This window comes from Coregonus clupeaformis, chromosome 29 (genome assembly GCF_020615455.1).
Source record: "Coregonus clupeaformis isolate EN_2021a chromosome 29, ASM2061545v1, whole genome shotgun sequence".
Classification (NCBI taxonomy): Eukaryota; Metazoa; Chordata; class Actinopteri; order Salmoniformes; family Salmonidae; genus Coregonus; species Coregonus clupeaformis.
Genome location: NC_059220.1, coordinates 37163618 through 37288494, shown reverse-complemented (window position 1 = coordinate 37288494; position 124877 = coordinate 37163618). Strand labels below are relative to the sequence as shown.

Sequence of the window (124877 nt, the reverse complement as noted above, 5' to 3'; positions counted from 1 at the left end):
CTTTAGCCAGCTAACTCAAATTGAGGGGACCACCGTATCTTAGCTAGCTAACATTAGCATTGCTAGCTATTTTTTACGAATTTTGCTAGTAACGGTAATTGCAACATTGCAATTAAGTAAATTTGACTACATCATAATAAGTTGTTTCCTACTAATTATTTTATCATAATTCCATGCCACTCTTAAGTTAGTGTAATTTAGATGTAACAGTCACATTAGCCTCCGAGGTGCAACCCATGTCTAGGGCACAAATACATATTGGATGCAGCTATGGTGTCGGACTAAAACAGTGTACTAACTAGCAGCAACAAACTCAAACCAACCCAGGGCCATAGCAAAACATGTCACAGTTGGTTGCATAGTGTAACGGCGTCACCGGCCTGAATCTATTCCAATCTGGAGACAGTCAGTCTACATGTGTAAAGCATAGAATTAGCTTCCAAACAAGATTACGTTATTTCTCTAGCTATGTTTATAATTGAGGGATTATGAAAATTGTTGACCCTGTTTTTATGTTAGACAGAGTGCACAGTTGGGTGCCAGACTGATCCCCTGGTTATGAGCGGTTGCCGGGACCTACCAGAAGGAGCAAAGGCGGGTATCATAACATGTCCAGCAATGTGATTGCAATGGTTTAGCGACCCACCCCCCCAAAAAATTATTTCATTCACTGTTAACTTGCTATTTTCTCAGTTTGTCAGGCAAGACCTCAGAATAAAAGTGTGTCATGCGACACAAGTACCCTTGTGACACCTCCTCCGTTGTTGCAAGAGTCTCCCTCGACTCCTATGAAAAGGACATGCCATCATGATGCCTCTGATCATGACCCGAGTTACTGCCCTGATCACACAGACGGCTTCATCAACAACGGGTAATGTGTGTTATGTGAAAAGTTGTATTAAAAAAATACCTGGCTTGATAAACTAGTAGGCTAATTCCCCAGCTAAGCAGATACAACTAGTAGAGTCATTTTGGTTGTGAAGTGCATTAGCAAAAAGCTTTGTCCTTTCTTTAGAACAAAATGCAATTTACCACTTGGCTGTCTATTATATCACTATGTCACAGGCACTCCCAGTCAACACCACCTCATAAGATTGCCTACTGCAGTTGTTCGAGAGATGTCCTGTTTGCAGCCAAACATGCAGCATAGAAAAGACCAGCAAGGGGGCCCTCATCAGCATCATACAGACATGCCTTCGCTGTGAGCATTCCTATGAATGGAACAGTGAGCCACATGTTGGCAAGTATCCGGCCAGCAACCTTCACCTGTCAGTGGCAACAGCTTTCACAGGCTTATCATTTGTACAAATACAGAAGGTAACCCACTTCATTACTTTGATACATTTGATAACTCAATTGTGAAACATAATTTATGTAAGCTGACATTATTTGTTGCTTATTTTCTACTTCTTAGATGCATATAATGTCCAGGGCATAACCTAGCCTGGTGGAACCAGCCCGATCACTGTGTTCACTATTCTATTTCACATTTTATGATATCCGTGAAATAGAAAGGTGAACACAGCGATCAGGTTGGTTCCACCAGGTTAATCATAAACACCATTGATAATGTAATCAGTGCGTGTGACCGACCAGTATCTTTGATGAGGGGCTGATCTATGCTGCTATGACCATCAATGGGGCTTTTTATACTGGCCCCCCATGGGAAACGAACCCACATCCCTCCCGGCCAAACCGTCCCCTAACTTGGATGACACTGGACCAATTGTGCGCCGCCCATGGGTCTCCCGGTTGCGGCCGGCTGCGACAGAGCCTGGAATCAAACCAGGATCTCTAGTGGCACAGCTAGCACTGCGATGCAGTGCCTTAGACCACTGCGCCACTCGGGAGTCATCACTTGCCTGCTCACCAACTGTCATCGATGGGGAGAAAATAATTAGGTAGGTTTAGTCTGACTTGTTCAAACTTCAACATAAAATATGTTTGTGTGTCAGATATCACCTATCCCTAACACTTGTTTTTTGGAAAGATGCAAACGTAGGGCCAATCTTTGCGAAAAATGTGTTTTATTTATTTAACAGAAAATAAAAGTTGCACATCCTCAATACCCCTGCCTGCCCTGTGTTACTATGGATGATGCGATGGGTGCAGATTGGGTCGTCAGCGATGGTCCCTCGCAGTCCAGACCCAACGTGGTGGTATAGTGTTGGTCTGTGATCATCTCCAAACTGTCAGTGCATAAATCATGGAAGGGGGGTTCTACTAAGCCAACATATGGAATTGTGTTAAGATGGTCATACCATGGATCATTTAGCTATTTGATTTTGGAATTATAGGTATAAAAAAAAAAAGAAGAGAAAAAATGATTTGATAAAGTATTGAATTTGGCCTTTACTACTATAGCCCATAGAAATGCATTGAATAACACATTCAGAAACTGCAAAAAATACAGGAATAAGGATTTGAAGTGTCTGTCCTATGTCTAGGAGATATAAGAAAGCTCAGGAAAAAAAAAATTGGGACACATACAGTGCCTTCAGAAAGTATTCACACCCCTTGAATTTTTCCTTATTTTGTTGTGTTACAGCCTGAATTTAAAAAGGATTAAATTGAGATTTTGTGTCACTGGCTTACACACAATACCCCATAATGTCAAAGTGGAATTATGTTTTTAGACATTTTTACAAATTAATTGTTGCACATTTTGTTGTGTTACAGCCAGGATTACAAATTTATTAAATAGATTTTCTTTCTTACCCATCTACACACAATACCCCATAATGACAAAGTGAAAACATGTTTTTAGAAATGTTCTTGCCATAGATGTTGAAGCTGATTTAAGTCAAAACTAGGCCACTCAGGAACATTTAATGTTGTCTTGGTAAGGAACTCCAGTGTAGATTTGGCCTTGTGTTTTAGGTTATTGTCCTGCTGATAGGTGAATTTGTCTCCAATGTCTTGAAAAGCAGACTGAAACAGGTTTTCCTCTAGGATTATGCCTGTGCTTATAGCTGTATTCTGTTTTGTTTTTATTTATTTTTTAAACTCCCTAGTCCTTGCCGATGACAAGCATACCCATAACATGATGCAGCCACCACCATGCTTGACAATATGAAGAGTGGTACTCAGTAATGTGTTGTGTTGGATTTGCTCCAAACATAATGCTTTATATTCATTTTTATGCATTTATTTATCCAGTATTACTTAAGTGCCTTTTTGCAAACAGGATGCATGTTTTGGAATATTTGTATTCTGTACAGTCTTCCTTCTTTCCACTCTGTCATTTAGGTTAGTATTGTGGAGTAACTACAATGTTGTTAATCCATCCTCAGTTTTCTCCTATCACAGCCATTAAACTCTATAACTGTTTTAAAGTCACTATTGGCCCCATGGTGAAATCCCTGAGCGGTTTCCTTCCTCTCTGGCAACTGAGTTAGGAAGGATGCCTGTATATTTGTAGTGACTGGGTGTATTGATACACCATCCAGAATCCTAATTAATAACTTCACCATGCTCAAAGGGATATACAGAGTCTGTTTTTTATTTTTATTAACTGGATGGGTGTCACGAAATCGAGACAGTTGTTGCTCAATACGGATAATTTGACTACAATGGCGTTGTAAACAAAAGCAAATGTCCACGGACATATACATGTCTTATATGGGCAGAAAGCTTGAATTATTGTTAATCTAACTGCAGTGTCTAATTTACGGTAGCTATTACAGCGAAAGAATACCATGGTATTGTTTGAGGATAGTGCACAACAACAAAACACTTTTGTCACGGCAACAGGTTTGATACATTCACATCTGAAGGTAAATAATGTACTTATATTCAGTAGCCTTGCTCTGATTTGTCATCCTGAGGGTCCCAGAGATAAAATATAGCGTAGTTTTGTTTGATAAAATCAGTTTTTATATCCTAACACAATCCATGTTATATGCATGATCCATGTTGTATTCCCACACGTTCAACTTGCAAAGAAAGAAATCTGTTTCAGCCAGTCAAGTTAGGTTCCTATTTATTCCTCAGACACTCCAGAAGGTAACCAGCCTTTCCTTCATCATTCTGCATTAGGTATATCCGATACAGAAAAATTTTTAGCCACGAAGACACGACATCATTATGCGCCGATGAGACGGGTGGTGTTCACTTGATTGACTGTATCTTGGTCCAATGACCACCTATCGTTTTGAAACATAGCTAGCTAGATAGCCAATGAGCTGGGCTTTACAGGAGTATGAGATGGTCCTTTGTCTGAGGAAAAGCCTGTGCATTCAGCACGCGCGCAATGTGGTTTAGTGTCCATTGGAAATCTAAATAAGGAAGTGGTGCATCGTGTTATGCACAGCTCGATTCAGTAAACAACGTTTTCTGCAAATTTTGAAAGTACAATATGGCTACTAATACTGGAAAAGCTCAATCAAAGTCCAGGTATACAGATTTGGACGAGATTATAGCAGAGATTGACAGAGAAAGTGTCACAGAACCAGTAGATGAGGACTTAGTTACTATAGTTTAGACTCAACAGCTGAAGATATGTTGTTGGAAGGAGAGGACGCCACTTTAGACTGGTAAGTGAAATACATTTTTTCTACTCATGCTAATGCAGTTGTTTGAATGGTTGCATATTATTCATTTGAGAGATTTTTGAGATGTGTTCTTTGATTGCTATATATATATACAGTGGGGGAAAAAAGTATTTAGTCAGCCACCAATTGTGCAAGTTCTCCCACTTAAAAAGGTGAGAGAGGCCTGTAATTTTCATCATAGGTACACGTCAACTATGACAGACAAAATGAGAAAGAAATGTCCAGAAAATCACATTGTAGGATTTTTTATGAATTAATTTGCAAATTATGGTGGAAAATAAGTATTTGGTCACCTACAAACAAGCAAGATTTCTGTATTCTTTTGTTATTGACCAAATACTTATTTTCCACCATAATTTGCAAATAAATTCATAAAAAATCCTACAATGTGATTTTCTGGACATTTCTTTCTCATTTTGTCTGTCATAGTTGACGTGTACCTATGATGAAAATTACAGGCCTCTCTCATATTTTTAAGTGGGAGAACTTGCACAATTGGTGGCTGACTAAATACTTTTTTCCCCCACTGTATATCTCACAATGTATAGCCAATGTGTATTTTATGTTTATTTTGACATGCCGTGGCGGTGGTTTTCGAGTGCCTTGTTTGCTATTCATACACATATTTCATTAGTGATATATATATGTATATATATATATATATATATATATATATATATATATACAGTGGGGGAAAAAAGTATTTAGTCAGCCACCAATTGTGCAAGTTCTCCCACTTAAAAAGATGAGAGAGGCCTGTAATTTTCTTTCAACTATGACAGACAAAATGAGATTTTTTTTCTCCAGAAAATCACATTGTAGGATTTTTAATGAATTTATTTGCAAATTATGGTGGAAAATAAGTATTTGGTCAATAACAAAAGTTTCTCAATACTTTGTTATATACCCTTTGTTGGCAATGACACAGGTCAAACGTTTTCTGTAAGTCTTCACAAGGTTTTCTCACACTGTTGCTGGTATTTTGGCACATTCCTCCATGCAGATCTCCTCTAGAGCAGTGATGTTTTGGGGCTGTCGCTGGGCAACACGGACTTTCAACTCCCTCCAAAGATTTACTATGGGGTTGAGATCTGGAGACTGGCTAGGCCACTCCAGGACCTTGAAATGCTTCTTACGAAGCCACTCCGTTGCCCGGGCGGTGTGTTTGGGATCATTGTCATGCTGAAAGACCCAGCCACGTTTCATCTTCAATGCCCTTGCTGATGGAAGGAGATTTTCACTCAAAATCTCACGATACATGGCCCCATTCATTCTTTCCTTTACAAGGATCAGTCGTCCTGGTCCCTTTGCAGAAAAACAGCCCCAAAGCTTGATGTTTCCACCCCCATGCTTCACAGTAGGTATGGTGTTCTTTGGATGCAACTCAGCATTATTTGTCCTCCAAACACGACGAGTTGAGTTTTTACCAAAAAGTTCTATTTTGGTTTCATCTGACCATATGACATTCTCCCAATCCTCTTCTGGATCATCCAAATGCACTCTAGCAAACTTCAGACGGGCCTGGACATGTATTGGTCCCAGCTCTCTGCAGGTCATTCACTAGGTCCAGCCGTGTGGTTCTGGGATTTTTGCTCACCGTTCTTGTGATCATTTTGACCCCACAGGGTGAGATCTTGCTTGGAGACCCAGATCGAGGGAGATTATCAGTGGTCTTGTATGTCTTCCATTTCCTAATAATTGCTCCCACAGTTGATTTCTTCAAACCAAGCTGCTTACCTATTGCAGATTCAGTCTTCCCAGCCTGGTGCAGGTCTACAATTTTGTTTCTGGTGTCCTTTGACAGCTCTTTGGTCTTGGCCATAGTGGAGTTTGGAGTGTGACTGTTTGAGGTTGTGGACAAGTCTCTTTTATACTGATAACAAGTTCAAACAGGTGCCATTAATACAGGTAACGAGTGGAGGACAGAGGAGCCTCTTAAAGAAGAAAGTTACAGGTCTGTGAGAGCCAGAAATCTTGCTTGTTTGTAGGTGACCAAATACTTATTTTCCACCATAATTTGCAAATACATTCATTAAAAAATCCTACAATGTGATTTTCTGGATTTGTTTTTCTCATTTTGTCTGTCATAGTAGACGTGTACCTATGATGAAAATTACAGGCCTCTCTCATCTTTTTAAGTGGGAGAACTTGCACAATTGGTGGCTGACTAAATACTTTTTTCCCCCACTGTATATATATATATATATATATATAAAGCCAGTGGGGGCTGGTGACGGGAGGACAGCCCACAACATTGGCCGGAATGGAGTGAATGGAACAGCACCAAACAGACGAAAACCATGTGCTTGATACCATTCCACTCACCCCACCCCGGCCACCACTACGAACTGTCCTCCTCTCACCAGCCTTATTTACCATTGGTACACACACTTTACCACGGTGATTGTGTTCCCCCTACTCTATATAATATATTTGTTTATAGATATGTGTTGTTTATTTGATGTATTGATGCAGGGCTCATCCGTAAAGGTATTGTGAGTGAATTTTTGTATTTATTCAGTCCGACCCTTGCTGCTGTCTCTGGCTCCACACCTACCCCCGCCCGGCCATCTAGAGGTGTGAAGAGGCCAGCCCAGAAGATGATGTGTAGCCATTTCCACCAACATTTCGACCGAAAAGGCAGCCAGGACCTCAGCTGGACATGACTGGAAAGTACAGCCCCCTTCATCTTCACCCCTCTACTTGCCACCAGTTGTGTTCACCTGCCAAAATACATAACTGCTGACATGAATGTGCCTCAGGGCCAAAAGAGCACAGCAGGGAGACGTCGTTGTATTTGTATTTATTATGGATCCCAATCTTCCTAGGATCCAGCAAAATGAAGGCAGTTTATACAATTTTAAAAACATTACAATACATTCACAGATTCCACAACACACTGTGTGCCCGCAGGCCCCTACTCCACCACTCCCACATATCAACAGTACAATATTCATGTGTAGGTGTGTGTATAGTGTGTAATCGTGTGTTTGTATGCATGTGTCTGTGCCTATGTTTGTGTTGCTTCACAGTCGACGCTGTTCCATAAGGTGTATGAATGAGGGAGCTACAGTGCCTTGCAAAAGTATTCATCCCCCTTGGTGTTTTTCCTATTTTGTTGCATTACAACCTGTAATTTAAATGCATTTTATTTGGATTTCATGTAATGGACATACACAAAATAGTCCAAATTGGTGAAGTGAAATGAAAAAAATAACCTGTTTAAAAAAATGCTAAAAACTAAATAACGGATAAGTGGTGCGTGCATATGTATTCACCCCCTTTGCTATGAAGCCCCTAAATAAGATCTGGTGCAACCAATTACCTTCAGAAGTCACATAATTAGTTAAATAAACCTGTGTGCAATCTAAGTGTCACATGATCTCAGTATATATACACCTGTTCTGAAAGGCCCCAGAGTCTGCAGCACCACTAAACAAGGGGCACCACCAAGCAAGCGGCACCATGAAGACCAAGGAGCTCTCCAAACGGGTCAGGGACAAAGTTGTGGAGAAGTACAGATCAGGGTTGGGTTATTTTTAAAAATCTGAAACTTTGAACATCCTACGGAGCACCATTAAATCCATTATAAAAAAATTGAAAGAATATGGCACCACAACAAACCTGCCAAGAGAGGGCCGCCCACCAAAACTCACAGACCAGGCAAGGAGGGCATTAATCAGAGGCAACAAAGAGACCAAAGATAACTCTGAAGGAGCTGCAAAGCTCCACAGCGGAGATTGGAGTATCTGTCCATAGGACCACTTTAAGCCGTACACTCCACAAAGCTGGGCTTTATGGAAGAGTGGCCAGAAAAAAGCCATTGCTTAAAGAAAAAAATAAGCAAACACGTTTGGTGTTCGCCAAATGGCATGTGGGAGACTCCCCAAACATATGGAAGAAGGTATTCTGGTCAGATGAGACTAAAATTGAGCTTTTTGGCCATCAAGGAAAACGCTATGTCTGGCGCAAACCCAACACCTCTCATCACCCCGAGAACACCATCCCCACAGTGAAGCATGGGGGTGGCAGCATCATGCTGTGGGAATGTTTTTCATCGGCAGGGACTGGGAAACTGGTCAGAATTGAAGGAATGATGGATGGCGCTAATACAGGAAAATTCTTGAGGGAAACCTGTTTCAGTCTTCCAGAGATTTGAGACTGGGACGGAGGTTCACCTTCCAGCAGGACAATGACCCTAACCATACTGCTAAAGCAACACTTGATTGGTTTAAGGGGAAACATTTAAATGTCTTGGAATGACCTAGTCAAAGCCCAGACTTCAATCCAATTGAGAATCTGTGGTATGACTTAAAGATTGCTGAACACCAGCGGAACCCATCCAACTTGAAGGAGCTGGAGCAGTTTTGCCTTGAAGAATGGGCAAAAATCCCAGTGGCTAGATGTGCCAAGCTTATAGAGACATACCCCAAGAGACTTGCAGCTGTAATTGCTGCAAAAGGTGACTCTACAAAGTATTGACTTTGGGGGGGTGAATAGTTATGCACGCTGAAGTTTTCTTTTTTTGTCTTATTTCTTGTTTGTTTCACAATAAAAAATATTTAGCATCTTCAAAGTGGTAGGCATGTTGTGTAAATCAAATGATACAAACCCCCCCAAAATCTGTTTTAATTCCAGGTTGTAAGGCAACAAAATAGGAAAAATGCCAAGGGGGGTGAATACTTTCACAAGCCACTGTACATAACAATTAGAATGAAGTCACACAGGTGTCTTCACAAGAAATTCCCATCACCTGCACTATTTTTTCTGTTACCCTCTGCTTTACATCAGAAAGAGACTGCTATGGGACTTGGCATCAGCAGCACAATCTTGTGTGGAGGACTGAGGGTGTTCTAAATACTGTAATTGTAAATAGTGTGTAAATATTATTTTTTCCCTTTGTGTGTGGTTTGTGGTGTGTTCACTTATGACATTAGATCTGTGTTGGCTGCTAACTTGGCCCTTCATAAATAGTTCACTTATGTGTTGGGAGGCATTGGATCAGCATTCTCGTCGCATCTCCTGTTAGTACCTTTTTATGTAGGGATGCTAATGATCCATCATGTATGACATTCATGGGAGTGTGTAAACTTGTATTTTTTATTACCATACCATTTTTGTATGTTCTCTTTAGTTATGTACTTGAAAATGTATCAATTTACCAATTCGGCTACTTGGAGGCCACTTGTGTACATTTGGGCAAACTCGTGAGGGACACCTGGGTGACTTCATACTAAATGTTATGTAGCTCCCTCATTCTTGAAGGTATCTGTCAAGGATGTTGTAAGTGGGTGTGGTGGTGGAATCAGGCGCAGGACGCAGAAGTATAGTTCCAAAGACTTTAGTGAAATCTCTAACCGTGCAAGCACTAAATAGCCCGAAGGCGAAACTCCGCGCGCAGGCGAAACAAAACGGGCGCACAAACAGGTGCGACAAAACTCTCCAAACTATGGAGGACAGCTCTACCGAGCAAATAGTAAATACATCCAGCAACAAAGCACGACAGTGAAAACAATCACACACAACACTAACACAAACCCAAGGAGAACTTATAGGACACTAATACACTAAACGAAAACAGGTGTGACAACAATTAGACAAAAGCAAACGAACATAGAAACATGCAACGGTGGCAGCTAGTATTCCGGAGACAACGAACGCCGAAGCCTGCCCGAGCAAGGAAGAGAGGCAGCCTCGGCTGAAACCGTGACAGTACCCCCCCCTTGACGCGCGGCTCCAGACGTGCGCCGACTCCGGCCTCGGGGACGACCAGGAGGACGCGGAGCAGGATGCGTCGGGTGCCCACGATGGAATTCCGTCAGGAGAGACGGGTCCAAAATGTCCCTCCTTGGCACCCAGCACCGTTCCTCCGGGCCGTACCCCTCCCACTCCACTAGATATTGGAGACCCCCCATCCGACGTCTCGAATCCAAGATGGACCGCACGGAGTACGCCGGTGCCCCCTCGATGTCCAATGGGGCGGAGGAGTCTCCCTGATCTCACTTTCTTGGAGTGGGCCAGCTACCACCGGCCTGAGAAGAGACACATGGAACGAGGGGTTAATACTTTTATATTCAACAGGTAGTTGTAATTTGTAACACACCTCGTTCAACCTTCTCAGGACTTTAAATGGCCCTACAAACCGCCGACCCAGTTTCCGACAGGGCAGGCGGAGGGGCAGGTTTCTGGTAGAGAGCCAGACTCGATCACCAGGTGCGTACACCGGTCCCTCACTGCGGTGGAGATCGGCGCTCGCCTTATGACGCCGGAGGGCCCGCTGCAGGTGGACGTGTGCAGCGTTCCATGTCTCCTCCGAGCGCCGCACCCACTCATCCACCGCAGGAGCCTCGATCTGGCTCTGCTGCCAAGGTGCCAGAACCGGCTGGTAACCTAACACACATTGGAAAGGGGTTAGGTTAGTGGAGGAATGGCGTAGGGAATTCTGGGCCATTTCGGCCCAGGGAACGTACCTTGCCCACTCCTCTGGCCGGTCCTGGCAGTATGTTCTAAGAAACCTACCCACATCCTGGTTCACACGTTCCACCTGCCCATTACTCTCCGGGTGGTAACCCGAGGTGAGGCTCACCGAGACCCCCAATCGCTCCATAAAAGCTCTCCAGACTCTGGAGGTAAATTGGGGACCTCGATCAGACACAATATCCTCGGGTACCCCGTAGTGCCGGAACACATGGGTGAATAGTGCTTCGGCGGTTTGCAGGGCAGTAGGAAGGGTACTCCTCTCTGCACAGGCTACACAAACGCACCACACCGCGTGGCTGCTGCCTCTCTAACCTGGTGGTCCCTGCACGCACCCCACACCTGGAGTTCCAGGTCTCAGGCAGCCTCTGGAACTGCCGTTCTGCTGTCAACAAAGCTGACTTCATCCCAGCCTATGCCAACCTCCAGTCCCTCGACTTCCTGGCGCTGACGGAAACATGGATTACCACTGAAAACACTGCTACTCCTACTGCTCTCTCCTCGTCTGACCATGTGTTCTCGCATACCCCGAGAGCATCTGGTCAGAGGGGTGGTGGTACAGGAATCCTCATCTCTCCCAAGTGGACATTCTCAATTTTTCCCCTAACCCATCTGTCTATCTCCTCATTTGAATTCCATGCTGTCACAGTCACTAGCCCATTTAAGCTTAATATCCTTGTCATCTATCGCCCTCCAGGTTCCCTTGGAGAGTTCATCAATGAGCTTGACGCCTTGATAAGTTCCTTTCCTGAGGATGGCTCACCCCTCACAGTTTTGGGGGATTTCAACCTCCCTATGTCCACATTTGACTCATTTCTCTCTGCCTCCTTCTTTCCACTCCTCTCCTCTTTTGACCTCACCCTCTCACCGTCCCCCCTACTCACAAGGCAGGCAATACGCTTGACCTCATCTTCACTAGATGCTGCTCCTCTACTAATCTCACTGCAACTCCCCTCCATGTCTCCGACCACTACTTTGTTTCCTTTTCTCTCTCGCTCTCCTCCCACACTACTCACTCTGCCCCTACACAGATGGTAATGCGCCGCCGCAACCTTCGCTCTCTCTCTCCCACTACTCTCTCCTCTTCCATCCTATCATCTCTTCCCTCTGCTCAATCCTTCTCCCTCCAATCTCCTGATTCTGCCTCCTCAACCCTCCTCTCCTCCCTTTCTGCATCCTTTGACTCTCTGTGTCCCCTATCCTCCCGGCCGGCTCGGTCCTCCCCCTCCAGCTCCGTGGCTTGATGACTCATTGCGAGCTCACAGAACAGAGCTCCGGGCAGCGGAGCGGAAATGGAAGAAAACTAAACTCCCTGCCGACCTGGCATCTTTTCACTCCCTCCTCTCTACATTTTCTTCATCTGTTTCTGCTGCTAAGGCCACCTTCTACCACTCTAAATTCCAAGCATCTGCCTCTAACCCTAGGAAGCTCTTTGCCACATTTTCCTCCCTCCTGAATCCTCCCCCCCTCCTCTCTCTCTGTGGATGACTTCGTCAACCACTTTGAAAAAGAAGGGTGACGACATCCGATCCTCGTTTGTTAAGTCTAATGACACTGCTGGTCCTGCTCACACTGCCCTACCCTATGCTTTGACTTCTTTCTCCCCTCTCTCTCCAGATAAAATCCTGCGACTTGTGACTGCAGGCCGCCCAACAACCTGCCCGCTTGACCCCATCCCCTCCTCTCTTCTCCAGACCATCTCCGGTGACCTTCTCCCCTACCTCACCTCGCTGATCAACTCATCCTTGACCGCTGGCCATGTCCCTTCCGTCTTCAAGAGAGCGAGAGTTGCTCCCCTTCTCAAAAAACCAACACTCGACCCCACTGATGTCAACAACTACAGACCAGTATCCCTTCTTTCTTTTCTTTCCAAAACTATTGAGCGTGCCGTCTTTAGCCAACTCTCTTGCTACCTCTCTCAGAATGACCTTCTTGATCCAAACCAATCAGGTTTCAGGACTGGTCATTCAACTGAGACTGCTCTTCTCTGTGTCACGGAGGCTCTCCCCGCACTGCTAAAGCTAACTCTCTCTCCTCTGCTCTTGTCCTTCTAGACCTGTCTGCTGCCTTTGATACTGTGAACCATCAGATCCTCCTCTCCACCCTCTCCGAGCTGGGCATCTCCGGCGCGGCTCACTCCTGGATTGCGTCCTACCTGACCGGTCGCTCCTACCAAGTGGCGTGGCGAGAAGCTGTCTCCGCACCACGTGCTCTCACCACTGGTGTCCCCCAGGGCTCAGTTCTAGGCCCTCTCCTTTTCTCCCTATACACCAAGTCACTTGGCTCTGTCATATCCTCACACGGCCTCTCCTATCATTGCTACGCTGACGATACACAACTAATCTTCTCCTTTCCCCCTTCTGATAACCAGGTGGCGAATCGCATCTCTGCATGTCTGGCAGACATATCAGTATGGATGACGGATCACCACCTCAAGCTGAACCCTGGCGAGACGGAGCTGCTCTTCCTCCCGGGGAAGGACTGCCCGTTCCATGATCTCGCCATCACGGTTGACAACTCCATTGTGTCCTCCTCCCAGAGTGCGAAGAGCCTTGGCGTGACCCTGGACAACACCCTGTCGTTCTCCGCTAACATCAAGGCGGTGACCCGCTCCTGCAGGTTCATGCTCTACAACATTCGGAGAGTACGACCCTGCCTTACACAGGAAGCGGCACAGGTCCTAATCCAGGCACTTCTGTACCTTCGGGCTCTGATCAGTCCCTACACCCAAACGAGGGCATTGCGTTCATCCACCTCTGGCCTGCTGGCTCCCCTTCCTCTGCGGAAGCATAGTTCCCGCTCAGCCCAGTCAAAACTGTTCGCTGCTCTGGCACCCCAATGGTGGAACAAGCTCCCTCACGACGCCAGGACAGCGGAGTCACTCACCACCTTCCGGAGACATTTGAAACCCCACCTCTTTAAGGAATACCTGGGATAGGATAAAGCAATCCTTCTACCCCCCCACACACACACAGCGGAGTCGCTCACCACCTTCCGGAGACATTTGAAACCCCACCTCTTTAAGGAATACCTGGGATAGGATAAAGTAATCCTTCTACCCCCCCAAAAAAAATTGTAAAGTGGTTATCCCACTGGCTATAGGGTGAATGCATCAATTTGTGAGTCGCTCTGGACTAGCGCGTCTGCTAAATGACGTAAATGTGCCCTTGAGCAAGGCACTTAACCCTAATTGCTCCTGTAAGTCGCTCTGGATAAGAGCGTCTGCTAAATGACTAAAATGTAAATGTAAATGTGAAGGCCCGGCATGGGGAGCAAACGACAGGCCTTAGAAAACCGGTCCACAACGACCAGTATAGTGGTATTCCCCTGTGAAGGAGGAAGGTCAGTTAGGAAATCCACCGAGAGGTGAGACCATGGTCGTTGTGGAACAGGCAGGGGTAGTAACTTACCCCTAGGCAGATGTCTAGGCGCCTTACACTGGGCGCACACCGAGCAGGAGGAAACATAAACCCTCACATCCCTCGCCAACGTGGGCCACCAGTACTTGGCACTAAGACAGTGCACTGTCCGGCCGATACCAGGGTGTCCAGAGGAGGGTGACGTGTGAGCCCAATAGATCAATCGATCCCGAACCTCGAGCGGAACGTACTTCCGACCCTCCGGGCATTGAGGTGGACTAGGGTCGGTGCGTGCACGTCGCTCGAGTTCAGCATCGACCTCCCACACTACCGGTGCCACCAGACACGACTCCGGCAGTATGGGAGTGGGCTCCACGGACCTCTCCTCCGTGTCATACCGCCGAGACAGTGCGTCTGCCTTACCATTCTGTGACCCAGGGATGTACGTGATCTTGAATGTGAACCGGGTCAAAAACATATTCCACCTCGCCTGGCGAGGGTTCAGCCTCCTCGCTGCCCGGATGTACTCCAGGTTACGGTGGTCCGTCAAAATGAGGAAAGGGTGTTGAGCCCCCTCAAGCCAGTGCCTCCACACCTTTAGGGCCTGTACCACGGCTAACAGCTCCCTGTCCCCTACGTCATAGTTTCGCTCCGCCGGACTGAGCTTCTTGGAATAAAAAGCACAGGGGCGGAGTTTAGGTGGCGCGCCGGACCGTTGCGAAAGCACGGCTCCTATACCGGCCTCTGACACGTCCACCTCTACCTGAAATGGCAAAGAGGGATCCGGATGCGCCAGCACCGGGGCCGAGGTAAACAGGTCCTTCAGCCTCCCAAACGCCTTGTCCGCCTCGGCAGACCACTGCAGACGCACCGGACCCCCCTTCAAAAGAGACGTGATGGGAGCTGCCACCTGTCCAAAACCCCGGATAAACCTCCGGTAGTAATTCGCAAACCCCAAAAACTGCTGCACCTCCTTCACAGTGGTTGGTGTTTGCCAATTACGCACGGCTGACACCCGGTCTACCTCCATCTTCACCCCTGACGCAGACAACTGATACCCCAAAAAAGGAGACCGACTCCTGGAAAAACAGACACTTCTCTGCCTTGACATACAGGTCGTGCTCCACCAGCCTCCGCAACACTCTGCGCACCAGGGCCACATGCTCGACTCGGGTAGGCGAGTACACGAGAATGTCATCTATGTACACAACCACCCCCTGCCCCTGCATGTCCCTGAAGATCTCATCCACGAATGATTGGAAAACTGACGGCGCGTTCATCAACCCGTATGGCATGACAAGATACTCGTAATGGCCCGAGGTGGTACTAAAGGCTGTCTTCCATTCATCGCCTTCCCTGATGCGCACCAAGTTGTACGCGCTCCTGAGATCTAATCTAGTGAAGAAACGCGCCCCATGCAATGACTCAGTCATGGTCGCAATCAGCGGGAGTGGATAACTGTACTTCACCGTGATCTGATTGAGACCACGGTAATCGATGCACGGGCGTAACCCACCATCCTTTTTCTTCACAAAAAAGAAACTCGAGGACGCAGGGGAAGTGGAAGGCCGTATGTATCCTTGTCTCAGAGATTCGTCTATGTAAGTCTCCATAGCTTTCTTCTCCTCCTGAGACAGAGGATACACATGGCTCCGTGGGAGCGCAGCTCCTGCCTGGAGGTCTATCGCACAATCTCCCTGCCTATGGGGCGGCAACTGCGTCGCCCTCGACTTACTAAACGCAATAGCCAAATCCCCATACTCAGGGGGAACGTGCAATGCGGGCACCTGGTTTGGACTCTCCACCGAGGTAGCCCCTACGGAAACGCCTAAACATCGACCCACACACTGGGCAGACCACTCCATCAGAGCCCTCTCCTGCCACGAAATAGATGGGTTATGGGTACTCAACCAGGGCATGCCCAGCACCACCGGATACGCAGGCGAGTCGATCAGAAATAGCTGGATCATCTCCTGATGACCCCCCTGCGCACACATCCTAAGTGGCGCTGTAACCTCCCTGATCAAGCCCGCACCCAACGGACGGCTATCTAGGGCATGAACGGGGAAAGGAACGTCAACAGGTAGAAGGGGAATCCCTAAGGCTAAACAAAATTGCTTATCAACAAAATTCCCAGCCGCGCCTGAATCTACCAGCGCCTTATGCTGGGAATGAGGTGCTACCTGTGGAAAACGCACAGGTATACAAAAGTGTGCAACAGAGCGCTCTGGGTGAGTGGGGCGCCTACTCACCTGGAAGGACTCCCCAGTGCGGGACCTATCGTCTTCCCCCCTAGGAGGCCATCCCCAGCACCTAGCCGCGGTGTGTCCTCCCCGACCACAGTTGGTGCAGGAGATGGACCCCCTCGTATTCCGACCCCTCCTCTCTCTAGCGCCAGCGCCACCGAGCTCCATGGGGCACGGCTCGGAAGCGCTGGAGGGTGAAATGGACGGACCCCCTCGGGGACGTCCCGCGGGTAGCTAGCAGGGTATCCAGCCTGATGGACATGTCGACCAACTGGTCGAACGAGAGACTGGTGTCCCTACAGGCCAGCTCCCTACGGACGTCCTCACGTAGACTACATCGATAGTGATCGATGAGGGCCCGCTCATTCCACCCTGCATCCGCCGCTAGAGTGCGGAATTCTAAGGCGAACTCCTGGGCACTCCTCCTCCCCTGCCGGAGGCCGAACAGACGCTCCCCGCCGCTTTTCCCCTCCGGGGATGGTCAAACACCGCCCTGAAGTGGCGGGAGAACTCGTCGTAGGTGATGGTGTTAGCGTCTATTCTCCTCCACTCTGCGTTGGCCCATTCCAACGCTTTACCGGAAAGGCAGGAGATCAGGGCGGACACGCTCTCGTGCCCCGAGGGCGCCGGGTGCACGGTGGCCAGGTAAAGCTCCACCTGGAGAAGGAATCCCTGACACCCGGCAGCGGTCCCATCGTAGGCCCTCGGGAGCGAGAGTCGAACTCCTCTGGGTTCCGGAGCGGGAAGAGGCTGACTTGCCGATGGCGCGGGCAGGGACGATGGTAGTGGAGGTGTCCCTCGGGTCTCCCAGCCTCTGATGGTGGTGATCACCTCCTGCAGTGCGGACCCCATCCGCAGGATCTGGTCATCTTGCTGGCGGACCCTGTCCTCCAGCGTCGCCTGCGCTGCTTCGGCTCCTGCTGATTCCATGAAAAGGTGTGTGATTCTGTCAAGGATGTTGTAAGTGGGTGTGGTGGTGGAATCAGGCGCAGGACGCAGAAGTATAGTTCCAAAGACTTTAGTGAAATCTCTAACCGTGCAAGCACTAAATAGCCCGAAGGCGAAACTCCGCGCGCAGGCGAAACAAAACGGGCGCACAAACAGGTGCGACAAAACTCTCCAAACTATGGAGGACAGCTCTACCGAGCAAATAGTAAATACATCCAGCAACAAAGCACGACAGTGAAAACAATCACACACAACACTAACACAAACCCAAGGAGAACTTATAGGACACTAATACACTAAACGAAAACAGGTGTGACAACAATTAGACAAAAGCAAACGAACATAGAAACATGCAACGGTGGCAGCTAGTATTCCGGAGACAACGAACGCCGAAGCCTGCCCGAGCAAGGAAGAGAGGCAGCCTCGGCCGAAACCGTGACAGTATCAGTCTGAAACTTTGCACATACACTATTGCACTCTTGTAGACAACATCTAAATTACCTCCAGCTTCCTATCTGAATGTATGGCTTTTCTTTTTCATGTCAAAGATGATGCAAAAAAGAACTTATGTTTTGTTGTTTGTTTTGTCTTTTACCAGATCTATTGTGTTATGTTCTCCTACATTAATTTCACATCTCCACAAACTTCAAAGTGTTTTCTTTCAAATAGTATCAAGAATATGCATATCCTTGCTTCAGGTCCTGAGCTACAGGCAGTTAGATTTGGGTATGTCATTTTAGGCGAAATTGAAAAAGAAGGGTCTGATCCTTAAGAGGTTAACAAAATGGTGCATATGCACAAAACTTAAAATATGCATTGGAAATGGTCTGTATTCTCTAGAGTTTAAAAAACATGTCAGGTAAAGATATCCTCTGATATGGACCCTTTTCGCCCAGTGACAGCACAAATATCTTGTAACAGCAACACCCTTTTCATTCTATGTGTCACTGATGAACTCTGCCTCAACTCTGCCTATTTCTACAGATGGAATGGAGATGCTTTTGCCAGACGGCAGACTCAGTCATTTGGTGGGGAGACCATAATTGGGTAGGTTTTATCTGACCTGTTCAAACTTCAACATAGTACCTGTTTGTGTGTCAGATATTACCTATCCTAACTGCCATTGGTAGAACAGTGACTGGGTGTATGTGTTCACAGAAACATGTATGGCGCCAGCACATGGAGACTTGCAAGATGATGTGATGAAGTCCAGACTGCCAGACGGGCTTGATACTGATGTCTCTGAATCGAGAGAGACCTGGCACTCGGCATAAACATTTGACTAGACACAACTTTTACTTGTATTGTCTTTTTTTAAATTATTGAATTGAATGGTATTAGTCAATATGGGTAACGACATTTCCTCCAGACGTGACGCTTGGCATTCAGGCCAAAGAGTTCAATCTTGGTTTCATCAGACCAGAGAATCTCATTTCTCATGGTCTGAGAGTCCTTTAGGTGACTTTTGGCAAACTCCAAGCGGGCTGTCATGTGCCTTTTACTGAGGAGTGGCTTCCGTCTGGCCACTACCATAAAGGTCTGATTGGTGGAGTGCTGCAGAGATGGTTGTCCTTCTGGAAGGTTCTCTCATCTCCACAGAGGAACTCTGGAGCTCTGTCAGAGTGACCCTCTGGTTCTTGGTCACCTCCCTGACCAAAGCCCTTCTCCCCCAATTGCTCAGTTTGGCCGGGTGGCCAGCTCTAAGAAGGGTGTTGGTGGTTCCAAACTTCTTCCATTTAAGAATGATGGAGGCGGGCCTCCCGAGTGGCGCAGCGGTCTAAGGCACTGCATCGCAGTGCTTGAGGCGTCACTACAGACCCGGGTTCGATCCTAGGCTACGTTGTAGCCAGCCGCGACCGGGAGACCCATGAGGGCACAATTGGCCCAGCGTCGTCCGGGTTAGGGGAGGGTTTGGCTGGCCGGGATGTCCTTGTCCCATCGCACTCTAGCGACTCCTTGTGGTGGGCTGGGCGCATGCACGCTGACTTCGGTCGCCAGCTGCACGGGGTTTCCTCCAACACATTGGTGCGGCTGGCTTCCGGGTTAAGCAAGCAGTGTGTAAAGAAGCAGTGCGGCTTGGCTGGGTCGTGTTTTGGAGGACGCATGGCTCTCAACCTTTGCCTCTCCCGAGTCTGTACGGGAGTTGCAGCGATGGGACAAGACTGTAACAACCAATTGGATACCACGAAAAAGGGGTAAAAAGTACCGAAAAAATTGGATGCCACTGTGTTCTTGGGGACCTTCCCCAGATCTGTGCCTCGACACAATCCTGTCTCAGAGCTCTATAGGCAATTTCTTCGACCTCATGGCTTTTGCTCTGACATGCACAGTCAACTGTGGGACCTTATATCAATTGAATTGACCACAGGTGGACTCCAATCAAGTTGTAGAAACATCTCAAGGATGATAAATGGAAACATGATGCACCTGAGCTCAATTTCGAGTCTCATGGCAAAAGGTCTGAATACTTGTGTAAATAAGCTAACTGTTTTTTATTGTTATGGGGTATTGTGTTTAGATCGATGGGGGGGATATTTATAATTGATTTTTTTGCTGTGTATTCATGTTGTGTGGGCTGCGAGGTGTTTATCAGGTTTACTTACCATTAAATATTGTGCTTTGAGTTTAGCCTGTAGTTGTTGGCTCTCTTCAAAAGTAAAATATCATATTCCTGCTTAAGTTCAGAAATGTACTTTACCTTGTAAAGATTTATTATGACTTTTTTCTAAGATAGTCTTTTTTTAAATTTAATTGTAATTTCTAACTCAGATTTAAGTTTTTGCTAGAATAATAGTTCCTGTTTGGATTTGATATACTATAGCTTGAATTCTACCTAAAAACACCAGGTTTACAGTGCCTTCAGAAAGTATTCAGACCCCTTGACTTAAAAAAAAAAAAAAAAGATTAAATTGAGATTTTGTGTCACTGGCCTACATACAATACCCAATAATGTCAAAGTGGAATTATGTTTTTAGAAATGTTTACAAATTAATAAAAAATGAAAGCTTAAATGTCTTGAGTCAATAAGTATTAAACCCCTTTGTTATGGCAAGCATAAATAAGTTCAGGAGTAAATATGTGCTTAACAAGTCACATAATAAGTTGCATGGACTCATGAGTGTATATTGAATATTGTCTCAACTTACGATAAGCTGGTCTTGGGCATCAATGTATGTAACCTAGTGTGCTTATCTATTTTTTTCCGCTTCTGCTTCTCCTCAGTGCAGGGGGCTCTCTTTCTTTAACATCCATTTCTTTCTCATTGTCACCTGTTGGCATTGAGGTCACTGTCTTGACATTTTTGAAATTCACTGGGAGCGGCTCAAGTATCTGTTGCAATCAGTGGCAAGAGCATAACATGGCGAGAAGGGGAATTTGTCTTGTGACTTGTCAGCAGTGTGTGAAGGAGCAGTGTGTATGGGTGTGTATTTGTGTGTGTGTGTGTGTGTGTGTGTGTGTGAGAGAGAGAGAGAGAGAGAGAGAGAGAGAGAGAGAGAGAGAGAGAGAGAGAGAGAGAGAGAGAGAGAGAGAGAGAGAGAGAGAGAGTGTGTGTGCTTGTGCATGTGCCTATGTGTGCATTTTAGGGACTTTACATCTCGCTTCTGCTAGACATTTAAGTCCATTGTGGGCACATTACACCTCGGGGAGAGTAGTAAGGGGCGTGACAGGGCGGGGTGGTCAGAGGACACAAGAATGGTGGATGTCCCCTCCAACCCCAACACACACTTGATGAGAGTACTTCATGATACTAAATGGAAATAGCACTTCTTTATTTATTATTTAGTTTTATGCTTTCCCCCAACCATAGCCCGAACCTTAACCACTAGGAATTAATACCTAAACTTAACCCTTGGAGTTGTTTCTGTTTTAACCCTGTAACCTCACGGAATTAATGGGTCAAAAATGTACGTTCATCCAATTACATCAAATCCGAAGTGAAACTATGAGATTATGAGGTTGGTATTATAATACAGCTCATAGGCCATTATAAGGGGGTCATATATGCTCATGCCAACTCTTAGTTACAATGCATTAGAACTGCATCATAAAGTGTTACCAACTCCTATTTGTCTGTGATGTAGGTTGTAGGTTACATCCTATGGCATAAGCCATTTGTTTGTTTTTCAACAAGAGGACTAAAGCGGATCAAATGAATCCTTCTATTGTCCAACACAGCAGCTGGTTAAAGAGATTAGGACCAAGATGATCAATATGATCCCTGATCAGTTTTACACATGAGAGCAGAAGATTACTGTATCAGTAGCCGCGATTCCTTTTTCCTCTCTTTCGTTCCCAACAGCCGAGGGATGAACGAGTCTTGGGAGTGTGCTAACTGGAGACTACTGTATCAGGGTGGTGGTGAGAGAACACCACAACATCAACTTGTCAGGTTTTATCCCAGGCTTTATAGTCTTGAAATAATCATGAACTATTCCTTTCTCCTGATCTCAAACAGTGGGCCAGGCGCTTTTCATGCATGACCATGTGTGATCTGGCAAGGGTCTACGATATAGCCTTTAAATGGGACCCAGAGTTTCTCTGTGGTCGAGACACGTGGTCAGGAAAAAATCTGGGCCCTAAGAGATTTATGTCATTGCCAGAAAACCTTGACTACTGCTTATAATAGGCATGGGGTTAGCGACAGATGCACTAATCTGTAAATCACATTAATTGTCAGAAAAAGGTTTTGGGGGTTAACAGATTGACATATACAGCACATATTAGTTAAGGATTAAGAGGATATGCATACATCTGCTCTGCAAGCTGATATTATGTCCATTAACAAGTAGTCCGCTGTTATCTTTACAGGTTATTTTTAGTTTGAATACTTTAAAGTATAAAGTCCAATCCTTGCATCTCCATGTGGAACATTTGAGAGCATCAGCATTATACATCTGTTGGCACTTTTCCATTATAAAAAAGAGAATCAGACATGGCACTGATAGGGTAACTGCGACACACCCACAGAGCCCACCAATAGAAGGAACGTGGGGAGTGGGCTATAGGGAACCTCAGATTCTCATAGTAATCGGAAAACACACAAGAGAGAAACAACAGGCAAACATCACAACCAACCTAGGCCTAATCTCTGTTAACCCAGAACTAAAAATGTAGTTGATGTAGTCTGTCCATGAGAGATTAACCTAGGCCTGCATGCCCTATCTTGTAATAGTTAACTTGCAGAGGTGTGTGTGTGGACGGTGTGTGTGTGTGTGTTAGAGAGAGACATGTTATTCTGTGTGTGTGTGTGTGTGTGTGTGTGTGTGTGTGTGTGTGTGTGTGTGTGTGTGTGTGTGTGAGAGAGAGAGATGATATTCTGCAGTAAATAGGCTACATTTGTATTCATTTATTTTAGGTAATGGTGCACTTATTTTGGCATGATTGAGATGGGTAACTTAGTAGCCAGGTGGATACTTTTATGCATGTATGAAAGCTGAGAAGGGGGCCTATGGAGTGGACTATGTAAAATAACCCTGCTGTATCTGGTAAAATAACCCTGCTGTATCTGGGTCATTGGACCAGAGTGTTTCGCAACACCAGTCTCTAGAGCACCAATGACTCACCCACACATCCACTAAGGCCGACATGCTGTAGCCTATGCTCTCTCCATGCAGCTGTTCAGTCTGTGTGTGTGCGCACACGTTCGGACGTGCGCGCGTGTATATATCGGGCCGACCGACCACATGTTCACCTGCAAGTAGAGTATGCGCTCGCCATGCAGCAGCTGCATGGGGACGTTACATCTTTCCCCGCCAGTGTCGTTCAGAAAATGTGAAAAAATTAAAGACATCAAAACAGCAAACATCATCCCTGCATCTATATTGCTGCTGTAGCCTATGTTATGTAATCCATATAGGGGACTCTCGGCCCACACAAGCAATCCGCATACCAAGCTACACATACAGTAGGTATTTGTTGTTTTCACCTCAAGAAAAGGAAAACCATCAACACCTTAAAATGAGTGTAAACGGAGGCAGTGTGGACTGCATGTAGGCTACTGTGTCAGTGACAGCAAAACTATTTTTGTTAAACTGCAGTGTTTTGTCAAACGCTGATCAATAGTGAGATTAGAATGAAGCTGTTACATACAGTAGCACAATTGTTAATGTTGTAGAGGGGTATGATATGACAATAAAAACATAGTAGGCCTAATAAAAATAACAGTAGATAACACATATGTATAATCAGTAGGCTTGTCTTTCTCTATTCATTAATTTCAAACATCACCAAATTCTCTATTGTAGCCTATGATAAACTAGCACTGAAGCAATGTTACAACGTCAAATGTAGCTATTTTCTTTCTGCAGCAGGGCAGGGATACAACAATGTAACCTAGTTTAGTTACTGTATGTTCATTGTGAGCTCCCCTCCACTCAAGCACGCCCAACTCCAGGCTACTGTAAACAAGTGAGATTTGTGGGACGTCTGTCTTGAAAAACAGGGTTTGACCAATGAACGCTGACATCGTTAACACATGGTTAGCTTGTTTACTACAAGAGCTGAAAACCCGCTGAATAGAGAGTTAAGAAAACCCGGAATTGAATTTCGTTCCTTCATAACAAAACTTGAGACCTACAGCTATATTTTCACACTAAAATGGTTTCACCGCCGCTGATTTAGCTATTCCCTTAAGGCAAAATGTAAAGTACATGGTTATTTGCGTCCAAGGTCAGTGTATGGTATTTACTTGAGAATGTTTTAGCAGAAGAAAAGCTCCATTCCAATCCTGCCCCTGACTCCATATCGGGTTTGGATATAACCAGCATACAACCCTTTTTCCAGGCACAGAAAAGAGCATTTCAAGTTACAGCCGGTTAAAGCGAGCTTGAAGGAAGGGGGTGTGTTGAAAATTGGCAGGGGTAAGTGCACTGTACCCATTGAAACTTTGGGTTGTTTTTCTCAAAGAAAAGTGCTGTTTAGGATACATTTTTTACCGATGCTTGTCAACATTCTAGTAGATTGCTTATGTATTGCATAATGATTTGATTGGAAGGGTATATTTTTCATTGTAAATATGAGAAGAAAAAAAGATGTTGATCTGATCGCTGCAAAATGCATTGGGGCTCATTTTTATATGACCATGCTGATGAACTGTCGAGTGGCAAAGAATATTAGGAGGACGCAGTCAAAACAGACGCACTGTTTTTATTTGTGGGCCATCAATCATTCTTCAATGAAGCAACGCTGAGTAGTACTGTATATTACATTTTCTTTCAAAACATGACCGAGTTGCAGAATGTAGGCTAGGCTACTGTAAAAGTAATGTTTTGCATCCTAAAATCTCTTGTGCGCATAGATCCTTTGTTACAATACACCATTGTTAATAAGCTCACCTAGAAGTTGTTTTGGTAAGGGAAATACACAATGGGAAGTTAGTGTGGGCTTGCGTGGTTATACCACTCTCTACCGATAGGGGATGGACACTCCTTCAGAGTGATGTTTTTGTAAGCACAACGCTTCCTAATGCAATGATGTTGACAAATTGATTGACACCTTGAATTAAAGCCTCCCATTCACCCCCTGGTCAACGTTATTAGGCTACGTTGTTATTATCATGTTATTACATTAAGTAATAGTAAAGATGTTTAGATATACACTGATGAGAATGATGATGATGATAATGATTATAAAGCTATGCATGTGCATGCAAATGAAATGCAAGACCAAAACATCTCCTTTCCTCTCCTCTACTTTCTTAATATTTGTTTTTAAATATTATTTTCAGGAAAGTAATATTGTTTTATGTCTGCTAAATGACTAAAATGTAAATTTCAAATCAGTTTGCTCTGAAGAGTATGCCATTGTAGGCGACTGTATTGTCCATGACAGAAAGGTGGGGGTGTTCGTTTAATTTGGAACACACTTTTATATTCATATTCATATTCAGTTCCAAAACTGCTTTTTAAAGAAATAGGAGAATCGGCAAATTAGCATTATATAGAGCCCCCCAAAGTTAGGCTTTTGTTGCATTTAAGGGGGCTCATCTCTCATTCAGGGAGATTGAGCCCCCCCTAGCCCCCCATAATCACACTCTGGTCAGAAGTACAAACACCTTTTAGGATTTTTTTCCCCCCTTGTATTCCTGGCAGTATGCCGTCTGTAACTGGCGGGTGGCTACTTTATGCCACTTGTGGCATATACAGTAGAGAGCTACTGTAGCACAGAGGGCCAATGTTGTGCAATCAAAGGAAATGCTGTTACGATCAGATCAGTTCACCCTTACAACAGTGAGTCAACTATTACTGGAATCAAGGAGGGGGTGGAGAGAAAAAACCTGACCGTAATTTGAGTTTTTTTAATGGCAGTTACCAACCAGACCTTCAGAGATGTTTCCTTCTCGCTCTCATTCTCCCAGTCTCTCTAATTCTCTCTCTCATACAGATGTAGGATCTTAATTTGAACCATCTTGCTACAGCAGGAAAATAATCCTGCAGCAACAGGAAATGTGAATTATTATGTGGATTATAATTAATGCACATTTTTATAGGGGTTGATAAACTTTTCATTAGGTCAAATCGAGTCTGAAATTTCTAAGTGGAAATGACAAACTTTAGAAGCCTTTTTAAAACTCAAATACACCACATGTTTGCATTTCCTGCTGTGCTGGAAAATTCTCAGCAACAAACCCCTACCCCTACCCACATGTACATACAGTGACGAGGTGTGAAAGAAGGAGTCAGGCACAGGAGGTAAAATACCGAAGTCCAGAGTTTAATCCGTTTGCATAAATCAAACGCCCCAAGCGTTAAACGACTTTAAACGGCCCCACAAACCGCGGGCTCAGCTTCCGGCAGGGCAGGCGGAGGGGCAGATTCCGGGTCGAGAGCCAGACCCGATCCCCTGGTACGAACACCGGGGCCTCCCTGCGGTGGCGGTTAGCGTTGGCCTTCTGACGACGCACGGCGCGCTGGAGGCGAACGTGGGCAGCGTCCCAAGTCTCCTCCGTGCTCCGAAACCAGTCATCCACCGCGGGAGCCTCGGTCTGGCTTTGGTGCCACGGTGCCAGGACCGGTTGGTAACCCAAAACACATTGGAAGGGTGTTAGGTTAGTGGAGGAGTGGCAGAGAGAGTTCTGAGCATATTCTGCCCATGGCAGGAACACCGACCACTCCCCCGGCCGGTCCTGACAGTAGGTCCGCAGGAACCTACCCACATCTTGATTCACCCTTTCCACCTGCCCATTGCTCTCGGGGTGAAAACCAGAGGTCAGGCTGACCGAGACCCCCAGACGTGGTGGTCCTCTGTAGCTCAATTGGTAGAGCATGGCGCTTGTAACGCCAGGGTTGTGGGTTCGATCCCCGGGACCACCCATACATAAAAATTTATGCACTCATGACTGTAAGTCGCTTTGGATAAAAGCGTCTGCTAAATGGCATATTATATTATATTATATTATGAACGCCTTCCAGACTCTAGACATGAACTGGGGACCTCGGTCGGACACTATATCCTCTGGTACCCCGTAGTGCCGGAAGACGTGAGTAAACAGAGCCTCCGCAGTTTGTAGGGCCGTGGGGAGACCGGGCAGAGGAAGGAGGCGGCAGGACTTTGAAAAGCGGTCCACAACGACCAGGATAGTGGTGTTACCTTGGGAGGGGGGAAGATCAGTGAGAAAATCAATACTCAGGTGAGACCATGGTCGTTGTGGAACTGGTAAAGGTTGTAGCTTACCCGCTGGGAGGCGCCTAGGTGCCTTACTCTGAGCATGAGGAAACATACACCCACACGTCCTTAACCAAGGTAGGCCACCAGTACTTCTCGGTCAGGCAGCGCATTGTACGACCGATACCTGGATGACCAGAGGAGGGTGACGTGTGTGCCCAGTAGATCAGACGATCACGGATAAGCGCAGGCACGTACTGCAGCCCAGCTGGACACTGTGGTGGAGATGGATCTGTGCGTAATGCCTGCGCTATATCTGCGTCCATCGCCCATACTACCGGCGCCACAATGCATGAGGCCGGGAGTATGGGGATGTTGTCTCTGAGCCTCTCCTCTGTGTCATACAGCCGAGACAGTGCGTCTGCCTTCATGTTCTTCGTACCCGGAATGTATGAGAGTGTGAAATCAAACCGGGTGAAGAAGAGGGCCCACCTGGCCTGGCGAGGATTCAGCCTCCTCGCTGCCCGAATGTACTCCAGGTTACGGTGGTCTGTCCAGACAAGGAAAGGGTGTTTCGCCCCTTCGAGCCAATGTCTCCACACCGTCAAAGCCCGGACAACAGCCAGCAGCTCCCGATCACCAACACTGTAGTTCTGCTCCGCCGAGCTGAGCTTCTTAGAAAAGAAGGCACAGGGGCAGAGCTTGGGTGGCGTGCCCGAGCGTTGGGATAAGACAGCTCCTATCCCTACCTCGGACACATCCACCTCCACTACGAACGGTAGTGATGGATCGGGGTGAGCCAGTACCGGGGCTGAGGTGAACAGACCCCGCAATCTACTGAATGCCAAATCAGCCTCAGCAGACCAGCGGAGCCGGGATGGCCCACCCTTCAACAAGGAGGTAATGGGAGCTGTGACCTTGCCAAAGCCCCGAATAAACCTTCGATAGTAGTTGGCAAAGCCAAGGAAGCGCTGCACCTCCTTTACTGTGGTTGGAGTCGGCCAATTACGCATGGCTGCAATGCGGTCTCCCTCCATCTCCACACCTGTGGTGGTAATGCGATATCCGAGGAAGGAGATTGACTGCTGGCAAAACTCACACTTCTCTGCCTTGGCATAAAGATCATTTTCCAGCAGTCGGACCAGTACTTTGCGAACCAGGGACACATGCTTGGCGCGCATAGCGGAATACACCAGGATGTCATCGATGTAGACCACCACACCGCGACCAAGCATGTCCCGAAACACCTTGTTCACAAAGGACTGGAAAATGGATGGAGCATTCATCAAACCGTAGGGCATCACCAGGTATTCATAATGCCCAGAGGTTGTGCTGAATGCTGTTTTCCACTCATCCCCTTCCCAAATACACACCAGGTTGTAGGCACTCCTGAGATCTAATTTGGTGAAAAAATGGGCCCCATGCATTGACTCAATCACTGAAGGAATGAGGGGAAGAGGATAACTAAATCATACGTCACATTATTCAGTGGTCGATAATCAATGCACGGGCGTAAACCGCCATTTTTCTTCTTCACAAAGAAGAAACTCGAGGAGGCAGGTGAAGTGGAGGGACGTACTGTATATACCCCTGGCGCAGGGACTCGGTGACGTATATTTCCATAGCCTCCGCTTCAGCCTGCGACAGGGGATACACATGACTCCTGGGAGGTACAGCGTCTACCCGAAGGTTTATCGCGCAATCCCCCTCCTGATGAGGTGGTAATTTAGTCGCTTGCGTCTTGGAAAACGCGAGCGCCAGATCATGGTATTCGGGGGGAATGCGCATGGTGGGGGTACCGTCTGGACTTTCCACCGTGGTCGCACCAACGGAAACACCTAGACACCTACCCGGACACTCACGCGACAACCCCGTAAGAACCCTCTGCGGCCATGAGAAATTGGGGTTGTGAAGGGCTAACCACGGGATACCCAAGACTACAGGGTAAGCTGGAGACTCAATAGTCAAAAAGGTGATCTGCTCAACATGTGTCTCCTGCGTAATCATGGTGACTGGTACCGTAACTTCCTTAACCAACCCGGGCCCTAATGGTCGACTATCAAGTGCTCTGATGGGGAGTGGAATGGTTGGGGAACCAATGAAATGCCTTGACGGTGTGCAAATGCTCTGTCCATAAAATTCCCAGCTGCGCCTGAATCAACTAGCTCCTTACACTGGGAACCTACCAAGTGATCGTGAAAGGAGATAGATAAAGTACAGTGCGCCGCAAAGGGCTCTGAACACGTTTGGGTTTTCGTTACCTGGGGTGATGTGTGAGTACCCTGTCTACCGCCTCCAGACCCAAAAGAACGTTGACTGCGACGTGAGGTGGATTGGCCCTTCGTGCCACCAGAGTGGCACTGTCGCTGTCCTCCTGCACTCTCTCGACCGGCGGCTCCCCCCAGCTCCATCTGCACGGGGTCAGAGTCTTCCGGAGTGGGAACGGGCAGACCCCTACCAGGACGTCCTCTGGCTGCTAGCAGATTGTCCAGCCGGATGGCCATGTCCACCAGTTGGGAGAACAATAGCATGGCATCCTGGCAGGCTAGCTCCCGTCGGACGTCCTCCCTTAGGTGGCACCGGAAATGGTCTATCAGGGCCCGTTCGTTCCACCCGGACCCCGCTGCCAGCATTCGGAACTCCAGCGCGTAGTCCTGAGCGGTCCTCGTCCCCTGCCTCAGATGAACCAGTCGTTCACCTCTCAACCCTCAGGCGGGTGATCAAAAACGGCCCGAAAGAGGCGAGCAAACTCCCCGTAGTTCTCCAACGCGGTACCTCCCTCATTCCACACCGCGTTGGCCCACTCCAGGGCTCTCCCACAAAGGCAGGAAATGAGGACGGATACCTTCTCCCGCTCCCGGGGCTCCGGCCTGATGCTGGAGAAATACAACTCCAGTTGGAGTAGAAATCCCTTGCATCGCGCTGCCGTCCCATCAAACGCCGGTGGCCGGGATATCTGGATCCCTCCAGGGGCTGGGGTGTAGGGGCTGGATCCGGTTGACCAGCTGGTCTCGATAGATCGGATCCTCTCCTCTTCAGGCGTTCTACTACCTGAAGAACCCGATCCATCGTTTCCCCCAAGCTGGCCAACATCGAGGAATGCTCCTGGACCCGTGCCACAACTCCAGGCATACGGTCTTCTCCTGCTGACTCCATATCAGATCAGGTGAGTGATTCTGTGACGAGGTGTGAAATAAGGAGTCAGGCGCAGGAGGTAAAATACCGAAGTCCAGAGTTTAATCCGTTTGCATAAATCAAATGCCCCAAGCGTCAAACGAAACTATACAAGGGAAAAACATCCACATAGGCAATAACACAGTGAAATGTAGCTCAACCGAGCTACACGCTCTCACAACAAACAATCCCTCACAAAGACAAGGGGAACAGAGGGAACACGTATACAAATACTAATTAGGGGAATGAGCAACAGGTGTGTGTGATTGACAAGACATGACAAGTGGAGTGATGAGATTGGGATCGGCAGTAGCTAGTACTCCGGTGACGACGAACGCCGAAGCCTGCCCGAACCAGGAGGGAGGGCAGCCTCGGCGGAAGTCGTGACACATACTGTATTACCTCAGATACCTCATACCCCTGCACATTGACATGGTACTGGTACTCCTTCTATGTATAGCCTCGTTATTGTTTTTATTGTGTTACTATTTTGCGATCTTACTTTTTACCTCTGCATTGTTGGGAATGGGCTCGTAAGTAAGCATTTCACTGTAAAGTCTACACCTGTTGTATTCGGCACATGTGACCAATCCATTTGAAATTAAGATCTGTAATACTGTCTTTGGCTTCTCTGGTGGCATTGGTGTTGCTTACACACACACACACACACACACACACACACACTCCCCTCCTCTCTCCCCCACCCTGCACTCCACTCCACACTCCCCACCCCAAATCTTTCCCACCTGTAAATTCTTCTTCTGTACTCTGTAGAAGGGATGACTCACTGTCTTGCTCTCTGGTATTGAGACTTGCATCAGTTATCATGATGACATCCAAATAGTGATTTTATTGACTACGTGAGACGGGAAGGGTGATTGGTGGTAGAATGAGTTGATGGGGTTAGAGGTAGAATCACTTTGCAGGAATTATTGGGATACTATTATTGAAGAATCCCACCTCAACTTATTGGAGACTTATTAGAGACTGATTGGATACTGATGGAGACTTATTGGAGACTATTATTGGAGCACTGTCTTGACTTTTAGCCTTTTTCCTAAGCAGGGTAAATACAAAGCATTTTGACGTAACGTGTATTTTGAATATGTGCAGTGTAACTTGAATAACATGCAATTTAACAAGTAGAAATAGTCATTAGTAGGTCACTCTTTTGTAATAACTATGTAATTAATATACTGTCTGGTTTGAAGATAATATTTACAGGCTACTGTTGTGTAATTGTATCTTAAAACCTAAGGTAGACCCACACATTCCATTGGGATGTTGAATTACAGCTAACTTTAGCTCTGTGTGTAGGAGGTCTGACCAGCAACCAGCCCTCCCTCTCTTTAAAGAAGTGTCAAGGCAAACTTAATGATGAACCACAGTGTCCGAAATAGAGGGGCTCCAAAATAGGTAATCATGGGTAAATATTTGTGTGGTAATTAGTGTTGTCATGATACCAGAATTTTGACTTCGATATTGATACAAGGTTTAGTATCACAATACTCGATACCATCACGATGCTCGATACCAAAACGATACCACGACAACCTTTGGGCATCTTTTGAGTTCAATATCATGACATTATAATTGTTTTTACATCCCCAAATAATTCAGACAGCCATGTATGCATTAATGAATCAATTATACAATCTTACAATCAATTTTACTTTGTTTTTACCAATGTAACTACATTATGGTAATAATGTAAATGGTAAATCTCTATTGATAAACTGGGTAAATCAAGATGTACCCTAGGCCTATCCACAATACAGGTAATGCATATTCAATAGGTGTGTGCATACATTGAGTTATTGAGCTTGTTTTGCCTGATTTCATGGGGCTACAGATGACAAACAATCTGTTTCCCTTCCATTTGGGACTTATTGTATTGTACTGATCAACATCATTTGCATAGAAGTAGCTTCTTTTATCAAAATGTACACTGTCTCTTTAACCAGTAATGACGTCATTTGCTGATAATCTTTGGGAGAGATGTGATAGAGAGTCCAAATACAGTGGGGAAAAAAAGTATTTAGTCAGCCACCAATTGTGCAAGTTCTCCCACTTAAAAAGATGAGAGAGGCCTGTAATTTTCATCATAGGTACACGTCAACTATGACAGACAAATTGAGAATTTTTTTCCCAGAAAATCACATTGTAGGATTTTTAATGAATTTATTTGCAAATTATGGTGGAAAATAAGTATTTGGTCAATAACAAAAGTTTCTCAATACTTTGTTATATACCCTTTGTTGGCAATGACACAGCTCAAACGTTTTCTGTAAGTCTTCACAAGGTTTTCACACACTGTTGCTGGTATTTTGGCCCATTCCTCCATGCAGATCTCCTCTAGAGCAGTGATGTTTTGGGGCTGTCGCTGGGCAACACGGACTTTCAACTCCCTCCAAAGATTTTCTATGGGGTTGAGATCTGGAGACTGGCTAGGCCACTCCAGGACCTTGAAATGCTTCTTACGAAGCCACTCCTTCGTTGCCCGGGCGGTGTGTTTGGGATCATTGTCATGCTGAAAGACCCAGCAACGTTTCATCTTCAATGCCCTTGCTGATGGAAGGAGGTTTTCACTCAAAATCTCACGATACATGGTTCCATTCATTCTTTCCTTTACACGGATCAGTCGTCCTGGTCCCTTTGCAGAAAAACAGCCCCAAAGCATGATGTTTCCACCCCCATGCTTCACAGTAGGTATGGTGTTCTTTGGATGCAACTCAGCATTCTTTGTCCTCCAAACACGACGAGTTGAGTTTTTACCAAAAAGTTATATTTTGGTTTCATCTGACCATATGACATTCTCCCAATCCTCTTCTGGATCATCCAAATGCACTCTAGCAAACTTCAGACGGGCCTGGACATGTACTGGCTTAAGCAGGGGGACACGTCTGGCACTGCAGGATTTGAGTCCCTGGCGGCGTAATGTGTTACTGATGGTAGGCTTTGTTACTTTGGTCCCAGCTCTCTGCAGGTCATTCACTAGGTCCCCCGTGTGGTTCTGGGATTTTTGCTCACCGTTCTTGTGATCATTTTGACCCCACGGGGTGAGATCTTGTGTGGAGCCCCAGATCGAGGGAGATTATCAGTGGTCTTGTATGTCTTCCATTTCCTAATAATTGCTCCCACAGTTGATATCTTCAAACCAAGCTGCTTACCTATTGCAGATTCAGTCTTCCCAGCCTGGTGCAGGTCTACAATTTTGTTTCTGGTGTCCTTTGACAGCTCTTTGGTCTTGGCCATAGTGGAGTTTGGAGTGTGACTGTTTGAGATTGTGGACAGGTGTCTTTTATACTGATAACAAGTTCAAACAGGTGCCATTAATACAGGTAAGGAGTGGAGGACAGAGGAGCCTCTTAAAGAAGAAGTTACAGGTCTGTGAGAGCCAGAAATCTTGCTTGTTTGTAGGTGACCAAATACTTATTTTCCACCATAATTTGCAAATAAATTCATTTAAAATCCTACAATGTGATTTTCTGGATTTGTTTTCCTCAATTTGTCTGTCATAGTTGACGTGTACCTATGATGAAAATTACAGGCCTCTCTCATCTTTTTAAGTGGGAGAACTTGCACAATTGGTGGCTGAATAAAAACCCTTTTCCCCCATTGTAAGTGAATGACTAATGCTTTTGGTGGCAATCAGCTTTGAAATCAACATATTTTGCGTTATGGTTTGCAAAATGTTTAAGTACTGAGAAAAGTACTTAAAAAATATTTCAGCCTATCAAAGACTATTTTTAAGAAGTTTATCACTTTTGTATAGTTATGTGATTCACAAACAAAGTACTTGGGTAGTGGATTGATGTTAGCTTTAGCTGTCAGCTAGCAAGGAAAGCCTACAAAGCTGGAAGCTACCGGTATCTTCATCCACTGACCACGTTTACATGCACACAGTATTCCAGATAGTAGCTCATATCACTCTTAACATTTTATTCGGGATAAGCTGTTTACATGTACCTTTGATATCCCGCTCATGAGTTTCCCAGTATCCATGAATAAACAGAATATTCCTAATTTAAGTTAAAATGGGTTAAATGAAATAGTAACTCAAATATGGAAGCTGACTGTAAGCCTATAACCTCTCTCATGTAGCGGAATATAATATTAACTCCTGCAGAATTATGTATTTCTTGCAGTGAAATTATACAACAAATGTTAATTTTGTCTCGGGAATAGGAGTGGAGAAATATGATTTATTTCTTTCAGCATCGCTTGAGAAAATGCGAATGCACGTGTAATGTGTTATCTTTGCAAGCAGACAGTATTTGAACCACATAAAATATGCACCCAAGATGAACTGAAGTCTTATCAGAAATGTGATTCGTCCTTTACTCAGCTTTTCATTTCCTAATTTCCGTTTTCCACTGTTTTTGAGTTATTGCTTTTTCTCCCCGGTCCCTAAACGAAACAGACAACTTTACCTGTGTTAACTAGATTACTAATGCATTCATTCTATCGATGTAAGACATTATTCTGATGAGCACTACTTTATTTAGTCTTCTGGGGCAACAAGTTATGACAGAAGAGAAGCTGCATGTATCAAAATACAGTTGACAAAAAAATGGCATACCAAATGTCGGAAATTATAAGCAGAAACTTAATTTAATTCATACTACATTTATTATAGTAGGCTAAATTATTATGGTGGATGGAACTGCACAGATAGCCTTATTTTTGAAGTGATTTGTTTGACAATCAGATGAAAACATAATCACACAACACCCATGATATGCAAAACAGAGCCTGCGCAGACCGCAAAAACAACAGTAAACGGGATAAGATGTTTACATGCCACAGTATCCCGTCTTAGATCAGCATATCCCAGGCATCTTATCCGGGTTTCTCATAACCGGGACACAAGCTTTTTCGGGTTATTGTAAATGGGATATGATGTTTATAAAACAGAGTACTTGAGTATACCGAATAAAAATGGGATACTGATGTGCATGTAAACGTGGTCACTGTAAAGTGTTCTAGCCTGTATGGACATTGTTTTTTTGCGAACATTTCTACATGCTGCGTCGCATTATTCTAATAGTCTGCAATTCGGGGCGTTCCTGCATGTGGGCCTTCCTGCATCTGCAGGAACGCCCTCCCACGAGCATCCCATCGGTTCTTTCATAAAGGCCCCCCGCTCGAGCATCCCATTGGTTCCTGCATGAAGGCCCCCCCCTCGAGCACGACATCTTCATGCTTGTGTGACTCTTTGGAATGTGTTCTTCACATTCAACATTGTCCTTCGCTCTCGCCTACCGAACACCTTCCCTCACCATCGTTAACAGAACAGCGGGAAAACAGTGCCCGACAAGCGGGGGCGAAGGACATTGTCTACCGGTCGACCACACCTCCCGCTAGCTACTCTGGTGCACAGCAGGCGGGAGGCGGGGGCGACACCATGTACTAGCTAGCTTGCTAGTTAGTGACACCGTGTGCTAGCTAGCTTGCTAGTTAGCTAGCACAGTGTTGCCCCCGCCTCCCTCATGCTGTGTACCGGAGTCCTCCTAGAACTAGCTAGCACACAGTCCTTCGTTCCCACCTGCCGAACACCTGCCCCCATCGTCGTTAACAGAACTGCGGGAAAACAGTGCCCGACAGGCAGGTGCGAAGAACACTGGGCGCATTCAAGCAGATCACTTTTGTCAAGACGTTGACCAATGTTGGTCACCGCCTTTCAAAGTGTGTTGCATTATGGGTATAATTTTTTTTTAACGACTTGTGACTACATGTCGACTGCATGAACTTTACAAAAATCATGTGATCAAAGGTCATGCAGTTTTTTATGAAGTCGCCTTCAAGTCACTGCAGTTGCTTCTCACCAACTGCACCATGCAGCCATCCCCTGCATTGTGGGAGGCAGTATTTAACAACCAATCATTAGGGTGTTTTTGTTTGACCCACGCGAACGTGGTCAAAGACATGACTGAAACAGGAACTAACTTTGCCATGATTCTAAAGCTACAGGGGATAGGCTATAAATGAAAGTGATATTTGAGACCTCTCTATCCAATTAATTGTACACACACACACTATGTTTTCATTTTGTGAGTATGGGGGGTATAGAGAAGTTTATTTCTACATTTATAAAGAAAAACTTTTATAAACAATAGCAGCTATGTTGACACTTCCATGTTGAGTTGATCTGAGCCTTGCTGTTGGAAAACCACTACAGTGTTCAACTTTCGGCTGTCGCAGATGCACCCCCCCCCGACTTCACTCGCCAACTTTTGTCTACAGTCGGCTGCATTAGGCTTACTGTTCGAACACACCCACTGTTTACCGGTTCCCATTACCTACTCCGGTACACAGCAGGCGGGAGACGGGGGTGACATCTTGCGAGTTAGCGACTAGCTAGCTTGCTAGTCGCCTCCCACCTGCAGTGTACCAGAGTCACCCGTAGGACTAGCTAGCTAACACACAGTGTCCTTCGCTCCTGCCTTCCGAACACCTGCCCTCGCCCTCAACAGTGCCCGACAGTGCTCTTCTTCTTCTGTGGGGTTATCGGTGGTTGGCATCCAACGCCACTTCGATACTGAAGTTACTTTTTTGTAGCAGGTTAGGAGAACTTACGCAGCAGGTTAGGAGAATTAACGTAGCAGGTTAGGAGACTGAGGTTAAGGTTAGGAAAGGGTTTAGGGTTAGCAAAAATGACTTTGTATCGAAGTGGCGTGAAAAGAGTATGTCCCTCATGATACCTACTGTACTGGATCGTCCCCATCTCCCACCTGTCCTAGCTTAAAAATGTAACAATAGAAGTATCAAGAGGGGTTCCTGCAGATGCGAGAATGACCACATGCATAAACGCAACGAATTGCACCCTTCGCCATTATTCAAGACTGTTAACTTCTGTTCAGCATGAGTGGGGTGCTAACACGATGCAGCCCAGACTCCCAGTGCAGGCTAGCAATGAGTAAGTGAAGCTGCGCTGATATAGACAAGCTTGATCCATGAGACACATTTAACAGAAATACCGCAAGTAAAAATAATTCTAGTACCAAACAGTTTTTCATGTTCTAGTATTGAAAAAGTACAGAGGTTTCACTATACCGTGCAACACTAGTTGTAGCTCTGTTTGCTTGAGCCAGCTAATCCCAAGCCACCACACATACAGTATATAGTTAGTGGGCGGTGAAAAAAAAGGGGTCGCCTCCACCCACTGATTTGGGGTCAAACGTGTTTTTATCCCTCTAATGGTCAAGGATAGGGTTGGGGGATATGATAATCTTATCCATGATCAGGAGCAATTTCAACCCAGAGCGTTTAAGGGGAGGAGGTGGGATGGCGGTAGATTGTGGTCTGAGACGGGTGTTCATTCAAGTTCTGACGAAAAACAGTGATGTTATTAGCTACCAAGAATGCCTTCCCCGCACATTTAATCAATCCATCAAGGTTCATGGCATCAACACATGCATCTGGACAGATATGACTATGTCAATGAAGGCAACTCTATAGGGCTTTGAAGCGTGAAATACAATAGCAAATGGAGCACAATGATTTTCTTTGTTATATAATGTATTGAAAGCAGATGGTCAATTTCTAAGGGCTGGATTCAATTCGTATCGCAGAAGTATCGCAGAAGTATCGCAGAAGATGTTTCTCCAATCTTGTTTCTTCTCTTTCAGCTGTTCCTCTCTCTCACTCCGTCCTATTCTACGACCAGTCTTTGCCATTTTCCCAGAGAACCAAACCTCAATAGATCTTCTGAGTCTACAGACAAAGTGTTACTCCCAACCATGTTACCCAAGACTCGTCTGGGGAAGCGTTCCCCCCTAGGGGCATTGGTGTGTACCTCCTGCCCCTCCATGGAGAGCACACTGGAGACAGGGGGCCACGGGGAACCTGAGGGGGGCGTGGGGAGCCCAACCATGGGACCACCAGGGCCCCAGCATCTCAGCAGGTTCAACTACAAACTACACCCTGGACAGAAGGTGAGGGAGAGGGGAGACAGGGAGGGGTGGGTAGAGAAGGGGGAGGGAGAGAGAGGGGGAGAGTGATGACGGTAGAGGAGAGAACGGGCTAAAACGACAGAGGGTAGGTGAGAGAAGAGAGGGAGGGAGAAAAAGTGGAATGCACTGTTCTTATGTAACATTTCATAACTACTACAGATGTAGGATCTTAATTTGAGCCAATTTAAGAATCCTGCAGCAACAAGAAATTATTATAATGAATGGACATTTTTGTAGGGGTTGATACATTTTTCGTAAGGGAAAATCATGTCTGAAATTTCAAAGTGGAAATTACAACATTCTGAAGCCTAAACCTCAAATACACTACACGTTTTCAATTTCCTGCAACAGGGTGATCAAATTAAGATCCAATATCTGTATCTATACCCCATATGGTCTCAGCCTTCTGTTTTCTGCTTGAGAGAAAAACAGCCAATCTGTCTGGCTGTCATTATCTTTCCCATTATCTTTCCCTCGTTTTCAGTGTTGATGTACATCTGTATCTCTTGGCCTCTATCCCATCTTTTCTCATCTACAGTATGTCACTCCTCCCTCAGGTGAACAGGCTGGGCAGCAGTCCACTGTCATTCTGTCACTCTGCCTTTGTCCACTGTGCTGTTTGATGGCCACATTGGCACGAGTACCTCAAGGCATCGCTCTCTCTCTTGCTTTTATATCGGTCTTTCTCTTTTTCTTTCTCTGTCTTGCTATGCCTTTCGCACCACTCTCCCCCTAGCTTAACACTAACTCTGACTTGTTGTTTTTGACTTGTCGTTGTACGTCTCTATCACTCTCTCTCTGTCTGTCTCTCGCTCTGCCTCTCTCTCTCGCTCTCTCTCTTGCTCCCTCCCTCCCTCTCCCTCCCTGATTTAACACGTCACTGTCTCTAACCCCTCCCTCCCACCTCAGGTGTATGTGTTGTGTGGAGGGCGTGAGTGCACTGGGGTGGTGGAGCAACACAACCATGTGGATAATGAGGTGGCTATCCTACTGCCTGCTCTGGGACAGCATGTCCTGAGGAAACTACAGGACGTCTGGACCTCCCCCGCTGTCCCTCCTCAACCTCCTACTGCAACACAGAGCACAGGCAGACCACACCAAGTGTCCTCCTGCATCGATGTGCCCAATGTGCCCAGGAGGTAAGGGTAGGATAATGTAGTGTGTGGAGGTAAGGGTAGTGTAATGTAGTGTGGGGAGGTAAGGGTAGTGTAATGTAGTGTGTGGAGGTAAGGGTAGTGTAATGTAGTGTATGGAGGTAAGGGTAGTGTAATGTAGTGTGGGGAGGTAACGGTAGTGTAATGTAGTGTGGGGAGGTAAGGGTAGTGTAATGTAGTGTGGGGAGGTAAGGGTAGTGTAATGTAGTGTGGGGAGGTAACGGTAGTGTAATGTAGTGTATGGAGGTAAGGGTAGTGTAATGTAGTGTGGGGAGGTAAGGGTAGTGTAATGTAGTGTGGGGAGGTAAGGGTAGTGTAATGTAGTGTGGGGAGGTAAGGGTAGTGTAATGTAGTGTGGGGAGGTAAGGGTAGTGTAATGTAGTGTGTGAGGTAAGGGTAGTGTAATGTAGTGTGGGGAGGTAACGGTAGTGTAATGTATGTAGTGTGGGGAGGTAAGGGTAATGTAATGTAGTGTGTGAGGTAAGGGTAGTGTGTTGTAGTGTGGGGAGGTAAGGGTAGTGTATTGTAGTGTGTGTGAGGTTGGGCATGTGTGTGAATTAATGAGGGGCAGGGTATGCATGCTCCTGTCTCTTCCTCTTCTTCTCGCTCTCTCTTTTGCTCTCTTTCTCTCAGTGTAAATTGACCTAATCTCTCTCCCCTTTCTCCCTACTCCTGCTACAGGAGTCCAGAGTCACTGGATATGGATGAGATGATGGCAGCCCTGGTTCTGACCAGCCTGTCCTGCAGCCCTCTTGTTCAGAGCCCACCTCAGAGAGACACAGTCATAGGTAAATCATTGATTGATAAGCTCTTAGTTATATTTTTCCTGTCCATTTTTTGTCAATCATTGAAGGTCTAATCAAATATGTGTCTGTGTGTGTGTACAGCAGGCTCTACAGGTATGGAGTGCGGAGGCGGGGAACTCTCAGACAGCGGCAGCAGTGGCTACTGGAGCTGTGACCGTGGCTACAGAAGCCCGGCCCCATCTCCGCCAATCACAGAGACAGAAGGTCACAGCCTGGCCACACCCACTGATGAGGGATTGGAAATGGAGCTGGAGCAGGTGCTGTTTGACGAGCCTGCACCACGGAAACGCAGGGTGAGTAGGGTAGTCACAGAAACAGCCTTGCTAAAATTGATCAGAATTGACTGGAAAACACATCAGCAATCAGCTATTTGTTCTTAATTTAAAGTTGAGTCAGTTCCATCAACATTGCTTACCTGTGAACTTGTGTTTCCTCCCTCCAGAACTCAGTGAAGGTGGCCTACAGGTGTCTGTGGCCCAACTGTGGGAAGATTCTGACGTCTGTCGTGGGGATTAAACGTCACATCCGTACCCTGCACCTGGGGTAAGTGTGTAGGGATAAGCCCATGACAATAACATTGCCAATTATGTATCCACAAAGCTTTATAAAATACTTGTATTATTAGATGATGTGGAGTGCTTCTACTAGCAGTGGTAGTGGCAGAAGAATACAAAAAAACAACAGTTGCATTAATCTATGTACTGTATATCTATGTGCTTTCCCTCCCACAGCCAGAGTGGTGAGCATGAGCGTTGCTCCCACAGCGAGGAGGACTTCTACTACACAGAGATCCACCAGCGGGAGCTGCAGCCCCTCACCCCACCTCCTGTGGTCTCCACCCAACCCCCCATCCCTACCACTAGCACCATCACCCCCTGGTTGGCCTGCGCCTTCCCCTCCAGCTCCTCTCCCTCTGGGGTAGGACCAGGGGAACCAGGGGTAGGAGCAGGAGCTGGAGGAGACTCCCCCACAGAAGTGAGCCCCCAGCCCATCCAGCTCAGCCAGTCTGCCCCCTCCACCCCAGGGTGCTTCGGGCAGGTCCACTCTGAGCACTCCTACCAGGTAGGCACTAGGACAGGGTTCCCCAACAGGCAATGTTTTTCCACTCAGTTGTCCAGTGTTGGTGATCGTGTGCCCACTGGAGCCGCTTCTTCTTGTTTTTAGCTGATAGGAGTGGAACCCGGTGTGGTCATCTGCTGCAATAGCCCATCCGTGACAAGGACCAACAAGTTGTGTGTTCCAAGATGCCGTTCTGCACACCACTGTTGTATTGCACCGTTATTTGCCTGTTTGTGGACCGCCTGTTAGCTAGCACGATTCTTGACAGATGTTTTTTGTTTGGCGCACCATTCTCGATAAACCCTTGACACTGTCGTGCGTGAAAAGCCCAGGAGGCCGGCCGTTTCTGAGATACTGGAACCGGCGCACCTGGCACCAACGATCATACCACGCTCAAAGTCGCTTACTTCACTGGTTTTGCCCATTCTAACGTTCAATCGAACAGTAACTGAATGCCTCGATGCCCACCGTCTGTAGGAGATAACCATTTTGTGAACATGGTGGTTTACTGTACTTAATAAATGTCTACATTTTCTCTGTTCTGGACATAATAAGTGGAAAACAAATGTTTCTTGAGTGAAATACATTACAAGCAGGGCCTCCCGAGTGGCGCTGCTGTCTAAGGCACTGCAGTGCTTGAGGTGTCACTACAGATCCGGGTTTGATCCCGGGCTGTGTCGCACCCGGCCGTGACCGGGAGACCCATTAGGCGACGCACAATTGGCCCAGCGTCGTCCGGGTTAGGGGAGGGTTTGGCCGGCCGGGATGTCCTTGTCCCGTCGCGCTCTAGCGACTGCTGTGGCGGGCCGGGCGCATGCACGCTGACACGGTCGCCAGTTGTACGGTGTTTCCTCCGATACATTGATGCGGCTGGTTAAGCGAGCAGTGTGTCAAGAAGCAGTGCGGCTTGGCAGGGTTTTGTTTCGGAGGACGCATGTCTCTCGACCTTCGCCTCTCCCGAGTCCATACGGGAGTTGCAGTGATGGGACAAGACTGTAACTACCAATTGGATATCACAAAATTGGGAAGAAAAACTATGAGCACTTATTGAAAACTCTGTATTGTTTTGCAAGTGGTTATACAGCCTTTTGTTTTGTATTTTGCATTTAATGATCCCACCTGATCGCAACCATTGACCATATTGTTTACCTCTGCAGGCTCCTGCTTCAGTCCAGGTGGTGGCGCCACCCGTCTCTGTCTCCTCCTGCCGTTGGACCACACCCACCTCCACCCCCCAACCAAGACAGGTAGGCTTGCATTCTGATTTAAAACGATAGGATGCATTCGTTTTACCTTGCCTGGTGGGTTGTTCCACGAAATGACTGCCTTTTGCATCCCTTTGATATTTTAAGTAGAAATTGTGCACCAATATTGAATTTGAAAAGCCTGTTATTCAATGAAATGCCCTTTAATATAGACCACATGGAGAATTCAATAAATCTGATTTTTTAATTATGAATAAAAACTTTTTGACATGTCCCTCAGTGCACTCTCTGTGACTTCCAGGAAGATTTTAATCCCAATCCTTAACCCCAACATTTCTCCAAGTTTTCACCATCATTGTAAAGCCCTAGTTATTTTGTTGCTTTGACAAAGTCATTTCTGAAGATTATTATTTATTTAATGTGATTATTGACTAATTTAAAGGTTAAAAAAAACCTGTCCCTCATTTTAAGGTTAACCCTGTTACGTGAACTAAACTCCCGTTTTAATATATAGTAAGCCTACCAAGATTTTTTTCAAAAGAAACATTGAACTTATAATAGACAAATCATATTGTAAAAGTAGGTGAGCTGGTTCTACTCTTTTTTGGCCAATTTCTGGTGTTTTGTGGAGGAAAACTGAGTGGGTCGAGAATAACACGTCAACCCTGTAACCCATAGATAGACAGGCTAGAAATGGTTTAACTATTTCTTTTTTTTTGGGGGGGCTTGCATTCAATTGCCCCTCCCTGTTGCACACAACAAGCTTCCATTTCCCCATGTCACAAGGAGATTTATGGATGATTTAAGTTTAAATTGTCAACCCTGTTACGGTCAACCCTGTTACTTTATTTGGCACTTAATAGGCACTTACTTTAGTATTTTATTTATTTAACCTCTTTAGATGGGGAAAACTAGTTTTTTATTGAGTTGAACATGTGCTCTTTATGACAGAATGTTAAAATTGGGTGAAATCAACATTTTTTTCACAAAGTTACACATCTCAAAAGGCACAGAATTGGTTGAACGACCCTGGTGTACCGGGTGGGTAGAGTTTGCACTTTGGGACCAAAGGAATGGTCTCAAATTCACAAACTCCGCCATCCAGCGCCTCAGCTGATGTAACACAAATGCACCTAGAAAGAAATGTGTTGGTATAGCAATGAAAGAAATGACAATGACCGCAACCCTGACTCCTGAGGCTCTTGAACGCAACCCTGACTGTAGAATCCAATAGGATAATCTCAAGGGAAATTCCCATAGATAATTAACTTATACACACTCAGTTAAGAACACCACAATTGCTGTTCATGTTTCATGCTGTATGTCCAGGTATATGCTATTTTCACTTGGATTATGAATGTTTGCCCTTTAAACACAGAACTTTCCATATCTCCAAGTGTTCTGAATTCATCACATATATGCTTGAAAAGCGTGCATTTGCAAAAACATTTCCCCCTACAGAGCCTTTGCCAGTATGTGTTTGTGGAATAGAAGTCAGTCCATCAGGGACAAAGAGCGCTTGTTTTATAGGATAGATTTAGTGCCCTGCCTCCAGAGCTGCTCTATACTGCCAAAAGCATGTCATGGATATTTACCAGGCAATCCCCTTGTTGATTTGATAATATTTTCCATCACCAAACTGCCTTTTGTCTCCACTGGCCCATAGACTCCCATTCTGTGATGCTACATCACTGCCACCTATCGATCGTTAGTAGGAACTGGGGGTCATTTTTATGTGTTGTAAACAACACGTGGTCAATGGCACGATCAAGTCACTGCCGCAGATCAGCTGCATTGCACACAAAGAACAATCAATGCAGATACCCTTTCAGCAGTAAACATGGATTGTTAAAATTTATGTGCACTAAATATGCATTGCATTTGGACAATTTGGACAGATCGTTTGTCATGAATGCCCCGTGTAGCTCAGTTGGTAGAGCATGGCGTTTGCAATGCCTGGGTTGTGGGTTCGATTCCCATGGGGGGCATTTTTCAGGTTATGAAAAATGTATGCACTCAATAACTGTAAGTCGCTCTGGATAAGAGCGTCTGCTAAATGACTAAAATGTAATGCTAAAATAATGAATTAAGAGTTTCCTTGCTAATTTATCTGTGTTGTTTTGCTGGACTGTTACCTTGTAGTATTGTGAGACGTCAACATCAAATGCAATATGTCCTAATTGATTTGATTAGTATATTTGCCAGGGACCATCCACAACAAATGCATTGCACCAGATTTATCTACACAGTTCAGTTCACATCTGCAGTAATTATATGCAGCATTGTATACAGGTATTTTACTACAATTGAAATCCTTGGGCGGGCCACATGTGTTTTTTCAGGTTGCCTAAGTCCAAATAGTGTAATATATATATATATATATATATATATATATATATATATATATATATATATATATATATAAATACCATTCAAAGTTTGGACACACCTACTCATTCAAGGGTTTTTCTTTACTTTTTACTATTTTCTACATTGTAGAATAATAGTGAAGACATCAAAACTATGAAATAACACATATGGAATCATGTAGTAACCAAAAAAGTGTTAAACAAATCAAAATATATTTTATATTTGAGATTCTTCAAATAGCCACCGTTTGCCTTGATGACAGCTTTGCAAATTCTTGGAATTCTCTCAACCAGCTTCACCTGGAATGCTTTTCCAACAGTCTTGAAGGAGTTCCCACATATTCTGAGCACTTGTTGGCTGCTTTTCCTTCACTCTGCTGTCCAACTCATCCCAAACCATCTCAATTGGGTTGAAGTCGGGGGATTGTGGAGGCCAGGTCATCTGATGCAGCACTCCATCACTCTCCTTCTTGGTAAAATAGCCATTACACAGCCTGGAGGTGTGTTGGGTCATTGTCCTGTTGAAAAACAAATGATAGTCCCACTAAGCGCAAACCAGATGGGATGGCGTATCGCTGCAGAATGCTGTGGTAGCCATGCTGGTTAAGTGTGCCTTGAATTCTAAATAAATCACTGACAGTGTCACAAGCACCATCACACCTCTTCCTCCATGCTTCACGGTGGGAACCACACATGCAGAGATCATCCGGTCACCTACTCTGCGTCTCACAAAGACACGGCGGTTGGAACCAAAAATCTCAAATTTGGACTCATCAGACCAAATGACAGATTTCCACTGGTCTAATGTCCATTGCTTGTGTTTCTTGGCCCAAGCAAGTCTCTTCTTCTTATTGGTGTCCTTTCAGTAGTGGTTTCTTTGCAGAAAAATCGACCATGAAGGCCTGATTCACACAGTCTCCTCTGAACAGTTGATGTTGAGATGTGTCTGTTACTTGAACTCTGTGAAGCATTTATTTGGGCTGCAATCTGAGGTGCAGTTAACCCGAATGAATTTTTCCTCTGCAGCAGAGGTTACTCTGGGTCTTCATTTCCTGTGGTGGTCCTCATGAGAGCCAGTTTCATCATAGTGCTTGATGGTTTTTGTGACTACACTTGAAGAAACGTTCAAAGTTCTTGAAATGTTCCAGATTGACTGACCTTCATGTCTTAAAGTAATGATGGACTGTCTGTATACAGAAAAACCCTTGAATGAGTACGTGTGTCCAAACGTTTGACTGGTACTGTATATATACTTATATTTGTAATTGTTTTATACTTTTTTTGTGATGGAAAAACGATGCAAATAGTCTGGGTAGCCATTTGATTACATGTTCAGGAGTCGTATGGCTTGGGGGTAGAAGCTGTTTACAGTGCCTTGCAAAAGTATTCATTCGCCTTGGCGTTTTTCATATTTTGTTGCATTACAACCTGTAATTTAAATTGATTTTTATTTGGATTTCATGTAATGGACATACACAAAATAGTCCAAATTGGTGAAGTGAAATTATAAAAAATAAATAACAGAAATGTGGTGCGTGCATATGTATTCACCCCCTTTGCGATGAAGCACCTGAATAAGATCTGGTGCAACCAATTACCTTCAGAAGTCACATAATTAGTTAAATAAAGTCCACCTGTGTGCAATCTAAGTGTCACATGATCTCAGTATATATACACCTGTTCTGAAAGGCCCCAGAGTCTGCAACACCACTAAGCAAGGGGCACCACCAAGCAAGCGGCACCATGAAGACCAAGGAGCTCTCCAAACAGGTCAGGGACAAAGTTGTGGAGAAGTACAGATCAGGGTTGGGTTATAAAAAAATATCTGAAACGTTGAACATCCCACGGAGCACCATTATATCCATTATTAAAAAATGGAAAGAATATGGCACCACAACAAACCTGCCAAGAGAGGGCTGCCCACCAAAACTCATGGACCAGGCAAGGAGGGCATTAATCAGAGAGGCAACAAAGAGACCAAAGATAACCCTGAAGGAGCTGCAAAGCTCCACAGCGGAGATTGGAGTATCTGTCCATATGTCCACTTTAAGCCGTACACTCCACAGAGCTGGGCTTTATGGAAGAGTGGCCAGAAAAAAAGCCATTGCTTAAAGAAAAAAATAAGGAAACACGTTTGGTGTTCGCCAAAAGGCTTGTGGGAGACTCCCCAAACATATGGAAGAAGGTACTCTGGTCAGATGAGACTAAAATTGAGCTTTTTGGCCATCAAGGAAAACGCTATGTCTGATACAAACCCAACACCTCTCATCACCCTGGAGTCTTTGACAATTTTTAGGGCCTTCCTCTGACACCGCCTGGTATAGAAGTCCTGGATGGCAGGAAGCTTGGCCCCAGTGATGTACTGGGTCGTATGCACTAAACTCTGTAGTGCCTTGTGGTCGGAGGCCGAGCAGTTGCCATACCAGGCAGCGATGCAACCAGTCAGGATACTCTCGATGGTGCAGCTGTAGAACCTTTTGAGGATCTTTTCAGTCTCCTTAGGGGGAATAGGTTTTGTTGTGTGCTCTTCACGGCTGTCTTGGTGTGCTTGGACCATGTTAGTTTGTTGGTGATGTGGACACCAAGGAACTTGAAACTCTCAACCTGCTCCACTACAGCCCCGTCGATGAGAATGGGGGCGTGCTCGGTCCTCTTCTTTTTCCTGTAGTCCTCAATCATCTCCTTTGTCTTGATCACTTTCAGGGAGAGGTTGTTGTCCTGACACCACACGGCCAGGTCTCTGACCTCCTCCCTATAGGCTGTCTCGTCGTTGTCGGTGATCAGGCCTACCACTGTTGTGTCATCGGCAAACTTAATGATGGTGTTGGAGTCGTGCCTGTCCATGCAGTCATGAGTGAACAGGAAGTACAGGAGGGGACTGAGCATAGAAGTCATTTAGCTCGTCTGGTAGGCTCGTGTCACTGGGCAGCTCGCAGCTGTGCTTCCCTTTGTAGTCTGTAATATTTTGCAAGCCCTGCTACATCAGACGAGCATCGGAGCCGGTGTAGTACGATTCGATCTTAGTCCTGTATTGACGCTTTGCCTGTTCGTCGGAGGGCATAGTGGGATTTCTTATAAGCTTCCGGGTTAGAGTCCCGCTCTACCGTTTAGCTCAGTGCAGATGTTGCCTGTAATCCATGGCTTCTGGTTGGGGGATGTACGTACTGTCACTGTGGGGACGACGTCATCGATGCACTTATTGATGAAGCCAGTGACTGATGTGGTGTACTCCTCAATGCCATCGGAAGAATCCCGGAACATATTCCAGTTTGTGCTAGCAAAACAGTCCTGTAGCTTAGCGTCTGCTTCATCTGACAATTTTTTTATTGACCGAGTCACTGGTGCTTCCTGCTTTAGTTTTTGCTTGTAAGCAGGAATCAGGAGGATAGAATTATGGTCAGATTTGCCAAATGGAGGGCGAGGGAGAGCTTTGTACGCGTCTCTGTGTGTGGAGTAAAGGTGGTCTAAAGTTTTTTTTCCCTTTGGTTGCACATTTAACATGCTGGTAGAAATGAGGTCAAACGGATTTAAGTTTCCCTGCATTAAAGTCCCCGGTCACAAGGAGCGCCGCCTCTGGATGAGCGTTTTCCTGTTTGGTTATGGCCGTATTACAACAGGTTTCCCGTTACGACGTCGACCACAAAGATCAATCTGCTAGCCCCGGCCCGCTAGCACACGCTAGCCGTGTCCTCTTGCTCGCTAGTGTTATAGCAGCCCCCGAACTACCTCCGAACTCTCCTATTGCTGTTCACCGGACCTTATGATAACTCAGCTATACAGCTGATGCCTGCTGGACTGTTCCTTTATACGGTACTGCATCCTGTGTATGTTTAGCCTCAGCCCAAACTTTGTCGCCATTACCAGCTGTTGTCTTAGCTCTCTTGAATAACACCTGTGATTGCTTTATGCCTCTCTCCCATGTCAATATGCCTTGCTTATTGCTGTTTTGGTTATTTCTTATTGTACTATTTCACTGTAGATCCCCCAGCCCAGCTCAACCTGCCATAGATAGCTCCTTTGTCCCACCCCCCATACACGCGGAGACCGACTCAATCGGTGCCTCCAGTGATGCTATCTCTTTTATCGTTACCCAACACTTAGGTTTATCTCCACTGTACTCATATCCTTCCATATCCTTTTCTGTACATAATGCCCTGAATCTATTCTACAACGCCCGGAAACCTGCCCCTTTTTTTCTCTGTACCCAACGCACTAGAAGACCAGTACTTAAAGCCTTTAGCCATATCCTTATTCTACTCCTCCTCTGTTCCTCTGGTGATGTAGAGGTTAACCCAGGCCCTGTAGCCCCCAGTATCACTCCTATTCCCCAGGCGTTATCATTTGTTGACTTCTGTAACCGTAAAAGCATTGGTTTCTTGCACGTTAACATCCGAAGCCTCCTCCCTAAGTTTGAGTTATTCACTGCGTTAGCACACTCCGCCAACCCTGATGTCCTAGCAGTGTCTGAATCCTGGCTTAGGAAGGCCACCAAAAATGCAGAAATGTCCATCCCCAACTACAACATTTTCCGTCTCGATAGAACTGCCAAAGGGGGTGGGGTTGCAATCTACTGTAGAGATAGCCTGCAGAGCTCTATCGTACTATCCAGGTCTGTGCCCAAACAGTTTGAGCTTCTACTTCTAAAAATCCACCTTTCCAGAAATAAGTCTCTCACTGTTGCCGCTTGCTACAGACCCCCCTCAGCCCCGAGCTGTGCCCTGGACACCGTATGTGAACTGATTGCCCCCCATCTATCCTCAGAGTTCGTACTGCTTGGTGACCTAAACTGGGATATGCTTAACACCCCGGCCATCCTACAATCTAAACTAGATGCCCTCAATCTCACACAAATTATCAACGAACCTACCAGGTACAACCCTAAATCTGTAAACATGGGCACCCTCATAGATATCATCCTGACAAATTTACCCTCTAAATACACCTCCGCTGTCTTCAACCAGGATCTCAGTGATCACTGCCTTATTGCCTGCGTCCGTAATGGATCCGCGGTCAAACGACCACCCCTCATCACTGTCAAACGCTCCCTAAAACACTTTAGCGAGCAGGCCTTTCTAATTGACCTGGCCCGGGTATCCTGGATGGATATTGACCTCATTCTGTCAGTAGAGGATGCCTGGTTGTTCTTTAAAAGTGCTTTCCTCTCAATCTTAAATAAGCATGCCCCATTCAAAAAATTCAGAACTAAGAACAGATATAGCCCCTGGTTCTCCTCAGACTTGACTGCCCTTGACCAGCACAAAAACATCCTGTGGCGTACTCCATTAGCATCGAACAGCCCCCGCGATATGCAACTTTTCAGGGAAGTCGGGAACCAATATACACAATCAGTTAGGAAAGCAAAGGGTATCTTTTTCAAACAGAAATGTGCATCCTGTAGCACTAACTCCAACAAGTTTTGGGACACTGTAAAATCCATGGAAAATAAGAGCACCTCCTCCCAACTGCCCACTGCACTGAGGCTAGGAAACACTGTCACCACCGATAAATCTACAATAATCGAGAATTTCAACAAGCATTTTGCTAAGGCTGGCCATGCTTTACACCTGGCTACCACTACCCCGGCCACCAGCTCTGCACCCTCTGCTGCAACTTGCCCATGCCCCCCCGCTTCTCCTTCACACAAATTCAGACAGCTGATGTTCTGAAAGAGCTGAAAAATCTGGACCCCTACAAATCAGCTGGGATAGACAATCTGGACCCTTTCTTTCTAAAATTAGCCGCCGAAATTGTCGCAAACCCTATTTCTAGCCTGTTCAACCTCTCTTTCGTAATGTCTGAGATCCCCAGAGATTGGAAAGCTGCCACGGTCATCCCCCTCTTCAAAAGGGGTGACACTCTAGATCCAAACTGTTACAGACCTATATCCATCCTGCCCTGCCTTTCGAAAGTATTTGAAAGCCAAGTTAACAAACATATCACCGACCATTTCGAATCCCACCGTACCTTCTCCGCTATGCAATCCGGTTTCCGAGCTGGTCATGGGTGCACCTCAGCCACGCTCAAGGTCCTAAACGATATTATAACCGCGATCGATAAAATACAGTACTGCGCAGCCGTCTTCATCGACCTGGCCAAGGCTTTCGACTCTGTCAACCACCGCATTCTTATTGGCAGACTAAATAGCCTTGGTTTCTCTAATGACTGCCTCGCCTGGTTCACCAACTACTTCTCAGATAGAGTTCAATGTGTCAAATCGGAGGGCCTGTTGTCTGGACCTCTGGCCGTCTCTATGGGGGTGCCACAGGGTTCAATTCTTGGGCCGACTCTATTCTCTGTGTATATCAATGATGTTGCTCTTGCTGCTGGTGAAGCTCGGATCCACCTCTATGGGGACGACACCATTTTGTATACATCTGGCCCTTCATTGGACACTGTGTTAACAAACCTCCAAACAAGCTTCAACGCCATACAACACTCCTGACCTAGAGTATGTGGACATCTACAAATACCTAGGTGTCTGGTTAGACTGTAAACTCTCCTTCCACACTCACATTAAGCATCTCCAATCAAAAGTTAGATCTAGAATCGGCTTCCTATTTCGCAACAAAGCCTCCTTCACTCATACTGCTGAACATGCCCTCGTAAAACTGACTATCCTACCGATCCTTGACTTCGGCGATGTCATTTACAAAATAGCCTCCAACACTCTACTCAGCAAATTGGATGTAGTCTATCACAGTGCCATCCGTTTTGTCACCAAAGCCCCATATACTACCCACCATTGTGACCTGTACGCTCTTGTTGGCTGGCCCTCACTACATATTCGTCGCCAAACCCACTGGCTCCAGGTCATCTATAAATCACTGGTAGGCAAATCCCCATCTTACCTTAGCTCATTGGTCACCATAGCAACACCCACCCGTAGTCTGCGCTCCAGCAGGTATATCTCACTGGTCATCCCCAAAGCCAACACCTCCTTTGGCCGCCATTCCTTCCAGTTCTCTGCTGCCAATGACTGGAACGAACTGCAAAAATCTCTGAAGCTGGAGACTCTTATCTCCCTCACTAACTTTAAGCATCAGTTGTCAGAGCAGCTTACCGATCACTGCACCTGTACACAGCCATTCTGAAATTAGCCCACCCAACTACCTCATCCCCATATTGTTATTTATTTTGCTAATTTGCATCCCAATATCTCTATTTGCACATCATCTTTTGCACATCTATCATTCCAGTGTTAATACGAAATTGTAACTATTTTGCACTATGGCCTATTTATTGCCTTACCTCCATAACTTACTACATTCGCACACACTGAATATATAGTTTCTCTTTGTATTTTTGACTTAATGTTTTGTTTACCCCATATGTAACTCTGTGTTGTTGTTTTTATCGCACTGCTTTGCTTTATCTTGGCCAGGTCGCAGTTGTAAATGAGAACTTGTTCTCAACTGGCTTACCTGGTTAAATAAAGGTGAAATAAAATAAATAAAGTATACAGTTCATTGAGTGCGGTCTTAGTGCTAGCATCGGTTTGTGGTGGTAAATAGACAGTTACGACGAATATAGATGAAAACTCTCTTGGTATATAGTGTGGTCTACAGCTTATCATGAGATAGTCTACCTCAGGCGAGCAAAACCTAGAGACTTCCTTAGATATCGTGCACCAGCTGTTGTTTACAAATATAAATAGACTGCCACCCCTTGTCTTACCAGAGGCTGCTGTTTTATCCTGCCGATACAGTGTGTAACCCGCCAGCTGTATGTTATTCATGTCTTCGTTCAGCGACGACTCTGTGAAACATAAGATATTACAATTGGTAGGATATACGTGCTTGTAGTTCGTCCACTTTATTATCAAGCGATTTTACGTTGGCCAATAGTATCGATGGCAAAGGCAGATTAGCCACTCGTCGCCGGCTCCTTACCAGGCACCCCAATCTCCTTCCGCGATATCTCCTTTTCTTTCTACTGCGAATGACGGGGATGAGGGCCCTGTCGGGTGTCTGGCGCAAATTACTCTCGTCCGACTCATTAAAGAAAAATTATTAGTCCAGTTTAAGGTGAGTAATTGCTGTTCTGATGTCCAGAAGCTCTTTTCGGTCATAAGAGACGGTAGCAGCAACATTATGTACAAAATAAGTTATAAACAATGTGAAAAAACAAACAAAATAGCACGGTTGGTTAAGAGTCCATAAATGGCAGCCATCCCCTCCGGCGCCATCAAAATTATTTGTATAAAAGTAGACATAGATTAGTTAGTTGTCACTAACCACTTACCAAAAAAACACAGTTTACACTTATTTATAGTGGCACCCTGTCCTTGTTTCCTTCCCTCATCTGCAGATCCTTTCACATCAGTACAGATGAAGGAGAGGAGACGTGGAGAAGAAGCCTTTTGATTGGGTGGGATTTGGGATTCTGCTCAAATCCCTCTTCATTACCCATAACGCAGACAGTAATATGTGTATGTTCTGTAGTTTTTCTCTGCTCTTCATCTGTGTGTTTCCCCCTCTGTCCACCAGGGCGCACCATTCCTTGTGCGGTCAGTCAGTGTGGGAGAACAGTGGCCGCAGCAGCAGAATGCCCCAATTAGGCCACACCCTGCCAGCACCTCTCCCCCACGCAGCCACTGGACTACAAGGTGAGCTACTATACTATACTATACTATACTATACTATACTATACTACTGTATTGCTATTGATAACGTATCAGCCTCAGTCAATTTGAGTCTACAGTCATTTCCCTTCTCGCATCCCTCTGATTTTCTCTCTTCATCACTCTTATAATAATAATAATAATAATAATAATAATAATCTATGCATCTCTCTCTCTGTCCATTTCCATTCATACATTTACTGTCAATTAACTTAGTCTCTGACTCTCTCCTCTCTCTTTCCTTCCCTCCCTCTCTCTACAGGAGGATCCGTGGAGAGGCTAAGAAGTGTCGTAAGGTGTACGGCATCGAGCACCGGGATCAATGGTGCACCGCCTGTCGCTGGAAGAAAGCCTGCCAGCGCTTCCATGACTGAACCCCTAACCGAAGAAAAGAGGGATGAAGAGCAAGAAAGAGTTATGGAGGAGAAAAAGAAAGTGAGAGATCCTGGCTGAAGAGAGGAGCAGTCACCTCTTCAAGTGAAGACTGAGGAACGATCTGGGTGTCAACCAGTGGAGCACCGTGTACGTTGGTGTTTATTTCTTTTTTTGTTTTGTTAGTTTTTTGTACTTTTTACAACTTTACTAAACGTTTTTATGTATTTTGTTCATGTCTTTGAGAACTTTGGTTCTTGTGTGTTGGTGCTCAAGGTGAACTTGGCGGGCGCAGCTTACTGATCTATGACCGGTAACCTATGACCTATACCCGCAGCATAGTCCCGCATCTCAGTTTCTTTGTCTTCTTGCCCAGGGAGGGGCTACACAGGAAGCGGACCTTGATCCTCTTCTCTTCCAAATCTTTGGCTTTAACCTATAACCAGCAGCTATATAGGGGATGCCAATTGCTCTATGACATCATGCCGTCCATAACTTGGCTTAGAAACAAGGCTTTCTGCTTGTTGCCAAGGGTGTGCTTGAGCCAGGCAGGTGTTGAGCAGAATATCTGAAATATCTGTAAATCAACCCAACTTCCAAATGCCTGGGCAAGAACAGATCCATATGATACAAAGATTAACCGATCCATTCACGCTTTGGCTTTCTGTCAGTGTAGGCGGTGGAGAATAATGATTAGGAGAAGAAAGTCAAGTGATACGAGGAGGGAGTTAGCCCTAAGTAGCAGAGGTAAAGCTTCATTAAATACTTAGTAACAAGCATGCTAAATACAGGACCTATGTCAGAGAGGAGAGTTGCTGGCCATTAACTTGTTCAGTTATTTGTTAATAATGGATACCATCTGTTGTCAATTGCATAAAGTGCACTAATTGGCTGGGAGAATCCCCCTTGACCTATAGGATTCCATCTGCTTATGATCTACCAATCAACGGTAACCAGTAAGTTGTGTCCTAAACATTGAGAATTGATTGGAGAGTTGTAATTGGAGGAGAAGTCAAATGCAGATTTGGGAGTCATATGTCCAACCTGTCTGATGATGTTGTTATAAGCCATTTATTCCTGCAAATATGTAGCTTTGTTATTGTAATTGGCTTTTTTAAGGAAACAAAAATAACGTTTTGTCGACGTCGACTATGTAATTTGTATAGTGTGTTTCGTTATATTATCCAGCAATGTTGTGTCTATATTTTGCAACTGTCATTTTTCTAAGATGTGTTAAATACAATGTTCCGCCAGGAATTACCATGTTGTGGGATATAGGAATCAATTCACATACTTTAGACCAATCAGATGTCATTCACACTGATTTTCACTTCTCTGAGCATAATGCAAGCAACTGTTAAAAGATAAAGACTCAGTATCTCGTCCTTGTTGTTAGCAGCTACTGTAGCTATCCTTTCTGTTTTGCCTTAGGCCTCTAAGTTGGGGGGGGGGTTGAGTTACACCACAAATGGCCTTATAATGGGCTTTAGTTACACTAACAGATATCATTTAATGCACTGTAGACACTATGACAGAATAGGGCATGGAAGTATTGGGTCCCTTTACAACATGGAGGTCATTGGCAGGTTGTGTCTTATTTACTCACGTCATTGTAATAAAATGATCAATTTGTATAATATATTTTGGCAGGAATCGATCTCCATACATTTGTCATATACTTGGATAGCCAATACCCCCATACCAGTCTCATTAGTGGCGATACACTAACTGAATTATATTATAGAGGTTCCTGGTTAGATGTGGAATGTACCACATGGTGCCAATAATAATAACTTAAATATGGTGCCAGCATTGAGTCTGAATGCATTTACTAAGACTAAGGGCTTATCTTAAAATGATATGCTGCTTGAGGGCATTGTGGCCCTAACCCAAACCCTTGTCACTCTACCACCTATTGTAAATGAACATGCATACATCTCTGTTGATAAAGCGTTTAAGGAACGTTCAGCATAAACAGATGTTTCATATGTTAAGACCCAAAATATATTAATGATTGTTTATTGAAACTCATGTTTCCTTGCAGTAAGCCAATGAATCCACAGAAGCAAATAAACAAAATGTTATTTATATATATTGTGCTATGTATGTACTTAGAGAAAATACAACCGTTGAATAAAGTATAATTTGTATTATGATGCACTCATTTTATATGGAATCTGAAATGTTTTTGTCTTTTTGATGTTGAAATATACTTGATAAAGATGTATCCTGTCTCTAGTAGTCTTCTATTTTGTCTTTTTTAAAAATCTTGTACTGGGCCTTGTAAGTTAGATGTAAAGTTATGTTTGAATATGCTCAAATATGTGACTGAAACTACTCTAGGCTTTCCATTTTGGCTTGTGAGTCTGTATCTATACAAGAGAGTTTATTCAAGAGAACATGATGATGATGATGATTATTATACAAGACAATATTGATCTGGAAATGTTTTGTGTAATAAATGAAGCGTTGTGGGATTGATATAAACTGTCATCATCTTGTGAACATTCTAGAACATTGGAACAAAACACCTCAAGACACAGAATCATTTGCTGCATGACAAGCCACAAAAGAAAAAGTAAACTATCTTTATTGATATGTTCAATTTCTGCTATTTACAGGTTTTATACTGCACAACAAAATGGTTTCACATAACAATTTAAAGAAAAAGAACACTGTTCATACATACTTGTAGGCTACATCTTTGTCTGCTACAACAAACACAAGCCAAGGTTCATTTCAAATCAGAACATTAGTTTTGCCAACAGATCATTGGTATATGAGCATGGATAACTTATTGTAGTCTTATACAGTAGGGACAGTTCATTGTGATGTTTTGCACCAAATTATAGTAGACACTATCAGGGTTGATATTGAAGTTTGGAGAATATTTATAGAATATTAAGAAGTTCTGAACATGTCAATAGGTTACAGATTAAGCCATCCACACACCTAATAATGAGATTGTGCTACATATCAGATAGTCATGAATGTAGTATCCTAGTACCTTGAAAGAAATCTGAAAGAAAATGTTTGGTCAGCCACTAGAGGGTAGCGCAATAAAGAGGGTGACATGCCCTGATTAGCCAAAGACAGTCACCCTCTCTCTCATGTACTGATGTACCAAAGGCAGTACAGTAGGCTATCGATAGGCAGAAACTGCTTCTCCAATAGAAATCCCCGATAACGCTTCTAGGCGATGTCATGGCGACGTTGGCTAGCTAAACTCACGTCTAGAAACACGTAATCGGGTCTAAAGGTTGTCCGCCGAACTGCGCATGTGCAGGCTGTCAACTCAAAGGCACTCCTTCAATATTTAAAGTTGTTTTTGACGAAAATAAAAACGTGTCAGTTTGTCACTTTTACAAGGTTGGAGTAATAACATGTTCAACTACTTATGCCATTGGCTCGAATCTAGGTTGTGCCTTTAGATTGTGAAAAGTAACAACTAAGTAATAATTTTTCACATCTCTCATTAATGACTTCTCAAACCCCAAACCCTGGTCTGCATGGTCTGTTTCGAAAGTGTTTACCGAAGTCTAGCGATGTTGCGCCTCTGGGTTTAGAAACTTTGTGGATGTACTATACTGGTTCAGGAAACCAATGAACACTTCACTTGTAAGTCATTGAAAGTTTCCACTGAATTAACCCATGTAATACTAATAGCCATGATTGATGAAGGCAAAGATGTTTTGAAAAGTTACATTACAGATACAGTATGGAAAAGCAAAACAAATACAGTGTGTTTGTTTGACTATGATAATAATCCAGAGTAATTCTCTGATAAACCATTAATACATTGTATTTTTCACTATTTTTTTTTAGCTTTTATTCATAATATGTTGTTATCGTTATCAATGAGAAATATACAAGACTTAATCTATAATGCTCCAGTGTGGATTTTCATGAGAGGTTGTGTTCAGAACAGAAGTTTAATCATCACCGTGGTCGGGGGTTTGCTAGGTGATGGCAGGGATACGGTTGCCTTGGGCATGGCTACACCTCGTTCTGTTGGGTGATGTCAGCGGAGACGCTGTTGTAGGACTTGTTGGCTCGGGTGCTCATGCCCAGGTACTGCTTCAGGAACTCACTGAAGCGTTTCTGGTTGTTCCACTTGCGGGCAGATTTCCGGACGCCTATGAACCCGCCATAGCGCTTCTGCAAGGGCCTCCCAGGGCCCATCAATTTCCTGTAGCCGTGCCTTCCCTTCAGGAACCCCCCAAAGCGCTTTGACAGACTTATCCCCGCCGCTCCGTCCTGCTCTCTCTCTGTCACGCTATCCCCCTCTTCCCCGTCCATTTCCTCCATTTCCCGGGGCAGCTGGGAGTTGTAGGCAGCATCGGCAGGGGTTCGCTGGCTCTCACTGCCCAGCTCGTCTGTCCCCAGAGCACGGGCCACGTGGTCAAACCTCTGCAGGGCTGCTAGGTACATCAGCCCCCCGTCCCCCTGCTCTTCTTCTTCCTCTGGCAGAATGGCCTCCACCTCCTCCTGGGCCCGCTTCAGCATGGCGGCGCCCCCTATGGACAGGGAGGGTAACTGTGGCGGTGCCGAGACCTTGCGACACAGGTCCCAAGTGAAGGCAGGGAAGACGTTACCCTCACACTCCACCAGACACACCTGAGAGGAGAGAGGGAGGGAAACACAGAGCACATGATCGAGAGAGAGAGAGAGAGAGAGGACAAACCAAAGTTATGATTTGTTAGTTACTGGTTCATTCCCCAGTCACCACTTTGTCCAGGGTCTGTACAGAGCAGAGGAGGCTGCTGAGAGGAGGACGGCTCATTATAATGGCTGGAATGGAGTGAATGGAATTGTACCAAACACATGAAAACCACGTATTAGATGTGTTCGATACCACTAAATTTGTTCTGTTCCAGCCATTACTATGAGCCTGTCCTCCCCAAATAAGGTGCCACCAGTACACTTTCTGTCAAATGCTGACGTAAAAATGGCTTTATGCGTTTGATTGAGATAGACGATTATACACCGTCAGACACTGGGATTCCCATTGTGAGGGTGGCAGGTAGCCTAGTGGTTAGAGTGTTGGGCAAGTAACCGAAAGGTTGCTGGTTTAAGTACCCGAGCCAATGTGCCCTTAAGCAAGGCAGAAGGCACTTAACCCTTATTTGCTCCAGGGGTGCCGTACTACTATGGCTGACCCTGTAAAACTGCACCTATCTGGTGTATGTGACAATAAAACATATACAGTACCAGTCAAAAGTTTGGACACACCTTCTCATTCAAGGGTTTTTCTTTATTTGTTCTATTTTCTACATTGTAGAATAATAGTGAAGACATCAAAACTATGACATAACACATATGGAATCATGTAGTAACCAAGTAAAAAAGTGTTAAACAAATCAAAATGTATTTTATATTTGAGATTCTTCATATAGCCACCCTATAGCAGCTTTGCACACTCTTGGCATTCTCTCAACCAGCTTCATAAGGTAGTCACCTGGAATGCATTTAAATTAACAGGTGTGCCTTCTTGAAAGTTAATTTGTGGAATTTCTTTCCTTCTTAATGCGTTTGAGCCAATTAGTTGTTTTGTGACAAGGTGGTGGGGGGGTGCTCAAATAAGCAAAGAGAAACGACAGTCCATCATTACTTTAAGACATGAAGGTCAGTCAATACGGAACATTTCAATAACTTTTAAAGTTTCTTCAAGTGCAGTCGCAAAAACCATGATGAAACTGGCTCTCGTGAGGACTGCCACAGGAATGGAAGACCCAGATTTACCTCTGCTGCAGAGGATAAGTTCATTAGAGTTACCAGCCTCAGAAATTGCAGCCCAAATAAATGCTTCACAGAGTTTAAGTAACAGACACATCTCAACATCAACTGTTCAGAGGGGACTGTGTGAATCAGGACTTCATAGTCGAATTGCTGCAAAGAAACCACTACTAAAGGAGACCAATAAGAAGAAGAGACCTGCTTGGACCAAGAAATACGAGCAATGGGCATTAGACCGGTGGAAATGTATCCTTTGGTCTGGAGTCCAAATTTGAGATTTTTGGTTCCAACCGCCGTGTCTTTGTGAGACGCAGTGTGGGTGAAAGGATTATCTCCGTATGTGTATTTCCCGCCGTAAAGCATGGAGGAGGAGGTGTTATGGTGTGGGGGTGCTTTGCTGGTGACACTGTCTGTGATTTATATAGAATTCAAGGCACAGTTAACCAGCATGGCTACCACAGCATTCTGCAGCGATACATCATCCCATCTGGTTTGGTCTTTGGTATTTGGTATTTTATTAGGATCCCCAATAGCTGTTGCAAAAGCAGCAGCTACTCTTCCTGGGGTCCACACAAAACATGAAACATGACATAATACAGAACATTAATAGACAAGAACAGCTCAAGGACAGAACTACATGCATTTTTTTAAAAAGGCACACATAGCCTACATATCAATACATACACACACAAACTATCTAGGTCAAATAGGGGAGAGGGGTTGTGCCGTGAGGTGTTGCTTTATCTGTTTTTTGAAACCAGGTTTGTGGTTTATTTGAGCAATATTAGATGGAACGGAGTTCCATGCAATAATGGCTCTATATAATACTGTACTATTTCTTGAATTTGTTCTGGATTTGGGGACTGTGAAAAGACACCTGGTGGCATGTCTGGTGGGGTAAGTGTGTGTGTCAGAGCTGTATGTAAGTTGACTATGAAAACAATTTGGGATTTTCAACGCATTAATGTTTCTTATAAAAATAAGAAGTGATGCAGTCAGTCTCTCCTCAACTCTTAGCCAAGAGAGACTGGCATGCATAGTATTTATATCAGCCCTCTGATTACAATGAAGAGCAAGCCGTGCTGCTCTGTTTTGGGCCAGCTGCAACTTAACTAGGTCTTTCCTTGCAGCACTGGACCACACAACTGGACAATAATCAAGATTAGACAAAACTAGAGCTTGCAGAACTTGCTTTTTGGAGTGTGGTGTCAAAAAAGCAGAGCATCTCTTTATTATAGACAGTCCTCTCCCCATTTTTACAACCATTGAATCTATATGTTTAGGCCATTATAGTTTACAATCTAAGGTAACGCCAAGTAATTTAGTCTCCTTAACTTGTTCAACAGCCACACCATTCATCACCAGATTCAGGTCTAGAACTTAGGAAATGATTTGTACCAAATACAATGCTCTTAGTTTTAGAGATGTTCAGGACCAGGTTATTAGTGGCTACCCATTCCAAAACAGACTGCAACTCTTTGTTAAGGGTTCAGTGACTTCATTAGCTGTGGTTGTTGATGCATATATGGTTGAATCATCAGCATACATGGACACACATGCTTTGTTTAATGCCAGTGGCAGATCATTGGTAACAATAGAACAGAGTAGAGGGCCTAGAGAGCTGCCCTGTGGTACACCACACCTTACATGTTTGACATTAGAGAAGCTTCCATGAAAGAAAACCCTTTGAGTTCTATTAGATAGATAGCTCTGAATCCACGATATGGCAGAGGTTGAAAAGTCATAAGACATACTGTAAGTTTTTTCAACAACAGGCTATATATGGTCAGTAATATCAAAGGCTGCACTGAAATCTAACAGTACAGCTCCCACAATCTTCTTATTATCAATTTCTTTCAACCAATCATCAGTCATTTGTGTCAGTGCAGTAGATGTTGAGTGCTCTTCCCTGTAAGCATGCTGAAAGTCTGTTGTTAATTTGTTTAGAGAGAAATAGCATTGTATTTGGTCAAACACCATTTTTTCCAACAGTTTACTAAGAGCCGGCAGCAAGCTTATAGGTCTGCTGTTAGAACCAGTAAAGGCCGCTATACCATTCTTGGGAAGCGGAATTACTTTGGCTTCCCTCCAGGCCTAAGGACAAATACTTTCCTCTAGGCTCAGATTAAAGATATGACAGATAGGAGTGACTATAGAGTCAGCTACCATCCTCAGTAGCTTTCCATCTAAGTTGTCAATGCCAGGAGGTTTGTCATTATTGATCGATAACAATAATTTTCCCACCTCTCCCACACTAACTTTACAAAATTCAAACTTGCAATGCTTTTCTTTCATTATTTGTTTTTTAATGCATGAATACGATGGCTCACTGTTCATTGTTGGCATTTCCTGCCTAACTTTGCCCACTTTGCCAATGAAGTAATCATAAAAATAATTGGCAACATCAAATGGTTTTGTGATGAATAAGCCATCTGATTCAATGAAAGATGGAGTTGAATTTGTCTTTCTGCCCATAATGTCATTTAAAGTACTCCAAAGTTTTTTTCCATCATTCTTAATATCATTGATCTTGGCTTCATAGTACAGTTTCTTCTTCTTTTTGTTGAGTTTAGTCACATCATTTCTCAATTTGCAGTAAGTCAACCAGTCAGATGTGCAGCCAGACTTATTAGCCACTCCTTTTGCTCCATCTCTTTCAACCATACAGTTTGGGTAGCTTAGTGGGACTATCATTTGTTTTTCAACAGGACAATGACCCAACACACCTCCAGGCTGTGTAGGGGCTATTTTACCAAGAAACAGAGTGATGGAGTGCTGCATCAGATGACCTGGCCTCCACAATCCCCTGATCTCAACCCAATTGAGATGGTTTGGGATGAGTCGGACGGTAGAGTGAAGGAAAAGCAGCCAACAAGTGCTCAGCATATGTGAGAACTCCTTCAAGACTGTTGGAAAAGCATTCCAGGTGAAACTGTTTGAGAGAATGCCAAGAGTGTGCAAAGCTGTCATCAAGGCAAAGGGTGGCTATTTGAAGAATCTCAAATATAAAATATATTTTGATTTGTTTAACACTTTTTTGGTTACTACATGATTCCATATGTGTTATTTCATAGTTTTGATGTCTTCGCTATTATTCTCCAATGTAAAAAATAGTAAAAATAATGAAAAACCCTTCAATGAGTAGGTGTGTCCAAACTTTTGACTGGTAGTGCATGTATTTTTTAAAGAATGATAGACAAATATTTATCAAATCAAATCAAATTAAAATCAAATTTTATTTGCCACATGCGCCGAATACAACAGGTGTAGACAGTGCAAATAATCTGGGTAGCCATGATTAGCTGTTCAGGAATCTTATGGCTTGGGGGTAGAAGCTGTTAAGAAGCCTTTTGGACCTAGACTTGGCGCTCCGGTACCGCTTGCCGTGCGGTAGCAGAGAGAACAGTCTATGACTAGGGTGGCTAGAGTCTCTGACAATTTTTAGGGCCTTCCTCTGACACCGCCTGGTATAGAGGTCCTGGATTGCAGGAAGCTTGGCCCCAGTGATGTACTGGGCCGTACACACTACCTTCTGTACTACCTTGCGGTCGGAGGTTGAGCAGTTTCCATACGAGGCAGTGATGCAACCAGTCAGGATGCTCTCGATGGTGCAGCTGCAGAACCTTTTGAGGATCTGAGGACCCATGCCAAATCTTTTCAGTCTCCTAAGGGGGAATAGGCTTTGTCGTGCCCTCTTCACAACTGTCTTGGTGTGTTTGGACCATGATAGTTTGTTGGTGATGTGGACACCAAGGAACTTGAAGCTCTCAACCTGTTCCACTACAGCCCCGTCGGTGAGAATGGGGGCGTGCTCAGTCCTCTTTTTTCCCCTGTAGTCCACAATCATCTCCTTTATCTTGATCATGTTGAGGGAGAGGTTGTTATCCTGGCACCACACGGCCAGGTCTCTGACCTCCTCCCTATAGGCTGTCTCATCGTTGTCGGCGATCAGGCGTTCCACTGTTGCGTCGTCGGCAAAGTTAATTATGGTGTTGGAGTCATGCATGGACATGCAGTCATTGGTGAACAGGGAGTACAGGAGGGGACTGAGAATGCACCCCTGAGGGGCCCCCGTGTTGAGGATCAGCGTGGCAGATGTGTTGTTACCTACCCTTACCACCTGGGGGCGGCCCGTCAGGAAGTCCAAGATCCAGCTGCAGAGGGAGGTGTTTAGTCCCAGGGTCCTTAGCTTAGTGATGAGATTTGAGGGAACTATGGTGTTGAACGCTGAGCTGTAGTCAATGAATAGCATTCTCAAGTAGGTGATGATCTTGTCCTGGTGGAAAAGGGCAGTATGGAGTGCAATAGAGATTACATCCTCTGTGGATCTGTTGGTGCGGTATGCACATTGGAGTGGGTCAAGGGTTTCTTGGATAATGGTGTTGATGTGAGCCATGACCAGCCTTTCAAAGCACTTCATGTCTACAGACGTGAGTGCTACGGGTCGGGAGTTATTTAGGCAGGTTATCTTAGTGTCCTTGGGCACAGGGACTATGGAGGTCTAATTGAAATATGTTGGTATTACAGACTCAGTCAGGGACATATTGAAAATGTCAGTGAAGACACTTGCCAGTTGGTCAGCGCATGCTCGGAGTACACGTCCTGGTAATCCGTCTGGCCCTGCGGCCTTGTGAATGTTGACCTGCTTAAAAGTCTTACTCACATCGGCTACGGAGAGCGTGATCACATAGTCATCCGGAATAGCTGATGCTCTCATGCATGCTTCAGTGTTGCTTGCCTCGAAGTGAGCATAGAAATGATTTAGCTCGTCTGGTAGGCTCGTGTCACTGGGAAGCTTGTGGCTGTGCTTCCCTTTGTAGTCTGTAATAGTTTGCAAGCCCTGCCACATCCAATGAGCGTCGGAGCCGGTGTAGTACGATTAAATCTTAGTCCTGTATTGACTCTTTGCCTGTTTGATGGTTCGTCGGAGGGCATTGCGGGTTTTCTTATAAGCGTCCGGGTTAGAGTCCCACCCCTTGAAAGCGGCAGCTCTAACCTTTAGTTCAATGCGGATGTTGCCTGTAATCCATGCTTCTGGTTGGGGTATGTACGTACAGTCACTGTGGGGACGACGTCATCGATGCACTTATTGATGAAGCCAGTGACTGATGTGGTGTACTCCTCAATGCCATCGGAAGAATCCCAGAACATATTCCAGTCTGTGCTAGCAAAACAGTCCTGTAGCTTAGCATCTGCGTCATCTGACCACTTCCTTATTAACCGAGTCACTGGTTAGCTCGCCTCTTTCGAGCCGTCTTCGGTCACCCGCCCGAAGGTAGAGAGGCGGGTGAGCGGCTGGTCCACCTGAGGCAGGGGACAAGGACCGCGCAGGACTTCGCCCTGGAGTTTCGTACCCTAGGGGCTGGGTCCAGGTGGAACGAGCGGGCCCTCATCGACCACTTCTGGGGCCATCTACGAGAGGGCGTCCGAAGGGAGCTAGCCTGCTGGGACACCACGTTGTCTTTCGATCAACTGGTGGACATGGCCATCCTGTTGGACAACCTGCTGGCTTCTAGAGGACGTCCTGGAAGGGGCATGCCCGTTCTACCCCCCCAACCCGGATCACGAGATGATGGAGCTGGGTGGATCGGCGATCCGGGAGAGCAGAAGACGGCAGCGCCTGTGTCACTCTTGTGGCACGGGAGGACATTCTGCTGCACGCTGTCGTCTGCGTTCTTTTGGGTCTGGAGGCAGCAGGCAGGGCACTCTCGTGTCACCCCAGGTTACGCGGTAGTTCCCCAGTGTAAGGCGCTGGTCAATTCAGGCGCAGCTGGGAACTTTATGCACATACATTTGCACATAGTCTAGGCATTACATTGGTTCCCCTATCCATTCCACTCCCCATCAGAGCACTTGACATTCGACCATTAGGGTCCGGGTTTGTTAGGGAAGTTACAGCACCAGTCACTATGTTTACACACAAGACTCATCGAGAGCAAGTCACTTTTTTTATTATTGACTCTCCTGATTTCCCTGTTGTGTTAGGTCTTCCCTGGTTAGCACTACACAACCCCACCTTTTCATGGCCGCAGAGGGTTCTCACAGGGTTGTCGCGAGAGTGTCAGGGTAGGTGTTTCCAACCATGGTGGAAAGTCCAGACACTACCTCCACCGTGCGCATTCTCCCCAAATACCTCGATTAGGCGCACGCGTTTTCCAAATTGCAGGCGACCAAATTACCACCTCATCTGGCGGGGGATTGTGCGATAAACCTCCGGGTAGACGCTGGGCCTCCCAGGAGTCATGTGTATCCCCTGTCGCAGGCTGAAACGGAGGCTATGGAGACATACGTCTCAGAGTCCCTGCGCCAGGGCATACACATGACTCCTGGGAGGCCCAGCGTCTACCCGGAGGTTTATCGCACAATCCACTTCGCCTGCCTCCTCAAGTTTGTTTTTTGTGAAGATGAAAGACGGAGGTCTGTGTCCTTGCATTGATTACCGAGCACTGAACAAGGGGACAATACGTTATAGTTATCCTCTACCCCTCATTCCATCTTTGATCGAGTCAATGCATGGGGCGCGCTTCTTCACAAAATTAGATCTCCAGAGTGCGTACAACCTGGTGCGTTTCCGAGAGGGGGACGAGTGGAAGACAGCATTCAGCACAACCATGGGGCATTATGAATACCTGGTGATGCCTTACGGTTTGATGAATGCTCCATCCGTCTTCCAGCCCTTTGTGAATGAGGTGTTTCAGGACATGCTTGGTCGCGGTGTAGTGGTCTACATCGATGAAATTCTGGTGTATTCCGCTACGCACGCCGAGCATTTGTGTCCTTGGTTCGCAAAGTGCTGGTCCGACAGTTGGAACATTACCTTTATGCCAAGTCAGTCCGTCTCCTTCCAGGTGGGCCCTATTCTTCACCCGGTTTGATTTTACACTATCTTACATCCTGGGTACGAAGAACGTGAAGGCAGACACACTGTCACTGTTGTACGACACAGAGGAGAGGCCCATAGACAACACCCCCATACTCCCGGCCTCCTGCATTGTGGCGCCGGTAGTATGGGCGATGGACGCGGACATAGAGCGGGTGTTACGCACAGAGCCATCTCCACCTCAGTGTCCAGCTGGACTGCAGTACGTGCCTTCTCTTGTCCATGACCGTCTGATATATTGGGCACACACGTCCCCCTCCTCTGGTCACCCAGGTATTGGTCGTACAGTGCGCTGCCTGATCGGAAAGTACTGGTGACCTACCTTGGCTAAGGACGTGAGGGTGTATGTCTCCTCCTGCTCGGTGTGCGCCCAGAGTAAGGCACCTAGGCACCTTCCAGCGGGTAAGTTACAGCCCTTACCAGTTCCACAACGGCCATGGTCCAACTTGTGTATTGACTTCCTTACTGATCTTCCCCTCTCCCAAGGTAACACCTCCATCCTGGTCGTTGTGGACCACTTTTCCAAAGCCTGCCAGCTCCTTCTTCTGCCCGGTCTCCCCACGGCCCTGCAGACTGCAGAGGCCCTGTTTACACACGTCTTCCGGCACTACGGGGTGCCAGAGGACATAGTGTCTGACCGGGGTCCCCAGTTCACATCCAGGGTCTGGAAGGCGTTCATTGAATGTCTGGGGGTCTCAGTCAGCCTGACCTTTGGTTTTCACCCCGAGAATAATGGGCAGGTGGAACAGGTGAATCAGGATGTGGATAGGTTCCTGCGGTCCTACTGCCAGGACCGGCCGGGGGAGTGGTCGGTGTTCTTGCCATGGGCTGAATATGCCCAGAACTCTCTCCGCCATTCCTCCACTAACCTAACACATTTTCAATGTCAGCCGTGGGATCAGAGCCAGACCGAGGCTCCTGCAGTGGATGACTGGTTTCGGTGCACGGAGGAGATGTGGAAGGCTGCTTACGTCCACCTCCAACGCGCCGTGCGTCGCCAGAAGGTCAACGCTGACCGCCACCGCAGTGAGGCCCCGGTCTTTGTACCGGGTGATCGGGTCTGGCTCTCGACCCGGAATCTGCCCCTCCGCCTGCCCTTTCGGAAGCTGAGCCTGCGGTTTGTGGGGCCATTCAAAGTCCTGAGGAGAATAAACGAGGTTACTTATAGGTTAATAATCCCTCCAGATTAACGCATTAACCCCTTGTTCCATGTGTCTGTCCTCAGGCCGGTGGTTGTTGGTCCGCTCCAGGAGTCTGAGATGCGGGAGGTCCCTCTGCCCCCTCTGGACATCGAGGGGGCCCCGGCATATTCCGTCCGTTCCATCCTGGATTCAAGGCGTCGGGTGGGGGCCCTTCAGTACCTCGTGGAGTGGGTACGGTCCGGAGGAGCGGTGCTGGGTTCCGGTGAGGGATATCCTCGATCCTTCCCTATTGCGGGATTTCCACCGTTGTCATCCGGCTCGCCCTGTTCCGTGTCCTCCTGGCCGTCCCCGAGGCCGGCGTCGGTGCGCTGCTGGAGCTGCGCATCAAGGGCGGTGTACTGTCACGACTTCCTCCGAAGCTGCCTCCTCTCCTTGTTCGGGCAGGCTTCAGCGTTCGTCGTCACCGGCCTTCTAGCCACTGCCGCTCCTCATCTCATCATTCCATTTGTTTTGTCTTGTTTATTACACACACCTGGTTCATATCCCCTCATCCGTATCTGTATACGTGTTCCTTCTGCCCCCTTGTCTTTGTGTGTGATTGTTTATTGTGGAGGAGAGAGAAGCTCGGTGGAGCTCCATGTATTTTGTATCGCCGGGAATATTCCCTGTGTGCCTTGTATTTTCCAGTGCGCCTGTTTTGCGCACTGGAGTGTTTTTACGCACTACTGCGTAACTCTGTGGTTCAGAATAAATCCTGTTATTCTGTGATTTACCCTCCTGCGCCTGAGTCCTTCAAAATCACCTCATCACAAGAAGGAAAGAAATTCCACAAATGAATTGCACACTTGTTAATTGAAATACATTCCAGGTGACTACCTCATGAAGCTGGTTGAGAGAGTGCCAAGAGTGTGGAAAGCTGTCATCAAGGCAAATATATTTTGATTTGTTTAACACTTTTTGGATACTACATGATTCCATATGTGTCATTTCATAGTTTTGATGTCTTCACTATTATTCTACAATGTAGAAAATAGTAAAAATAAAGAAAAACCCTGGAATGAGTAGGTGTGTCCAAACTTTTGACTGGTACTGTATATTTAGAATCAGTCAGGGGGTTTGGGGTTTCTCTGAACGCGTCACTGTCTAGTCTCGCAGTCTCTCAGTGGAGATTCTCCACATCCGAACTAAATCTGCTATCAACACATACACATGCACACACACAAATATTATCCTTATCTCAGGGTGCCGAGTCATACCAAAGACTATAAAAAATGGGACCCTATGCGTCTCTGCTTGGCACTCAGCATTAAGGAGATCGATTTGGGGAAGTTAGACTAGCGTCCTGTCTATGAGCCGTTCTGGCTTGAACAAGCCAAGGCTACTTCCAGTGGGGAAAAAAAGTATTTAGTCAGCCACCAATTGTGCAAGTTCTCCCACTTAAAAAGATGAGAGAGGCCTGTAATTTTCATCATAGGTACACGTCAACTATGACAGACAAAATGAGGGGAAAAAATCCAGAAAATCACATTGTAGGATTTTTTATGAATTTATTTGCAAATTATGGTGGAAAATAAGTATTTGGTCAATAACAAAAGTTTCTCAATACTTTGTTATATACCCTTTGTTGGCAATGACACAGCTCAAACGTTTTCTGTAAGTCTTCACAAGGTTTTCACACACTGTTGCTGGTATTTTGGCCCATTCCTGCAGATCTCCTCTAGAGCAGTGATGTTTTGGGGCTGTCGCTGGGCAACACAGACTTTCAACTCCCTCCAAAGATTTTCTATGGGGTTGAGATCTGGAGACTGGCTAGGCCACTCCAGGACCTTGAAATGCTTCTTACGAAGCCCCTCCTTCGTTGCCCGGGCGGTGTGTTTGGGATCATTGTCATGCTGAAAGACCCAGCCACGTTTCATCTTCAATGCCCTTGCTGATGGAAGGAGGTTTTTACTCAAAATCTCACGATACATGGCCACATTCATTCTTTTCTTTACACGGATCAGTCGTCCTGGTCCCTTTGCAGAAAAACAGCCCCAAAGCATGATGTTTCCACCCCCATGCTTCACAGTAGGTATGGTGTTCTTTGGATGCAACTCAGCATTCTTTGTCCTCCAAACACGACGAGTTGAGTTTTTACCAAAAAGTTCAATTTTGGTTTCATCTGACCATATGACATTCTCCCAATCCTCTTCTGGATCATCCAAATGCACTCTAGCAAACTTCAGACGGGCCTGGACATGTACTGGCTTAAGCAGGGGGACACGTCTGGCACTGCAGGATTTGAGTCCCTGGCGGCGTACTGTGTTACTGATGGTAGGCTTTGTTACTTTGGTCCCAGCTCTCTGCAGGTCATTCACTAGGTCCCCCCGTGTGGTTCTGGGATTTTTGCTCACCGTTCTTGTGATCATTTTGACCCAACGGGGTGAGATCTTGCGTGGAGCCCCAGATCGAGGGAGATTATCAGTGGTCTTGTATGTCTTCCATTTCCTAATAATTGCTCCCACAATTGATTTCTTCAAACCAAGCTGCTTACCTATTGCAGATTCAGTCTTCCCAGCCTGGTGCAGGTCTACAATTTTGTTTCTGGTGTCCTTTGACAGCTCTTTGGTCTTGGCCATAGTGGAGTTTGGAGTGTGACTGTTTGAGGTTGTGGACAGGTGTCTTTTACACTGATAACAAGTTCAAACAGGTGCCATTAATACAGGTAACGAGTGGAGGACAGAGGAGCCTCTTAACCCTCCCGTTGTCCTAGGGTCAAAATGACCCGCCACTGTGTTGAACCAACTTTATTTAATTTTTATATTTTTTTGATCATTTGTGAGAAGGAGGCAGTGATACTTTCTTTGAAGTCTCACTGCCTCCTTCTCACAAATGATCCCAAAAATATAAAAATTTAATAAAGTTGGTTCAACACAGTGGCGGGTCATTTTGACCCTAGGACAACGGGAGGGTTAAAGAAGAAGTTACAGGTCTGTGAGAGCCAGAAATCTTGGAGCTCTTTGGTATCAACTCAACTCGCCGTGTTTGGAGGAGGAGGAATTCTGCCTATGACCCCAAGAACACCATCCTCACCGTCAAACATGGAGGTGGAAACATTATGCTTTGGGGATGTTTTTCTGCTAAGGGGACAGGACAACTTCACCACATTAAAGGGACGATGGACGGGGCCATGTACCGTCAAATCTTGGGTGAGAACCTCCTTCCCTCAGTCAGGGCATTGAAAATGGGTCGTGGATGGGTATTCCAGCATGACAATGACCCAAAACACACGGCCAAGGGAACAAAGGAGTGGCTCAAGAAGAAGCACATTAAGGTCAGTGAGTGGCCTAGCCAGTCTCCAGATCTTAATCCAATAGAAAATCTGTGGAGGGAGCTGAAGATTCGAGTTGCCAAACGTCAGCCTCGAAACCTTAATGACTTGGAGAAGATCTGCAAAGAGGAGTGGAACAAAATCCCTCCTGAGATGTGTGCAAACCTGGTGGCCAACTACAAGAAACGTCTGACCTCTGTGATTGCCAACAAGGGTTTTGCCACCAAGGGTTTTGCCACCGAGCTCTTTGGCATCAACTCAACTCGCCGTGTTTGGAGGAGGAGGAATGCTGCCTATGACTCCAAGAACACCATCCCCACCGTCAAACATGGAGGTGGAAACATTATGCTTTGCAGGTGTTTTTCTGCTAAGGGGACAGGACAACTTCACCGCATCAAAGGGACGATGGACGGGGCCATGTACCATCAAATCTTGGGTGAGAACCTCCTTCCCTCAGCCAGGGCATTGAAAATGGGTCGTGGATGGGTATTCCAGCATGACAATGACCCAAAACACACGGCCAAGGCAACAAAGGAGTGGCTCAAGAATAGGCACATTAAGGTCCTAGAGTGGCCTAGCCAGTCTCCAGACCTTAATCCCATAGAAAATCTGTGGAGGGAGCTGAAGGTTCGAGTTGCCAAACGTCAGGCTCGAAACCTTAATGACTTGGAGAAGATCTGCAAAGAGGAGTGGGACAAAATCCCTCCTGAGATGTGTGCAAACCTGGTGGCCAACTACAAGAAACATCTGACCTCTGTGATTGCCAACAATGGTTTTGCCACCAAGTACTAAGTCATGTTTTGCAGAGGGGTCAAATACTTATTTCCCTCATTAAAATGCAAATCAATTTATAACATTTTTGACATGCGTTTTTCTGGATTTTTTGTTGTTGTTATTCTGTCTCTCACTGTTCAAATAAACCTACCATTACAATTATAGACTGATCATGTCTTTGTCAGTGGGCAAACGTACAAAATCAGCAGGGGATCACTGTAACTAACAGAAATTGAATAATGTGTCCCTGAACAAAGGGGGTGTCAAAAACAAAAGTAACAGTCAGTATCTGGTGTGGCCACCAGCTGCATTAAGTACTGCAGTGCATCTCCTCCTCATGGACTGCACCAGATTTGCCAGTTCTTCCACCAAGGCACCTGCAAGTTCCCGGACATTTCTGGGGGGAATGGCCCTAGCCCTCACCCTCCGATCCAACAGGTCCCAGACGTGCTCAATGGGATTGAGATCCGGGCTCTTCGCTGGCCATGGCAGAACTGACATTCCTGCCTTGCAGGATATCACACACAGAACGAGCAGTGTGGCTGGTGGCATTGTCATGCTGGAGGGTCATGTCAGGATGAGCCTGCAGGAAGGGTACCACATGAGGGAGGAGGATGTCTTCCCTGTAACGCACAGCGTTGAGATTGCCTGCAATGACAACAAGCTCAGTCCGATGATGCTCTGACACACCGCCCCAGACCATGACGGACCCTCCACCTCCAAATCAATCCCACTCCAGAGTAAAGGCCTCGGTGTAACGCTCATTCCTTCGATGATAAACGCGAATCTGACCATCACCCCTGGTGAGACAAAACCACGACTCGTCAGTGAAGAGCACTTTTTGCCAGTCCTGTCTGGTCCAGCGACGGTGGGTTTGTGCCCATAGGCGACGTTGTTGCCGGTGATGTCTGGTGAGGACCTGCCTTACAACAGTCCTACAAGCCCTCAGTCCAGCCTCTCTCAGCCTATTGCGGACAGTCTGAGCACTGATGGAGGGATTGTGCGTTCCTGGTGTAACTCGGGCAGTTGTTGTTGTCATCCTGTACCTGTCCCGCAGGTATGATGTTCGGATGTACCGATCCTGTGCAGGTGTTGTTACACGTGGTCTGCCACTGCGAGGACGATCAGCTGTCCGTCCTGTCTCCCTGTAGCGCTGTCTTAGGCATCTCACAGTACGGACATTGCAATTTATTGCCCTGGACACATTTGCAGTCCTCATGCCTCCTTGCAGCATGCCTAAGGCACGTCCACACAGATGAGTAGGGACCCTGGGCATCTTTCTTTTGGTGTTTTTCAGAGTCAGTAGAAAGGCCTCTTTAGTGTCCTAAGTTTTCATAACTGTGACCTTAATTGCCTACCGTCTGTAAGCTGTTAGTGTCTTAACGACCGTTCCACAGGTGCATGTTCATTAATTCTTTATGGTTCATTGAACAAGCATGGGGAACACTGTTTAAACCCTTTACAATGAAGATATGTGAAGTTATTTGGATTTTTACGAATTATCTTTGAAAGACAGGGTCCTGAAAAAGGGACGTTTCTTTATTTGCTGAGTTTATATACAGTGGCTTGCGAAAGTATTCACCCCCTTGGCATTTTTCCTAAATTATTGTGTTGCCTTACAACCTGGAATTAAAATTGATTTTTTGGAGGGTTTATATCATTTGATTTACAAAACATGCCTACCACTTTGAAGATGCAAAATATGTTTTGTGAAACAAACAAGAAATAGGACAAAAAAACTTGAGCGTGCATAACCCCCCCAAAGTCAATACTTTGTAGGGCCACCTTTTTCAGCAAATGCAGCTGCAAGTCTCTTGGGGTATGTCTCTATAATCTTGGCACATCTAGCCACTGGAATTTGTTCCCATTCTTCAAGGCAAAACTGCTCCAGCTCCTTCAAGTTGGATGGGTTCCGCTGGTGTACAGCAATCTTTAAGTCATACCACAGATTCTCAATTGGATTGAGGTCTGGGCTTTGATTAGGCCATTCCAAGACATTTAAATGTTTCCCCTTAAAACACTCAAGTGTTGCTTTAGCAGTATGCTTAGCGTCATTGTCCTGCTGGAAGGTGAACCTCCGTCCCAGTCTAAAATCTCTGGAAGACTGAAACAGGTTTCCCTCAAGGATTTCCCTGTATTTAGCGCCATCCATCATTCCTTCAATTCTGACCAGTTTCCCAGTCCCTGCCGATGAAAAACATCCCCACAGCATGATGCTGCCACCACCATGCTTCACTGTGGGGATGGTGTTCTCGGATGATGAGAGGTGTTGGGTTTGCGCCAGGCATAACGTTTTCCTTGATGGCCAAAAAGCTTAATTTTAGTCTCATCTGACCAGAGTACCTTCTTCCATATGTTTGGGGAGTCTCCCACATGCCTTTTGGTGAACACCAAACGTGTTTGCTTATTATTTTCTTTAAGCAATGGCTTTTTTCTGGCCACTCTTCCGTAAAGCCTAGCTCTGTGGAGTGTACTGCTTAAAGTGGTCCTATGGACAGATACTCCAATCTCCGCTGTGGAGCTTTGCAGCTCCTTCAGGGTTATCTTTGGTCTCTTTGTTGCCTCTCTGATTAATGCCCTCCTTGCCTGGTCCGTGAGTTTTGGTGGGCGGCCCTCTCTTGGCAGGTTTGTTGTGGTGCCATATTATTTCAATTTTTTAATAATGGATCTAATGGTGCTCCGTGGGATGTTCAAAGTTTCTGATATTTATTTATAACCCAACCCTGATCTGTACTTCTCCACAACTTTGTCCATGACCTGTTTGGAGAGCTCCTTGGTCTTCATGGTGCCGCTTGCTTGGTGGTGCCCCTTGCTTAGTGGTGTTTCAGACTCTTTGGCCTTTCATAACAAGTGCCTTGCAAAAGTATTCATCCCCCTTGGCATTTTTCCTATTTTGTTGCATTACAACCTTTAATTAAAATAGATTTTTATTTGTAGTCACCTGGAATGCATTTCAATTAACAGGTGTGCCTTGTTAATTTGTGGGATTTCTTTACTTCTTAATGCGTTTGAGCCAATCAGTTGTGTTGTGACAAGGTGGGGGTGGGGAAGGAGTTACAGAAGATAGCCCTATTTGGTAAAAGACCAAGTCCATATTATGGCAAGAACAGCCAATACCATAACCCACCGCCACCATGGGGCACTCTGTTCACAACATTGACATTAGCAAACCGCTCGTCCACACATCGCCATACACATGGTCTGCGGTTGTGAGGCTGTTTAGACGTACTGCCAAATTCTCTAAAATTACGCTGGAGGCGGCTTACGGTAGAGAAATGAACATTAAATTATCTGGCAACAGCTCTGGTGGACATTCCTGCAGACAGCATGCTAAAACTGCACATTTTAGAGTGGCCTTTTGTTTGTTCAAGGTGCACCTGTGTAATGATCATGCCGTTTTATCAGCTTCTTGATATGCCACACCTGTCAGGTGGATGGATTATCTTGCCAAAGGAGAAATGCTCACTAACAGGGATGTAAACACATTTGTGCACAACATTTGAGATAAATAAGCTTTTTGTGAGTATGGAACATTTCTGGGATCTTTTATTTCAGCTCATCAAACATGGGACCAAGACTTTACATGTTGCGTTTATATTTCTGTTCAGTATAGTAGAATAGAGTGAGACGGATGGAGGATAGAGGTTGTAGGAGGCTTTAGAGACCCTCACCAGTGTGTTAAAGTTGATCTCCTGGGGCAGGATGTGGCTACAGGCCAGGCAGTCCTCCTGGCAGTCACTACAGTGTCCCGGGACACACAGACACAGCAGAAGCAGGGCCCAGAGAGGGGTCTTCATTGTCCTCAGTATCGATAGGACAACCTGGGACAGGACATGGGAGAGAGGTCAGAGGTCAATTCACGGTCTTCTGCACAGTCATCCTTTACAATGAACAGCCAGACTGAAAGAGGGGGAGAGTAGGAAGGAGTGAGAGAGAGAATGGGGGAGAGAGAGAAAGACGGACACAGACAGACATGGCCGACCGACCGACAGACAAAGATAAGTGATAAACACTAAAGCCTTTGTTTGCCCCCCCGACCTTGGCAGGGAACCAGTCAGCTGTCTTGTGACAACAACGACGTAAGACACACAACAGCTGTTTGTACATCATTAACCAAACTCATCATTACCATAATTGAACCCTGAATTAGCGCTTCTGGCATGATGGGAGGGAGCACAATGGCCAAAAGAAAAGGGGTGATTTCGGAAGGATTTAAGCATTTCTGACTCTTTGTTTTACTGGATTAGTCATCAGGAAGAGATGGGAGATATGGAGATATAAGGAGAGAGGAATCCGAAGCTGTGTTGCACTTGTAACAAACAGAGAACAAGGAATGTGCACATGCACTGATGCACACGCACATGTGCACACACACACACACACACACACACACACACACACACACACACACACACACACACACACATACATACATACATACGCAAGCATGAAATCACTGACCACACAATGTATATCTCAATGACGCACACACAAAGGCATTTTGCCCAAAACTGCAATTAATAGATGTGTATCTATTATAGAATTAAAATAATTAGAGCTTAAACTTGTTTGGCAGGGACATTACATTTTAATTGTACTGAACGTTTTTATTAACTTGTAGTAACGATGGGGTAACGATGATTCAATGTTATCATTCATTTCCTGAGAGCAGCATACATACACTCTTTCAAACTGCTTTAGTATAGAGAAACGGTAGTTGGAAAATTATGAGTGTGATTGTAGAATAGCATGTGTGAATGAACACAGATAAAGGGAAAAGTAGTTATCTTGAAAGTAGTTTATTTCCTTTCGAGAACAGTTCATACACCTTTTTATGTTTTCTGCTTTTCAAGTACTTTATTGAGTTTAGTGTGCCAATGGGAAATGTAGGTCCCAATGCAGCATCACAAACGTTCCTATTTATTTTTCATAGAACCTAAATGGATACAACAAATTAAGGCTCTACTGTATGAGACATGGATATACACAGATCACTTTCCATATACAGACCATTCACGTGCAACCCCAAGTGGAACTAGTGATGCAAACAATCAAAAAGTACAATGTGTTGTCCATTGTTGTCACTCTATGTCATTCCCTTGAGGGCAGTACAAGACAGTGCCTGTATTTCATTAACGATCTGTAGTGTTTACTGGTTATTATTCACATTGCAGTGAACTGTACACTTCCAATCTCCTCCCTCTATTGTAGAATCAGCACTTCTACTACAAACAGTAGAAACACATCCCTTTCACGTCCAAAAACTGTGACATGTTGTTCTTCTCTGCCTCCCTCTTCTAACTCAGTCAAGAAACAAAAGCCACTTCACCACTCCTCATCGAATCGATATCCTCCTTGAGTGAGTTTTTATTTAATGCTGTCCCGTGGAACAGCTAAAGAAAGGCCGTGGTGGCGAGTGATTATAAAGTAGGGGAGTGAATTACAAATACGATACGAGGGGATCGGGCAGGGCGGACAAAGGAGGGGTTGCCGATGGTGTGCTTTTAAAACCACCTTATTAAGTTACATAGATCTTTACAGGAGATAGCTTGGCTCGTGCCTCATGGCTAGACATTAGAAGACAGGTTGAAGGGAAGGTAATGAGATTGAGGCTGAAGTATGATGTTCTCTGTGTAGCCCAGGAGGTTCTATAGACTATCTACAGTATATCAGTCCCCCCAGCTTGCAAATTTGACAAATCACGGCAAGATTTTTGCATAAAATAATCAAATCATCGCAATATTATCACATAAAACTGACCCATCACCGCAGTACAAAAAGAGGGCTCGCAATTTCAACCAATCACTGCACATTTACTGTATAATATAGTTCAAGCAAGCCACCCGTAAATAAACGCTTTCCCTCGTCAGCGCATTTTCGCAACAAGCATTTTTGCCCGCAAATGTCACAAAAAATCCCTGCGAAATCCTGGTGGGACCAGTTTATAGATTGTTTGATAGACAAAGTACAGTAGAGTATATTGTCTGTATATGGCAGGGGTAATCAAAACTCAGCCTGGAGGTCTGGAATGTCCTACTGTTTTTTTTTTCTTATTTTACCTGGTAGGTAATTGATGAATTGATTGATTTCACTGGTTGGCCAGAGAGTCTACTCAACTGGTATCCCGGGTCTGAATCAGTCCTTGACTATCCGGCTCGAAGGACCACGTTGAATTAGTGAAGGCACTTGAAAAATTCAAGAAAGGCACTTAAGAATGAAAATCACCAGTAATTCTAGCCTCAAAGTCCGGATTTGAGAAAAGGGGATATGGGATTGATATGAGTTAAGAGAAGCCCAAGGCTCAGAGGTAGCGCTACACTTTAAATGTTCAGCAAGTTAAATGTTCAATATATTTCCTTAAACATCCTCTGTGTCGTGTGCTTATTCTTTAACCCTTGATACGTTAATTCTGAGACCTTAAGGAGCATCAGGTACTGCTGGAATGTCTACCAATGGCATGTCCATCTTTTTGTGAGAAATTACACTGGTCACTCATTTTTTAAATATAAATATTAAAATGATTAGTAAATGGTTTATAATGACCTATATTTAACATCTCATGAAAGATTTTATGAATCATTAATACAGAATGTAAAAGTTGTTTATAGATACGTGAATAACTAGCTAACTAACATTTACAATTGTGAGAGCAATAATTAATAAATAGTGAGAACTGTTTGTACATTACTTATAAATGGTTTATTACTGAACGTTATTATAACGTGTCCTCAGTGCTCTTACCTACCCACAAATGCTGTTTATTGTATGCAGGGGTACCCCATCCAAATACATTCATGATACGAAATAGGGAGACCATCTCTATGAGGGTTCATTACCAGACCAAAGCAGCCATGCCAGTACCAGTACCAGTGTAAATACCACTGGGTCTGAGCCACTGATATGATTGACAAATGAGCCTTGTGCTGAAAGCACCATTGGGTTCTCAAGCTCCATTGAGCACTCATATGTGTGTGTGTGTGTGTGTGTGTGTGTGTGTGTGTGTGTGTGTGTGTGTGTGTATGTGTGGTATGGTGGGAACAGAGAAACACACATCCAGAATCATTGACAAGGTCACTATTGACAGAAATGCATCATCAGGAAGGGAAATGGAGTAGAAAGAGAAGAATAATGCATGAACAATTCGGTTTATGCGCATTATGACATCACAACGGGGTGTGAGTGTGGCACACCAAATGAAAATCATGGATAAGGAAAAATATTTAGAGGAATTTTAGCTATTGTAGAAAAGCCCTCTACAGTTATTGTCAGAAAAGCCCTCTACAAGCACAGGAAAACTATGATAAGAGAAAACAAAGAAATATTTGCAATTAAGTCGAACTTCTTATGTTATCATTGCACTTAGCCTTGAAAGTGGAGGGAGAGGCATAGACAGACAAATTGCTGTAGGAGAATCGGCCATGCGTGAATAATCCGGATTTAACATTTTCCTTGAGATTAGTAATTTATTTTACATTTCCTGGCCTTGATGAAGACACTGCAGTAATGAGGAAAGTGTTGAGAGAACAATGGAGAGATACAGAGAGATAGTGGACCAAGGATGTCACCGGAACACTAACTAATCCGGAACCATAGAATCAGAATGGATTCTAATTCAAATACCTTGTCCAGAACATTCTTCCGTGGAAAAGTGTGTCTAACATGGTGAACATTCATGACCAGAACAAACAGCATAATCACATAGCTGGACTGAAATGGAATTAAATGTTGGATACTAGAGCCAGAGAGAGAGTGAAGGAGGGATTTATAAGGGTTGGGGTGAGGTGTGACCCAGGTGCGGTGCAGGATATACAGTAGGCAGTAGGCAGAGATTGTGAAACAAGGATCTTTACTGGTGGTCCCGAAGCCAAAATACAAAATAACGGACTTATCACGATAAAAGGAAGGCGGAGCAAATAAGTCTCCAAAAACCGGCTGACAGCCAAAATACGAAATACTTCCTAAGACTGAAACAAATAACGAAACAGGAAGAACACTTCTCAAGTACCTGCACATAGATCTCCGATCAGACACTGAGTAGTACTGCTGGACATAGAGAAACTAGCAAGAAAACTGAGCAAGGGAACACAGGGAAGTGAGGGCATAAATACACAGGTGAACCGATGATTAGTCCCGACTGTGAGTTAGGAGGTGCCTAAGGTTGTCGGAGTATGACACCTAGTGGGTCGCTCCGGAACTGCGACCGCCTCCTGTAACAGGGATTCACTGTTTGCGAATGTTGGCATATATCATTCAACACCTTTGAGATAGGGACATTTGGATGTCTTCTGACTTAGACATCCAAAGTCCGACACCATATGAGCCTCATATACTGTACAGTTTAAACTCCAGTCAGCTCCAGTGTTCCACAGAGAGAAAGGAAAAGGAACCACAATCCACACACTTCTTTTTCACCCCATCATTTTCACCACATGAGTGATGTGTGAGAAGGGCCGGCCCTAGCCTTTTGGGGACCCTAAACGAGATCTGATCGGGGGGTTCCCCATCTCGCGGCAAAACATTTTAGTGGCCCCCCTCCTGCCATTTACACATTTTGGCATGGGACGGAGAGAAAACGTTGCTTTTTTATAACACATTTCATGCAATTCTACTAATTTTGCCATGGGGCAGAGCTACTTCATTTGTTTTATTTTTTTTACAGCTAATTTCCTGCAATTCTACCCATTTGCCATGGGTGGAGAGAAATGTTTGCAGTTTTAAAGCTCATTTCCTGCCATTCTACACATTAACAACATTGTAGATACTCCACAATATAAAACCTAATTGACAGCGTGAAAATAAAGAATCCTTTGCAACAAGGCACTAAAGTAATACTGCAAAATAATTGGTGAAGCAATTAACTTTTTGTCCTGAATACAAAGTGTTATGTTTGGGGCAAATCCAATACAACACATTACTGAGTACCACTCTCCATATTTTCAAGCATAGTGGTGGCTGCATCATGTTATGGGTATGCTTGTAATAGTTTTTCAGGATAAAAAAGAAACAGAATAGAGCTAAGCACAGGTAAAATCCGAGAGGAAAACCTGTTTAAGTCTGCTTTCCACCAGACACTGGGAGATAAATTCACCTTTCAGCAGGACAATAACCTAAAACACAAGGCCAAATCTACACTGGTGTCACGGATTCCGCCGAGGCTGCTCCTCCTCCTTGCTCGGGCAGGCTTCGGCGTTCGTCGTCCCAGGAGTATTAGCTACTGCTACTGTTTGTCTTGTGTTGTCTAGTTTGTTACACCTGTTACTTATTTTGTGTTGATTGTGTAACATATAAGTTCCCTTGTTTTACGTTTGGCCTTTGTGTGTTATTGTCATTTTGTCCTGTTTGATGTTCGGCAATTCTAGTTCTCCTTTTACGCACAGCGCGTGTTTACTCCTCCAGTGTTGTGGAGACTTTTGTTTTGTGTGTGTTTACTTGAAGTAAAGTAGTCATCTTGATCCTCTGTGTCCTGCGCCTGACTTCACCGCCGCATACACATCACCCCATCTGACAGAATAACACACCAACCATGGAGTCAGCAGGACCAGCGGTGGTAACTGAGTCTCTGGAGGATTGGGTCAGCAGCCAGGACGCCATGATCCGTAGACTTGGCACCGCCATGCAAGATGTGATGGACACTCTGAGCCGATGGGAAAGAGGAGGCTTGCCCACACCTCCTCCTACAACACCACCACCATCGGTCAGACCCATCGTACCATCTCCGGAGTCCAGTGGGATTCGGCTCTCGCTCCCGAGGGCATATGATGGCACCGCAGCCGGGTGTCAGGGTTTCCTACTTCAAGTGGAACTCTACCTGGCAACCATTCACCCGGCACCCTCGGGATACGAGAGCGTTTCCGCCCTCATCTCCTGTCTATCCGGCAAGGCATTGGAGTGGGCCAATGCCGAATGGAGGGGAATAGACGCCGCCACCATCAGCTATGCGGAGTTCTCCCGCCGCTTCAGGGCGGTTTTCGATCATCCCCAGAGGGTAAAGCGGCGGGGAGCGTCTGTTCCACCTCCGACAGGGGAAGAGGAGCGCACAAGAGTTCGCCCTGGACTTCCGGACTCTGGCGGCTAATGCGGGGTGGAATGAGAGGGCCCTCATCGACCACTATCGGTGCAGCCTACGAGAGGACGTTCGCCGAGAGTTGGCCTGCAGGGACACCAACCTAAGCTTCGATCAGTTGGTGGACATGTCGATCCGTCTGGATACCCTGCTGGCTTCCCGCGGACGTCCGGAGTTGGGGCCGTCCATCCCATCTCCCAGCACCTCCGAGCCGAGCCCTATGGAGCTCGGGGGTGCTGGTGCTAGAGAGAGGAGGAGAGAGAACCGGAGAGAGGCCGTCCCCTGCACCAACTGTGGCCATAGAGGACACACTGCGGCTCGGTGCTGGGGAGGGTCTCCTGGGGATCGAGGCAACAGGTCACGCACTGATGAGTCATTTCAGGTGAGTAGGCGCCCAACTCACCCAGAGCTCTCTGTTGTCCACTTGTGTATTCAAGTTGAATTTCCCCAGGTTTCATCTCATTCCCAGCATAAGGCGCTAGTCGATTCAGGTGCAGCTGGGAATTTTATTGATCGTAATATCTGTGTTAAGTTAGGGATTCCCCTCCTACCAGTAGATGTGCCTTTTCCTATTCATGCCCTAGATAGCCGTCCTTTGGGATCAGGGTTAATTAGGGAGGTCACGGCGCCACTAAAGATGAAGACGCAGGGGGGTCATGAGGAAATCATACAGTTGTATCTGATCGACTCTCCTGCGTTTCCCGTGGTGCTGGGGCTACCTTGGTTAATCTCTCATGACCCCACCATTTCGTGGCAACAGAGGGCTCTCAGGGAGTGGTCTGATCAGTGTGTCGGGCGGTGTATAGGTGTTTCCGTAGGGGCGACCACGGTGGAAAGTCCGAACCAAATGCCCGCACTGCACATTCCTCCTGAGTATGATGATTTGGCACTCGTGTTCAGTAAGAAGAGGGCGACGCGATTGCCACCTCATAGACAGGGGGATTGTGCGATAGACCTCCAGGCAGGTGCTGCACTTCCGCGTAGTCATGTGTATCCTCTGTCTCAAGAGGAGACGGCGGCTATGGAGACATACATCGCAGAGTCTCTGAGACAGGGATACATACGGCCCTCCACTTCGCCTGCGTCCTCGAGTTTCTTTTTTGTGAAGAAGAAGGATGGAGGTTTGCGCCCGTGTATTGATTACCGTAGTCTCAATCAGATCACTGTTAAATACAGTTATCCTCTCCCTCTGATTGCGAGTATGACGGAGTCATTACACGGAGCGCGCTTCTTCACAAAATTGGATCTCAGGAGCGCCTACAACCTGGTGCGCATTAGGGAGGGAGATGAATGGAAAACAGCATTTAGTACCACCTCGGGTCACTATGAGTATCTCGTCATGCCATACGGGTTAATGAATGCTCCTTCAGTCTTCCAATCATTTGTGGACGAGATTTTCCAGGATTTGCATGGGCAGGGTGTAGTGGTGTATATTGACGACATTCTAGTATACTCTGCTACACGAGCCGAGCATGTGGCCCTGGTGCGTCAAGTGTTGGGTAGGGTGTTGGAGCATGACTTGTATGTGAAGGCGGAGAAATGCCTGTTTTTCCAGGAGTCCATCTCCTTCCTGGGCCATCGGTTGTCCGCGTCAGGGGTGGAGATGGAGATTGACCGCGTTTCAGCCGTGCGTAATTGGCAGACTCCTACCACGGTTAAGGAGGTGCAGCGGTTTTTGGTTTTTCCAATTAATAACAGAGGTTTATCCGGGGTTTTGGACAGGTAGCAGCTCCCATCACCTCCCTGCTAAAGGGGGGCCCGGTGTGTTTGCAGTGGTCGGCTGAGGCGGACAGGGCGTTTAGACAACTGAAGGACCTGTTCACCTCGGTTCCGGTGCTGGCACATCCGGACCCCTCTTGGGCGTTCCAAGTGGAGGTGGACGCGTCAGAGGCTGGTATTGGGGCTGTAGTGTTTCAACGCTCAGGCACGCCTCCTAAACTCCGGCCCTGTGCTTTTTACTCTAAGAATGTAACGATCCCGGCTGTCTGAGTCGGGTCCTGTCTGGTGACTAGTGTTCCGGTTCGTAATCTCCAGTTTCCCGAGGGTTCGGGAACGCTCCGGGGAGCGCTCTTGTTTTCCGCACCTGCATCCCATCAGCAATCTGCACACCTGGTCCTGATCATCACCCTTCTTAGGCTCTGGCCTAACATCCAGTTCCTGCCGGATCGTTAGCTATGAACAGTATGTTTGTCAGCGTATCAGCCTCTGAGCCATTAGTGTTAGTTTTGTTGTTTTGCACCTTGTGACTTGCTGTGTACTGACCTCCGTTTTTGTTCTGTCTGCAGTCTTTCACCCGGAACCTTCACCCAACCTCTGCCTGATGGTCGGCGGCTGCCGAGCCAGTACCCGGACCAACCACTGCACCCTCAACAACCCATCCACGCCACCCGCTCTGTTCCCTGGATTATTCAGCCTCACTCGGAATCTATTTAATAAACACTCACCTTTCTCTCTACGTTCCTTGTCCTGGTCTGCTTTTGGGTTCTGGCATAGTAAACCGTGACAGAACGATCCGGCCAGTATGAACCCAGCGGACCTGGACTCTGTTCGCCATGCTATTACCCAGCAGGAGAAGATGTTGGGCCATCATAGCATGGTACTACAGGAGATCGCGTTGTCAGTTCGGAACCTTTCTACCGGTCTGACGGAGGTCCAGAACCAACGTAAGTGTCCGGTGGAGGATCCACTACCGGTTTCACCCATCTCGCCTGCCGCTTCTGAAGCTGTGTCCATCCGTGAGCCCAAGGTTCCGGCGCGGATAAATATGAGGGGGAGCTGGGAAGATGCCGTTCCTTCCTTATGCAGTGTGGATTAGTGTTCGATCTACAGCCCTACTCTTATGCCACAGACAAGGCTAGGATAGCCTTTGTGATTGAGTTGCTGCGTGGTCGAGCGCTGGAGTGGGCTTCAGCCGTTTGGGAACGACAGGATCCCTGCATGGCTTCATACCAGGGGTTCACGGCCGAGATGAGGAAGCTCTTCGACCATTCCGTCCGAGGGAGGGACGCAGCTAGGCGCCTGTTTTCGCTTCGCCCAAGGAACTCGCAGCGTGGCCGACTTCGTGATCGAGTTCAAGACGTTGGCTGTGGAGAGTGGGTGGAACGAGGAGTCTCTGCAAGCGGCCTTTTACCAGGGTCTGTCGGAGCAGCTCAAGGATGAGTTGATCTCCTATCCGGAGCCTAGTGACCTGGACAGCTTGGTAGCCTTGTCTATTCGGGTGGATAATCGAGTCCGAGAGCGAAGGAGGGAGAAGCAATGGGGGTCCGTCCAATCGATCAGCTTCTCAGTTCCCAGTCGGGTCGGGTGGTGGACCAGAACACGTCGATCATTCTCCACCACAATGGATTAGTGGAGAGGTCCTCTCTCCCGATTCTGAACCCATGCAAGTGGGGCGGCACGGGTTAACCAAGGAGGAGCGTCAACATAGACGTAAGACCAACTGCTGCCTCTACTGTGGTAGCTCGGGACATTACATCTCCACTTGTTCCCGGCGGTCGTCAAACTGCCCGGCTCGCTAAAGTTGGGAGGACTTTTAGCGAGCCAGTTTCAACCTCTCAGTACCTCTGTCAGACCCCGTTTCCCGGCTACCCTTGTGAACAGGAATCAGAGCTTAGCGCTTAACGCTTTTATCGATTCAGGTGCCGATGGAAGCTTTCTTGATGCCGAGTTGGTGGAACAGCTGGGGCTTTCCAGGAGCAATTGCCGGAAGCCATTGAAGCGACCACTCTGAACGGCAGTAGTCTGGCACGTATCACGATGAGGACTGAACCGGTTAAGATGCGGTTGTCGGGGAATCATTCTGAGATGATTTCATTCTTCATTCTGCCGTCTTCCCATGTTCCTCTGGTCCTTGGATACCCCTGGCTGAAGGAACACAATCCCACGTTCGATTGGGTGACGGGCAAGGTAACGAGTTGGAGCCTTGATTGTCATGCTAACTGTCTCAAGACTGCCTGCCCCCATTCGGTTCCCAGTCAGGTGATTGAGGCTAAACCCCCCAGATTTGTCCCTGGTTCCCGAGACATATCACGATTTGGGGGAAGTTTTCAGTAAGCAGAAGGCTCTGTCACTCCCTCCCAACCGACCATATGATTGTGCCATCAACCTGGTCCCTGGAGCTGTCTACCCCAAGGAAGGTTATACAGTATCTCCCGACCTGAACGTGAGGCGTTGGAGACCTACATCAAGGAGTCCCTAGCTGCTGGTCTCGTTCGTCCCTCGTCATCACCCCCTGGGGGCAGGATTCTTCTTTGTGGGTAAGAAGGATGGCTCTCTTCGACCGTGTATTGATTATCGGGGGTTGAATGACATCACGGTCAAGAACAAGTATCCCCCTGCCCTTGATGAGTTCTGCCTTCGACTCCTTACAGGGTGCTACGGTGTTCACCAAGCTAGACCTACGCAATGCGTATCACCTGGTCCGGATCAGAGAGGGGGACGAGTGGTTGTGAGGGTTTCAATACACCGATGGGTCACTTGAGTATCAGGTGATGCCGTTTGGACTGACCAATGCTCCAGCGGTATTCCAGAGTATGGTGAACGGCGTCCTGAGAGATATGATCGGTCTCTTTGTGTTTGTTTACCTGGATGACATTCTGATCTTCTCGAAGGAACCTTCCGACCACGTCCAGCATGTCCGGCAGGTTCTGCAGCGATTGTTGGAGAATCGCCTGTTCGTGAAGGCCGAGAAGTGCGAGTTTCACGCCCACACGACATCCTTCCTCGGGTACATCATCTCCAGGGGAGAGATTAGGATGGACCAGGAGAAGGTGAGAGCGGTTCTGGAATGGGTCCAGCCCGGTACGAGATTGCAGCTCCAGAGATTTTTGGGGTTTGCGAATTTCTACCGCAGATTCATCCGGGATTACAGCCGTGTGGCCGCTCCGTTAACTGCCTTGACTTCCAGTATCAGGACCTTCAAGTGGAATCCGGAGGCGGATCGAGCGTTTCTGGATTTGAAGAGGCGATTCTACCAACGCACCCGATTCTCTCTCAACCGGACACGGCCCGTCAGTTCGTCGTTGAAGTGGACGCGCGTCTGATGTGGGAGTTGGCGCCATCCTGTCGCAGCGATGCTCCACGGACAGTAAACTCCATCCCTGCGCCTACTACTCTCGTCGCCTTTCGCCTGCGGAGAGGAATTACGATGTGGGTAACCGGGAGCTTCTCGCGGTGAAACTTGCCTTGGAGGAGTGGCGCCACTGGTTGGAGGGCGGAGCAACCGTTTATTGTCTGGACTGACCACAAGAATCTTGCTTACGTGCAATCGGCTAAACGTCTCAACTCCCGTCAGGCCAGGTGGGCGTTGTTTTTCGGACGATTCAAGTTTGCCCTGACGTTCCGACCTGGATCTAAGAACGGCAAGGCGGACGCCTTGTCCCGGATGTTCTCCAAGACGGAGGAGAGTGGGTCCAAGACCGAGACAATCCTCCCCCGGAACTGCGTCGTGGGAGCAGTTATGTGGAAGATTGAGGAGGAGGTGCTGGCGGCCCTTCGGACTCAGCCCGGTCCCGGTAACGGTCCACCCGGTCGGTTGTTTGTGCCTGAGTCGGTTCGTCCTGCTGTCCTCAAATGGTCCCACGCCAGCAAGATGGCTTGTCACCCTGGCGTGGCTCGGACAATGGCGTTTCTTCGCAGACGTTTTGGTGGCCTGCCATGGCCGAGGATACTCGGGGGTTTTGTTGCTGCCTGTCCAGTGTGTGCGCAGAATAAGAGTACCAATCGGCCCAGCTCTGGACTACTTCACCCCCTTCCTATTCCCCGGCGACCATGGTCGCATCTGGCCCTGGACTTCGTCACTGGGTTGCCCGCTTCTGAGGGGGAACACGGTCGTTCTGACTATCGTGGACAGATTCAGCAAGTTCGCCCACTTTGTGCCTATTGCCAAGCTTCCCTCTGCCTCGGAGACGTCCGAGATCCTGGTTAGGGGAGGTTTTCAGGGTCCACGGTTTGCCCAGTGATATCGTTTCCGACCGTGGCCCTCAGTTTACCTCTGCTGTCTGGAAGTCCTTCTGTTTGGCCATTGGAGCTACAGTCAGTCTCACATCTGGTTTTCACCCCCAATCCAATGGTCAGGCGGAGAGAGCCAACCAGAAGATGGAATCCACGCTACGCTGTCTGGTCTCTTCCAACCCCACCTCCTGGGTCTCTCAGTTGCCTTGGGTTGAGTATGCCCACAATACTCTTCCTACATCTGCCACTGGGATGTCTCCCTTCCAGTGCCTGTATGGCTACCAACCTCCCCTGTTTCCTTCTCAGGAGAAGGAGCTCTCAGTGCCTTCTGTTCAGGCCCATATTCGTCGTTGCCACCGGACCTGGCATCGGGCCAGAAAGGCACTCCTAGAGTTTCGGACCGGTATCAGCTCCAGGCGAACCGTCGCCGGATCCCCGCTCCCACCTATACCATCGGAGATAGGGTTTGGTTGGCCACACGGGATCTTCCGTTACGGACTGAGTCTAGGAAGTTGTTACCGAAGTTCATTGGTCCGTTTGTGGTGGAGAAGGTGATCAATCCAGTGGCAGTTCGACTCAAACTACCGAGGACGCTCAGAGTCCATCCCACCTTTCATGTCTCCTGCCTCAAGCCTGTCTTCCTCAGTCCTCTGTTGCCTCCTCCGCCTCCTCCTCCTCCTCCTCGGATGATCGGAGGTGGTCCTGCCTACACGGTGCGTCGCATCATGGATTCCAGACGGCGGGGCCGGGGTTTCCAGTATCTCGTGGACTGGGAGGGGTATGGCCCTGAAGAGAGGAGTTGGATTCGCGGCGACAGGTCCTAGATGCGGACCTCATCAGTGACTTCTACCGCCTCCATCCTGGCGCTCCGGGAGTCCGCCCGGTGGCGTTCGTCGGAGGGGGTACTGTAACGATCCCGGCTGTCTGAGTCGGGTCCTGTCTGGTGACTAGTGTTCCGGTTCGTAATCTCCAGTTTCCCGAGGGTTCGGGAACGCTCCGGGGAGCGCTCTTGTTTTCCGCACCTGCATCCCATCAGCAATCTGCACACCTGGTCCTGATCATCACCCTTCTTAGGCTCTGGCCTAACATCCAGTTCCTGCCGGATCGTTAGCTATGAACAGTATGTTTGTCAGCGTATCAGCCTCTGAGCCATTAGTGTTAGTTTTGTTGTTTTGCACCTTGTGACTTGCTGTGTACTGACCTCCGTTTTTGTTCTGTCTGCAGTCTTTCACCCGGAACCTTCACCCAACCTCTGCCTGATGGTCGGCGGCTGCCGAGCCAGTACCGGACCAACCACTGCACCCTCAACAACCCATCCACGCCACCCGCTCTGTTCCCTGGATTATTCAGCCTCACTCGGAATCTATTTAATAAACACTCACCTTTCTCTCTACGTTCCTTGTCCTGGTCTGCTTTTGGGTTCTGGCATAGTAAACCGTGACAAAGAAGCTCAGCCCGGCGGAACGTAATTACGACGTGGGGGACAGGGAGCTGCTAGCTGTGGTCCAAGCCCTAAAGGTGTGGAGGCATTGGCTTGAGGGGGCTCAACACCCTTTTCTCATTCTGACTGACCATCGTAACCTGGAGTACATCCGGGCAGCTAGGAGACTGAACCCTCGTCAGGCTAGGTGGGCCATGTTTCTGGCCCGGTTTGTCTTTAAGCTCACCTATATACCAGGGTCACAGAACATTAAGGCAGACGCCCTGTCCTGGCGATATGACACAGAGGAGAGGTCCATTGAGCCCACTCCCATACTGCCGGAGTCTTGTCTGGTGGCACCGGTGGTGTGGGAGGTCGATGCGGAGATCGAGCGGGCGTACGTGCACGACCCTACTCCTCCAGAGTGTCCGGAGGGGCGGAAGTACGTGCCGCTCGAGATTCGTGATCGACTAATTTATTGGGCTCATACGTCACCCTCCTCTGGACATCCGGGTATTGGCCGGACAGTGCACTGCCTTAGTGAAAAGTACTGGTGGCCAACATTGGCAAAGGACGTGAGGGTTTATGTCTCCTCCTGCTCGGTGTGCGCTCAGTGTAAGGCGCCTAGACACCTGCCCAGGGGGAAGTTACAACCCCTACCCGTTCCACAACGGCCGTGGTCTCACCTATCGGTAGACTTTGTCACGGACCTTCCCCCCTCCCAGGGGAATACCACTATTCTGGTCGTTGTGGATCGGTTTTATAAGGCCGGAGGAGTGGTCGGGGTATATCCCCTGGGCAGAGATTGCCCAGAACTCCCTTCGCCACTCCTCTACGAATCTGACCCCTTTTCAGTGTGTGTTGGGGTATCAGCCGGTTCTGGCACCCTGGCATCAGAGCCAGATCGAGGCTCCTGCGGTGGATGAATGGTTTCGGTGCTCGGAGGAGACATGGAACGCTGCACATGTCCATCTGCAGCGGGCTATTCGTAGGCAGAAGGCGAGCGCCGATCGCCACCGCAGTGAGGGTCCAGTGTATGCACCTGGAGATCGAGTCTGGCTCTCGACCCGAAACCTGCCCCTTCGCCTGCCCTGCCGGAAGCTGGGTCGGCGGTTTGTGGGGCCATTTAAAGTCCTGAGGAGATTCAACGAGGTATGTTACAGGTTACAACTGCCAAATGATTATCGCATTAACCCCTCGTTCCATGTGTCTCTCCTCAGGCCGGTGGTAGCTGGTCCACTCCAGGACAATGAGATACGGGAGACTCCACTGGACATCGAGGGGGCTCCGGCGTACTCAGTCCGGTCCATCGTGGATTCGAGACGTCGGATGGGGGGTCTGCAGTATCTCGTGGAGTTGGAGGGGTGTGGTCCGGAGGAACGGTGCTGGGTGCCTAGGAGGGACATCTTAGATCCCTCCCTCCTGACGGAGTTCCACCGGAGTCATCCCACTCGCCCTGCTCCACGTCCTCCTGGCCGTCCCCAAGGCCGGGGTCGGCGCACGGCTGGAGCCGCGCGTCAAGGGGGGGGGGGTACTGTCACGGATTCCGCCGAGGCTGCTCCTCCTCCTTGCTCGGGCAGGCTTCGGCGTTCGTCGACCCCGGAGTACTAGCTACTGCCGATCGATGTTTCGGTGTTTGTCTTGTGTTGTCTAGTTTGTGACACCTGTTACTTATTTTGTGTTGATTGTGTAACATATAAGTTCCCTTGTTTTACGTTTGGCCTTTGTGTGTTATTGTCATTTTGTCCTGTTTGATGTTCGGCAATTCTAGTTAGCCTTTTACGCACAGCGCGTGTTTACTCCTCCAGTGTTGTGGAGACTTTTGTTTTGTGCGTGTTTACTTGAAGTAAAGTAGTCATCTTGATCCTCTGTGTCCTGCGCCTGACTTCACCGCTGCATACACATCACCCCATCTGACAACTGGAGTGGCCGAGTTACAGTTTTGACTAAAATCTACTTGAAAATCTATGGCAAGACCTGAAAATGGTTGTCTAGCAATGATCAACAACCAATTTGACAGAGCTTGAAGAATTTTGAAAAGAATAATGGACAAATGTTGCACAATCCAGGTGTGGAAAGCTCTTAAAGACTTACCCAGAAAGAAACAGCTGTAATCGTTGTCAAAGGTGCTTCTACAAAGTATTGACTCAGGGGTGTGAATACTTATGTTTAATGAGATATCTGTATTTCATTTTCAATAAATTTGCTAAAAACTCTAAAAACATGTTTTCACTTTGTCATTATGGGGTATTGTGTGTAGATGGATGAGAAAACAAATATTTAATCAATGTTGAATTAAAGCTGTAACAAAACATAATGTGGAATAAGTCTGAATGCACTGCATCTTAGTGAGATTTACTAACTAAATCAATGCAGGCTCCCTAGAGGTCAGGGCCCCTGGGCACGTGCCCTGCGTGCCCGATCGGTATTCGGCCATGATTACTACAAGTTTAGATAGCTGACTAGGATAATTGAAGGACTGTCATTGACTGACATAATGAGAAAAAACAAGAGAAAAACTGCTGATGCACAACCAAATTTCATTACTAATTTGAATTTTTTGGGTGGGGGCCCTAAGTGACTGCTTATGTCGCTTATGCCTGGAACGGGCCCTGTGTGTGAGTCAAAGAGAGGTAATGTAAGTGATCAGAGGTTAAATAGCTACAGCTGCCTGTTTATATCATCACTCAATTAGAAAAGGAATACACTGCAGGAGCAGAACACACACACACACACACACACACATGATCTTACCAGGCACAATACTGTATGAAGTATTATTTTCCAGTGTCTGCAGAGTTTTTCCTCATGCTCTCATTCCCTCCTTCACACCTGCAGCTCATCAGCAGATCACCCTCTCCAGATAGCCCAGCTATAATCGTTTAATTAACCAGTTTATTGCTGAGTAAATCGCTTAATTAAACACAGTAATTGGGTTATCAGAGTCCTCTGGTGAATCTGACTGCTAGACCTGCTAATAATAACCTAAATATCCTCCACAGGGTCTGTGTCTCTCTTGACTCTGTCTGTCTGTTCCCACAGTCAAAGGAATAGGACCAATGTACTGGGGATTGACCAAGGCTGGGATTCAATCAGGTCGCGTATTGTCTGCTATGCACCATTTATAGTAATTTATAGTAATTTCTGATTGAGCCGACATATCTCCGCGAACGTGGAAACATTGCCTTTACATGCCGCATAGCAGACAAAGCGCGATCTGATTGAATCCCGGTCCAACTGTTTGATGGAGTAAACAGATCAGTTATACTGTAGTTTCTAATGATGTTGATGATTATGATTTTAAATAATAGTAGATTGTAAACAAGGTGCGTCAACTTGACATCCAGTGTGGTCCGTGTCTAGAACATTTCAAGCTCATGACTTCAATGGATAAAATATTGACAAGATATTAGGACAGAATGGTACTGAGGGAAATCAACAACCACAACCTCAACCGAGAATGCCAGTCACGACAATGTTCTTCAACACATTACAACTTTATCGACGAACGAGGGCGGATCAGTGACAAACATCGATATACCATGCCAAACATCAGCCTCTGTATCAATGCTATACATCACTAACTCTATCAGTAAAATGTATCACTATCTTACTCCTCTTCTATAGAAAAAAAAAAAAACATTACTCTGGATAAGAGCGTCTGCTAAATGACTAAACATTTTAATGTAAAAATAAAGAGTATACCATCTGTCCGTTACATTTCTTCCACTCCGTAAAACCAAGTCAATATTGGTCCCACAGCACCACGGATCAATATAGAGATAGATTGATATTAACTTAGAGCATTGGATGCTCCTCGGAGGAGGAAGGGGAGGACCATCCTCCTCAGTGAAAAAAAAGAAGAAAAAAAACATTAAAAAAGTTATCATTTTTAGATAAAACTATACTAAATATAATCACGTGTCACCAAATAACTGATTAAAACACACTATTTTGCAATGAAGGTCTACAGTAGTCTCAACAGCACTCTGTAGCGTAGCACCATGGTGTAGCCGGAGGACAGCTAGCTTCCGTCCTCCTCTGGGTACATTGACTTCAGTACATAACCTAGGAGGCACCCTGGTTCTCACCCCCTTCCATAGACTTACACAGTAATTATGACAACTTCCGGAGGACGTCCTCCAACCTATCAGAGCTTTGGCAGCATAGAATGACATGTTGTCCACTCAATCAAAGGATCAGAGAATGAATATAGTACTGAAATCATAAGCTACAGCTAGCTAGCACTGCAGTGCATAAAATGTGTGTCATGAACCCTGCGTCCTGAGTCTGTTCCTGCCTGTGTTGCCGTTTTTCTGCTCTGAATCTCCTGTTTCCCGAAGGTGCCTGAACGCACCCTGACGTTGCTAGGCGGGTGATCTCTCGATTACCCGCACCTGCTTCTCATCAGCTTCGGCACACCTGGTCCTGATCATCACCCCTTCATAAGCTCTGACCTGACATCCATTCCCTGCCGGATCGTTAGCCATAAACAGTATGTTTTGCCAGCGTATCAGCCTCTGAGTACTAGCGTTAGTTTTGTTGTTTTTTGCACCTTGTTGACCTGCCTTGTACTTTCCTCCGTTTTTTCTGTCTACAGTCATTCTCCCGGAACCTTCACCCAACCCCTGCCGTGCCATCAGTTCATCTGCCACTTCACCACCACCTACTCATCTCCGCCACCCGCTCCGTCTCCTGGACTATTCTGCATCTTTTTTATCTGTAAATAAACACTCACATTCATTCAACTCACCTTGTCCTGATCTGCTTCTGGGTTCGGTCTTAGAGAACCGTGACAATGTGGTGAGTAGTTAACTCAAAGAGCGAGAAAGAAAACAGTTGAACAGTTTTGAACAAATTAATTTCTTCCAAAATTAAGGAGAAGCAAGAGAGAGAGAGAGATTGTCAATTTTTTCACTTTCAGTTTCACTTACTTAGCTAGCAAATGCAGCTAGCTAGTTTAGCCTACTCAAACACCCTGCTCAAACAGAGGGATGCTACATTAGCTAACTGGCAATGACTATCCAACACAACACTGGAACTCTTCCAAGTCAAGGTAAGCTTTTGGTTTTACTCATTTATTGCCACCGGGGCCCACCAGTGTAAGTGCTAAACTGCTTACTGACTGTACACTAACATTACTGCATGATTGTAGCAGGTTTACTAACACGTTAGTCTATTAGCTATGTTGACTATGACGTTACTTTAGCTAATATGGTGACAACGATGTAGGCCATGTAGCGGTTATGATACACTGTATGGTTTGGCTTGGAAAGGTTTTTTCGCCTGGTCAAATACAGCTGATGTGTTGTGCATTGAAGTCCACAAGCGAAGGGAAAAGGTGAGAGGAGAGCGAATAGATGCGAGAAGGAATACAACGTGGCTGCTATGAAAGTTAACTGTGTTTACGCGTGATCAGGGGTGTATTCATTTTGCAGACGTTTTTTTAACGGAATGAAACAGGGATAAACATACCTGAATTTGTCCATTATAAACTCTCGTTTGCAACTGTTGAACTAATGATTACACCCTGTATCAGCTAGATGCAGGCAAGAGTGTGCAAGGCGTCTGTCACCTCAACATTTTCTCTCGACCTGTGTGCACCTACGTTGTAAACTTTCATTCATAGGCTAGGTTGTAGCAACCTCATGAAGGGTATAGGAAAATTTGAGTATCATATAGTAGCCTAAACCTATTACTGTTACATTGAACTGGGTGAATGGAATATGAATGACAGTCATCCAATATGTTGTGATAGAAATAAGGCCATACTCATAAACAATAATAATAATCCTCCCTCATCTTAAACGTCACTGACTGCCACTGACTTAGAGATCCCCACCAATGCTTTCACCATTCAAGTAATTAAACCCCTTAGAGTCTATTGATGAACCGGGGCGTCAATCTAAGTAACATAATAAGAAAAATCCCCATCTAAATCCGTCAGTTTAAGCTAGAGATATCTGTTGTTTTGCATGGGCCTACAAACTAATATGACCACCGTATAGAAAGGGGAGACTCTCACGAACACGATGGTGTTCTCCATTTTGCTCTACGACTCGTCTAAAGGTAACACATACAAATGAATGGAAGTATGGAGGTAGTTCTGTGCCAAAAATAAGGGGTTAAATATGTGTAAAAAAAAAACATTAATATTTCCTGAGCTTTCTTATATCTCCTACATATAGGACAGATACTTCTAAATCGTATTTCTTATGATTTATTTTTTGACTGTCTTTTTTGCCATTTATGAAGTGAATCAATACGTTTATTTGGGCTATAGTAGTAAAGGCCAAATTCAAAATTTTATCAAGTAACTTTTAAATAATTGTTTTGTGTCATGGTCCCCTGAAGCTCTCCTGATTGTCCCAGGTGTCCCAAACCATTATAAGTAATGAAATGGTATCAGGGTTTTAAGGTAAGTGGTACGCTGTTCAGAAATCCCCTACACATTCATTGCCTATAATACATCTCTGTACTTAACAAAAGAGTGCAATCTGCACTGATATTTTAATTATCAGTTAATCTGACTATTCTCTCATTGATTTCATTTACTTATTTCAGCTATTTGAGTTTGGGTTTTTAGTATAGTTGTATAATGTTGGTGGGGCATATCATAATTGTTTTATGTTACTCCTGAATCACTATGATAAATATAATAGATTTTCTTCAGTGTATTTTTAACAGAGCTGAGATTTACAGTACTTTGAAGTGCAAAGTGTAGGAATAGGCCTACAGGTGAAATCAGTCATTGATACAGACATGGTGGCGTAGCAGGAAAATTGGAATGCCGTAAACCAAAAGATTGTGAGTTCAAATCTCAGGTGAGGACATGTTAAATAATAATTACAGTGGGGAAAAAAGTATTTAGCCAGCCACCAATTGTGCAAGTTCTCCCACTTAAAAAGATGAGAGAGGCCTGTAATTTTCATCATAGGTACACGTCAACTATGACAGACGAATTGAGATTTTTTTTTCTCCAGAAATTCACATTGTAGGATTTTTTATGAATTTATTTGCAAATTATGGTGGAAAATAAGTGTTTGGTCACCTACAAACAAGCAAGATTTCTGGCTCTCACAGACCTGTAACTTCTTCTTTAAGAGACTCCTCTGTCCTCCACTCGTTACCTGTATTAATGGCACCTGTTTGAACTTGATATCAGTATAAAAGACACCTGTCCACAACCTCAAACAGTCACACTCCAAACTTCACTATGGCCAAGACCAAAGAGCTGTCAAAGGACACCAGAAACAAAATTGTAGACCTGCACCAGGCTGGGAAGACTGAATCTGCAATAGGTAAGCAGCTTGGTTTGAAGAAATCAACTGTGGGAGCAATTATTAGGAAATGGAAGACATACAAGACCACTGATAATCTCCCTCGATCTGGGGCTCCACGCAAGATCTCAACCCATGGGGTCAAAATGATCACAAGAACGGTGAGCAAAACTCCCAGAACCACACGGGGGGACCTAGTGAATGACCTGCAGAGAGCTGGGACCAAAGTAACAAAGCCTACCATCAGTAACACACTACGCCGCCAGGGACTCAAATCCTGCAGTGCCAGACGTGTCCCCCTGCTTAAGCCAGTACATGTCCAGGCCCGTCTGAAGTTTGCTAGAGTGCATTTGGATGATCCAGAAGAGGATTGGGAGAATGTCATATGGTCAGATGAAACCAAAATTGAACTTTTTGGTAAAAACTCAACTCGTCGTGTTTGGAGGACAAAGAATGCTGAGTTGCATCCAAAGAACACCATACCTACTGTGAAGCATGGGGGTGGAAACATCATGCTTTGGGGCTGTCTTTCTGCAAAGGGACCAGGACGACTGATCCGTGTAAAGGAAAGAATGAATGCGGCCATGTATCGTGAGATTTTGAGTGAAAACCTCCTTCCATCAGCAAGGGCATTGAAGATGAAACGTGGCTGGGTCTTTCAGCATGACAATGATCCCAAACACACCGCCCGGGCAACGAAGGAGTGGCTTCGTAAGAAGCATTTCAAGGTCCTGGAGTGGCCTAGCCAGTCTCCAGATCTCAACCCCATAGAAAGTCTTTGGAGGGAGTTGAAAGTCTGTGTTGCCCAGCGACAGCCCCAAAACATCACTGCTCTAGAGGAGATCTGCATGGAGGAATGGGCCAAAATACCAGCAACAGTGTGTGAAAACCTTGTGAAGACTTACAGAAAACGTTTGACCTGTGTCATTGCCAACAAAGGGTATATAACAAAGTATTGAGAAACTTTTGTTATTGACCAAATACTTATTTTCCAGATTTTTTTTCTCATTTTGTCTGTCATAGTTGACGTGTACCTATGATGAAAATTACAGGCCTCTCTCATCTTTTTAAGTGGGAGAACTTGCACAATTGGTGGCTGACTAAATACTTTTTTTCCCCACTGTACTATATGAATAATGTATGTCAAATTGTGTCAAATATGTAAGTAGAAAACACTGTATGTTAAAAGCACTGTTTGTGTGTGTGTGTGGGTGTCCCTAGCGTTGCCAAAAGACAAAGAGCTGTGAATGGATCAATAGTTCACCAATCAGTGCCTTGATGGACCACGTGCCCTAGGTAGAACGTTTTATTTAAAACAAATTGGGGGAGAGGACATTTATTTGAGACCATCAGGTGACGTCCCCAGGACAAACCAGGAACTAGACATAACCTCCAGGGGACCATGACACAACGTCCAAAGAATGCCCTAAAAACATCCTCAGGGACATCCCCGGGACAAACCGGGAACTAGACAAAACCTCCAGGGGACCATGACACAACGTCCCAAGAACTAGAAAAAGGTTCCCCAGAGAACGTTCCCTTGTGACCATCACGCAATGTCCTAAAGACTAGTAAAATGAACCTTCTGAGAACCTCCTAAAAGGTCCTGACATGGTCCTCAGTGATGTCCTGGGAACTTACAGGGAACTAGACAAAGGTCCCCCAGAGAACGCTCCCTTGGCACCATCACGTAACGTTCTTAGAACGTTTTCAGAACATCAGAGGGATAACATCATGCCGAAACCCTTAAGGGACATAATGGGACCGTCACTGAATGTCCTCAGGATGTCCCCTGTTGCTGGGATAGTGTGTATTATTGTTGATAGATCAAATGTGACATGTGATTATAACTTTGTCACCAAGCCACAGGCCCACACAGGCACAGCACACAGTGGTGGAAGCTTGTGGCAAACAATTTCCATTTATTCATTAAAACAGGCTAATAAACGTTGACATTTTGAACTTTGAGCTTCTTCACTATATGAAAACCAAATCAATGTCTAATCCACTCCAGTACTGATTCAACTGTTCAACTAATATGCAATCACTTGAATTTAGTATGCTATGTCAAGAGCAGGATCTGAACCCTGGTCTGCACGGACGAAACCAATGTCTTAACCATTAGACCAAAAGGAGCCAGACTTTTGTCTGCAAACACATAAATAGATACAATAAATGAAATGGCAGGGCTAGGGGTATACTCGAGGGGAGGTTTGGGAAACATTAATCTATCAATCCTCACCACACTATTCACTCACACACAGTTCACACTGTTGCCGAACCATACATCATTCACCATCATTGACACCATCATTGACCGTCATTGACACCATCATTGACCATCATTGGCACCATCAATGACACCATCATTCACCATCATTGACACCACCAGGGATCCCCTGGGTGGGAAATGTCATCCACCGCTAAAAGTCGATGAAGATGAACCCACAATCTGAACGGACCGACAAATATCTCCTTTATATTTGGGTCACACTATATTTGAGTTACACTGACTCAAAATGACCATGCCAAGGAGAGAACATTGTGAACCTAATGTGAACATTGACTAATCAAGCATAATAGAATAATACACTGTCTATATACACTCACCGGACCGTTTATTAGGTACTGTTATGTATGGTACGACGTTATGGTTTACGACAGTGTGCTGCGTTACGGATGAATGGGTTGTCAGAATGCGTGGCACATGTCATTAAACGACAGAGTGATGTTCAATGTGAAACTGTGCAGATGTCCGTTCTTCTACAACTAGGCTAGATATAACATTGGCGACGAGGATGGCTGAATTCAGTTTACCACCGCCAGCACCATTCCTCGCCGTGCCTGGCGAACCTCCAGTCCCGTGGAATAACTGGCTTGATAGTTTTAACAATTATCTAGAAGCTATGGACTTTTCTACAATCTCCGACAAGCGGAGGACAGCACTGCTCCGTCACTGCCTTGGTACAGAGGGACAGAGGATTTTCAGAGCGCTTGGATCGGCTCCTACATTCACTGCTGCAGTCAGCCTCTTACGGAACCACTTCGCCGGGAAAGAGCGGAGTGCTCCTCCGACGCTACCCGGCCACGGAAGAGACACCAACGGCCGGGTGAGTCCATTCAAAGCTACGTGGCTAATCTGAGGGATTTGGCTAGCTCTTGTAACTACGGGACACTTCAGGACGAGATCATCAGGGATCAGTTGATAGAGGGGACGTTATGTGAAAAGACAAGGGAGAAACTGCTTTTGGAATCGGATAATTTACAACTAGATGGAGCTATTAAAATAGCACTCCAGGTTGAAGCGGCGTTGGAATGCTCTTCTATGCTAACAGACAGCTCTGCAGCATACACTCGGCCCCCAGCCATTCTCACACAGCAGCTTCAGCCCGAGCAGGCGCACTACAACGATCACGCGCTGCGCACGCCTCCCGCGTCGATAGCTGCATGGACACAGACACCGACATGCCCGTGCAGCAGGCACACAGACAAACAAACAGAACTAGCTGTGGCAACTGTGGGGCTAGCTCTCACAATTCAAGGGCTTCAAACTGCCCAGCCCGTGGGAAAATATGCAAGAACTGTTCAAAATACAATCACTTTGCGAAAGTGTGTCGTTCTGCCCCTGCTACTAGCTCCACCCAGAACAGGCCCTTCGTTTCATCTCACTCTCAACATGAACACACGGAAATCCGAACAGTCTCCACCAACCATGTGTCATTCAGGACATGCACTGTGCAGCTGGGTGAGGTGGGTTTGCCTTTGCTGCTGGATACTGGCGCTGCGGTGTCGTTGCTCAACCTTGCCACTTACTACAAGTTTTTCAGTCACCTACCACTCCAACAGCCCTCCACTGCCCTGTGTGGGTACGGTAGATCTAAGATAGACATTGTAGGCACGCTCCAGGTCCCAGTACACTACGGCACCAAACATCTGCCATCATTCACATTTCATGTTGCAAAGCGGGGTGCCAACCTCCTGGGCCTCGACCTCTTCACAGGCTTGGGATTCACACTGAGAGATGACAGTGGGTCAGCTATCTACCAGGTTACCTGCACATGGCAACAGAACTGGCCGACTCTGTTTGATGGACTGGGCTGCCTCACAGCCTTTACTCACAGGCCCCTAGTGAATCCGGGAAGTGACCCCAGTCATGCAGCCCCTGCGGCGCATTCCCTTTGCACTGCGTGATGACGTCACAAAGATCTCCAGTCACAGTTGGATGCAGGCATCATTGAGCCAGTCAACGCTGCCCCCTGGATTTCAAACTTGGTCATTGCAACCAAAAGTCAGGTGGAATCGGACCTGTGTGGATCTCCGTGCTGTGAACAAGGCCGTTGTCCCGGATAAGTACCCCCTTGCCTACAGCTGAGGAGCTGACCGCACAATTCCATGGCTCCACGATCTTCACGAAGCTTGACCTTCGTCAGGGTTATCTTCAGGTACCCCTCCATGCAGCTAGCAGAGACCTCACGGCCTTTGTCACACATGCTGGCGTGTTCAGATATACACGCATGCCTTTTGGACTTAGCTCCGCCCCCAGCTGCTTCCAGAAGGTGATGAGCACCATCCTCGCTGGAATACCTGGGGTGGAGGTCTATCTGGATGACATTGTGGTCCACGGCCCTGACCTCCACATCCATGATTATCGACTCCACAGAGTATTCAGTGCTCTACTGCGGAACAACCTGACCCTGAACGGTGGAAAGTGCACCTTTGCAGCTCCAGCCGTCGAGTTTGTGGGCTTCCGCCTGTCGGCCAAAGGCATTGCCCCACTCATGTCGAACATTGAAGCCGTCCACCGGATCCCCGGAACCGACCTCAGCCTCTCAGGTGGCCTCATTCTTGGGCATGACAGCTTACTACCTCCGGTTTCTGCCCCACTACTCTCAGACCACAGCGCCCCTTCGCCAGCTCCTCAAGAAGGATGAGCCATGGGCCTGGACGGCAGCCTGCTCAGACGCGGTCCGCTCACTGAAGAGTCAGCTCACCACAGCCCCAGTCTTGGCTCACTTTGACCCCGTCTGCCACACCATTGTCACATGTGACGTCTCAGCTGGAGCACTAGGAGCTGTCCTCTCACAGCTGCAGAATGGCATTGAGAGGCCCGTCGCCTTCGCCTCAAGGGCCCTGAGCCCCACAGAACAACGGTACTCTGTGGGCGAACGAGAAGCACTGGCCTGTGTCTGGGTGTGCGAAAGGTGGCACCTCTACCTATATGGCCGTCTGTTCACACTCCGAACCGACCACCAGTCCCTCACAACGCTACTGTCAGCATCAGGAACTGGCCACAAGCCACTTCGGCTGCACAGATGGGCCGACCGCCTCAGACAGTATGACTATCAGCTGAAGTTCACTCCGGGGAGGGATAACGTGGTGGCAGACCTCCTCTCACGCTCCTTTGACGCTCCTACTCCCGACCGTCTTGCCAGACGACAACGAAACAGAGCTTGTACAAATGCTCTACGCTCCTCTTCAGTCAGTCGTCTCACTGGAGGAGCTGAAGCAAGCATCGGAACAGGATCCCACACTGTCTACCCTGCGCACCTACATACGCACTGGATGGCCAGCACATGTGCCGGAAGAGCTGGCGACTTTCGCCAGAGTGAAGCACGAACTTTCTTGCTGGGAAGAAGTCTGTGTCTCTCGAGGGTTTTGCACTGTGGTCCCGAGTGGCCTGCGTGCGCGTGTTCTATCCATGGCGCACGAGGGTCACTTGGGCATAGTCAAGGTCAAACAGCGATGTCGAGACCTTGTGTGGTGGCCAGGCATCGACCACGACATTGAAGCCCTGGTCAGGGATTGTGCTGCATGCCTCCTCAGTGGGAAAACAGGACAGTCCGCCCCACCCCCCCTGCAGCCTCTCGCATGGCCGTCCCACCCCTGGGAGCACATCCAACTGGACATCTGTGGCGAGATCCATGGACACGCAGTCCCTCACCATCAGCGCTTCCTGGTGGTGGTGTATGACCTCCACTTTAAGTGGCCAGAAGTGGTTCCTGTCGGAACTGTCACAGCACAGGCCATCGTGGACATCCTAGACAGCCTGTTCACAAGGTGGGGCCTACCCCTCACCCTTACCACGGACAATGGGCCCCAGCTAACCTCTGCCGAGTTCTCCTCATATCTCAGCAACAAGGGAATCAAACACATCCGCACGGCCTACTACAACCCACAAGCTAACGGAGGGGGTGGAACGCTTCAACCAAACGCTGAAGAACGGCATCAGAGCGCACCTGGTCCAGGGGTGCACGTTCCAAACTGCTTTGAATCAAACGCTAATGCACTACAGAGCAAGCAAACACACAACAACACAGGTCTCCCCGGCATCCCTCATGCTAGGTCGTGAGATGGAACTGCCACTGGACAGACTCAGAACACAGAGAGTAGCAGAACCGGCGACTAGGCGCACCCAAGAACAGCAGGCAGTGACCAGGCACCAAAGAGCAATGAAACAGCGTTTTGACAAGGCACACAGGGTGAAGAAGTCGATCATTCAAGTGTCAGACTGGGTCCGAGCCCGACGGCCTCAGCGGTGCAACAAAATGGCCTCATTCTGGTCGGACCCCTTGCAGGTCAGTCGACAACTGGGGCCCGCCACATTCATGATGAGCAATGGATCACGCTGGCACGCCAGCCGCCTCAGAAAAGTCCCTGCCCCTCAAGGAACACGAAGGCACACAAAACAGACATGCAGGCCAGAGACGCCACCGGATGGACCTCCTCCACCACTACCACCTGAGCCCCAGCCTCTGTGGGTTCCCCAAGGGCCGGAGCCACAGGCGGTGGCGGTGGAAGAAAGGCCTATGCGGGCACGAACTCGCAATGCTTATCTGGGGGACTACTTAACCTCTTTTCATTCTTAGGCTCCGTTAGGTGTCTTAGTCAACCTCCAGGTTAATGGACTGAACTGGCTAGTTTAGAGAGTCCATCCGTTTAAGGGTTAATGTTTATTTCTTACAGGTATCACTCTAGGTTCTTGCCCTATGGACATTTTATATATGGTACCAGTCCCTGGTTTTGGAAAGGGGGGGGAAATGTTATGTATGGTACGACGTGCTGTACGTCGTACTGTACGTTGTTATGGTTTACGACTGTGTGCTGCGTTACGGATGAATGGGTTGTCAGAATGCGTGGCACATGTCATTAAACGACAGAGTGATGTTCAATGTGAAACTGTGCAGATGTCCGTTCTTCTACAACTAGGCTAGATATAACAGGTACACCACCCAATTTCACGAAAATGGATTGCTCCTACAGACAGTGAGTTACCTGGCAGTGGCTTGCTATATAAAGCAGGCAGACAGGCATTGAGGCATTCAGTTACTGTTTGATTGAACGTTAGAATGGGAAAAACGAGTGACCTAAGCCAGTGGTTCTCAAACCTTGATGATAAGTTGACAAGTTGAATAAGGAGTGCTAGCTCTGGAATTGATCAAATACATGGAACGACTGGGGGTCCCCAAGGACATGCTTGAGAACCACTGACCTAAGCGACTTTGAGCGTGGTATGATCGTCGATGCCAGGCGCACCGGATTCAGTATCTTAGAAATGTCTGCCATCCTGGGCTTTTCACGCAAGACAGTGTCTAGGGTTTACCGAGAATGGTGCGACAAACAAAAAATATCCAGTCAGCGGCAGTCCTGAATGTACCGCCGTCCAATCTGCAGCAACTGCTTGATGCCATCGCATCAGTATGGACCAACATCCTTGTGGAAAGTTTCCGACACATTGTAGAATGCCCCGAAGAATTCAGGCTGTTCTGGAGGCAACGGTACTAGACCCGGTACTAGATGGGCGTACCTAATAAACTGTCCAGTGAGTGTATGTATCAATAATAGCATGACACACTTCAGACATGTGATGCAGTGAGAGGCAGCAGCAGAGTTGATGTGCTATGACAACCATGATGTGGCAGAGGCTGATCTAATGGAGAAGGCATTAAGAGATGTTCATGCTTATGATACACATGGACCTAAATCAACCTCTCTCTTGATTGAGATGAATTCACTTCACTGGAGGTTAGGAGTAGAGGTGAGGCGGTTCAGAGGTGTGTTACACACATGCGCACATATACACAAACACATGCACACAAATGAGCATATGCATGTCCACACCTACGCACGCACCCACACACACACATTTGCAAACACCTCATCCCTGACTGTAGAAAGGGATAATAAAACGGGACAGAGAGATCTCATAAGGTCCTGGGAACACACAAAGAGAGAGAGGGGTCCAACTGAGTTGTGGCATTATGATTGGATTAACACACACTCTAATCCTGTGAGCTTAGACCAGTCTTCACCAGGTGTTCCCCTCCACACACACGACCTCCGACCCCTAATCAAAGAACACCCCATGAGCTGTCAATAATGAGGAGAATGGAGAGACACAGAGTCCACAGCAACCTCTATTTTTCCTCCAAACACGTCATTACGTGTCATTCTGTTCAGCTCCCATTTTATCCAATAAAGATGAGCCACTTAGAAAGAAAGAGGAACAATGCTTTTTTTCCCAAGAACTGTTTGTCATGATACATTTTTCCAGGGAGAATTTGGACAATGTTCCATAGGGCACAACGTAACGAAGCATTTGCAATTGAAAACGAAAATGTTCTTATTTCTTCCTCAGTTGATCAAACATGTGTAAAACGTGTCTAGTATGGCATCCAGTGGTGTAGTGGAGGGTAAACGCATGTAAACGGCGTTTACGCACCTTTTTAATTTTGCGTGAGCTTTTACACACCTTTTGTGGAAAAATGCATTGAGCCACAAAAGGTATTGAAGCCACAAATATAATATAATACCGTATGATCTAAAATACTGTATATTCACTACTTCTGGTCCAAGGAATTGAAGAAAAAAAGACAATCCAAATGATTCTCAATTCCATTTGTATCTGGGAAAATGTACACAAATTCATGAGGTGGATATAACCAATATCACCAGGACCCCTATTTGGAATAACCCCACCTTACCACCTTTAATGGTAACACCTTTAAGTCCTGGTTCCAAAGTGGCATCATTAATTTTTTACATGTGTACTTTGATGGATCTCTATCGTCATTCAATCAATTACAAGAAAGATTTGGATTATCCAAGGTAGATTTCTTTAAGTTCTTACAACTCAGAAATCTTATTCAATCACTTCAAAAGAATCTGGATTAACGTAAGGGATCCTACATAGAAGAAAATACTGAATAAAGCTGCTATGCCAAAGATGTTGATTGCCAAGTTATATCAAGGGTTGATTGAAACTCTACCTGATGGTTCAGAACCTATAAGAAAAAAATTAGAGACATATCTTGAGTGGAAAAAACATTGGTCATATACAGTACCAGTCAAAGGTTTGGACACACCTACTCATTCAAGGGTTTTTCTTTATTTTTACAATTGTTTACATTGGAGAATAATAGTGAAGACATCAAAACTATAAAATATCACATATGGAATCATGCAGTAACCAAAAAAGTGTTAAACAAAACAAAATATATTTTATATTTGAGATTCTTCAAATAGCCACCCTTTGCCTTGATGACAGCTTTGCACTCTTGGCATTCTCTCAACCAGCTTCACCTGGAATGCTTTTCCAACAGTCTTGAAGGAGTTCCCACATATGCTGAGCACTTGTTGGCTGCTTTTCCTTCACTCTGCTGTCCGACTCATCCCAAACCATCTCAATTGGGTTGAGGTTGGGGGATTATGGAGGCCAGGTCATCTGATAAAGCACTCCATCACTCTCCTTCTTCGTAAAATAGCCCTTACACAGCCTGGAGGTGTGATGGGTCATTGTCTTGTTGAAAAACAAATGATAGTCCCACTAAGCCCAAACCAGATGGGATGGCGTATCACTGCAGAATGCTGTGGTAGCCATGCTGGTTAAATCTGCCTTGAATTCTGAATAAATCACAGACAGTGTCACCAGCAAAGCACCCCCACACCATAAAACCTCCTCCTCCATGCTTTACGGTGGGAACTACACACGCGGAGATCATCCGCTCACCCACACCACGTCTCACAAAGACACAGCGGTTGGAACCAAAAATCTCAAATTTGGACTCCAGACCAAAGGACACATTTCCACAGGTCTGATGTCCATTGCTTGTGTTTCTTGGTCCAAGCAGGTCTCTTCTTCTTATTGGTGTCCTTTAGTAGTGGTTTCTTTGCAGCAATTCGACCATGAAGGCCTGATTAACATCAGTCCCCTCTGAACAATTGATGTTGAGATGTGTCTGTTACTTGAACTCTGTGAAGCATTTGTTTGGGCTGAAATATCTGAGGCTGGTAACTCTAATGAATTTATCCTCTGCAGCAGAGGTAACTCTGGGTCTTCCATTCCTGTGGCGGTCCTCATGAGAGCCAGTTTCATCAAAGCGCTTGACGGGTTTTCTGACTGCACTTGAAGAAACTTTAAAAGTTATTGAAATGTTCCGTATTGACTGACCTTCATGTCTTAAAGTAATGATGGACTGTCGTTTTTCTTTGATTATTTGAGCTGTTCTTGGTAAAAGACTTGGTCTTTTACCAAAAAGGGCTATCTTCTGTATACCACCCCTACCTTGTCACAACACAACCGATTGGCTCAAACGCATTAAGAAGGAAATAAATTCCACAAATTAACTTTTAAGAAGGCACACCTGTTAATTGAAATGCATTCCAGGTGACTACCTCATGAAGCTGGTTGAGAGAATGCCAAGAGTGTGCAAAGCTGTCATCAAGGCAAAGGGTGACTACTTTGAAGAATCTCAAATATAAAATATATTTTGATTTGTTTAACACTTTTTTGGTTACTACATGATTCCATATGTGTTATTTCATCGTTTTGATGTCTTCACTATTATTCTACAATGTAAAAAATTGTAAAAAATTCTGAAAAAGTGGGTGTGTCCAAACCTTTGACTGGTGGTGTATACAGTTCCTTGCAAAAGTATTCATCCCCCTTGGCGTTTTTCCTATTTTGTTGCATTACAACCTATAATTTAAATGGATTTTTATTTGGATTTCATGTAATAAAAATACACAAAATAGTCCAAATTGGTGAAGTGAAATGAAAAAAAGAACTTGTTTCAAAAAATTCTAAAAAATTAATAACGGAAAAGTGGTGCGTGCAAATGTATTCACCCCCTTTGCTATGAAGCCCCTAAATAAGATCTGGTGCAACCAATTACCTTAAATAAAGTCCACCTGTGTGCAATCTAAGTGTCACATGATCTGTCACATGATCTCAGTATATATACACCTGTTCTGAAAGGCCCCAGAGTGTCCAACACCACTAAGCAAGGGGCAACACCAAGCAAGCGGCACCATGAAGACCAAGGAGCTCTCCAAACAGGTCAGGGACAAAGTTGTGGAGAAGTACAGATCAGGGTTGGGTTATAAAAAAATACCATAAACTTTGAACATCCCACGGAGCACCTTTAAATCCATTATAAAAAAATTGAAAGAATATGGCACCACAACAAACCTGCCAAGAAAGGGCCGCCCACCAAAACTCACGGACCAGGCAAGGAGGGCATTAATCAGAGAGGCAACAAAGAGACCAAAGATAACCCTGAAGGAGCTGCAAAGCTCCACAGCGGAGATTGGAGTATCTGTCCATAGGACCACTTTAAGCCTTGCACTCCACAGAGGTGGGCTTTACGGAAGAGTGGCCAGAAAAAAGCCATTGCTTAAAGAAAAAAATAAGCAAACACGTTTGGTGTTCGCCAAAAAGCATGTGGGAGACTCCCCAAACATATGGAAGAAGGTGATCTGGTCAAATGAGACTAAAATTGAGCTTTCTGGCCATCAAGGAAAACGCTATGTCTGGCGCAAACCCAACACCTCTCATCACCCCGAGAACACATCCCCACAGTGAAGCATGGTGGTGGCAGCATCATGCTGTGGGGATGTTTTTCATCGGCAGGGACTTGGAAACTGGTCAGAATTGAAGGAATGATGGATGGCGTTAAATACAGGGAAATTCTTGAGGGAAACCTGTTTCAGTCTGCCAGAGATTTGAGACTGGGACGGAGGTTCACCTTCCAGCACGGCAATGACCCTAAGCTTACTGCTAAAGCAAGACTTGAGTGGTTTAAGGGGAAACATTTAAATGTCTTGGAATGGCCTAGTGGGGCGGTGCACAATTGGCCCAGCATTGCCCAGGGTAGGGGAGGGAATGGCCGGCAGGGATGTAGCTCAGTTGGTGGAGCATGGCGTCTGCAACGCCAGGGTTGTGGGTTCGATTCCCACGGGGGGCCAGTATGAAATTAAAAAATAATAATATGTATGCACTCACTAACTGTAAGTCGCTCTGGATAAGAGCGTCTGCTAAATGACTAAAATGTAAATGTAAATAAGTGGCCTAGTCAAAGCCCAGACCTCAATCCAATTGAGAATCTGTGGTATAACTTAAAGATTGCTGTACACCAGCGGAACCCATTCATCTTGAAGGAGCTGGAGCAGTTTTGCCTTGAAGAATGGGCAAAAATCCCAGTGGCTAGATGTGCCAAGCTTATAGAGACATACCCCAATAGACTTGCAGCTGTAATTGCCGCAAAAGGTTGCTCTACAAAGTATTGACTTTGGGGGGGGGGGGGGGTTAATAGTTATGCACGCTCAAGCTTGTGACTGCAGGCTGCCCAACAACCTGCCCGCTTGACCCCATCCCCTCCTCTCTTCTCCAGACCATCTCCGGTGACCTTCTCCCCTACCTCACCTCGCTGATCAACTCATCCTTGACCACTGGCTATGTCCCTTCCGTCTTCAAGAGAGCGAGAGTTGCACCCCTTCTCAAAAAACCAACACTTGATCCCTCTGATGTCAACAACTACAGACCAGTATCCCTTCTTTCTTTTCTTTCCAAAACTATTGAGCGTGCCGTCTTTAGCCAACTCTCTTGCTATCTCTCTCAGAATGACCTTCTTGACCCAAACCAGTCAGGTTTCAGGACTGGTCATTCAACTGAGACTGCTCTTCTCTGTGTCACGGAGGCTCTCCGCACTGCTAAAGCTAACTCTCTCTCCTCTGCTCTTGTCCTTCTAGACCTGTCTGCTGCCTTTGATACTGTGAACCATCAGATCCTCCTCTCCACCCTCTCCGAGCTGGGCATCTCCGGCGCGGCTCACTCTTGGATTGCGTCCCTACCTGACCGGTCGCTCCTACCAAGTGGCGTGGCGAGAAGCTGTCTCCGCACCACGTGCTCTCACCACTGGTGTCCCCAGGGCTCAGTTCTAGGCCCTCTCCTATTCTCGCTATACACCAAGTCACTTGGCTCTATCATATCCTCACATGGCCTCTCCTATCATTGCTACGCTGACGATACACAACTAATCTTCTCCTTTCCCCCTTCTGATAACCAGGTGGCGAATCGCATCTCTGCATGTCTGGCAGACATATCAGTATGGATGACGGATCACCACCTCAAGCTGAACCTTGGCAAGACGGAGCTGCTCTTCCTCCCGGGGAAGGACTGCCCGTTCCATGATCTCGCCATCACGGTTGACAACTCCGTTGTGTCCTCCTCCCAGAGTGCGAAGAGCCTTGGCGTGAACCTGGACAACACCCTGTCGTTCTCCGCTAACATCAAGGCGGTGACCCGATCCTGCAGGTTCATGCTCTACAACATTCAGAGAGTACGACCCTGCCTTACACAGGAAGCGGCACAGGTCCTAATCCAGGCACTTGTCATCTCCCGTCTGGATTACTGCAACTCGCTGTTGGCTGGGCTCCCTGCCTGTGCCATTAAACCCCTACAACTCATCCAGAATGCCGCTGCCCGTCTGGTGTTCAACCTTCCCAAGTTCTCTCACGTCACCCCGCTCCTCCGCACACTCCACTGGCTTCCAGTTGAAGCTCGCATCTGTTACAAGACCATGGTGCTTGCCTATGGAGCTGTGAGGGGAACGGCACCTCCGTACCTTCAGGCTCTGATCAGTCCCTACACCTAAACGAGGGCATTGCGTTCATCCACCTCTGGCCTGCTGGCTCCCCTTCCTCTGCGGAAGCATAGTTCCCGCTCAGCCCAGTCAAAACTGTTCGCTGCTCTGGCACCCCAATGGTGGAACAAGCTCCCTCACGACGCCAGGACAGCGGAGTCACTCGCCACCTTCCGGATACATTTGAAACCCCACCTCTTTAAGGAATACCTGGGATAGGATAAAGTAATCCTTCTGGCTACTGGCTATAGGGTGAATGCACCAATTTGTAAGTCGCTCTGGATAAGAGCGTCTGCTAAATGACGTAAATGTAAATGTAAATGTAAGTTTTAATTTTTTTGGTCTTATTTCTTGTTTGTTTCACAAGAAAAAATATTTTGCATCTTCAAAGTGGTAGGCATGTTGTGTAAATCAAATGATGCAAACACATTTTAATTCCAGGTTGTAAGGCAACAAAATAGAAAAAATGCCAAGGGGGGTGAATACTTTCGCAAGCCACTGTATGTGAAAATTTTCATACCTGCTCCTACAACCTAAGACATAAACTACTGCAATTTAAGATAATTCATGCCACTTACTACACTCCTGCCAAAATGCATGTAATGCACCCAGAAATGTCACATCTCCATTGGAGATTGCAAGAAGCACAAAGGACGCCTATTACAAATGCTGTGGTCCTGTGACAAAATGACAACATTTTGGGATAATGTACGTGCTATCATTTCATTGTGTCTAGTAATGTATATCCATCCATTTTCATGATTATGTTTGTTGGAAATGTAAATACTGGTGATCAATATTAGAGAACGTTTTGTAATCTAGGTCTAATTCCAAAAAAAATAAAGTATAACCATTAATTGGAAAGCCTCATATCCACCCTCAATAACAAACTGGAGGACTGAACTATCTACTGTAGCTACATCCCATTAGACTCTATATATTACAAAATCAAACATAAACCAGACACATTTGACAGAATTTGAAAATCGTCTATTGACCATCTTAGAGATTTTTCACCTCGACCAGCGATCCGCGTTTAACCACCTATCTTTCTTACCACTACATCATTGATGGCATCCATATTAGGAATGCAGTTTGACGACTTCCTAATATGGATGCCCTTAATCTTGACTCTCTTTCTTCCTCAGGCTGAGTGGCTGCCTAGTACTGCCGGTAGTAGTACACAACTGATCCACAACTATAGTTGAGGGTTTCCAACAACTGTTCAACTATTACAACGTAACATAAACCATGTAATTAACATGACTCAAGAGTAGAATGTATCTTGTTTCTCTATCTGATGCTGAGGCCCATTCGAACAGCTGCACAGAAGAACAACAAGTGAGCTAATCAAGTGCTAATTTCACAGTTTCCCCAAATCTGTGTCATGCCGGATGGGGAAAGCTTTGAATTATTCTGCCCCCAGGACTGAGAAGACCGCGTCTAATTGTCTTGGAATCCCTTTAAAATGACATTTACACACTCTTCTCGCTCGCTCTTACACACACACACACGCAGGCAAATATGCATGCACACACACGCGCGGGCGCAAACAAGCAAGTACACACAAGCGCACACACAAGCGCGCACACACACACACACTCTGAGTCTCATCAGTGTAGTGAAGACGCAGGGTAACGGCAGAAAAACCTGGTCCCTGAGACGATAATATTGGTAACGGAGCTCATATGTGACGGACTAGGTTTTTAACCAGGGTCGTCTGTGCGCCATAAAGCTGTACATGCCCACTGAGCTAAAGGCTAAGCACATGCTTGGGGAGCTAACTCAAGTCTTCAGGAATATGCTAAAATGAAATAATACATTATTTTATTAATTTGAGGAATTACAATGAAAAGGTGTCATCCTAAAAAAGCCTATTTGTATTATGTTCAAATTCTATTTGAAACACAGCGTATATATAGAGTATCTTTTGAGAAAAAGAAAAAGCTCATCTGATTAAGTAGTCCCGCTGTGCTCTGAAATCTCAGCCTATAATGGAATTTGACCGATAGCAGCTCTGGTCGATGTGCAGCTTTAAATCTGACCTCCTGGGTCGCCTCTGTGCCTTCACCTCTCTTCGCCCACCAACTAGCCTTTATCACCCAAGGGGCAGCTAGTCATTTACAGTTTAAGCCAATAATCAGTTAAAAGCTAGTTAAGAGCCAGGAATCCTAATTCACTCCTTTAAAAAAAAAATATTTGATATTGACTGATATTCAAACAAACCACTGCTAAACCAGGTTTGGAATAAACCTCTAAAATAATCAAGTTTAATCAAAGCCAATTAAAAGGCACAAATTAATGAATTGTAGATAGCCACTAATTTAAGTGGTGGTGGTGTTCCATTGACAGAAGAGACAAACTGAGTCCTGGAAAGCAACAGAAACCGCCCCCGAGCTTTCCAGGCGTTATGGGCAGCTATGTGGTTAATTCTCTGCAATCATTAGATCATCAACAGTAAATGTATTGGCAGCCAGTATTTGGCACCCAAAAGATAATAAAGATTGAACATTTCATCTTCTCCCTCGGGTATTAACTGTGGAAAATAATAGTCTTGCATCATCTCGGTGGAGATGCATTGATTTGAGGACCAGGGGATCAATAGGATGATAATGAGAGTAATGGGAAATGTATGCTCCTGTCATGGGTCAGGACTTTAACGAGCACCGAGAAGAGAGAGAGAGAAAGAAAAAGACAGCACAGAAAGAAAAGGGGTGAAGAAAGAGAGCACCGAAAGAGGAGAGCACAGAAAGAGAAAGAGTGCAGAAAGAAAGAGTGAATAAAAGAAAAAAAGTGCTTGGCTTAAGCAGTGAGTGTTTACCAGCAATTACTCTTGATACAGATTGCAAAACTCCCCAAGGTATATACACCGTACAACCCAATTAAATCGCTAAGAAGTTAACACTAACAAGTTACTGTAATATATTGTCATGTTACTTCACATTCTCAGTGAAAGAAATTACAGTACGAGCAATACTCTTTTTTGCTTTTCTCCTTATGTGTTGGTATCACATCAGATACATTTATCAGACCAATTCAACCAAATTATTGTTGTGGTTTTTCCATTTCCCTTTTTTCAGTTCTTCTCATTTGTTTTCAGGTGCAATGTACATGCTTTGCATTTAAATGACAGTGTGGAAAAGTCCCCCAAACTTCAAAGAAAACCCAGAGAGAAATTATATGCTGCTCAAAACTAACGAACCCTAATAACCCAATACCCAACACATGCCATACTATAAAAAACTAGCCACCATAAGATAAGCCAAACTGCACTAAACCGTTGGCAACTTCTCGGGTTCAAAGCTGAACCCAAACTCCTTCAGTGGCAGTCAGGGAAGGGTCCCAGCTCAAACCAAGCCAGGTGAGATCTCCTCCACCCCCACCTTAAGCCAAAGCCTGAAGGTCTAAGGTCAGTCTTACCTGTGTATGAGGCGTTTGGGCGTAGGTCTTTTGGGTGATTTAGGTCTACCGTACAGTAGCTCAATTAGTGTCCTGTCTTCTATCTCAGTGTATTTCATCTACACGTACAGGCTGTTGCTCAGACCTCTTATAGAGGGACACACCCCTCCCTTTGGTGCAGCCCCCTGCATCCCTCTTTCACTTTCATCACAGCGAGGAGGAGGGCTGGAGAGAGGGGGGAGAGGGTGGAAAGAGAGAGGTGGGGGAAGGGTTGGAGAGTTAGAGAGAGAGAGCTAGTGAGAGAGGGAGGGGTTGGAGAGTTAGAGAGAGGGAGAGAGAGAGAGAGAGAGAGAGAGAGAGAGAGAGAGAGAGAGAGAGAGAGAGAGAGAGAGAGAGAGAGAGAGAGAGAGAGAGAGAGAGAGAGAGAGAGAAGGAAGGAAGGAAGGAAGGAAGGAAGGAAGGAAGGAAGGAAGGAAGGAAGGAAGGAAGGAAGGAAGGAAGGAAGGAAGGAAGGAAGGAAGGAAGGAAGGAAGGAAATAAGGAAGGAAGGAAGGAAGGAAGGAAGGAAGGAAGGAAGGAAGGAAGGAAGGAAGGAAGGAAGGAAGGAAGGAAGGAAGGAAGGAAGGAAGGAAGGAAGGAAGGAAGGAAGGAAGGAAGGAAGGGTTGGAGAGATGGAGAGAAGGGGAGGGTAGATGAGGAAAGAGAGAGGGGGGCAATTGAAAGAGGGTGAAAGATACAGAGAGAGAGAGGGGAGGGCTTATTATTTATGATGGACAGACACATCACTGTGTCAATGCGGATATCTAACCTTCGGGCTCCTACGTCAGCTAACCAACACACTTCCTGTGAACAAACTGTGATGGGCTAAAAATACAGGCAAACTATGTACTCAGCACCAATATCACCCAAAACCATATCTTCCTCCATTCTTCCATCTCTATCTCGCTGCATCTCTCTCTCTCTCTGCATATTCTCTCTCTCTCTCTCTCTCTCTCTCTCTCTCTCTCTCTCTCTCTCTCTCTTGCTCTCTCTCTCTCTCTCTCTCTCTCTCTCTATCTCACCGTTATTCAGGCCTCCTCAAATCTCTAACGGGCACCTGGTAACTAAACTAATACAGTGCCTTGCAAAAGTATTCATCCCCCTTGACATTTTTCCTATTTTGTTGCATTACAACCTGTAATTTAAATTGATTTTTATTTGGATTTCATGTAATGGACATACACAAAATAGTCCAAATTGGTGAAGTTAAATGAAATAAATCACGTTTCAAAAAGTTATAAAAGATAAATAACGGAAAAGTGCATATGTATTCACCCCCTTTGCTATGAAGCCCCTAAATAAGATCTGGTGCAACCAATTACCTTCAGAAGTCACATAATGAGTTAAATAAAGTCCAACTGTGTGCAATCTAAGTGTCACATGATCTGTCACATGATCTCAGTATATATAAACCGGTTCTGAAAGGCCCCAGAGTCTGCAACACCACTAAGCAAGGGGCACCACCAAGCAAGCGGCACCATGAAGACCAAGGAGCTCTCCAAACAGGTCAGGGACAAAGTTGTGGAGAAGTACAGATCAGGGTTGGGTTATAAGAAAATATCCGAAACTTTGAACATCCCACGGAGCACCATTAAATCCATTATTAAAAAATGGAAAGAATATGGCACCACAACAAACCTGCCAAGAGAGGGCTGCCCACCAAATCTCACAAACCAGGCAAGGAGGGCATTAATCAGAGAGGCAACAAAGAGAACAAAGATAACCCTGAAGGAGCTGCAAAGCTCCACAGTGGAGATTGGAGTATCTGTCCATAGGACCACTTCAAGCCGTACACTCCACAGAGGTGGGCTTTGCGGAAGAGTGGCCAGAAAAAAGCCATTGCTTAAAGAAAAAAATAAGCAAAGACGTTTGGTGTTCGCCAAAAGGCATGTGGGAGACTCCCCAAACATATGGAAGAAGGTGCTCTGGTCAGATGAGACTAAAATTGAGCTTTTTGGCCATCAAGGAAACTGCTATGTCTGGCGCAAATCCAACACCTCTCATCACCCCGTAGTGGCAGCATCATGCTGTGGGGATGTTTTACATTGGCAGGGACTTGGAAACTGGTCAGAATTGAAGGAATGATGGATGGCGCTAAATACAGGGAAATTCTTGAGGGAAACCTGTTTGTCTTCTTTTTGTATGGCCGCCATCCGCGCCTCCCAGAGGACTTGTGGTTCGGCTTGATGGGGGAGGAAGGGACAGTCTCACATAAAGGGTATGCTGAGAAGTGGGCCAGGAGAATGACAGAGGCATACAGAATCGCAAACGAGAACAATAAGAAGTTGAGCGCAAGGGGCAAAGCCTATTACGATCAAAAGATGAAAGGTGTAGTCCTACAGCCTGGAGACAGAGTCCTTGTCAGGAATCTCAGTGAGCAAGGAGGTCCTGCAAAACTGAAGTTGTACTGGGAGAAAACCATCTATGTGGTGAAGGAACAAGTAGGAGACAATCCTGTGTATAAAGTCAGTCCAGAAAGAGGTGACCGCAGAACCTGAAGTCTACATTGGAAATTGCTACTACTTGTAAATGACTTACCTGTTGATACACCTCCACGTCCAGCCACAACAGCACATGAGAAGCAACCTAGAAGGGGAAGCAGAGAAGCAAGGGTCAGCAACACAAGAGAACAGACCAACAACAGTGACACAACCAATTCAGAGGATGAAAAAGAAACAGGTGGTTACTGGTTGAGGATAGCTAGGAGTAGAATCGAGGAGAGAGAAGAGAATACCTACTTTGAGTCAGAGAAATTCAGTCCATGAGAGATCCAGTCAAGGACACATACCTATAAGAGAAAAACTAAGATAAGACAAAGACGAATACCTACCTGATCCAGTCCAGCCAGAGGGTGAATGGGAAGCAAGACCCTTGACCCCCCCGTAGATGACACACACTGTTATTGGTAGCAGACGATCTAACAGAGAGAAAAGGCCCAGACAAACGTTCACTTACCAGACATTAGGTCAGCCTTCACTACAGCCACACTCTACAGTCAACACATTTGGAGCCTACAGTACACATTATGTACAAGCATGGTGGACACCTTACCACATCCCACCACTATACCAAGTCACACCCTACACACCACACATATCTTACACACCACACACATACTCACCTTTCACATATCCTACTTATGTGTACTGAGTTAAGAAGGTTAAAGAGAAAGAGGTTTTGAGATGTAAATATTTGAAGATATTTGGGAATGTCAGGAGCCATTTTATTTTTGTCTGGGAGCATGTGACGCACCCAAAATGTATAGTCACAGTTTTGTGTTTATTTAATGTGTTTTAGATTTTTAAGAAATGTTTCTATACTGAACAAAAATATAAAACGCAACATGTAAAGGGTTGGTCCCATGTTTCATGAGCTGAAATAAAAGATCCCAGAAATGTTCCATATGCACAAAAAGCTTATTTCTCTCAAATTTGGTGGTTTGTGCTGAGGAGTATTCTGTCTGTAATAAAGCCCTTTATTTTGTACCCCCTTTCTCATGATATCCAATTGGTAGTTACAGTCTTGTCCCATCGCTGCAACTCCCGTACGGACTCGGGAGAGGCAAAGGTTGAGAGCCATGCGTCCTCCGAAACACGACCATGCCAAGCCGCACTGCTTGCTTAACCCGGAAGCCAGCCACACCAGTTGAGCGCAAGGGGCAAAGACCGTACAAGGAGGAAAGACCGTACAACTGGTGACCATGTCAGTGTGCATGCGCCCTGCCCACCACAGGAGTCACTAGAGTGTGATGGGATAAGGACATCCCGGCCGGCCAAACCCTCCCCCAACCCAGATGACGCTGGGCCAATTGTGCACTGCCTCATGGTCACGGCAGACACAGCCCGGGATCGAACCCGGGTCTGTAGTGACGCCTCAAGTACTGCGATGCAGTGCCTTAGACCGCTGCGCCACTCGAGAGGCCAATAAAGCCCTTTTGTGGGGAAGAACTCATTCCGATTGGCTGGGCCTGGCTGCCAAGTGTGTTGGCCTATTCCCAGTCATGTGAAATCCATAGATTAGGGCCTAATTCTTTCAATTGACTGATTTCCTTCTATGAACCGTAACTCAGTAAAATCTTTGAAATGGTTGCATGTTGCGTTTATATATTTTTTCTGTATATTATTTGTGAGCCATAACTTGTTTTACTTTAATTTAATTATTGGAGTTCTCTAGGTTAATATGCACTGAAAGGTATTGGTACCACTAGGTGGAGCCAGCAGATCTGTTGATTGGTGGCCTTGCACTGGTGATCGTGACCTTACTTCCTCATTCTATTTAGATAACTTTTTCTGAAACAAGCCAAATCTCTCGTCTCATAATATCTCCTGTTTTACAGGTTTGTAATGTATAACTATACAAAATATAGCTCGAAATAGTAAGATAACATGTTTCATGGGTTGTGTGATGTTTAAGATACATTTTGGTTGTTTTTGTCGAAAATGCAAAGTTTCTCCATTATAAGGAATGAAGTCACAATAGGTGGAAAGGATTTAACATGGAGGTGAACCTAACAAAATGGTGTCGCAGACTTTTATAAGTTGTAAAAGTGCATCTATTAGCTCCGGATGACTTTATTTTATTAAATGAAGACTCAGGAAACATATTATCTGTTTTCCTGGCCTCAACCCTGGGACCTGTAACATTAATAATAATATATTTATTTTAAATAGCGCTTTCCATTACAAGTAGAATTTCAAAGTTGCTTTAAAAACAAAATAAACAAAAAACAATTTAACAAAACAAATGTAGGGATCTGGCGATGGTCTTCCACAGCTTTAGATGATAGGCAGTTTGGAAAGGTAGTATCTTAAGAGGAGGCAGCATAGATGATACAGCCGGGCAGGGATGTAGAGACATCTGACAGACAGGACACAGAGCCTGTAAAAGCACCACTAAGACCAACAAAGCCCCCTACGAAGCGACTAAATCTCCTCACGCTGCAGTCCACTTCCCTCTAGAAACTGGGGCAGGGGGCCAAAAGGCCGATGCTGTTGATCTGGTGTTGCTGAATCATTCAAATCATATTAGCAAGCAAGCAAGCTAGCTAGCTAGCCAAGCCAAATATAAACTGACTTGCCATAATCAGTCCTGCAATTATTTGGCCACCACCAGATATTTCAGTTAATTTAGTTATCAAGTTATCAAAAACAAAAAAAGTTGATCAAACAAAATGCAATAAAAACACTAAACCATAAAATATTTACAATATTTACAGAGCTCTCTGCCTAGGCTACCTCACGGCGCCATGGCAATCTCTTTTCATCTCATTTTGTTATCTCTAAACCATGGTCAGAATCAATGTTCCAATCCATTAATCTCTCAGCCTTATCTGGACAGCTACTGACGTGGCCTTGGTTCATCTAGCCAGAGAAGAAAAATCCAACCGGAATGATTCACAACCTTTAAGTACGTTAGAGTCAATCAAATCGTCCCATTGGGATATTGTTATTTCTTAGAGAGAAATACAGTCCCAACATGGAGATTTATATATGGCTCACAGTCCCAAGGCTTTAATTAAGACCATTCATCACCAATTAAAGTGGTTGTGTTTTCCTGTTTTTGTGTGTTTGTCACTTGCTGCACTGTGCATCGTTAGGAAATATTTTTGTTTAGATGAGAACAAACACACACACACACACACACTCACACACACACACACACACACACACACACACACACAAACAATCCCCCCATTTCCCGGCACGACTACCACCACCGTCACCAACTCATCATTTTGACCTTTTGGCTTCACTCACAGACAACGTAAATACAATCCTTATGTTGCACTCAAGACTTAATGACTGTACAGCTCTAGCCACGTAGCTGTCCAATGTCCAGCCAGATTGAGCTGGTGTGTCCATTTATCCTGTGACGAACTGGTGGCTCCACCCTGAAGTTCATCAAAATCACAGGTCCTCTCCTGTATAACATAGAGCAGCTCATTTGGATTGTCTTAGTTTCTGTGAACTCCACTGATGCTCGGTCCAAATCATTGTCTTACGTCAGGAGGCATCTCTCCTACCAGACACTAGTCCTTCGAGCAATTTAAATACTGCACAATTGAAACACTTGCCCCCCAATCCCCCTTCCCCAAAACACATGTAAATATTTGACTATAAATTGTGGCTTCCTGTATTAGAGACTGAACAAAAATATAAACGCAACATGTTGGTCCCATATTTCATGAGCTGAAATAAAAGATCCAAGAAATGTTCAATACGCACAAAAAGCTTATTTCTCTCAAATTTTGTGCACAAATCTGTTTACATCCCTGTCAGTGAGCATTTCTCCTTTGCCAAGATAATCCATCCACCTGACAGGTGTGGCATATCAAGAAGCTGATTAAACAGCATGATCATCACACAGGTGCACGTTGTGCTGGGGCTAATAAAAGGCCACTCTAAAATGTGCAGCTTTGACACACAACACAATGCCACAGATGTCTCAAGTTTTGAGGGAGCGTACAATTGGCATGCTGACTAGGAATGTCCACCAGAGCTGTTGCCAGATAATTCAATGTTCATTTCTCTACCTGAAGCCGCCTCCAACATTGTTTTAGAGAATTTGGCAGTATGTCCAACTGGCCTCACAAACGCAGACCACGTGTATGGTGTGGGCAAGCGGTTTTCTGATGTCAACATTGTGAGTAGAGTCCCCAATGGTGGTGGGGGATTTATAGTATGGGCAGGCATAAGCTACGGACAACGAACACAATTGCATTTTATCGATGGCAATTTGAATGCACAGAGATACCGTGATGAGATCCTAAGGCCCATTGTCATGCTATTCATCCATCGCCATCACCTCATGTTTCAGCATGATAATGCATGGCCCCATGTCGCAAGGATCCGTACACAATTCCTGGAAGCTGAAAATGTCCCAGTTCTTCCATGGCCTGCATACTCACCAGAAATGTCACCCATTAAACATGTTTGGGATGCTCTGGATCAACGTGTACGACAGCGTGTTCAAGTTCCCGCCAATATTCAGCAACTTCGCACAGCCATTGAAGAGGAGTGGGACAACATTCCACAGGCCACAATCAACAGCCTGATCAACTCTATGCGAAGGAGATGTCGTGCTGCATGAGGTAAATAGTGGTCACACCAGATACTGACTGGATTCCTGATCCATGCCCCTACCTTTAAAAAAAATGTATCTGTGACCAACAGATGCACATCTGTATTCCCAGTCGTGTGAAATCCATAAATTGACTGATTTTCTTATATGAACTGTAACTCAGTAAAATCTTTGAAATAGTTTTTATTCTATTCTACTGAGCCATTTACTTTGTTTGTATTCTAATCTTATATCATTTATTGATGTTGCATTGTCTAGAAGGAACCTGCAAGTAAGCATTTCGTTTGACGGTGTATAACAGTACATACGACTAATAAAACTTCAAATTTGATCTGACTATTTTGTCTTGATATGATATTCTATTGCTTTTCAAAACCCTGGAAAACCTGGACAGGTGTATATTTCAATGGTGGACCTGGGTGTGTGAGGTCAGTGTGGTGGTGTGGGATATTATAGAGGAGGACACGTGGAGTTGGAGTGGTGGGTGTGGTAGCCTACTGTACACTTCAGTAGTGGACATGTGTTGAGCTGTTACCTCGTCCTTGAATCTGTAACTTCACTTCTCTCTTTGCAGCCACACCCCTCACAGGTCAAAGGCCTCCTGTTTCTGCAGGGGGTACCCTTCTCTCACAGCACGTGTCACAGAAGAAATTGACATCATGGGCTGCCTGCAAATTGACATGACCATAGAAATAGAATACAGAATGAGCCTCCCCATTCAAGTCAATTATGATTCTATTTCTATTGACATGAAAACAAGTTCAGTCATGGAATATTATAAACGTGGAGAATTCTAGAGTCTGTGACTCTATTTAGGCTATTTGTTTTTTCAAACTTAATGATCTGTTAGTCTGCACCTTACATTGAGTTCATTACCTTAGGGTCCAATTAAACACTCCAGGCCAACCAATCACTGTCTATTTCCTGACCCTCCTTCTGACCTCACTAACCACTAAACTTTAGCTCGGTGTTAGGTTACAAAAAACTTCACAAAATACATGCACAGTATAATTTCCCTTCCGTCTACAAGGCAAACAACCCAATCAGAAAAATACTTTGAAAAGACTGAAAATTCACTGAAAAAAAATAGAAACACAACATGCAACAATTTCAAAGATTGTTCTGAGTTACAGTTCATATAAGGAAATCAGTCAATTGAAATAAATTCATTAGGCCCTAATCTATAGATTTCACATGGCTGGGAATAAAGATATACATCTCTGTTGGTCACAGATACCTTTAAAAAAAAAAGTAGGTGCGTGGATCAGAAAACCAGTCAGTATCTGGTGTGACCACCATTTGCCTCATGCAGCGCGACACATCTCCTTCGCATAGAGTTGATCCGGCTGCTGATTGTGGAACATGCTGTCATACACATCTATCCATAGCATACCAAACATGCTCAATGGGTGACATGTCTGGTGAGTATGCAGGCCATGGAAGGACTGGGACCTTTTCTGCTTCCAGGCGACATGTGGCTGTGCATTATCATGCTGAAACATGAGGTGATAGCGGCGGATGAGTGGCACGACAATTGGCCTCAGGATCTCATCCTAGTATCTCTGTGCATTCAAATTGCAATCGATAAAATGCAATTGTGTTTGTTGTCCGTAGCTTATGCCTGCCCATACCATAACCCTACCGCAACCATGGGGCACTCTGTTCACAAAGATTGACATCAGCAAACCGCTCACCCACACGACGCCATACATGCTGTCTGCCATCTACCCAGTACAGTTGAAACCGGGATTAATCCATGAAGAGCACACTTCTCCAGCATGCCAGTGGCCATTGAAGGTGAGCATTTGCCCGAACTGCAGTCAGGTCAAGACCATGGTGAGGACGATGAGCACGCAGATGAGCTTCCCTGAGACGGTTTCTGACCGTTTGTGCAGAAATTCTTCGGTTGTGCAAACCCACAGTTTCATCAGCTGTCCGGGTTGTTGGTCTCAGACTATCCCGCAGGTGAAGAAGCCGGATGTGGAGGTCCTGGGCTGGCGTGGTTGCACGTGGTCTGCGGTTGTGAGGCCGATTGGGCGTACTGCCAAATTCTCGACGTTGGAGGCGGCTTATGGTAGAGAAATTAACATTAAATTATCTGGCAACAGCTCTGGTGGACATTCCTGCATTCAGCATGCCAATTGCACTCCTTCCAAACTTGAGACACCTGTGGCATTGGGATTGTGTTGTGTGACAAAACTGCACATTTTAGAATGGCCTTTTAGTGCCCCCAGCACAAGGTGCACCTGTGTAAATGATCATGCTGTTTAATCAGCTTCTTGATATGCCACACCTGTCAGGTGGATGGATTATCTTGGCAACGAAGAAATGCTCACTAACAGGGATGTAAACAAATTTGTGCACAAAATTTGAGAGAAATACGCTTTTTGTGCGTACGGAATATTTTGGGGATCTTTTATGTCAGCTCATGAAACATGGGACCACTTTACATGTTGCGTTTATAGAAAGAGGAGTGGGAGGCCCCGGTGCACAACTGAGCAAGAGGACAAATACATTAGAGTGTCTAGTTTGAGAAACAGACGCCTCACAGGTCCTCAACTGGCAGCTTAATTAAATAATACCCGCAAAACACCAGTCTCAACGTCAACAGTGAAGAGGTGACTCCGGGATGCTGACCTAGGCAGAGTTGCAAAGAAAAAGTCCAGTGTCTGTGTTCTTTTGCCCATCTTAATATTTTATTTTTATTGGCCAGTCTGAGATATGGCTTTTTCTTTGCAACTCTGCCTAGGTCAGCATCCCGGAGTCGCATCTTCACTGTTGACGTTGAGACTGGTGTTTTGCAGGTACTATTTAATGAAGCTGCCAGTTGAGGACTTGTGAGGCATCTAGACACTAGACACTCTAATGAATTTCTCCTCTTGCTCAGTTGTGCACCAGGGCCTCCCACTCCTCTTTCTATTCTGGTTAGAGCCAGTTTGCGCTGTTCTGTGAAGGGAGTAGTACACAGCGTTGTACGAGATCTTCAGTTTCTTGGCAATTTCTCGCAAGGAATAGCCTTCATTTCTCAAAACGAAAATAGACTGACGAGTTTCAGAAGAAAGTTATTTGTTTCTGGCCATTTTGAGCCTGTAATCGAACCCATAATTGATGATGCTCCAGATACTCAACTAGTCTCAAGAAGGCCAGTTTTATTGGTTCTTTAATCAGCACAACAGTTTTCAGCTGTGCTAACATAATTGCAAAAGGGTTTTCTAATGATCAATTAGCCTTTTTAAAGGATAAACTTGGATTAGCAAACACAACGTGCCATTGGAACACAGGACTGATATTTTGCATTTTCATTGTTGGACATTAAAAAAATATGTAAAAACACCAGGAAATTAACTCCAAGTGATTTTAATTTGGGAAATCTGTTCCCAAGTATTTCCACGCATAATACAGAGACACGTAATCATATACAAATGTAAGCAAAGTGTAACGTATACACCAGGAGTCAGAAAGCAGGTGCAGAAGGTGAGTTTTAATACTGAACAGATACAAAAGAACAAACATGGGAAGCGTACTGAACGTGAGAGAAAAACTAATAACACCTAAGGACTGATGACAGAGGGATAAATAAAAGGGGAAGTAATAAAATCCAGGTGCGCCTAGGTGTGCGTAATGAAGGTTGCCAGGTGTGCGTAATGGAGGGTTGCCAGGACTGGTGGTTAGTTGCCAGGTGTGCGTAATGGAGGGTTGCCGGAGAGGGGGAGTGGGAATAGACGTGACAGTAACCCCCGACGCTCGGCTCCAGCTGCAGGATGACGCCGGCCAGGAGGACGGCCCCGAGGGTGAGGAGTGGGCCGGACGGCGAAGGTGGAACTCTCGGATGATGTTGGGATCTAGAATGTCATCCACCGGAACCTAACACCGCTCCTCTGGACCATACCCCTCCCAGTCCACCAGGTACTGGAGCAGACCCCCACGGCGTCGGGAGTCCAGGAGGGATCTGACGGCATAGGCGGGGCTTCCCTCGATGTCCA

The 124877-nt window shown here is 45.9% G+C and overlaps 2 protein-coding genes across 5 annotated transcripts; one reads left to right on the top strand and one right to left on the bottom strand.

Moving 5' to 3' along the window:
- Nucleotides 1-24118: 24118 nt before the first annotated feature.
- On the top strand, nt 24119-56141 carry LOC121545083 (zinc finger protein 395). Of its 4 annotated transcripts, none has more exons than XM_041855466.2 (10): nt 24119-24443; nt 37992-38297; nt 39225-39454; nt 40151-40257; nt 40360-40568; nt 40718-40818; nt 41007-41337; nt 42492-42581; nt 53395-53513; nt 53791-56141. In XM_041855466.2, exons 2-10 carry the CDS (start codon nt 38103-38105, stop codon nt 53900-53902), a joined length of 1494 nt encoding a protein of 497 aa, XP_041711400.2. In that variant the 5' UTR covers nt 24119-24443; nt 37992-38102; the 3' UTR covers nt 53903-56141. The 4 variants fall into 4 exon arrangements, with proteins under 4 accessions (XP_041711400.2, XP_041711397.2, XP_041711399.2 ...); XM_041855463.2 differs by having other exon boundaries at nt 24120-24443; nt 40357-40568; XM_041855465.2 differs by lacking the exon at nt 24119-24443 and adding an exon at nt 24526-24775 and having other exon boundaries at nt 40357-40568.
- A 1120-nt stretch (nt 56142-57261) lies between these two features.
- Nucleotides 57262-113880, bottom strand: LOC121545082 (prepronociceptin). Its single transcript, XM_041855462.1, has 3 exons — nt 113797-113880; nt 75414-75563; nt 57262-58517 (listed from the first exon to the last, which is right to left on the bottom strand). The coding sequence occupies exons 2-3, from the start codon at nt 75537-75539 to the stop codon at nt 57897-57899; spliced, it is 747 nt and encodes a 248-aa protein (XP_041711396.1). The 5' UTR covers nt 75540-75563; nt 113797-113880; the 3' UTR covers nt 57262-57896.
- Nucleotides 113881-124877: the final 10997 nt, after the last annotated feature.

Excerpts from the sequence above, each read along its gene's own strand:
- LOC121545083 (XM_041855463.2), top strand. The coding sequence starts at position 38,103 with ATGTTACCCAAGACTCGTCTGGGGAAGCGTTCCCCCCTAGGGGCATTG. Across the intron at positions 38,298-39,224 it reads AACTACACCCTGGACAGAAG|GTGTATGTGTTGTGTGGAGG; the intron begins GTGAGGGAGAGG and ends CTCCCACCTCAG. Across the intron at positions 42,582-53,394 it reads CCACCCCCCAACCAAGACAG|GGCGCACCATTCCTTGTGCG; the intron begins GTAGGCTTGCAT and ends TCTGTCCACCAG.
- LOC121545082 (XM_041855462.1), bottom strand. The coding sequence starts at position 75,539 with ATGAAGACCCCTCTCTGGGCCCTGCTTCTGCTGTGTCTGTGTGTCCCG. Across the intron at positions 58,518-75,413 it reads AGATCAACTTTAACACACTG|GTGTGTCTGGTGGAGTGTGA; the intron begins GTGAGGGTCTCT and ends CTCTCCTCTCAG.